This window comes from Plectropomus leopardus, chromosome 2 (genome assembly GCF_026936395.1).
Source record: "Plectropomus leopardus strain MGB_pleo_1.0 chromosome 2, ASM2693639v1, whole genome shotgun sequence".
NCBI classification, from domain to species: Eukaryota; Metazoa; Chordata; class Actinopteri; order Perciformes; family Serranidae; genus Plectropomus; species Plectropomus leopardus.
This window is the reverse complement of record NC_142177.1, coordinates 39,117,881-39,262,059: the sequence shown is the minus strand read 5'-3', so window position 1 is coordinate 39,262,059 and position 144,179 is coordinate 39,117,881. Positions and strand designations below refer to the sequence as shown.

The 144,179-nt window shown below is 37.7% G+C and overlaps 2 protein-coding genes across 8 annotated transcripts in view; one reads left to right on the top strand and one right to left on the bottom strand.

Annotated features, from left to right (window-relative positions):
• The window catches only part of raly (RALY heterogeneous nuclear ribonucleoprotein), a 152,522-nt gene extending 129,214 nt beyond the window's left edge, over nucleotides 1-23,308 (top strand). For all 5 annotated transcript variants that reach the window (XM_088070578.1, XM_088070593.1, XM_088070571.1 and 2 more), the window contains one exon: nucleotides 18,288-23,308. The gene's annotated coding sequence lies outside the window, so the exon portion shown is untranslated. The remainder of the gene's footprint in view (nucleotides 1-18,287) is intronic.
• Nucleotides 23,309-70,013: 46,705 nt separating this feature from the next.
• Nucleotides 70,014-133,205, bottom strand: asip1 (agouti signaling protein 1). Of its 3 annotated transcripts, none has more exons than XM_042498478.2 (5): nucleotides 133,089-133,205; nucleotides 105,018-105,110; nucleotides 77,828-77,999; nucleotides 76,176-76,225; nucleotides 70,014-74,742 (listed from the first exon to the last, which is right to left on the bottom strand). In XM_042498478.2, exons 2-5 carry the CDS (start codon nucleotides 105,051-105,053, stop codon nucleotides 74,578-74,580), a joined length of 423 nt encoding a protein of 140 aa, XP_042354412.2. In that variant the 5' UTR covers nucleotides 105,054-105,110; nucleotides 133,089-133,205; the 3' UTR covers nucleotides 70,014-74,577. The 3 variants fall into 3 exon arrangements, with proteins under 3 accessions (XP_042354412.2, XP_087926605.1, XP_042354421.2); XM_088070479.1 differs by lacking the exon at nucleotides 133,089-133,205 and adding an exon at nucleotides 106,445-106,559; XM_042498487.2 differs by lacking the exons at nucleotides 105,018-105,110; nucleotides 133,089-133,205 and adding an exon at nucleotides 100,504-100,806.
• Between the last annotated feature and the right edge of the window lie 10,974 nt (nucleotides 133,206-144,179).

The window sequence follows — 144,179 nt, the reverse complement described above, 5'->3', positions numbered from 1 at the left end:
TCAATAAAACGTTTTTCGGCTGTCGTTTAAAAACGTTCACAGAGCCCGCTTCTCTTATAGCTTTTAGAAGGACTTTGCATAATTTTGGAGCGTAGTTAACAAAAGCTGCGCTGCCTATTTTCTTGTTTGCATATTTGTGTGTGTTTAAAAAAAAACAGGAGCAGAGGATCTACTGTATGTGTTCAGAAAAGTGCGAGTGCAGTAAATTGAACCGAGTTTAGACTGACGTTTATTATCCTTCAAAGAAAACTCTGTAGGAACCATTTGGTTAAAGCCCTGTTGTAAAAACTTTAGCCTCCTGGTTGCTATAACAAGGTCTCGAGGAGGCAAAGTATAAATGTTGAGTCCAGATTTATGTCAGACAGGTTTGAAATTGTAGTGGACCGCTCCATCATGGAGCTCTGTGTCAACAAAACAAAACACGCTGCGCTTCATGGACATTTGAAGGCCCCATTCATGTCTCTGCATTAGTGTGGATTTTAACTAGGGATGCTTGCAGCTTTTCTTTTATATACTCATTTTTATTCTGCTATTTATTATTGACTTGCATTGTTTTTGTCCTTTCTGGAAAACAGAATATTTCTTTGTGTACGAAAAAGACACATTAAGAAAATCTGAAGCTTAAGGGGACAAATGAGGCCGAAATCAGCCACGATCTCTTACAATATAAACCCGACTCCAAGAATGGAGAAATATCTTACAAATATTTTGTATTAGTCATGTTTATATCGCTCTTTCCTCGCTATTCATGTTTATCCTGATGGTCAAGGCTACAAAATGGCATCTTTTTCAAAGTCTCTCATTCAGATTTTTGGGCTACTGTTAGTTTTGGTACCAATCCTTTACAAACGGTTATTTACAGGACGTGTAGATGCTGATTTAACATGTCACACATATCAACACAAAAACAAAACTAAACAAAAACAGTGTGGTTCTTTATTTGTTGGTCATGTCCTGCACCCCTTTACTGCTTTTATCACTAGATACATCTGTTATCACATTACTGAGTTGTTTCCCACTGTATTATTTTAAGAATAAATATTGTAAGACAATTTGTTTTCTCTGCTGATCAAATCAAATGAGAGTGACTGAGCCTGAGAGGTTACAATCAAAATATGCTCCCAAAAAAGTCTAAGTATGCAAAAAAGGTCAAAATTAATCGTATTGAACAAGATGGTTCTGCTTTTCCAAGACGTGCAGTTCTGTGAGTAACACACACACGCACACACGCACACACACACACACGCGCACACACACACACACACACACACACACACACACGCGCACACACACACACACACACACATTAACATACAACATATTGAACATACGAACAAACACCCACACACTCAAACTCAAATATCTACAAATTCACATTATTATTTACAGAAAAAAGAGGAAGATAAACGAGGAAAAAAATAAATATTAAGTAATCAAATAAAAAACAGTAATCTTCATGCCTGTACCTCGTTACAATTCACTTCACAGATTAACTTCACAGATTATTGTACAAAACCTTTTCCACATTTTCTCCTTTAATTATAACCCCTTTTTAATCACTGAACATTTTTAAAATATTTCCTGGTAGGTTATTTTTAGCTCTAAACATTATTTTTGTCGTATTGCTCTTCTTTGGAAAATAGAAAGTGAATGTAATGATTTTTTTGTAGTTGTCGCCCCAAACCTCTGCGCAGTCATTTAAATATAGTCAAACTATTGAACAGTAGAGCGCGTGGAGGGATTTCGAAACGTGCCATGTTAATGCTGCGGTCCACTGTACTCTGAACTCTGGGAAAAAAATTACCTCCAACTCAGAAAAGTGTAATTGAACAGCCAAACTTGGGCAAGATCCACGGAGACCGAGTCAGTCAAATTGACGTTACAGCAGTATGGCAGCGCACACGGTGAACAGTAAACACAATGAACTGTTTAATGTTTACTTTCATGTAGTTTTTGTGTTGTGAAACATGCTTTAACAGCACGTCCTGGCATTTCCATTCAGCTGATTGGTGTTTGATAAAAGTCTTTGCGAGCATGTAGTAAGTAAGTCAAACTGTATTTAAATAGCACCTTTTGAAACCTTGGTTACAAAGGGCTGTGCAAAAAAAAAAAAAAAACACTACGACAAAAAATCACAATCAGAGAAAAAAAGGCACAAAGAAAAGCAATAAGCAGTATCAGAACTCAAAATAGAGCACATGAATTACACATAAAAACACTTCAAACGGTTAGGCACTCAAAGGCCTGAATAGAGTTTGCTGCAGTCGATGCATTTACTTTCAGCAGGCTCGACTATTGTAATGGTGTCTCTACAGGTGTCAGTAAAAAAATCAGACGGCTGCAGCTTATCCAAAATGCTGCTGCCAGAGTCCTTACTAACGCCAAGACAGTGGAGCACCATCGCCGGTCCTTCAATCACTGCACTGACTTCCTGTGTGTCAAAGGACAGATTTTAAAATACTGTTTTATATAAATAATATACAATAATAATAATAATAACTTTATTTATATAGCACCTTTAAAAACAGTTGTTCACAAGGAAATAATAAAAATAAAGGATTCAAACTAAATAAAACAGGTAGATCACAAAAAAGGCAGGTAAAGATATTAGAATTGAAAAATAAAAGATTAAATGCAATAAAAGACGACAACAATTATATAAGTGGTATAAGAAGACGACACACATCAAACAAAGAAGAATAAAAACAGATGAATTAGAGATAAATGAAGGAGTACATAAAACATAAATAGATGGTAAGAACAGGACATAAGAAGGAGGACGGGGTACAGATAAATAGAGTAAGAGCAGCAAAATGAATACAGAACGAGATAAAAAATGAAAAAATGAATAAGTAGATTAGTCATCTGGGACATGTTTGCTCTGTGTTCCCAGGATCAAAACCAGGCACGGCAAAGCAGCTTTTAGTTTTTAAGGCCCTCACCTGTGGAGCAAAGTCCCTGAATACCTGAAGTCTGCTGAAACTGTTAACTCGCTAAAATCAGAGCACAACTAGCAGTCCCTATTCAGAGAACATGAGCGGTCTAACAGAGGTGTGCAGCAATAGTTAATAGTTATATTCTGGTGCAAGATTATTTGAAGTCTTGAGGTGGATCCTAAATTTGATGGGTAGCCAGTGAAGTGATATTGAAAGCGGGGCGATTAGGCAGCTGTGCGAGGTCATGCTGAGTAGTCTCAGCAGAGTTTTGGACGAACTGTAATCTAGTAACTGCATCTTGGTTAAGGCAGGAATGAAGAGAGTTTCCTGCAGGCGTTCATGTTTTCCGGAGCAGATGCACTGGAACGTCTTTGGATCAGAAGCCAGAAAAAACAACACAAAATTAGCGACTTCCTACTGGGAACGCAGCGTTAGTATCACCCAGATTCAGCTTCTGTGTGTGAGGCTGAAACCAAAATGATAGCTTGTTACAGTGAGGGTATGCATCAGCCTGCACTCTTATTACTGAATTAGATGTTTAAGAGACACACACTTTGGCGCGGTCATTCTCATGACTGAAAACAGATTTTCCTGATTAAAGGAAACATTGTTGCTGTTCAGTTTTTCTGATGTGATTTTATAATAATTTCAGCACCACAACTGGATATTTATGTTGAGTGTACACATGGAGAAGCAGCGGTCTTAGAAGATGAGACCCCCCAAAAAAAGAACAGAAAACAAATACACATGTTTCCATGAGGATTTGAAATGTATACGTGTGTGTGTGCGTGCGTGTGTGCATGCGTGCGTGCGTGCGTGCGTGCGTGCGTGCGTGCGTGCGTGCGTGTGTGTGTGTGTGCGTGCGTGTGTGTTTTTTGGCTGAATGCCCGCGCACTAACTCTAACCACAAGCCCGACCCGATGAAGATACCAATAGAGACTGAAACTTGTCTTTTGCCATTATCTGTGATCTGTCTTTCAATCTTTCAAAAACTCTTACATCTGGATTTGAACCCAGACAGAGATTCTGATTCCCTGAAACAAGCAGGGACCTAATCAGCTAAACAAACCAGCTGGTATTTAAGTCATGTCTGAAACAAATGTTTATTTTTGTAATTGACCCGGCCAGCTTGTGTTTGAAATGTGCTCAGGTATCAGTGAAAAAAATGACCTCAGTGTTTATGAAGCAGGACGTTATCCGTGTGTTTCTGCGTATCTGTTCATCTCAGCTAAACAAAGAAAACCCCAACTTGGCCTCTGTGTTTCAGCACAGTATCACAAGTCCCTCAACAATATGCATCAAAGTCCAGAATAAACTTGATCACATCTCTCAAGACAAATTTGTCTGTTCTTCTCCGAGGTCGAGGCCGTTCTGAGAAGTCCTGCTGCTTTTATTGCGTTCAAGACTGAAAAATTATTGTACTGATTATTAAGCTTTTACATGGGAAACACAAGGTCAAGTTGTCAGAAAGAAATTAATTTTAGTTAGTCTTTGACATTAAATGTTCATTTCTTAACTAATCGTGTCAAGTAAAAGTGATTAAATCAGTATGTCAAGAAAAAACGTGAAATGTTGGTGCAGATGAATCAGACGTAATATGAATAATAAAAACATAATATGCATTAACTTCACATTGACAATTTTAATAAAGTAAATAAATTCATAATAACAAATCCAATCCTCGAAACAAAACCACAGTCAACACGTTGCGTGGTTCACTTTGTGAAAAGGTGAGTTGAGTTGAGACGTGTCTGTATAAACGGCAGGACTGTGAACGCTGCAGAAGTTTTCGGCTGGCTTTGTCAGTGGACTCTCATGTCTACATAGCAGGTGTCTTTCTGCGTCTGCTGCTGATGTTGCGGGATCAGCGTTGTGTAGTTCGCACGGTTGCAAATTCAATGTTGTGTCTTTGCTGGAGGTTTGTGGACTTTGTAATGTGTACTTTTGGACATACTTAAATTTTAGGGGAGAAAATAATCCTAAAAATGTTTAAAAAATTTAATATAATTTTAAAAATTGAAAAATATAATTTGGCAGTACCCCCCTCGCCTTAACTCTGAGGACTCACCCAGAGTTAATGGACAGTATGTTAATTGGAAAATAAATTAGGACAGAAAGAGCGAAGTTGACAGTTGAAGACATGTTGACAGATGGCACACAACACAACAAAAACATTCTGCTTCTTTAATTTTGGCTCATTTCCTGCTCGTCCCTAATAGTCTCTTCACTTTAGTTTTCCATCACATGAGTGAGTTGTTTTCCGTTGTATTACTTCAAAAGTAAATATTCTGGAACAAATTATTTTCAAACACTGTAAAAAGAAACTATTTGGTTCAACTTAAAAAAGTTCTATGTCCCGGCTGCCTTCAATTTTTAGTTGACTGAATTTGAGAAGACAATTTGAGGTGATTTTGTAATGATTCAGCTTGTCTTCTCAAATTCAGTCAACTTAAGCATGTAAAGCAGCCTGGACATTTCACTGTTTTTAAGTTAAAGCAAATTGTGTCTTTTTACAGTGGGATCATAATAAAATGAGAATGACTGAGCCTGAGAGGTTTTACTGATTAAAAACATCTTAAATACAATCTTGGTCCAAGTCAAGGGATTGGAATTAATCATCAGGAAATTTGCAATTTGTGCAGGCGGAGGTCAAAAAGTTATGAAAATAACACACACAGAAACACACACACACACACACAATATTCAGAAGTTGATTGGAAAAGCATTACAGCTTTAACGACAGTCAAAGGTCTGGTTTTGATTGAGCTCAGACTGTCCCGATGTTTCAGTAGAAATACAGATTTACACCTCAGTTTCTGCAGCTGACAGGCCAGAGACAAAATGAAGAGTCCCGGAGGGCGATGCGAGCAAAGGCAGAAGAGGAGGTAAGACTGTAGTAACGGGAGAGGAAAACTGCAAGGGCTTAATTTTCTCCCCAAGAAGTAGGAAAAAAGAAGAAGAAGTGGATCCCAATATTTACTGTTTTGTGTTTGAGAAACTACAGAAACAGAAAAGAAAAATTGTACACAAAGTAAATATTCAGACATTCTCCTTGTTAAAGAAGCATTCGCCATCAGCAGATATAAACTGTCTCTGATCGGTAGGTCGAAAAGCTTTTAGAAACTGAAATCAGGGTTCCTACAGCTTAAGGCAAGTTAGATTTAAGACTTTTTTAATGCCACGGGGAATTAAGTTTAAGGCAGATTTTCTAATAACTGAAATTGAGCAAGGACAATTTTGTTTTGCGGGAATGTTTATTGTAACAAAATCATTATTTTTTTACTTCTTGTCCGGATAAGAATTGTTGGAAAAATCAGCACATCGAAGACAGTGCACATATTATATTATAATAAAGGTATCTATTTGGTTTACTACCAGCAGTGAAAGATATCTGGCATTTCCGGCCTGTTTTCTTGACTGTTTTATGTTTCTCAGTCTGCATGTGAGATTCCACTGCTTGGATTCCCATCACAATGAATTTAAGAAAAGCAATGTATTAAATTATTTCACACAAAAAAAGATGTGTGTATTAGCATTTTTATGACTTTTGAAAGATTCATTTAAGTCAATGTAATAACAGTTAAAGCCTTATGTTTAGATAAATTAATTCAATGCCTTTTAAAACGTTAAGGATCCGCAGGAACCTTGTGAAATTTGTGTAACTTTACTGTTCTATAAATATCATGTGATCTTTTTTCATCTTAAGAGATTGTATCTGAAAAGCAGGGATGTCATATTGAATCTGTGCCTGCTTCTCTTTCAGTCATTGAGAAATGGATTCAACCAGCTGCTCACGGATCATACTTTCTGCTTTTAATTCAACATCTTTCCAGGAAGGGAGGCCCATATTTTGGGAACAAATGTTCGGGGTGCATGTTTCAGCCACGAGGGGATTTTCAGATCAGACATGAACATTAGTTTAATGTGTCTGTCAACTGAAAACTGAGCTCCAGTTTTGGAGGTGGTTATAGTCAAGTAAACATCAGTTTAAAGTGTTGCACCAGATTTTTTCAGGTTTTATTAAATATTAGCTACAATTCACACTTTGAAACCAGAGAAAAGAGGAAAGAGGGCAACGCGCAAAGAAAGTTTTAAAAGTGCCATAAAATTACCTGCACATTTGTAAAAAATAATAATAATAATAATAATAATAATAATAATTTAAAAAAGAAAGAAAAGAAAGACAAAAGTAAAATCAAACAATAAGGTTCAGAAAAGTGTTTTTTTCCCATGTTTTTGAAAGAAATCACACTAATATGCTCTCGTATCAAAAGTTTAAATACTTGTAAAAGGCGTCCGAAAGCAGCACAAGAAAAGGGATGCTGCTCCAGTGTTCAAAGGGCTTGTAATCTCGGAGTACATTATCTACCGTACATTGTCTAGATTAACCCTTCCCTGCACTCTCTACTACCAACCGCTCGGTCAAAAGTGCACCACAAACCTGCGTCCTGATTTATTTTGTTCCTTTGATCAGTAGAGGTGCTCGCATAGACTTTACAAAAATTACACCAACCCCTTTATGTAAAACATCTCTGTATTTCAGTGAGTCGGGGCCTTCTTTGCACTAAAATATAATCATTTAAATTCAGTTTGAAATGTCGCTTACATAACAGCTAGACAGCTTCCCGTTTTTATACAAATTTGAATCATCTTTACATTTTTTTAGTTTGACAAGCTGCTGCACAGCATGAGCAACTCCTGTGGAGTTTAAAGAAGAGATTGAATTTCTCGAAACTTCTACCCCAAAATAAATTAAAGACCAAAGGCCGGATGGGTGCAGGGCAGCTCCCTGTTTTTCAGCAACATGATGAAATGTCTTCATTTTTTCAGGTATTTTCTCACTGATGTCTTAAGCAGGAGAAATAGATTTTGAACTTAAAGCATTCTTGTTAAAAACTATTTGGAGTGGGTGATCATTTTTGTGCATCATATTGCAGTATAGGGGCTGCCTGCTCTTTATCTGCAGGCCGACGGCGGCAACAATGGATGTTTTCATCCCATAGATTAAGTTAACTGACACGTCGTTGCAGTTCTTTAAATGATCTACATTTTATCTAACTTTGTGGTGGTTTTCTATTTTTATTTAGGTTAATCGTAAATTGTCCTGATCATGACTTATTTAAAGCATATTTAAAGCATGTTCATTATATGATTATATGGTAATATTATCTGTTTATAGGTTTATGAAAAAGTACACTGTAAATCAGGGTGCAGTTAGTTCCTGATAGGTCTGGGACCTTCATAACACCTCCTGACTGTGCTGGTAATGCCTCGTGACTTTCTATAATTGTCTTGTTTTTGCCAATAGGTTAGCTTTAGTGAGATTCTGGTACTTTCGGAAGATCCTGACTCATCCTTTTTTTGCGATATAAGCTGCTGTTCGATGAATGTTTGTGGCCAAATACTCAGCAGAGTACTCCACCTATCTCGTGTACTTTTATGTACTTCTATATCCATTTTAATAAATATAACTTACTATAACTAACAAGAAGGACCATCACAGAATCATTTTCAGGATGTCCGCTACATCCCGCGATCTCGTGCCTGCGACTGAATCACAATCGTGATGATACACAGCACAACCGAACAAGCTCGGGTGTGATATTGCTTTTACTTTGCTTTTAGATTATTATTATTCGTTTGTTTAATGATTTTTTTCGGCTCTGGTGACACAAATAGTTGCGCAATTGCTAACTGCGGTTGCCTAGCAACACATTAACATCTTCCTGCACACGAGCTTGGTATTTTGTGTTATCTAGATCTTTATGTAATGTGCAGACCAGCTGCTTAGCATCATGAACATTTATCCATGTGTTTCCAGTGAAATCAGAGTCTGTCAACAGTCATTTTGGCAGCCTTTGTGATTCAGATGAGTTAGTTTGATCAAACAGTACAATGCTGCAGTGTTTGTCTACTCATTGCAATGATCTCCGTCACCTCGAGCCCCGAATCAGACAGTGTGTGTATGGCAGTGGCTCTCAGGCTGCGTCCATGCCTCACTGCACATCCTCGTAACATCTGTGACAGCTGTTTACTCCCAGAGGACGGCGGTTCAAAGTTGGCTGTCTCAGCTGCTACCCCAACAAGTTCTCATCCCAACTCGTCACACGGTGCCGCTCTGTCAGCGAAACTTCTCCGTCTACATTTGACGTTTCAGGTATCCTTCTGCATCAGCTGTTTATGCTCCAGGACACCGTTGCCGTGATGTCAACAAATGCACATGTTGGCATGTAACTGCAGGGTCCTCGTGTTTACACAACAGCACATGACAACCAGTGCGGACCGTCAGGATGGGTACGATTAGGCGACACCGACAGTTCTTTGTGGGACCCATTCACCTCCCCTCCCGCCCGCCCATAAGTGCATTCCTGCTCCTTATATTGCTCGGTTACTGGCAGCGTGTCTTTCAGCATTTCATGCGCATGCAGCCTGTCCATCAGGCCACGTTCTCATGTGATGCCACTCGTGGGCGTCGCATGTGGATGTGCCCGGTGCCATCTGGCCGTCCACTGGAGTATAATAACAACGCCACCGGTTCTGTCCGAGCACGTTCTATTCTGACGCCATTCATCTACGTTCTGGTTGGCCGTGGAAGTTGGCTTTTGGCGTCATGCTCGTACACTGGAATCACTGACAAAGCAGATGTATTTGATTTGACGAGTTCAGAGTCAGAACAGGTTAGCTCCCCTCCTGGGCTGCAGCTGGAGGCCTTTTGCATCAGGCAGAGTTTTGCTCAGGTATTAATTTTCGAGCAGTGCTATCAGTCAGAGGGGACTTCCTCGCTCTTCAAACATTGCTACAACCTACAATAACATTAGATAACTACCAACCGTTATTGTTTGCCTAATTTATGGCTTAGCACCTAATACCTGTAGCCTACTAGGTGTAGTAATACGTGCAGAGTTAAAAGTCCCAGTGATGTTGTACTGTATATTAGCACTCATGAAATGTCTCTCGACCAATCAAATTGCTTGGTCGGAACTAACTGTTGTATAAGTTGAATTGAATTCAGCAGTACATGTATGACATCTGTGCATTCCTGTACGTTATGTTATGTTCATTATTGATACCAGTCTGGTGATCTACTTTAATTTTAATGCACCTTTATGTTTCTTAACTGATGCATCATCACTGCAGAATTTCTGATGGAAAGTCGGCACTGTTGTGTGCGCGTTAGCTGGCTGAATTATAGAACAAAGAGGGACTGTCACCTCAGACTGTTTTTTTTATCCTTAAAGTGTGCATCAACAGTTTATATTTTCATTATAATAATTACATTTTTATGGGCAATAGAATAAAAGACTTCAGTTTTAGTACAAGTGGTTATTATACATAACCCCAGTGCTATTATGTTGCTTGCATTAAGCCAGCCAAAGAATATTTATTGTGAGGTATCAGCTGTGCCTTGGGCTGGATATTTGAAGTTGTATGTGAGACTTTATTTACAGAAACCTTTCTCACACACACATCTCTCTGAATACAAGCACATTGAAATATGCAATGTTCTGACTCTGGCTCTAATTTTGTGTGTGAAGTCTGCACCTGTGATATTCCTGCAGAAGTTCATCCAGGCCTTTAAGTGGTGTTCTGGCCAACAATCAAAGTTGAGAGAAAATGCAACTGTTGCCTCATAGCCGTTTTAACTAACAGTTGTTTCACCTACAATTCCTATCTGACTGAGTTATGACTGCTAACACTTGCAGGTTAAAGGGTTTAAAGGGCTTACATGCAGTTTGAATCTTGGTGATGAAGTGAGAGTAATAGGAGCTCCGTGCGACTCAAGATAGGAAACGGCATGGTGGTCATGTAAAGCACATGTCAGTGTTACAGCTACACAACATTAGTTTTTATAGGGATGCTTTATTTTTTCTCCAACATCAGTTCATTTTTAACAGAATGGAATTCAACCCTTCAATAAACTCCCCAGGAGAAGCACGACTTTGAAAAAAGTACACATTTTCAGCCAAAGAATGAACTCAATCTGAAGTTTTATGTGAAGGGTGATTCAACGTGTGTTAAAAAGCAGCCGATAAAAGTAAATCTCATGAGAAAAACCGCTGCGCTTGTACCAGCCACTTCAGTTGGAATGTGAATCTCTGCAAAGACTTTTACATGTTTAGAGCACCAGCAAAATGTGTGTTACTCACGGATAATCTCTAACGTGGAAACGTTGCAAAACAAAGCCTTTATTTGTACAGAGTTCCTCTCACAGCCTGCTCAGATGTCACGTCACATCATATAAGCATAGAATACATTATACTGTTTGTACATGACATATAAGTATTTTATATTCTCTATTTTGTATTTGTTTTCTTTTTGCATTTCATGTAAAGCATCTGCATCCTAGAAAAGTGCTATATAAGTCATATTTATCTATCTATCCATCTATCTATCTATCTATCTATCTATCTATCTATCTATCTATCTATCTATCTATCTATCTATCTATTATTATTATTATTATTATTATTATTATTATTATGAAAACAGGCAGCTGTAAATGTAATAACAAAACCTTTGTCTGTCATCACAAAAACTGAAATAGTTTGATAAACCATGTTGAAGTGTCTGTTGTACAGCAGACCCAAAAATTAATTAAGGTGTTGTGAATTATGTTAGAAAAATATTATAATGTTTTAAGCACTCTTCACAGGTAATTTCCGTGTGTTCCTTTGGTAACATTTTCTATAAAGACCACATCTGTAATGCATTATGAGAGCATTCATAGGGAATTATTATGCATCCGCCAAAGCTTTATGACTACACTCTTAAACACACATTATGCTCACTGATGCACTTTATCAACAGTCATAAAACACTATAGATGTGACTTACAATGATTATAGAAGCACACAGTTAGCTTGTAGGATAATAACAAACATGCAACTGGCTATCTTACTTTACAGACAGCCAGTTTAGGATTTTGAAACTGGTTAGTTAGCTAGATAAAGCTTGTAGGATACTCACTGAGGACTTCAAGGCACTGCAGGATCTCCAGTTTTTGCAAAATCTGATTCTGTGACTAAATGCTTTTTGACTTCTGTCACATTGTCCCTAGATGTGAGAGGGTGTCAGACTTCAGTGTTTGAAATGTATTTTTAAAGTATTCTAGTGTATGGTAGTCATTAATCACTTGAGATGCAGCATAGATTCTTAAAAATGCATGAAAATTATTACACCTCACTTAACACCAACAGTGTAACCTTATGATGAAGCATGCATTATTATAACTGCATCAACATGTACCTCACTTTAACACATACAATGATAACTTACAATACTGCATGGATGTTATAGCACACTATGAGTCCTTATTACAAATCATTGTTGATGTGTATGTTGTTGAGTAAAGGTATTTATAATGCATTATAAGCACAACCTAGTTTATAACTAGTCAAGAGTGTCCATAATACACTTGATATTTATAATTCATCATAAGTCACATCTCTAATGTGTTATGACACAAATGCATAACAATTCACTATGAATGTCCTCATAATGCATTATAGATGTGGTCTTTATAGAAAGTGTTACAGTTTTGTATTTTTTTTTTTCTTTTAATTTTCCTGCACATGTTACTAATCTCTAGATAATTTCTTCGTCTTTTCTTCTTTGGTTGCTCATTACCTTCCTCCTATGTTTTTGAATGAAATCAAGCCAATTTGCTCAGGTTTCAAACTTTACGTTACTTTCTGGTTTGTTTTCTTGTATGTTTGTTTGTTTGTTTAGGTCGTTTTTCATATCATATTTTTCATGTCATCTTCTGGCACTTTTCACAGATTTCTTGCTTCATCTTTTTTTAAATAAATAAATAAATAAATAAATCAATAAATAAATGAATGACTGAATGAATAAATAAATCAATAAATAAATGAATGACTGAATGAATAAATAAATCAATAGATAAAGCCAATTTGCCCAGGTTGTGAAGGGTTAATTAAATGATTTGATTGTATTTCCCATCTAAGCTGAGCACCTGGTTTGTGAGAAAGGAATTAAAAGCCTGCGCCACCTAGACGCCTGTCCCAAATATAAGCTTGTTGAGCTAAGCAAAAAATAGGTTTAGGGCCTTTAATTGAAGTTTTACTGTAAATAAGAAAATACAGGCAGAGGGCAGAAAAGCACCACCACACTCTGGCAGTGGGTCAAAGTGATTACTTTTTTATGAGTCTTTACATTGTTTTTAGGGAAAATCATGCATAAAATACCTTAAAATACATTGATTTACACTGAGAGGTCAAACGTTGGACTGCTGGACGACACCAAGAACGTCAGTTTTAGCTCACAGTTAAATCTCACAGTTTTCACAATGTGTACAACTCTTTTTTTTCTTTTTAATCTTTGTTGGGCAACGCCACCATTCTCCCAGTTACAGTCTGATTTCCATCAGTTCAGTATCTTTAGCATTGTAAAAAGACGTGAAACATAACAGACAATAAACTGCATTACAAAAGACGAAAGAATAACACTTTGTGTGTGTGAGGGGTCAGATTTTTATGATTATGTTTTTCCTGGTGCAGCTGGTAAATCGATAGCTTCGGGCAGCCTTTGATCCTGGATGATGCATTGCTTTTTTTTTGTTTGTTTGCCTGTCTGGTTGTCAGTGACGTCACTGTGCATGCTGAGCATCTGTGTTACACGGTTTCGCCAGCGTGAAGAGCTAAGGGGAGGAAACGTCTGTCCATATGGTTGTCAGAATAAATGAATATGTCACGCAAAGGCAGCTGTATCGATGACAGCTTAAGATCTGAGTCACAGGCAGCGCTACGAGAAGTAACATTATCACCGTGTAAAAAAGCCCCAGTACAAGTAGAATGATTTTATTGGAGGAAAAGTACATGTATTACCAGCAAAATGTACTGAAAGTTTCATAAGGAAAACCTCTGAACTTCGGACTCCTTATGTTCCTGGTCGTGGTCTGAGATCCTCGAGTCTGCCCTCATTGGTTGTCCCGGGGCTAAAGGAGACGGCGCTTCTGCCATCAGGGCCCCTACACTCTGGTACGCTCTGCCTGAGGATATTAGGCGTGCTAACACATTCCCTGTTTTTAAAATCACTGCTTAAAACATATTTTTATAGGAAAGCTTATCGTTTTAATGACTGATCGTACAGTTTGTGTCTCCCCCCTTTTTTTGTTTTACCCCAGTGCACACTATTATTTTAGCTCTAACATAGTTTTAATTATTGTAACTTTATTTATTTGTTTATTTTTTATGCACTTTATGAAGCACTTTGTAACTTTAAGATAAGTGCCACACAGGTAAAGTTATTATTATTTTATTATTATTATTATTATTCTAGGTTCTTACTTTGCAGAATTTTGGTCTTGTGTGCTTTTTTTTAATGTACACATAACTTTTAATTGTGTGACAAGATTTTATTCTTGTTTTTTAATCTGGGCTTGCAGTGGCTCTCGTGTTAGTTCTGTGGTGGATACTATCATTCCTGTGAGTCCATGTTGACCTTACGTAAATCCTAGCAGAGCTTACACAACCTCAAACTGAGCAGGTCGAATCAGCAACATAACTGAAAACATCTGTGAGGATCTGAGGCTTTTCATATGTAACATTTGTTCATTTTTATTTATTTGGCTGCCGTACCTCTGGTCCATTCCACATGGACACCAACTTTCTCTTTGTTTTTTAACAGCCACCGTCAGGTCATTACTTACAAAAGGTGGAAAAAAAAAACGAACTAAAAATACAAGCAAGAGCATCTCAATAAAAAGCTAATCTCCTCTCCCAGGCCTGCTTAGTCTCCAATCACATTGTCTCATATTTGAATCACCATCTCAGTCTCTGCCAACGAAACAATATCCTCCCATTTCCCACCAAGCAAAGCATCACACAGTAAAAGGGGCACTAGAAAACAAATTGCAACTAATTTTTTTGTATATCATTAAGACGACACATTGAACACATCCGATTCTTTTCCACTGAATGAACGTTACCACGCAAGTTCAGCAGCCAAAGGTTAAATATTCAGCTGAGTCAACAACTGCAAGTATCATTGGACAAGATACTGAACCCCAAATTTCTCCCGACGCTGCGTCATCAGAGTGTGAGTGCATGTGAGTGGTTACTGAGTATCAGGTGGCACCCTGTACGGTAGCCTCTGCCAGCAGTGTGTGAATGAGATATGTAGAAGTGCTTTGAGTGGTCAAAAGACTAGAAAAGTGCTAAACAAGTGCAGTCTGTTTATCATTTGTACCACAGTCTATAGTCTGCTATATATATATATGTAAAATGTTATATTTAAAATTATGTTACAACTGTTTTTTCAGCACTTTTTTAGGTAATTTCTTTGTTGTTTTTTGTCTGTTTCCATTTTTGTTTTGTTTTGTTTAACTTTTTTTTAGCTTATATTAAGTTATTTTTGTCCTTTTTTTTTTTGTTAATTTTTGGGTAATGTTAAGTTGCTTGTTGCGTCCACCCCATGTTTTTGACAGAAACAGTCCAGACCCATTTAGTTTCAAAGGTTTAAAGCTCTCATGAGTGCACGGGTGAATCTGTTGGTACTTGTCATTGTTCATAGTTGTTTTAATATGTTTAATACTTCTGCATGTTACTGTATATCTTTTTTACTGTGGTTATTGTTGTTTGCCTGCACTGTTTCTCATGCTGCTGTCTTGGTTAAATAGGCATTAAGGAAGTATTTAGAGTAGCAAAGACTGTAAGTAGCCAGCAGATATGTCATCATCATCAACTATTCCTTTACACGTTCAGCATGAAACGATGTCTTCCGTGTCTCACACAGACTCAAGAATGACAATTAAACATCAGCAAAAGGTCAATATAAGGAGAAAAGAATAATGTAAAAATTATTTATTAAACCCATCAGCTTGCCAAGCTCAAATGCACACGTGGACTGTGACGAAGAGATCCAAACACACTGATGCAAAAACCTTTTGACTGTCCTCTTAATGAGACAACTGTTGTCCAACTATTCAGGCTGGAGTCCATTAGCAAGTCGAGATCAGAGAGCCGATGGACAACAAGTCGTTATTACAAAAGGCTTTTTATGCTCACAAAGATCAAGATGTCCTACATCAGTTTTCCTCAGCTGGTTGTGATGACAAAAAAAAACTATTAACTTCCTTTGACTCAGGATGCGAAGGCTACAGTTGGTTTTTTGGTGTAATAGTGCTGCGGGGGAGTTTATTTAAAAACAGAGTTTAGCAATGTGCACAGTGGAAAAGAAACTCAGCCCAGGTCTTAGGAATGGGCACAAATGGGGACCCAAACCTAAACCTGACCTTTGACCTCCTCTCTAAACTTAACCCTTTAACACCCGGGATCGCCATCACTTTTCCAGTGTTGCGTACCGATGCCTTTCTCAAGCATTTAAACCCCCGACACCTGAAAAAAAAATGGTTTGATTTCTATTGAAAAATAGGAAAAGATAATGTATGAATTGGCAAGTTGCAAAAAAAACATTTGTGAAAGGTGACAAGGAAATGACCTTATAAAAAAATGGGGGCAAAAGTCCAGAAAACTATGTTTATAATTCTTATATATTTAAAATTAGGTCACAGAAATATGTATGTATTATTTATTTCTGCATTTCCAGGTAATTTTCTAGTAACTTTTTACTTACTTACTCATTTTGTGCCATTTCATATTAAGCTGCTCATTACCTTCTTTCCATGATTTTGAAAAAATCAAGCCAGCTTGCTGAGGTTTCAAAGGGTTAACCTGTTCAGAGATTGGAATAGTCCATTTTTAAGCATGTTTTTACCTTGACCTGACCTTTGACCTCCATCCTAACTCTAACCTCTTTAGAAACGGGAATTAAACCCGACCCCAGAGCTCTTTTATTTATTTTTTGCAGCCTCACAGAACTGCTGCGTTTTTAGAAAAAGACAGTATTGTGCTTGCAGATCTGTCTCTAAAATCTTGACTTGCTTTTGTTTATAGCAGCGTTCACACTTCCTGTTCAAGGCACAGATGTTACCCTGTGATGCCAGCTCGCTGTTTTGTATATAAGGTATGATTGCAAAGAGAGTAGCTGGAGTGGTCGTGCCTTTAAACCAACACAGGAGGTAGCAACAGCACATAATGAGGTCTGTGTAACAGGGACAGGCGGAGGACGGGGTTATGGTCGGGACAGATGCAAGCAACCCACTGCAGATTTAAAGCCTCTGGAAATGTGGCTTGAAATAGTAAAAATGCACATATTATATCAAAGTTGAGTTTCATTAACTATCTACAAAAATCTGAGTAAAAAAAAGTGTTCTCAACTATTCGAAAACCCAGTTCAAAGCAGCTCATTCTGAGGATAATGTGATTTCTCCAGACTGTGTGGGCGTGGCAGATCACATTTTGATTGACACCTCTTTGGATCCCACCTTTGTCAACTGTCTCTCATCTCCATGACAACCATGTAGTGAAGCAGAGTCGGTGTGGTACAGCTCTATCTGATCCAGCCCTGCGTTCATAGATCCAATCTGACGCTCTACATTGAGATTAAAGAGAGCTACTGTTGAAAGCCACGGAGCGTTCTGTTTCTCCATTAATTAACGGTTTAGTTCGTTACACATTCACTCCATTCGGCGCCTTGCTGCTCATTCTCCCCCAGACAGAGCACCCAGAGTCGGCTCTGTCACTCCAGGTGTGGTGCTCTGGATAACTGAACGGTACATTCCAGCAGCCACCAGGTTTATGTATGATCCGGTTTGTGCCAGAGTGCACTGCAGCACCGTGTTTCTGAACACACCCTATTGAAAGGAACGTTGAGGGATTTTAGTTTGGCATGTTAAGTTAGTATCAACTGACACCTGACTTTGAATTTTTGTTTGGATTTATCTATATTGCATAACATGGCTCGGGGATAACCGCGCCAAACCCAGCTTTAGGAAACTGTAAACAAACCTGAAATGGCAATATCTTAAATCTTTTGTTTTTGTGATTTGGGTTCCCAGAGGCTTTAAAAACAGCTAGCAGGTTGTGAGTTGGCTAGTTTGGAGAATAAAAACAATTGCTGAAAATGCCCACACATTGGGAAAACAGCGAGATGCGGGAGCTTTTTACCCTCAGAGCAGAGCATGAGATCAGCTGACAAGGATAACCAGGATGGTAAATGATGTTGTTATGCCATTCTTACTGTTTAGAAGGCACTGCTGGCGTGTATATTACATGTCACACTAGAGGTGTTGTGTTAAAAATCAAACGTTACGCCTCTTTTGCCTCTGTGATGCCGGCATGCTGTCTAAAATCACTGGAGCGGCATTATGCTGCTGTGTTTGTTTTTTTGTAAAAACGCAAAGGCGCGATGTAAAGGAGCGTCTTTGAAGCAGCTCTGTAGCATAATCTCTGTGAAAACATGGCTAATGATTTATCCTCTGTGTTTCAGGTAATGTGGATCGAGGAGGGAGAGACAGATAGAGAGAAAGAGCCATGGACAGACAGAGAACTGGATTACATCACGGGAGGCCATCAAACAGCTGGGAGCCCGAAACACACGCTCACACAAACACTCACACCCGTAAAAACACACAGTAGAGAGAGAGACTTGACACTTTGTCAGAGCCACAGGAAAATACTAAAACAGCAGGGTACTGCCAGAACACATCATAAACTGATAAATTACACACACGCAGAAAACACACAGTGATGGAGACAGACTCGACGCTGTGTCAGAGCCACAGGGAGGTAGTAAAACAGCAGGCTGCTGTCAAAACGCATCTTAAAGCAATGACTTTTACACGTACCACATTTAGGAAAGCTGGAGCTCATCAGAACATCATCTGCTGATTTACAGGACTTTAAACAACACGACCGATCAGGCAACATACTGAGGCAGAGCTGGTTGTTAATGGGAAACCTTGTTAGTTTAAATTCTTCACTGAAATTATCAACAATTCCAAACGAAAACTGTCAGTGCACTGAAGGGCTGAGCTCCATAACATGCTGAATTATGAAATTTGAAGCCATAATTATTTCCTGGGGATTGCTGAGGAAATTAGCTATCTAGATCATTCTGGGACTTTCAGCGACAGAGTCAATTGTCCCTGTTAAAGTTAATGTAAATTGTGTAAGCAAAAAGATAGATAAATAAATACTGAATCACAATATGGTGAAATTTGACTGAAACACAGAAAAAAATCTAATGTATTTTATTTTTTTGATGAGAAACCAGCGTCAGACTTGTGCTGTTTTAGGGGCAGGGGCCAATAGATTAACACAACATGCACCAGCGTGCAGAACGTTTTCCAGGACAGCCTGTATGGATCTTCATCACATTTTCTCCATTTAAGAGCATCCTAGAGGGAACCTAATCACATTTTCTCCACTGGGAATACACCCTGGAGGACATTTCATCACCTTTTGCCATTTAAGGACACTTTTAAGGGCCCTTTGTCACATTTTCTCCACTGGAAATACACCCTAAATGGCATTTTATCAGGTTTACTCCATTAATGCATTCTTTGGGGCACTTCATCAGATTTTATCTTTTGGAAGGACACCCTGTAGGGAACTTAATCACATTTTCTCCACTAGAAATACACTCTATATGGTAATTTGCCACATTTTCTCCACCACATGTACATCCAACTTCATCACATTTTTCCCACTAGAAATACACTGTGTAGAAATATTTCAACGTGTTTTATTTAATTAAAAGCACCCTTGAGGGAACTTAAACACAGTGTCTCCACCAGCAATACACCCTATAGTAAGACTTTATCAAGTTTTCTCCACTGTAAGCACACTATATAGGGTAATTTACCACATATTCTTCACTAAAAGTGCATCCTAGAAGGCATTCCATGTTTACTTCACTTAAGGGCACTCTTGAGGGCACGTCATTGCATTTTCATTATTGGATGTCCATCCCAAAGGGAACCTTATCGCATTTTTGTCCGCTGAAAATACAGCCTAGAGGGCATTTTATCATTTTTCTCAATTTAAGGGAACCATATAAAGACATTTCATCAGGTTTACTCTACTTAAGGGCACTTCGTCACATTATCTCCATTGGAAATAGCCCCCTCTAGGATATTTTACCACATTTTCTTCACTGGAAGGGCACACAGGGAACTTCATCACATTTTCTCCACTAGAAATACACCAAATAGGAACACTTCATCATGTTTTATCCCAATAAGAGCACCCTAGAGCATCCTCTGAAAATACACCTTATAGGAACACCTTATCAAGTTTTCTCCACTGGAAGTACATTCAAGAATGCATTTCATAATATTTTCTCCATTTAAGTGCACTCCTAAGGGCCCCAAATTGCATTTTCTCTATTGGAGGTGTACTCTAAATGGCACTCCCAAGTTTTCCCAAGTTTTCCCCATTTAGGGCACCCTATGAGCAATCCACCACATTTTCACTCTCGGAAGGGTACATGGTGTACTTCATTATGTTTTCTCTACTGAAAGGGCACCCTAGAGGGCATATCATCATGTTTACTCCATTGAGGGACATTCTTTAGGGCACTTCGTCACATTTTCTTCACTGAAATCACACTCCATAGGGAATTTCATCATATTTTCTCAATTGAAGGGCACTTTATAGGGCACATTTTCACAATTTCTTTACTGGAGGGGCAACCTAAAAGAGAACTTTCATCACATTTTCACTGAAAATACACCCTATGTGGCACTTCATCGAGTTTTCTTCATTCAAATGTGAAATTGCTCCATTTTTGTGTAATTAATTTTGTTGTTAAACAGCTGATGCACAGAAAGTTTCCAAAGGGTCCCTGCTTAAAGACTGAAATATGATATTTGTGTATACTTAACATGATATGGTCATCATGTTCAGCAATCAAATTTAAAGTCAAGGAAAAAACAAAGTCAGAAATTATTTGTGAGTTAAACAAAAACTCAGCTTCATCAGGACTGTGCTGGTGTGATCAGATGTAACTGACAGAAGCCTGGAAGCAAACACCAACTCTTGTAATACATAGATCCACAGGAAAGGTTATTTCATGCACAGGAATGCATGAAATAACCTTTTTTCACAACTGTGTCGTGCCCACTTCAGCCAGTAAGAGCAGCATAGAAAAAAAATACTGAAAATCTTCAATATGACAAAAAAAAATAGTTTTCATGTTGCAGCCCATTGCTCGGTGTGAAAATTAAATAAAATAAAATAAGGAAAATAATGCTTTTTAAGGTGTTTAAGTGAACATGTCAAATAACAAAATGGTGTAGGGTAAATTAATGCTGCTATTATGCAGTAAAAAACAATATTGGAAGTTTCAAAGGCCTCACTATGTTGCCACTGTGTTGTAATTTCAGTCAAAGTAGAGACACAGATAATGTGAATCTGTCCCTCTCACTGTGTTTCCGTGCTCCCTTCTGATCTGAGCTGCCATCTTCACTCCCTCTGCCCTGTTTATCCGTCCCTCTTTTCTTTTCTCATTATACATGTACCCGCCCCTTTCCATTTCTGGCACCTTTTGTTTGTGCATTGATCCCATTTTTTATATTCCTACTTTTTTTCTGTCTTCTTCTTTCCTCCGTTTCTCCTCTTTCGCTCTATTAGACTCCTACTTCCTTCCCCTTACATCCCATGGTTCTTTCATCTTTCATTTTGTCTGTCCTTTGTTTTTTCTACTGTCTTTCCTGTACTGTCCTTTTTTCCTCTTTCCTTTTATCCCTTCGGAGGAACAAAGGCCATCAGAAGAGGTTTACACAGGTCTTGATCAGTGTTGTATTTACTATCCTCTAGTCTTCTTCTATTTTTCCTTTACTGCCCTTTTCGCTGTGATAGAACAGGAAGACCTTTGACACGTTTGATCTTGAAGGTTAATGCGTTCACTTCTACCCAAGTCAAACTGAGAAATTTTCTCAAAATTAAGAAGTATTTCCCAAATTAGAGTATTCCTAATAACCAGCCCATTCTCATTCCAAGGGCACCAAATTTGGACCCTTTGTAACATCCCTTAGTGCATGTTTTCTAAAGAAGGAGGCACCCTTTATCATTTTTATGACACGCAATGAGCTTTCAACTAACTCCAGAGTAAACCCCGCGGCGTACTGAGAGCAACTGAGGTGGTACGAAGAGCAAGAAAGCAGGATAGCACAGGAGCAGCACAGGAGTGGAGGTCAAACAAAAAAGGACTTTCATCCAGGAGACGGATGTTTTTGTCATGAGTAAAACCAAAAAAACGAGTTTAATGACATGTTATGCAATTTATGTACCATCATAAGGCACTGACGTCACTCATGTTACGTAAGAGTCGTGCCTATTTTAACCTCAAACCTGATTTTTTTTTCTAATCCTAACTAAATTATCTAAATTTTGTTTCCTAAACCTAACCGCAAGTTTTTCACATTAACCATGTTAAAATGTGTTTAAGCTGTGCGTTTCAGATGGGCTACCCTGTTTGTTGCTATGAGACCCTGAGGGGTGCGACAGAGTATTGGTATTATATAAACTGTTGTAAAAACTTAACTGTTTCAGAAAAAGTTAGTCAGAGCCAAAAGTACCTGGATGGTTAACGCACAGTTCATATAGTGTCCTACGAAAATGCATGCACAACATTTCGTATGATACCATACGTCATTAACGAACAGTTACGTAATTAACATACAGCTATGGAGGTTCGGTTTAGGGAACAGAAGCATGGTTAGGATGAACCTTAAAATGAATCAAAATTCACTTATAGTTCACATGGTTGTGAACACACGTCTCCAGAGGAAAGTCCTGGGGGAAAATCTAGATTTTTGTGACCCATCCACCCCGCCTCCCTCCTTTAGTCCCATGAGCATGATAGTCATGTGATTGCAACATTTTGAAATAGATGGGATATGTACAAATCTGGGTGCATTGCTTTTTGTAGGACAGTGTGGAAACAGTTTGTGAGTGGTGGTTGTCCTGAAATGGGAGTGAAAACAAATTAAAACCCCAAATAAGATTTAAACGAAGACCACCTTTAGATAGACTTTGTTTAACAGTGTAAATCATTTTATAGACTTGTTATATTCCCATTTAATAATCAGCCATCACAGCAGGTTTACAAAGTTTGTTTTGGACATCAGTTTTTGTAAAGCTGAGCTACATCCTACAACAAAAAAGGACTTCTCTCTCCCAATAAGAAGCTTGGAGTAATTTGTGAAACCAATATGAGCTCTTGTTTACCTTCAGGAGAAGATGTAGGTTTTCTCTGTCCTCTCCTCTTTCTTCTCCTCCTCCAATCCCGTCTCTCTTCTCCCTTTCTCCCCTTTCCCCCACTTTCTCCTCTTGTTCCTGTCCGATTTCTACATGCTGATGTGAAATAGGCTTTGCTGTTATTTCTAATGACTTGTGCATACTGTGCGATGACGGTGATGATGCTGACTCCTCTGTCTGCACTGAAACGGTGCCGGAGGCCTTTACAACACATGTAAATAATCCAAATAAAAGGTTGGAACTTGTGATCTTTGTTTGAAGATTTTGGTGATCACAGAACATAAACCCAAATATTTGGCTAAGGTTTCAGTCTCTTTCATGAATAAAATCTGTTTCTTTTCTTTGCTCTTAAAAGTGTCTTCTCTACATCTTGTCTCACTTCTTTTATTTTTTACTCATGAAAACAGGAATGCATTTTTGATCTCAGCGCTGCACCATAAACAAAAGTAACTAGTATCAAAATCATGTTTCAAATAATACTTTCCTACAGAAAAAAACTATCTTCCCTCATTTTTTTTCTCAGCTTTGTCACTTTTTTCAGGCACTGACCCTCCGAATGACCAGTTCAACTGCCAGTTATTTTTCAAATTTGAAATCTAACTAAATCTTTCTTATACTAGCCCACAATGCATTGCAGCAAGAGCCTGCACATCTCCAGGGAGATTTAAAAATGTTATCTTTCCATATTTTCTTTCAGAATAAGTATTTAGCTGCTTGCAACCATCACATTATTAATGAAATTATTCACCCCAAAACAAAAAACAAACTCCGCTCTAGCAGTGACCTTCTACATCGACCCGTGACATCTAAGGTGTCCGCCTGCGTCAGCTGTTTATGCTCCGTAATGCCATTACCATGATGTCAACACATGCACATGGTGGGAAGATGCAGCACGTCCTTATGTTTACACAACAGCACAGCAACCAGTGCAGACCGTCGTGATATTTAGGATTTGGAAACACGTGGTTAGGTGTACACAAGAAAACTCACTTCCACACGGGAAGTGAAAACTGGATTTCTGCATGAACGTCAGTTGTTTGTGGGACCCATTCACCTCCCCTCTGGCCCGCTCTGCAAACGCACTCGTGCTCCTCATATAAAGTCGTCACTAGCGCATCCTTCCTCATTTCATGCGCACAAGACAGGATCCATCCACCCATATTCACAAGAAATGTCGCCCATGCGCGTTGTCCACTGGCGTATGATAACAACGCCAACGGTTTTGTACAAGCGTGGTCCCACCGACAGAGCGTATTTGATGTATTTGATGAGTTTGGAGTGAGAACGGGCCGAGTGACCTCAAGTGAGTCTGGAATGAGGCAGATCACTGAGCCATCCCGTCTGATTGTCTGATCATGTCTTTATCATCTGCAGTGATGCTGCCCAAATCCCTGGGGTTGTATTTGATACAATACTTTTTTAAAATCCTTTTGTACTCGTGATAATTGTGTTACCCTCATATTTTTTCAGCCACAGTTATGCTTTTGAACTTGAGAACATCTGTTTCCCACTCAGACTTTTTAACTGTTTGCACCTGCTGTTCTTCACAGCGAGTGTGCGACTCATTCCACCTTTCATGACAGCTCCCATCAGATATGCTTAATATGACAAAGATGGTCATGTTTGGTTGGTGGTTTGGATGGTTTGACTACTGCAAGCCGTGTTGTACATTTAGTTTTTAATGGTTTGGTACGATCTCAGACTTTTTATGCACGAAAAGCGATTTGGTATGAAGGATCAAAAGGGACATATCTGATTTTGGGAGGGCTTGAAACCCTGATAGTGCATCTGGAGGCAATGTACTCTTAGAGCAACGATTAGCTCCTTGAGAACCAAATCTCTGCTTTGGAATATCCTGCTTTTCACGCATGGTGAATATTTGTTTTTTAAATCAAAGTTTAATCAAAGTTTGTTTTGCATCTTTTGTTGAATCTGGCTTATTGTATTTGGAATTTATCCAGATAAAGTTAGTCAGCAATCATCGTGAAGGATTAGTGTGAGAAGAACAGGCAATACTGTGTGATATGACAGGATATTTAACTCCTCCTTTCTTTGTCCTAAATTTGCTACCTGAACCTGTGCAAGGTTAGTGCTGTTGGGGGTTATTTGCAGTCCTCTGATGATGCATTGGCTTTCACAGAGTGCTTTAAATCGGAAGCGGGATCTCAGCCTGTAACTTCTACACCTGGATTCACTTAACAGCTAATCCTCTGAGTGTTAGTCCTTTTGACCCTATTCTCAGTGAGATTTTTCTGAATAATTCTTCTGCATTTTGTCTTTTAAAATGTACTTGGAACTGGCAAACACACGGATTTCATCACTTGAACATATCTCATGTAGTTTGAAAATCCCTGAGAAATAAATGGTTTAAATTCTGTCTCTCTGGCTGCTCCCTTTTTTTTATTGGAAAGGAATTTTAATTACTCCCCACACGTTTTGCTGAATTTGTAAAGAAAACTTTTTTTTTCATGCATGCCTCTGATGCATTAAGACTCCAAAAACAGAAAAAATCTGGATGAACTGACATTTACAAACTCTCACAAAACTTCAACAATCGTCTCATTGAGCTGCTTCCCAGAGAGACAACCCCTGTGTACGGGAGTCTGAACGTAAAGAAAAACTGTCTATGTTCTCTTTAAAACCCAACTCTACTGACAAAAACAATAACTTAACAATGGAGAACATGGGAGCTGCGAGTCAATGACTAACTCAATCTGTTAGTTAGTGGTTTGTGTGACTTTGGTGAATCCGATCAAACTCTTTCAAATACAGTCATGTGATAAAGCAAGTGACTAACTTAATTGAACAGCCAAATCTAATTTACAACAAAACAAAACAAAAACTCTTGTGTTGCCTGGATCCAGGACTTTGAATCCCCCATCTCCTCCTAACTGACTAATTCATTGGGCATCATTAAACAAAACAACCGCTTTTTTGGTATTTTTTGATCCACTGAGCAACATGGGGGGACTAATGATTAGCCAATCAACGTGGAACTAACGCTGTTTCAAGCATTGTCAAGTGGTGCGCCAAAACCAATGAGGAGTGATAACAACAATGGTGACAGCTATTGACAAGAGCGACGCTGCTATTTAGGCTGAGTTGATTAGTCTGTCCGACATCAGGCATGCGTAATGTCATGTTTCGCGTACTTTGTATGTTATCACTCAATTTAATAGGCATTAAATTGGCTGATATGCGTTATCAGGGGTCTGCTACACTGACTAGTAGGTCGAGAGTGTTATTTTTAGCCTATTAAATACTTAATGGCATTGGGTGCACTGTTATTAGGTTTTACTTTCAGTTTTGCTCAGTTTAGGTGCCAATACTACATGTTAGGTTTAGGAAAAAACATGATGGTTTGGCTTAAAACGAGTAGGTAAGTATATTTCAGATTTAATGTGTCATGTTGAAATAACTCATTGTTTACTTTTAGTTTCACACAGTGCATGAAACCTGGTCTCCTGGGTGAAAGTCCTGTGTTTGTTTGACCCAACCACCTCCATATTTGGAGGTGGCCAAGTGTAAGTGAAATTCCCATACAATGCATCTGAACAGGCCAACATTAAAGCGCAATTTGCAGCGAGAGCTGGTTCCCTTATGTAATCGGAGCTATCGGCTGCACACACATTGCTATAAAAGCACCATCACAGGGTGAATATGTTTATGTTAACAGGAAGCATTTTCATTCGCTCAATGTTCAGATCACATGTGATGTGCAAATGCAGTTAACAAACATTGTGGCAAAGTGGCCTGAATCAACGCACCATTCATTCATTCTAACGAGCAGCATGTTTGGGAACAGGCTACAAACTGGCACGGTGCGCGATGAGTGGCTTCTTGGTGAGTAAATAATTCATTCATACGTTTAATTGTTCTAATATTAATCCCCCTGGTGCGCACTGAGCATGTGCGCCCCCAAATATCATCCTGTCCTCAGAGTATATTACTTGTCAGTGGTTCAATTTAGTGACTAGTTGTTTTTTGCTGGTTTAACTACAGATTACGAGCTTTTCAACAAGCCCCTGACTGTCTCTGCATGTAAAGTAATTATGTCAATAAACGCGTGCGTAAAGTTTGAAATGACTTGATCAGCGTCACTTTTCCCCCCGCCTGTTGTGGCCACACTTTGGCGGTGAGCAGCAGTCCTCCGCTTCACTTCAACCTTAATATCTGATCACTTCAATCTGTGGGTGTGCGCTGCCGTGACCCCACAGCATTGACCCCCTTACGCACACTTTCCCACTCACTCTCTTGCTGCTGTAGTCAGAGGACAGCGTGCCAGAAAAGAATGTGTTTACGCGCCTCTACTTCATTTCGGAGCATCTCCAACTCATATTCTGAAAAATTCCTCTTCTTCCCAGTTTTACTCATCGCTTATGTTTCCACGCAAATCTTTGTACACGAGGTCCCAGGTGACAGAAAGCCTCCCTGATGACCCTCAGGTTTCTGAGTGGGACTTGGCAAGCCTGTCCAAAGGGTCGTCCCACCAGTGTCTATTCTAATCTTACTCATAATAATTAGCAGGATTTTTTGGACTATGGAGCCCCAAATGTGCCACCTCCAGCAGCATCCCCAGATGTGTCTGAGAACTTTTTTATTTCTTTATGCTTGCCAAGTAGGATGTGTGGTCCCTCAGTCAGATTCATCCCAGCTGCAAAGTCGCTGCCCCACTCTGACGTCTTGAAGATTGGGATTTTAGGCCACACCCGCGCAGTCATGGATGTAACTGATTTCATGTGAGTCTGATAAATGTTAATCCCTGTGCTTGCTTTTTTGTGTTGAGTTTGATTATAGTGGATCAGCTACCTGGGGACTGGGCCAAGTGTGGCCCAGATACAGTTTTGATTTTTGATTGGTTTGGACAGGTGAAGTCAGATCGAGCTTTTATTTCCATCTTGCTTCCATTCAGTCAGTTAGACTCTAAGGGCGCTTTCAAACCATGATAGTCTGGGGTACTCGGTTTGATTGGATGGTGAAAGCCAAAATATTTTGCACCTTCATTTGGTTTGGTTCACTTTCACGCTGCACTTTTGAAAACGGACCAAAACCGCCTGGACAACATCACGCAGCTATAACGGCTGCTCGTTTGGGGCGGTATTGCCAGAAATGAGCGCTGACCAGGAAGAAAAAAAGCATGAGGAAGAAGAACCCGGCTCATCGATTGGCCACGATCGAAATCGGAAATCCATCCTGATGCTGCTCTTTATCCACTTAATGATCTGTAAATTCATATCTCCTGTTAAACTAAATTAACTCCAATGAGAAAAAAAAAGAAAAAAGAAATGTGTTAGAGCTAGAAATAATGTTTCTCCAAAATACTGTCAAGGTCCTGATGAAAACTTGAGGTGTGAGAAATGTGAAAGTAAAGTATTAGCAGATGTGTTGATTTTGATGGATACATTTATGACATTTTGATGAGTGCAAAGTTATTTTATCCTTCACAGCTAACCCGATTTTCCATCTGTCTCTTCATGGACGGTTGCTCGCACAACTGAGCTTCAACATCCACAAAGGGCCTTTTTCCAGGAGCTCAGAACATCACTGGAACACAGAAAATATTTATTGTTACCAGAATTTCTTGCAACTGCTGAAGTTCCAACAGAAACACACCACATACATGCAAGGACAGCTTCTAATGGGCCATTTCCAGCGAGTGCATGAAAAAAACTTTCAAATCAACCAAAAGACTAGGACAAAATACCAGCTCCCGGTGCTACGCTCTACATTGGATAGTTCATCAGATATTTTTCCCATACTAGCAGCAGATTTCAGTGAGATAAAGGCAGCTCGAATCAAAAACATCTCAGTTCTGTCACAATCATTTTTCAGTTCAGTCCATCATGTGTTATTAGTTCTGCAAAGTTTGATTCAAACCCCAGACGGGACATTGATCTTTGCTGCCTGTGAAACCAGCTTTGACTTTGGAAAATCTGTGGTTCAGATCATTCAGGTAAATTCAGAAGATAAAACGTTTTGACTTCATGGGTGATAATAAACGAGTTGGAGATTTTAAAACTTTACGAATGGAACTGAATGTAGCAGAGTGGGTTCTTTTCGTTAGTTGTAACCACAAAGACTGAAAAAATGAAGCTTTTACCGAAGTGCCAAAAACTCGAGGCTGGCTCCAAGAGTAGACCTTCATGTTAAAAATCCCAGCTTTTCTGCAGAAATAAACATGTTAACAGCCTGATACAAGAACTGTTTCGGTCTCTATAGCTAAACGTTCATGACACCCAGCCTGTTCTCTCTCTCAATCCGTCAAATACGTCTGCTCTGTTGGTGCTTTCAGCACATGAGTGTGACGTTAAAAGCCACCTTTTGCTTCCCACCTCAACGCGGCTGCAAGGTATCAGATGAGATTGCGCTCACACACAACCGGTGGTGTTGTTATTGTATGTGCATCTTTGTCTTGCACACATCAGCAGAGTTTTGAAAGTGTCCATATTAATGATTTCCAACTGAGAGTACGATCAGTTTTGTTAGTTTATATTTGTTTTATTTTGTATGATTTATTTCTTTTGTGTTTCTGGTGTTCCTAATAGTTTACCAGGAGTAACACATTTCTGTGGTTTTCTTTTTATCTCATATTCAAGACACAACAGAACAATGATTTCCTCTTTATTGAACATTTAATGGTTTTAAATGGAAGTATGCGTGAAATGGTAAACCCTGACATGATTTTGTCTGATCTGCTTATCTTCCAGGATCCCCCCCCTTGCCTTGTGCAAACTCCATCTGTCTTCCAGCTGTCTGCAAATACCCTTCATCCACTTCTTTCTGCCATACTGCTTTTCAAACCAGATGTCTTCAAGCTCACGCCAGGAAGGACTGGAAGAATGTGGCAATACTACCAGTCAATCGGAGTCAGGTAATGATCCGCTTTTTACAAATTTGAATTAAGGTCGGTCGCTTTTTCGACGTGCCATATTATAGTGATGCAACATTCTATGCTATGGCGTGTCTCAGCACACTATTTTATGCTGTTTTCAACTGTTTTAGGGACATGTAATTTTTTGAAAATTTTCAACATACTATAGTGTTGCTTTTGGGTCGTTTTTTCAACATACTATATGATTGTGTTTTTAGCCGTTTTTGCAACATTCAATGCCATGGCGTGTCTTGGCATGCTATTCTATGCAGTTCTCAGCTGTTTTTGGAACATTTCATTTTTTGACATTTTCCGACATACCATAGTATTGCTCTTTGGGTAATTTTTTCATCATGCCAAATTATGGTGTTTTTGGCTGTTTTAGGCTGTTTTTGCAACATCCTTTGCTATGGCGTATCTCAGCACGCAATTTCATGTGGTTTATAATGGTTTTAAGCAGTTTTTTGAAAATGCCATTTTTTGACATTTTTGCCATACTATAGCCTTGGATTTTTAGTGGATTTTTGGACATGGCTATTTAATGGTGTTTTGGACTGTTTTTGAAAAAACCTTTGTCATGGCATGTTTTGGCACGCGATTTTATATTATTTAAAATGGTTTTAAGCCGTTTTTTGAAAATGCCATTGTTTGACATTTTGCCATACTATAGCCTTGCATTTTTGATGGATTTTTGGACATGCAATTTAAAAGTGTTTTGGACTGTTGTTGCAAAATTCTTTGTTATGGTGTGTCTCAGCGCACTATTTTATGTGGTTTAAAATGGTTTTAAGTAGTTTTTTGAAAATGGCATTTTTTGACATTTTGCCATACATCTTTGTTGGATTTTTGGACATGCTATTTAATGGTGTTTTGGACTTTTTTTGCAAAATCCTTTCTCATGGCATGTTTCAGCATGCTATTTTATGTGGTTTAAAATGGTTTTAAGCAGTTTTTTGAAAATGGCATTTTTTGACATTTTGCCATACTATAGCCTTGCATTTTTGTTGGATTGTTGGACAAACGATTTAATGGTGTTTTGGACTGTTTTTGCAACATCCTTTGCTATGGTGTGTCTCAGCGGGCTATTTTATGTGGTTTAAAATGGTTTCAAGCAGTTTTTTGACAATGGCATTTTTTGACATTTTGCCATACTATAGCCTTGCATTTTTGATGGATTTTTGGACCTACGATTTCATGGTGTTTTGGACTGTTTTTGCAAAATCCTTTGCTATGGTGTGTCTTAGCACGCTATTTTATGTAGTTTAAAATGATTTTAAGCAGTTTTTTGAAAATGGCATTTTTTGACAATTTTGCCATACTATAGCCTTGCATTTTTGGTGGATTTTTGGACATGCTTTTTAAAAGCGTTTTGAACTGTTGCTGCAAAATCCTTTGTTATGGTGTGTCTCGGCACACTATTTTATGTGGTTTAAAATGGTTTTAAGCAATTTTTTGACAATGGCATTTTTTGACATTTTGCCATACTATAGCCTTGCATTTTTGTTGGATTTTTTGACATGCTATTTAATGGTGTTTTGGACTGTTTTTGCAAAATCCTTTGCTATGGTGTGTCTTAGCACGCTATTTTATGAGGTTTAAAATGGTTTTAAGCAGTTTTTTGAAAATGGCATTTTTTGACAATTTTGCCATACTATAGCCTTGCATTTTTGTTGGATTTTTGGACATGCTATTTAATGGTGTTCTGGACTGTTTTTGCAAAATCCTTTGTCATGGCATGTTTCAGCATGCTATTTTATGTGGTTTAAAATGGTTTTAAGCAGTTTTTTGAAAATGGCATTTTTTGACATTTTGCCATACTATAGCCTTGCATTTTTGTTGGATTTTTGGACATACAATTTAATGGTGTTTTGGACTTTTTTTGCAAAATCCTTTGCTATGGTGTGTGTTAGCACGTTATTTTATGTGGTTTAAAATGGTTTTAAGCAGTTTTTTGAAAATGGCATTTTTTGACATTTTGCCATACTATAGCCTTGCATTTTTGGTGGATTTTTTGACATGCTATTTAATGGTGTTTTGGACTGTTTTTGCAAAATCCTTTGCTATGGTGTGTCTTAGCACGCTATTTTATGAAGTTTGAAATGATTTTAAGCAGTTTTTTGAAAATGCCATTTTTTGACAATTTTGCCATACTATAGCCTTGCATTTTTGTTGGATTTTTTGACATACAATTTAATGGTGTTTTGGACTTTTTTTGCAAAATCCTTTGCTATGGTGTGTCTTAGCACGTTATTTTATGTGGTTTAAAATGGTTTCAAGCAGTTTTTTGAAAATGGCATTTTTTGACATTTTGCCATACTATAGCCTTGCATTTCTGGTGGATTTTTGGACATGCTATTTAATGGTGTTCTGGACTGTTTTTGCAAAATCCTTTGTCATGGCATGTTTCAGCATGCTATTTTATGTGGTTTAAAATGGTTTTAAGCAGTTTTTTGAAAATGGCATTTTTTTTACATTTTGCCATACTATAGCCTTGCATTTTTGTTGGATTTTTGGACATAAGATTTAATGGTGTTTTGGACTGTTTTTGCAACATCCTTTGCTATGGTGTGTCTCAGCGGGCTATTTTATGTGGTTTAAAATGGTTTCAAGCAGTTTTTTGAAAATGGCATTTTTTGACATTTTGCCATACTATAGCCTTGCATTTTTGATGGATTTTTGGACCTACGATTTCATGGTGTTTTGGACTGTTTTTGCAAAATCCTTTGCTATGGTGTGTCTTAGCACGTTATTTTATGTGGTTTAAAATGGTTTCAAGCAGTTTTTTGAAAATGGCATTTTTTGACATTTTGCCATACTATAGCCTTGGATTTCTGGTGGATTTTTGGACATGCTTTTTAAAAGCGTTTTGAACTGTTGCTGCAAAATCCTTTGTTATGGTGTGTCTCGGCACACTATTTTATGTGGTTTAAAATGGTTTTAAGCAATTTTTTGACAATGGCATTTTTTGACAATTTTTCCATACTATAGCCTTGCATTTTTGGTGGATTTTCTGACATTTTATTTAATGGTGTTTTGGACTGTTTTTGCAAAATCCTTTGTTATGGTGTGTCTCGGCACACTATTTTATGTGGTTTAAAATGGTTTTAAGCAATTTTTTGACAATGGCATTTTTTGACATTTTGCCATACTATAGCCTTGCATTTTTGTTGGATTTTTTGACATGCTATTTAATGGTGTTTTGGACTGTTTTTGCAAAATCCTTTGCTATGGTGTGTCTTAGCACGCTATTTTATGAGGTTTAAAATGGTTTTAAGCAGTTTTTTGAAAATGGCATTTTTTGACAATTTTGCCATACTATAGCCTTGCATTTTTGTTGGATTTTTGGACATGCTATTTAATGGTGTTCTGGACTGTTTTTGCAAAATCCTTTGTCATGGCATGTTTCAGCATGCTATTTTATGTGGTTTAAAATGGTTTTAAGCAGTTTTTTGAAAATGGCATTTTTTGACATTTTGCCATACTATAGCCTTGCATTTCTGGTGGATTTTTGGACATGCTATTTAATGGTGTTCTGGACTGTTTTTGCAAAATCCTTTGTCATGGCATGTTTCAGCATGCTATTTTATGTGGTTTAAAATGGTTTTAAGCAGTTTTTTGAAAATGGCATTTTTTTTACATTTTGCCATACTATAGCCTTGCATTTTTGTTGGATTTTTGGACAAACGATTTAATGGTGTTTTGGACTGTTTTTGCAACATCCTTTGCTATGGTGTGTCTCAGCGGGCTATTTTATGTGGTTTAAAATGGTTTCAAGCAGTTTTTTGAAAATGGCATTTTTTGACATTTTGCCATACTATAGCCTTGCATTTTTGATGGATTTTTGGACCTACGATTTCATGGTGTTTTGGACTGTTTTTGCAAAATCCTTTGCTATGGTGTGTCTTAGCACGTTATTTTATGTGGTTTAAAATGGTTTCAAGCAGTTTTTTGAAAATGGCATTTTTTGACATTTTGCCATACTATAGCCTTGGATTTCTGGTGGATTTTTGGACATGCTTTTTAAAAGCGTTTTGAACTGTTGCTGCAAAATCCTTTGTTATGGTGTGTCTCGGCACACTATTTTATGTGGTTTAAAATGGTTTTAAGCAATTTTTTGACAATGGCATTTTTTGACAATTTTTCCATACTATAGCCTTGCATTTTTGGTGGATTTTCGGACATTTTATTTAATGGTGTTTTGGACTGTTTTTGCAAAATCCTTTGTTATGGTGTGTCTCGGCACACTATTTTATGTGGTTTAAAATGGTTTTAAGCAATTTTTTGACAATGGCATTTTTTGACATTTTGCCATACTATAGCCTTGCATTTTTGTTGGATTTTTTGACATGCTATTTAATGGTGTTTTGGACTGTTTTTGCAAAATCCTTTGCTATGGTGTGTCTTAGCACGCTATTTTATGAGGTTTAAAATGGTTTTAAGCAGTTTTTTGAAAATGGCATTTTTTGACAATTTTGCCATACTATAGCCTTGCATTTTTGTTGGATTTTTGGACATGCTATTTAATGGTGTTGTGGACTGTTTTTGCAAAATCCTTTGTCATGGCATGTTTCAGCATGCTATTTTATGTGGTTTAAAATGGTTTTAAGCAGTTTTTTGAAAATGGCATTTTTTGACATTTTGCCATACTATAGCCTTGCATTTTTGGTGGATTTTTGGACATGCTATTTAATGGTGTTGTGGACTGTTTTTGCAAAATTCTTTGCTATGGTGTGTCTCAGCCCACTATTTTAGGTGGTTTAAAATGGTTTTAAGCAGTTTTTTGAAAATGCCATTTTATGACATTTTGCCATACTATAGCCTTGCATTTTTGTTGGATTTTTTGACATACAATTTAATGGTGTTTTGGACTTTTTTTGCAAAATCCTTTGCTATGGTGTGTGTTAGCACGTTATTTTATGTGGTTTAAAATGGTTTTCAGCAGTTTTTTGAAAATGGCATTTTTTGACATTTTGCCATACTATAGCCTTGCATTTCTGTTGGATTTTTGGACATGCTATTTAAAAGTGTTTTGAACTGTTGCTGCAAAATCCTTTGTTATGGTGTGTCTTGGCACACTATTTTATGTGGTTTAAAATGGTTTTAAGCAATTTTTTGACAATGGCATTTTTTTTACATTTTGCCATACTATAGCCTTGCATTTTTGGTGGATTTTTGGACATGCTATTTAATGGTGTTTTGGACTGTTTTTGAAAAAATCCTTTGCTATGGTGTGTCTTAGCACGCTATTTTATGAAGTTTGAAATGATTTTAAGCAGTTTTTTGAAAATGGCATTTTTTGACAATTTTGCCATACTATAGCCTTGCATTTTTGTTGGATTTTTTGACATACAATTTAATGGTGTTTTGGACTTTTTTTGCAAAATCCTTTGCTATGGTGTGTCTTAGCACGTTATTTTATGTGGTTTAAAATGGTTTCAAGCAGTTTTTTGAAAATGGCATTTTTTGACATTTTGCCATACTATAGCCTTGCATTTCTGGTGGATTTTTGGACATGCTATTTAATGGTGTTCTGGACTGTTTTTGCAAAATCCTTTGTCATGGCATGTTTCAGCATGCTATTTTATGTGGTTTAAAATGGTTTTAAGCATTTTTTTGAAAATGGCATTTTTTGACATTTTGCCATACTATAGCCTTGCATTTCTGGTGGATTTTTGGACATGCTTTTTAAAAGCGTTTTGAACTGTTGATGCAAAATCCTTTGTTATGGTGTGTCTCGGCACACTATTTTAGGTGGTTTAAAATGGTTTTAAGCAATTTTTTGACAATGGCATTTTTTGACAATTTTTCCATACTATAGCCTTGCATTTTTGGTGGATTTTCGGACATTTTATTTAATGGTGTTTTGGACTGTTTTTGCAACATCCTTTGCTATGGTGTGTCTCAGCGGGCTATTTTATGTGGTTTAAAATGGTTTTAAGCAGTTTTTTGAAAATGGCATTTTTTGACATTTTGCCATACTATAGCCTTGCATTTCTGGTGGATTTTTGGACATGCTATTTAAAAGTGTTTTGAACTGTTGCTGCAAAATCCTTTGTTATGGTGTGTCTCAGCACAGTATTTTATGTGGTTTAAAATGGTTTTAAGCATTTTTTTGAAAATGGCATTTTTTGACATTTTGCCATACTATAGCCTTGCATTTTTGTTGGATTTTTGGACATGCTATTTAATGGTGTTTTGGACTGTTTTTGCAAAATCCTTTGCTATGGTGTGTGTTAGCACGCTATTTTATGAAGTTTGAAATGATTTTAAGCAGTTTTTTGAAAATGGCATTTTTTGACAATTTTGCCATACTATAGCCTTGCATTTTTGTTGGATTTTTGGACATACGATTTAATGGTGTTTTGGACTGTTTTTGCAAAATTCTTTACTATGGTGTGTCTCAGCCCACTATTTTAGGTGGTTTAAAATGGTTTTAAGCAGTTTTTTGAAAATGCCATTTTATGACATTTTGCCATACTTTTCCCTTGCATTTTTGTTGGATTTTTTCACATACAATTTAATGGTGTTTTGGACTTTTTTTGCAAAATCCTTTGCTATGGTGTGTCTTAGCACGTTATTTTATGTGGTTTAAAATGGTTTTAAACAGTTTTTTGAAAATGGCATTTTTTGACATTTTGCCATACTATAGCCTTGCATTTCTGGTGGATTTTTGGACATGCTATTTAAAAGTGTTTTGAACTGTTGCTGCAAAATCCTTTGCTATGGTGTGTCTTAGCACGCTATTTTATGAGGTTTGGAATGGTTTTAAGCAGTTTTTTAAAAATGGCATTTTTTGACATTTTGCCATACTATAGCCTTGCATTTCTGGTGGATTTTTGGACATGCTATTTAAAAGTGTTTTGGACTGTTGTTGCAAAATCCTTTGTTATGGTGTGTCTCAGCCCACTATTTTAGGTGGTTTAAAATGGTTTTAAGAAGTTTTTTGAAAATGCCATTTTATGAAATTTTGCCATACTATAGCCTTGCATTTCTGGTGGATTTTTGGACATGCTATTTAAAAGTGTTTTGAACTGTTGCTGCAAAATCCTTTGTTATGGTGTGTCTCGGCACACTATTTTATGTGGTTTAAAATGGTTTTAAGCATTTTTTTGAAAATGGCATTTTTTGACATTTTGCCATACTATAGCCTTGCATTTTTGGTGGATTTTTGGACATGCTTTTTAAAAGTGTTTTGGACTGTTGTTGTAAAATCCTTTGTTATGGTGTGTCTCAGCCCACTATTTTATGTGGTTTAAAATGGTTTTAAAAAGTTTTTTGAAAATGCCATTTTATGAAATTTTGCCATACTATAGCCTTGCATTTTTGTTGGATTTTTTGACATACAATTTAATGGTGTTTTGGACTTTTTTTGCAAAATCTTTTGCTATGGTGTGTCGTAGCACGTTATTTTATGTGGTTTAAAATGGTTTTAAGCAATTTTTTGACAATGGCATTTTTTGACATTTTGCCATACTATAGCCTTGCATTTCTGGTGGATTTTTGGACATGCTATTGAAAAAGTGTTTTGAACTGTTGCTGCAAAATCCTTTGCTATGGTGTGTCCTAGCACGCTATTTCATGTGGTTTAAAATGGTTTTAAGCATTTTTTTGACAATGGCATTTTTTGACATTTTGCCATACTATAGCCTTGCAGTTTTGGTGCATGTTTTGACAAGCTATTTAATGGTGTTTTGGACTGTTTTTGCAAAATCCTTTGCTATGCTGTGTCTTAGCACGCTATTTTATGAAGTTTGAAATGATTTTAAGCAGTTTTTTGAAAATGGCATTTTTTGACAATTTTGCCATACTATAGCCTTGCATTTTTGTTGGATTTTTGGACATGCTATTTAATGGTGTTCTGGACTGTTTTTGCAAAATCCTTTGTCATGGCATGTTTCAGCATGCTATTTTATGTGGTTTAAAATGGTTTTAAGCAGTTTTTTGAAAATGGCATTTTTTGACATTTTGCCATACTATAGCCTTGCATTTTTGGTGGATTTTTGGACATGCTATTTAATGGTGTTGTGGACTGTTTTTGCAAAATTCTTTGCTATGGTGTGTCTCAGCCCACTATTTTAGGTGGTTTGAAATGGTTTTAAGCAGTTTTTTGAAAATGCCATTTTATGAAATTTTGCCATACTATAGCCTTGCATTTTTGTTGGATTTTTTGACATACAATTTAATGGTGTTTTGGACTTTTTTTGCAAAATCCTTTGCTATGGTGTGTGTCAGCACGTTATTTTATGTGGTTTAAAATGGTTTTAAACAGTTTTTTGAAAATGGCATTTTTTGACATTTTGCCATACTATAGCCTTGCATTTCTGGTGGATTTTTGGACATGCTATTTAAAAGTGTTTTGAACTGTTGCTGCAAAATCCTTTGCTATGGTGTGTCTTAGCACGCTATTTTATGAGGTTTGAAATGGTTTTAAGCAGTTTTTTAAAAATGGCATTTTTTGACATTTTGCCATACTATAGCCTTGCATTTCTGGTGGATTTTTGGACATACTATTTAAAAGTGTTTTGAACTGTTGCTGCAAAATCCTTTGCTATGGTGTGTCCTAGCACGCTATTTTATGTGGTTTAAAATGGTTTTAAGCATTTTTTTGACAATGGCATTTTTTGACATTTTGCCATACTATAGCCTTGCATTTTTGGTGGATTTTTTGACATGCTATTTAATGGTGTTTTGGACTGTTTTTGCAAAATCCTTTGCTATGCTGTGTCTTAGCACGCTATTTTATGAAGTTTGAAATGATTTTAAGCAGTTTTTTGAAAATGGCATTTTTTGACAATTTTGCCTTACTATAGCCTTGCATTTTTGTTGGATTTTTGGACATGCTATTTAATGGTGTTCTGGACTGTTTTTGCAAAATCCTTTGTCATGGCATGTTTCAGCATGCTATTTTATGTGGTTTAAAATGGTTTTAAGCAGTTTTTTGAAAATGGCATTTTTTGACATTTTGCCATACTATAGCCTTGCATTTCTGGTGGATTTTTGGACATGCTATTTAAAAGTGTTTTGGACTGTTGTTGCAAAATCCTTTGTTATGGTGTGTCTCCGCCCACTATTTTAGGTGGTTTAAAATGGTTTTAAGCAGGTTTTTGAAAATGCCATTTTTTGACATTTTGCCATACTATAGCCTTGCATTTTTGTTGGATTTTTTGACATACAATTTAATGGTGTTTTGGACTGTTTTTGCAAAATCCTTTGCTATGTTGTGTCTTAGCACGTTATTTTATGTGGTTTAAAATGGTTTTAAGCAGTTTTTTGAAAATGGCATTTTTTGACATTTTGCCATACTATAGCCTTGCATTTCTGGTGGATTTTTGGACATGCTATTTAAAAGTGTTTTGAACTGTTGCTGCAAAATCCTTTGCTATGGTGTGTCCTAGCACGCTATTTTATGAGGTTTGAAATGGTTTTAAGCAGTTTTTTAAAAATGGCATTTTTTGACATTTTGCCATACTATAGCCTTGCATTTCTGGTGGATTTTTGGACATGCTATTTAAAAGTGTTTTGGACTGTTGTTGTAAAATCCTTTGTTATGGTGTGTCTCAGCCCACTATTTTAGGTGGTTTAAAATGGTTTTAAGAAGTTTTTTGAAAATGCCATTTTTTGACATTTTGCCATACTATAGCCTTGCATTTTTGTTGGATTTTTGGACATACAATTTAATGGTGTTTTGGACTTTTTTTGCAAAATCTTATGCTATGGTGTGTCTTAGCCCGTTATTTTATGTGGTTTAAAATGGTTTTAAGCAGATTTTTGAAAATGGCATTTTTTGACATTTTGCCATACTATAGCCTTGCATTTCTGGTGGATTTTTGGACATGCTATTTAAAAGTGTTTTGAACTGTTGCTGCAAAATCCTTTGCTATGGTGTGTCCTAGCACGCTATTTTATGTGGTTTAAAATGGTTTTAAGCATTTTTTTGACAATGGCATTTTTTGACATTTTGCCATACTATAGCCTTGCATTTTTGGTGGATTTTTTGACATGCTATTTAATGGTGTTTTGGACTGTTTTTGCAAAATCCTTTGCTATGCTGTGTCTTAGCACGCTATTTTATGAAGTTTGAAATGATTTTAAGCAGTTTTTTGAAAATGGCATTTTTTGACAATTTTGCCATACTATAGCCTTGCATTTTTGTTGGATTTTTGGACATGCTATTTAATGGTGTTCTGGACTGTTTTTGCAAAATCCTTTGTCATGGCATGTTTCAGCATGCTATTTTATGTGGTTTAAAATGGTTTTAAGCAGTTTTTTGAAAATGGCATTTTTTTACATTTTGCCATACTATAGCCTTGCATTTCTGGTGGATTTTTGGACATGCTATTTAAAAGTGTTTTGGACTGTTGTTGCAAAATCCTTTGTTATGGTGTGTCTCCGCCCACTATTTTAGGTGGTTTAAAATGGTTTTAAGAAGTTTTTTTGAAAATGCCATTTTATGAAATTTTGCCATACTATAGCCTTGCATTTTTGTTGGATTTTTTGACATACAATTTAATGGTGTTTTGGACTGTTTTTGCAAAATCCTTTGCTATGGTGTGTCTTAGCACGTTATTTTATGTGGTTTAAAATGGTTTTAAGCAGTTTTTTGAAAATGGCATTTTTTGACATTTTGCCATACTATAGCCTTGCATTTCTGGTGGATTTTTGGACATGCTATTTAAAAGTGTTTTAAACTGTTGCTGCAAAATCCTTTGCTATGGTGTGTCTTAGCACGCTATTTTATGTGGTTTAAAATGGTTTTAAGCAATTTTTTGACAATGGCATTTTTTGACAATTTTTCCATACTATAGCCTTGCATTTTTGGTGGATTTTCGGACATTTTATTTAATGGTGTTTTGGACTGTTTTTGCAAAATCCTTTGTTATGGTGTGTCTCGGCACACTATTTTATGTGGTTTAAAATGGTTTTAAGCAATTTTTTGACAATGGCATTTTTTGACATTTTGCCATACTATAGCCTTGCATTTTTGTTGGATTTTTTGACATGCTATTTAATGGTGTTTTGGACTGTTTTTGCAAAATCCTTTGTCATGGTGTGTCTCAGCAGACTATTTCATGTGGTTTAAAATGGTTTTAAGCAGGTTTTTGAAAATGCCATTTTTTGACATTTTGCCATACTATAGCCTTGCATTTCTGGTCGATTTTTGGACCTGCTATTTAATGGTGTTTTGGACTGTTTTTGCAAAATCCTTTGCTATGCTGTGTCTTAGCACGCTATTTTATGAAGTTTGAAATGATTTTAAGCAGTTTTTTGAAAATGGCATTTTTTGACAATTTTGCCATACTATAGCCTTGCATTTCTGGTGGATTTTTGGACATGCTATTTAATAGTGTTCTGGACTGTTTTTGCAAAATCCTTTGTTATGGCATGTTTCGGCATGATATTTTATGTGGTTTAAAATGGTTTTAAGCAGTTTTTTGAAAATGGCATTTTTTGACATTTTGCCATACTATAGGCTTGCATTTTTGGACAAGTAATTTAAAAGTGTTTTGGACTGTTGTTGTAAAATCCTTTGTAATGGTGTGTCTCAGCAGACTATTTCATGTGGTTTAAAATGGTTTTAAGCAGGTTTTTGAAAATGGCATTTTTTGACATTTTGCCATACTATAGCCTTGCATTTCTGGTGGATTTTTGGACATGCTATTTAAAAGTGTTTTGGACTGTTGTTGCAAAATCCTTTGTCATGGTGTGTCTCAGCAGACTATTTCATGTGGTTTAAAATGGTTTTAAGCAGTTTTTTGAAAATGCCATTTTTTGACATTTTGCCATACTATAGCCTTGCATTTCTGGTCGATTTTTGGACCTGCTATTTAATGGTGTTGTGGACTGTTTTTGCAAAATCCTTTGCTATGGTGTGTCTTAGCATGTTATTTTATGAGGTTTAAAATGGTTTTAAGCAGTTTTTTGAAAATGCCATTTTATAACATTTTGCCATACTATAGCCTTGCATTTTTGTTGGGTTTTTTGACATATAATTTAATGGTGTTTTGGACTGTTTTTGCAAAATCCTTTGCTATGGTGTGTCTTAGCACGATATTTTATGTGGTTTAAAATGGTTTTAAGCAGTTTTTTGACAATGGCATTTTTTGACATTTTGCCATACTATAGCCTTGCATTTCTGGTGGATTTTTGGACATGCTATTTAAAAGTGTTTTGGACTGTTGTTGTAAAATCCTTTGTCATGGTGTGTCTCAGCAGACTATTTCATGTGGTTTAAAATGGTTTAAAGCAGGTTTTTGAAAATGCAATTTTTTGACATTTTGCCATACTATAGCCTTGCATTTCTGGTGGATTTTTGGACATACAATTTAATGGTGTTTTGGACTGTTTTTGCAAAATCCTTTGCCATGGTGTGTCTTAGCACGTTATTTTATGTGGTTTAAAATGGTTTTAAGTAGTTTTTTGACAATGGCATTTTTTGACATTTTGCCATACTATAGCCTTGCATTTTTGGTGGATTTTTGGACATGCTGTTTAATGGTGTTCTGGACTTTTTTTGCAAAATCCTTTGTCATGGCATGTTTCGGCATGCTATTTCATGTGGTTTAAAATGGTTTCAAGCAGTTTTTTGAAAATAGCATTTTTTGACATTTTTGCCATACTATAGCCTTGCATTTTTTGTGAATTTTTGAACATGGTATTTAAAAGTTTTTTCAACTGTTTCTTAAAAATTGTTTGCCATGGCGTGTCTCGGCACGCTATTTTACAAGGTTTAAAATGGTTTTAAGCAGGTTTTTGAAAATGGCAATTTTTGACATTTTTGCTATACAATAGCCTTGCATCCTTTGAGGATTTTCTTACATGGCTATTTAACTATGTTTTGGGCTTTTTTTGCAAATTGTTTTGCCGTGGCGTTTGTTGGCACGCTATTTTATGTAGCTTTGAAGACCCGGCTCAAGAGGCGAAAATGACAACAACAATAAAACCAGTTGTAATTGGTGAAATAAAAGTTATTTATTGTAGAATTAAATGTGTGTTTAACAAAAGGCCAATGACTTCTTTTAAATCAACAAACAAACATAACAAAAGGCGATTCTAACTTAGAGGTTCTTACTTTACTGAATAATTCCTATCATAAATGAAAATAACCCTAACTACTACACTTACTAACAAAACCAGAAATACAACTAAATAGCACTCAACCAATCTAAAAACCAAACAATTCACATAAAGGTGCTCCAGCTACAGTCTAAGATCACCCCAAGATCACAAATTCTAAAAACAAGTAGATCACAATATCCAACAAACGAGTCACTCAGAATTAACAAAAGCATACAGGCTAGACATGAGGCTGTCTCTCTGGAGTCGAGAGAAGCCACGACTGAAAGCATCGTCAGGCTTCTTATGGGGTTGTGTGGTTGTTCCTCTCCTGTTGGCTGATTGAGGAGTAGCAGCTGCAAACCAACTGGATCCTGCTCCTGGGCAACACCGCAAAGGAAGACAGCATCAACCTGAAATTTGAGCAAGACTCACACACACACACACAAGCACTTTCACACGTATATACACCTACACACTGCGCACCAAGAAAAGTTAGACACAAAAGGAGGGGGGAGTGCTGTGACGCTATTTTATGTGGTTTAAAATGGTTTTAAGCACTTTTTTGATAATGCCATTTTTTTAACATTTTGCCATACAATAGCCTTGCATTTCTAGTGGATTTTGGGACATGCTATTTAAAAGTGTTTTGGACTGTTGTTGTAAAATCCTTTGTTATGGTGTGTCTCAGCACGCTATTTTATGTGGTTTAAAATGGTTTTAAGCAGTTTTTTGAAAATACCATTTTTTGACATTTTGCCATACTATAGCCTTGCATTTTTGTTAGATTTTTGGACATATGATTTAATGGTGTTTTGGACTGTTTTTGGAAAATCCTTTGCTATGGTGTGTCTTAGCACGCTATTTTATGAGGTTTAAAATGGTTTTAAGCAGTTTTTTGAAAATGGCATTTTTTGACAATTTTGCCATATTATAGCCTTGGATTTTTAGTGGATTTTTGGACATGGCTATTTCATGGTGTTTTGGACTGTTTTTGAAAAAACCTTTGTCATGGCATGTTTTGTATGTTATTTTATATGGTTTGAAATGGTTTTAAGCCGTTTTTAGAAAATGCCATTTTTTGACATTTTGCCATACTATAGCCTTGCATTTCTGGTGGATTTTTGGACGTGCAATTTAAAAGTGTTTTGGACTGTTGTTGCAAAATCCTGTGTTATGGTGTGTCTCAGCACACTATTTAATGTGGTTTAAAATGGTTTTAAGCAGTTTTTTGAAAATGGCATTTTTTGACATTTTGCCATACTATAGCCTTGCATCTTTGTTGGATTTTTGGACCTCCGATTTCATGGTGTTTTGGACTGTTTTTGCAAAATCCTTTGATATGGTGTGTCTCAGCATGCTATTTTATGTGGTTTAAAATGGTTTTAAGCAGTTTTTTGAAAATGCCATTTTTTGACATTTTGCCATACTATAGCCTTGCATCTTTGTTGGATTTTTGGACATACGATTTAATGGTGTTTTGGACTCTTTTTGCAAAATCCTTTGTTATGGTGTGTCTCAGCACATTATTTTATGTGGTTTAAAATGGTTTTAGGCAGTTTTTTTTAAAATGGCATTTTTTAACATTTATCCATAGTATAGCCTTGCATTTTTGTTGCATTTTTGGACATACAATTTAATGGTGTTTCGGACTGTTTTTGCAAAATCCTTTGCTATGGTGTGTCTTAGCACGCTATTTTAGGTGGTTTAAAATGGTTTTAAGCCGTTTTTTGAAAATGCCATTTTGCCATACTATAGCCTTACATTTTTGGTGGATTTTTGGACATGCTATTTAATGGTGTTTTGGACTGTTTTTGCAAAATCCTTTGCTATGGTGTGTCTTAGCACGTTATTTTATGTGGTTTAAAATGGTTTCAAGCAGTTTTTTGAAAATGCCATTTTTTGACATTTTGCCATACTATAGCCTTGCATGTTTGATGGATTTTTGGACCTACGATTTCATGGTGTTTTGGACTGTTTTTGTAAAATCCTTTGCTATGGTGTGTCTTAGCACATTATTTAATGTACTCTAAAATGGTTTTAAGCCGTTTTCTGAAAATGCCATTTTTTGACATTTTGCCATACTATAGCCTTGCATTTCTGGTGGATTTGTGGACATGCTATTTAAAAGTGTTTTGGACTGTTGTTGTAAAATCCTTTGTCATGGTGTGTCTCAGCAGACTATTTTATGTGGTTTAAAATGGTTTTAAGCAGTTTTTTGAAAATGGCATTTTTTGACATTTTGCCATACTATAGCCTTGGATTTGTAGTGGATTTTTGGACATGGCTATTTAATGGTGTTTTGGACTGTTTTTGCAAAATCCTTTGCTATTGTGTGTTTCGGCATGCTATTTTATGTGGTTTAAAATGGTTTTAAGCAGTTTTCTGAAAATGCCATTTTTTGACATTTTGCCATACTATAGCCTTGCATTTTTAGTGGATTTTTGGACATGCTATGTAATGGTGTTTTGGACTGTTTTTGCAAAATCCTTTGTCATGGCATGTTTCGGCATGCTATTTTATGTGGTTTAAAATGGTTTTAAGCAGTTTTTTGAAAATGGCATTTTTTGACATTTTGCCATACTATAGCCTTGCATTTTTGTTGGATTTTTGGACATACGATTTAATGGTGTTTTGGACTGTTTTTGCAAAATCCTTTGCTATGGTGTGTCTTAGCACATTATTACATGTGGTTTAAAATGGTTTTAAGCCGTTTTCTGAAAATGCCATTTTTTGACATTTTGCCATACTATAGCCTTGCATTTCTGGTGGATTTGTGGACATGCTATTTAAAAGTGTTTTGGACTGTTGTTGTAAAATCCTTTGTCATGGTGTGTCTCAGCAGACTATTTTATGTGGTTTAAAATGGTTTTAAGCAGTTTTTTGAAAATGGCATTTTTTGACATTTTGCCATACTATAGCCTTGGATTTGTAGTGGATTTTTGGACATGGCTATTTAATGGTGTTTTGGACTGTTTTTGCAAAATCCTTTGCTATTGTGTGTTTCGGCATGCTATTTTATGTGGTTTAAAATGGTTTCAAGCAGTTTTTTGAAAATGCCATTTTTTGACATTTTGCCATACTATAGCCTTGCATTTTTAGTGGATTTTTGGACATGCTATGTAATGGTGTTTTGGACTGTTTTTGCAAAATCCTTTGTCATGGCATGTTTCGGCATGCTATTTTATGTGGTTTAAAATGGTTTTAAGCAGTTTTTTGAAAATGGCATTTTTTGACATTTTGCCATACTATAGCCTTGCATTTTTGTTGGATTTTTGGACATACGATTTAATGGTGTTTTGGACTGTTTTTGCAAAATCCTTTGCTATGGTGTGTCTTAGCACATTATTACATGTGGTTTAAAATGGTTTTAAGCAGTTTTCTGAAAATGCCATTTTTTGACATTTTGCCATACTATAGCCTTGCATTTCTGGTGGATTTTTGGACCTCCGATTTCATGGTGTTTTGGACTGTTTTTGTAAAATCCTTTGCTATGGTGTGTCTTAGCCCGTTATTTCATGTGGTTTAAATTGGTTTTAAGCAGTTTTCTGAAAATGCCATTTTTTGACATTTTGCCATACTATAGCCTTGCATGTTTGTTGGATTTTTGGACATACTATTGAATGGTGTTTTGGACTGTTTTTGCAAAATCCTTTGCTATGGTGTGTCTTAGCACGTTATTTTATGTGGTTTAAAATGGTTTTAAGCAGTTTTTTGAAAATGCCATTTTTTGACATTTTGCCATACTATAGCCTTGCATCTCTGGTGGATTTTTGGACCTCCGATTTCATGGTGTTTTGGACTGTTTTTGCAAAATCCTTTGCTATAGTGTGTCTCAGCACATTATGTAATGTGGTTTAAAATGGTTTTAGGCAGTTTTTTTTAAAATGGCATTTTTTAACATTTGTCCATAGTATAGCCTTGCATTTTTGTTGCATTTTTGGACATATAATTTAATGGTGTTTCGGACTGTTTTTGCAAAATCCTTTGCTATGGTGTGTCTTAGCATGTTATTCTATGTGGTTTAAAATGGTTTTAAGCAGTTTTTTGAAAATGGCATTTTTTGACATTTTGCCATACTATAGCCTTGCATTTTTAGTGGATTTTTGGACCTCCGATTTCATGGTGTTTTGGACTGTTTTTGCAAAATCCTTTGTCATGGCATGTTTCGGCATGATTTTTTATGTGGTTTAAAATGGTTTTAAGCAGTTTTTTGAAAATGGCATTTTTTGACATTTTGCCATACTATAGCCTTGCATTTTTGTTGGATTTTTGGACATAAGATTTAATGGTGTTTTGGACTGTTTTTGCAAAATCCTTTGCTATGGTGTGTCTTAGCACATTATTGCATGTGGTTTAAAATGGTTTTAAGCAGTTTTCTGAAAATGCCATTTTTTGACATTTTGCCATACTATAGCCTTGCATTTTTGTTGGATTTTTTGACATACAATTTAATGGTGTTTTGGACTTTTTTTGCAAAATCCTTTGCTATGGTGTGTGTTAGCACGTTATTTTATGTGGTTTAAAATGGTTTTAAGCAGTTTTTTGAAAATGGCATTTTTTGACATTTTGCCATACTATAGCCTTGCATTTCTGGTGGATTTTTGGACATGGCTATTTAATGGTGTTTTGGACTGTTTTTGCAAAAATCCTTTGCTATTGTGTGTTTCGGCATGCTATTTTATGTGGTTTAAAATGGTTTTAAGCAGTTTTCTGAAAATGGCATTTTTTGACATTTTGCCATACTATAGCCTTGCATTTTTGTTGGATTTTTGGACATACGATTTAATGGTGTTTTGGACTGTTTTTGCAAAATCCTTTGCTATGGTGTGTCTTAGCACATTATTGCATGTGGTTTAAAATGGTTTTAAGCAGTTTTCTGAAAATGCCATTTTTTGACATTTTGCCATACTATAGCCTTGCATTTCTGGTGGATTTTTGGACCTCCGATTTCATGGTGTTTTGGACTGTTTTTGTAAAATCCTTTGCTATGGTGTGTCTTAGCACGCTATTTCACGTGTTTTAAATTGGTTTTAAGCAGTTTTTTGAAAATGCCATTTTTTGACATTTTGCCATACTATAGTCTTGCATTTCTGGTGGATTTTTGGACATGCTATTTAAAAGTGTTTTGAACTGTTGCTGCAAAATCCTTTGTTATGGTGTGTCTCAGCACATTATTTTATGTGGTTTAAAATGGTTTTAGGCAGTTTTTTTTAAATGGCATTTTTTGACATTTTGCCATACTATAGCCTTGCATTTTTGTTGCATTTTTGGACATACGATTTAATGGTGTTTTGGACTGTTTTTGCAAAATCCTTTGCTATGGTGTGTCTTAGCACGCTATTTTATGAGGTTTAAAATGGTTTTAAGCAGTTTTTTGAAAATGCCATTTTTTGACATTTTGCCATACTATAGCCTTGCATTTTTGGTGGATTTTTGGACATACGATTTAATGATGTTTTGGACTGTTTTTGCAAAATCCTTTGCTATGGTGTGTCTTAGCACGCTATTTTATGAGGTTTAAAATGGTTTTAAACACTTTTTTGAAAATGGCATTTTTTGACATTTTGCCATACTATAGCCTTGCATTTTTGTTGGATTTTTGTACATACGATTTAATAGTGTTTTGGACTGTTTTGGCAAAATCCTTTGCTATGGTGTGTCTTAGCGCGCTATTTTATGTGGTTTAAAATGGTTTCAAGCAGTTTTTTGACAATGGCATTTTTTGACATTTTGCCATACTATAGCCTTGCATTTTTGTTAGATTTTTGGACCTCCGATTTCATGGTGTTTTGGACTGTTTTTGGAAAATCCTTTGCTATGGTGTGTCTTAGCACGCTATTTTATGAGGTTTAAAATGGTTTTAAACACTTTTTTGAAAATGGCATTTTTTGACATTTTGCCATACTATAACCTTGCATTTTTGTTGGATTTTTGGACATACTATTGAATGGTGTTTTGGACTGTTTTTGCAAAATCCTTTGCTATGGTGTGTTTCGGCATGTTATTTTATGAGGTTTAAAATGGTTTTAAGCAGTTTTTTGAAAATGCCATTTTTTGACATTTTGCCATACTATAGCCTTGCATTTTTGTTGGATTTTTGGACATACGATTTAATGATGTTTTGGACTGTTTTTGCAAAATCCTTTGCTATGGTGTGTCTTAGCACGCTATTTTATGAGGTTTAAAATGGTTTTAAACACTTTTTTGAAAATGGCATTTTTTGACATTTTGCCATACTATAGCCTTGCATTTCTGGTGGATTTTTGGACATGCTATTTCAAAGTGTTTTGGACTGTTGTTGCAAAATCCTTTGTTAAGGCATGTTTCGGCATGATATTTTCTGTGGCTTAAAATGGTTTCAAGCAGTTTTTTGAAAATGGCATTTTTTGACATTTTGCCATACTATGGCCTTGCATTTTTGGTGGATTTTTGTACATACGATTTAATAGTGTTTTGGACTGTTTTGGCAAAATCCTTTGCTATGGTGTGTCTTTGCACGCTATTTCATGTGGTTTATAATGGTTTCAAGCAGTTTTTTGACAATGGCATTTTTTGACATTTTGCCATACTATAGCCTTGCATTTTTGTTAGATTTTTGGACCTCCGATTTCATGGTGTTTTGGACTGTTTTTGGAAAATCCTTTGCTATGGTGTGTCTTAGCCCGTTATTTCATGTGGTTTAATTGGTTTTAAGCAGTTTTCTGAAAATGGCATTTTTTGACATTTTGCCATACTATAGCCTTGCATTTTTGTTGGATTTTTGTACATACGATTTAAAAGTGTTTTGGACTTTTTTTTTTGCAAATCCTTTGCTATGGTGTGTCTCAGCACACTATTTTATGTGGTTTAAAGTGGTTTCAAGCAGTTTTTTGAAAATGGCATTTTTTGACATTTTGCCATACTATAGCCTTGCATTTCTGGTGGATTTTTGGACATGCTATTTAATGGTGTTTTGGACTGTTTTTCGAAAATCCTTTGCTATGGTGTGTCTTAGCACGTTATTTCATGTGGTTTAAAATGGTTTTAAGCAGTTTTCTGAAAATGCCATTTTTTGACATTTTGCCATACTATAGCCTTGCATTTCTGGTGAATTTTTGGACATGCTATTTAAAAGTGTTTTGGACTGTTGTTGCAAAATCCTTTGCTATGGTGTGTCTTAGCACGTTATTTTATGTGGTTTAGAATGGTCTTAAGCAGTTTTTTGAAAATGGCATTTTTTGACATTTTGCCATACTATAGCCTTGCATTTTTGTTGGATTTTTGGACATGCTATTTAATGGTGTTTTGGACTGTTGTTGCAAAATCCTTTGCTATGGTGTGTTTCGGCATGCTATTTAATGTGGTTTAAAATGGTTTTAAGCAGTTTTTTGAAAATGCCATTTTTTGACATTTTGCCATACTATAGCCTTGCATTTCTGGTGGATTTTTGGACATACGATTTAATGGTGTTTTGGACTGTTTTTGCAAAATCCTTTGCTATAGTGTGTCTCAGCACATTATTTTATGTGGTTTAAAATGGTTTTAGGCAGTTTTTTTTAAAATGGCATTTTTTAACATTTGTCCATAGTATAGCCTTGCATTTTTGTTGCATTTTTGGACATATAATTTAATGGTGTTTCGGACTGTTTTTGCAAAATCCTTTGCTATGGTGTGTCTTAGCATGTTATTCTATGTGGTTTAAAATGGTTTTAAGCAGTTTTTTGAAAATGGCATTTTTTGACATTTTGCCATACTATAGCCTTGGATTTTTAGTGGATTTTTGGACATGCTATTTAAAAGTGTTTTGGACTGTTGTTGTAAAATCCTTTGCTATGGTGTGTCTTAGCACATTATTTAATGTACTCTAAAATGGTTTTAAGCCGTTTTCTGAAAATGCCATTTTTTGACATTTTGCCATACTATAGCCTTGCATTTCTGGTGGATTTTTGGACATGCTATTTAAAAGTGTTTTGGACTGTTGTTGTAAAATCCTTTGTCATGGTGTGTCTCAGCAGACTATTTTATGTGGTTTAAAATGGTTTTAAGCAGTTTTTTGAAAATGGCATTTTGCCATACTATAGCCTTGCATTTTTGGTGGATTTTTGGACATGCTATTTAATGGTGTTTTGGACTGTTTTTGCAAAATCCTTTGCTATGGTGTGTCTTAGCACGTTATTTTATGTGGTTTAAAATGGTTTCAAGCAGTTTTTTGAAAATGCCATTTTTTGACATTTTGCCATACTATAGCCTTGCATTTTTGTTGAATTTTTGTACATACGATTTAATGGTGTTTTGGACTGTTTTTGCAAAATCCTTTGCTATGGTGTGTCTTAGCACATTATTGCATGTGGTTTAAAATGGTTTTAAGCAGTTTTCTGAAAATGCCATTTTTTGACATTTTGCCATACTATAGCCTTGCATTTCTGGTGGATTTTTGGACCTCCGATTTCATGGTGTTTTGGACTGTTGTTGTAAAATCCTTTGCTATGGTGTGTCTTAGCCCGTTATTTCATGTGGTTTAAATTGGTTTTAAGCAGTTTTCTGAAAATGCCATTTTTTGACATTTTGCCATACTATAGCCTTGCATGTTTGTTGGATTTTTGGACATACTATTGAATAGTGTTTTGGACTGTTTTTGCAAAATCCTTTGCTATGGTGTGTCTTAGCACGTTATTTTATGTGGTTTAAAATGGTTTTAAGCAGCTTTTTGAAAATGCCATTTTTTGACATTTTGCCATACTATAGCCTTGCATTTTTGTTGGATTTTTGGACATGCTATTTAATGGTGTTTTGGACTGTTGTTGCAAAATCCTTTGCTATGGTGTGTTTCGGCATGCTATTTAATGTGGTTTAAAATGGTTTTAAGCAGTTTTTTGAAAATGCCATTTTTTGACATTTTGCCATACTATAGCCTTGCATTTCTGGTGGATTTTTGGACATACGATTTAATGGTGTTTTGGACTGTTTTTGCAAAATCCTTTGCTATAGTGTGTCTCAGCACATTATTTAATGTGGTTTAAAATGGTTTTAGGCAGTTTTTTTTTGAAATGGCATTTTTTGACATTTGTCCATAGTATAGCCTTGCATTTTTGTTGCATTTTTGGACATATAATTTAATGGTGTTTGGGACTGTTTTTGCAAAAATCCTTTGCTATGTGGTGTGTCTTAGCATGTTATTCTATGTGGTTTAAAATGGTTTTAAAGCAGTTTTTTGAAAATGGCATTTTTGACATTTTGCCATACTATAGCCTTTGGATTTTTAGTGGATTTTTTGGACATGGCTATTTAATGGTGTTTTGGACTGTTTTTGCAAAATCCTTTGCTATTGTGTGTTTCGGCATGCTATTTTATGTGGTTTAAAATGGTTTTAAGCAGTTTTCTGAAAATGCCATTTTTTGACATTTTGCCATACTATAGCCTTGCATGTTTGTTGGATTTTTGGACATGCTATTTAATGGTGTTTTGGACTGTTGTTGCAAAATCCTTTGCTATGGTGTGTCTTAGCACATTATTTTATGTGGTTTAAAATGGTTTTTAGTGTTTTTTGAAAATGCCATTTTTGACATTTTGCCATACTATAGCCTTGCATTTCTGGTGGATTTTTGGACATACGATTTAATGGTGTTTTGGACTGTTTTTGCAAAATCCTTTGCTATGGTGTGTCTTAGCACGTTATTCTATGTGGTTTAAAATGGTTTTAAGCAGTTTTTGAAAATCGCATTTTTTGACATTTTGCCATACTATAGCCTTGGATTTTTAGTGGATTTTTGGACATGGCTATTTAATGGTGTTTTGGACTGTTTTTGCAAAATCCTTTGCTATTGTGTGTTTCGGCACATTATTGCATGTGGTTTAAATTGGTTTTAAGCAGTTTTCTGAAAATGCCATTTTTTGACATTTTGCCATACTATAGCCTTTGCATTTCTGGTGGATTTTTGGACCTCCGATTTCATGGTGTTTTGGACTGTTTTGTAAAATCCTTTTGCTATGGTGTGTCTTAGCCCGTTATTTCATGTGGTTTAAATTGGTTTTAAGCAGTTTTCTGAAAATGCCATTTTTGACATTTGCCATACTATAGCCTTGCATTTCTGGTGGATTTTTGGACATGCTATTTCAAAGTGTTTTGGACTGTTGTTGCAAAATCCTTTGTTAAGGCATGTTTCGGCATGATATTTTCTGTGGCTTAAAATGGTTTTAAACACTTTTTGAAAATGGCATTTTTGACATTTTGCCATACTATAGCCTTTGCATTTTTGTTGTATTTTTGGACATCACGATTTACAAGTGTTTTAGACTGTTTTTGCAAAATCCTTTGCTATGGTGTGTCTCAGCAACACTATTTTATGTGGTTTAAAATGGTTTCAAGCAGTTTTTTGAAAATGCCATTTTTTGACATTTTGCCATACTATAGCCTTGCATTTCTGGTGGATTTTTGGACATGCTATTTAAAAGTGTTTTGGACTGTTTTGGCAAAATCCTTTGCTATGGTGTGTCTTAGCACGCTATTTTATGTGGTTTAAAATGGTTTCAAGCAGTTTTTTGACAATGGCATTTTTTGACATTTTGCCATACTATAGCCTTGCATTTTTGTTAGATTTTTGGACATACGATTTAATGGTGTTTTGGACTGTTTTTGGAAAATCCTTTGCTAGGTGTGTCTTAGCACGCTATTTTATGAGGTTTAAAATGGTTTTAAACAATTTTTTGAAAATGCCATTTTTTGACATTTTGCCATACTATAGCCTTGCATTTTTGTTTGATTTTTGGACATACGATTTAATGGTGTTTTGGACTGTTCTTGGAAAATCCTTTGCTATGGTGTGTCTTAGCACGCTATTTTATGAGGTTTAAAATGGTTTTAAGCAGGTTTTTGAAAATGGCATTTTTTGACATTTTGCCATACTATAGCCTTGCATTTTTGTTGGATTTTTGTACATACGATTTAATCGTGTTTTGGACTGTTTTGGCAAAATCCTTTGCTATGGTGTGTCTTAGCACGCTATTTTATGTGGTTTAAAATGGTTTCAAGCAGTTTTTTGTCAATGGCATTTTTGACATTTTGCCATACTATAGCCTTGCATTTTGTTGGATTTTGGACATACTATTGAATGGTGTTTTGGACTGTTTTTGCAAAATCCTTTGCTATGGTGTGTTTCGGCATGTTATTTTATGAGGTTTAAAATGGTTTTAAGCAGTTTTTTGAAAATGCCATTTTTTGACATTTTGCCATACTATAGCCTTGCATTTTTGGTGGATTTTTGGACATATGATTTAATGATGTTTTGGACTGTTTTTGCAAAATCCTTTGCTATTGTGTGTTTCGGCACATTATTGCATGTGGTTTAAATTGGTTTTAAGCAGTTTTCTGAAAATGCCATTTTTTGACATTTTGCCATACTATAGCCTTGCATTTCTGGTGGATTTTTGGACATACGATTTAATGGTGTTTTGGACTGTTTTTGCAAAATCCTTTGCTATAGTGTGTCTCAGCACATTATTTAATGTGGTTTAAAATGGTTTTAGGCAGTTTTTTTTAAAATGGCATTTTTTGACATTTGTCCATAGTATAGCCTTGCATTTTTGTTGCATTTTTGGACATATAATTTAATGGTGTTTCGGACTGTTTTTGCAAAATCCTTTGCTATGGTGTGTCTTAGCATGTTATTCTATGTGGTTTAAAATGGTTTTAAGCAGTTTTTGAAAATGGCATTTTTGACATTTTGCCATACTATAGCCTTGGATTTTTAGTGGATTTTTGGACATGGCTATTTAATGGTGTTTTGGACTGTTTTTGCAAAATCCTTTGCTATTGTGTGTTTCGGCATGCTATTTTATGTGGTTTAAAATGGTTTTAAGCAGTTTTCTGAAAATGCCATTTTTTGACATTTTGCCATACTATAGCCTTGCATGTTTGTTGGATTTTTGGACATGCTATTTAATGGTGTTTTGGACTGTTGTTGCAAAATCCTTTGCTATGGTGTGTCTTAGCACATTATTTTATGTGGTTTAAAATGGTTTTAGGCAGTTTTTTTGAAAATGCCATTTTTTGACATTTTGCCATACTATAGCCTTGCATTTCTGGTGGATTTTTGGACATACGATTTAATGGTGTTTTGGACTGTTTTTGCAAAATCCTTTGTTAAGGCATGTTTCGGCATGATATTTTCTGTGGCTTAAAATGGTTTTAAACACTTTTTTGAAAATGGCATTTTTTGACATTTTGCCATACTATAGCCTTGCATTTTTGTTGTATTTTTGGACATACGATTTACAAGTGTTTTAGACTGTTTTTGCAAAATCCTTTGCTATGGTGTGTCTCAGCACACTATTTTATGTGGTTTAAAATGGTTTCAAGCAGTTTTTTGAAAATGCCATTTTTTGACATTTTGCCATACTATAGCCTTGCATTTCTGGTGGATTTTTGGACATGCTATTTAAAAGTGTTTTGGACTGTTTTGGCAAAATCCTTTGCTATGGTGTGTCTTAGCACGCTATTTTATGTGGTTTAAAATGGTTTCAAGCAGTTTTTTGACAATGGCATTTTTTGACATTTTGCCATACTATAGCCTTGCATTTTTGTTAGATTTTTGGACATACGATTTAATGGTGTTTTGGACTGTTTTTGGAAAATCCTTTGCTAGGTGTGTCTTAGCACGCTATTTTATGAGGTTTAAAATGGTTTTAAACAATTTTTTGAAAATGCCATTTTTTGACATTTTGCCATACTATAGCCTTGCATTTTTGTTTGATTTTTGGACATACGATTTAATGGTGTTTTGGACTGTTCTTGGAAAATCCTTTGCTATGGTGTGTCTTAGCACGCTATTTTATGAGGTTTAAAATGGTTTTAAGCAGGTTTTTGAAAATGGCATTTTTTGACATTTTGCCATACTATAGCCTTGCATTTTTGTTGGATTTTTGTACATACGATTTAATCGTGTTTTGGACTGTTTTGGCAAAATCCTTTGCTATGGTGTGTCTTAGCACGCTATTTTATGTGGTTTAAAATGGTTTCAAGCAGTTTTTTGACAATGGCATTTTTTGACATTTTGCCATACTATAGCCTTGCATTTTTGTTGGATTTTTGGACATACTATTGAATGGTGTTTTGGACTGTTTTTGCAAAATCCTTTGCTATGGTGTGTTTCGGCATGTTATTTTATGAGGTTTAAAATGGTTTTAAGCAGTTTTTGAAAATGCCATTTTTGACATTTTGCCATACTATAGCCTTGCATTTTGGTGGATTTTTGGACATATGATTTAATGATGTTTTGGACTGTTTTTGCAAAATCCTTTGCTATTGTGTGTTTCGCACATTATTGCATGTGGTTTAAATTGGTTTTAAGCAGCTTTCTGAAAATGCCATTTTTTGACATTTTGCCATACTATAGCCTTGCATTTCTGGTGGATTTTTGGACATACGATTTAATGGTGTTTTGGACTGTTTTTGCAAAATCCTTTGCTATAGTGTGTCTCAGCACATTATTTAATGTGGTTTAAAATGGTTTTAGGCAGTTTTTTTTAAAATGGCATTTTTTGACATTTGTCCATAGTATAGCCTTGCATTTTTGTTGCATTTTTGGACATATAATTTAATGGTGTTTCGGACTGTTTTTGCAAAATCCTTTGCTATGGTGTGTCTTAGCATGTTATTCTATGTGGTTTAAAATGGTTTTAAGCAGTTTTTTGAAAATGGCATTTTTTGACATTTTGCCATACTATAGCCTTGGATTTTTAGTGGATTTTTGGACATGGCTATTTAATGGTGTTTTGGACTGTTTTTGCAAAATCCTTTGCTATTGTGTGTTTCGGCATGCTATTTTATGTGGTTTAAAATGGTTTTAAGCAGTTTTCTGAAAATGCCATTTTTGACATTTTGCCATACTATAGCCTTGCATGTTTGTTGGATTTTGGACATGCTATTTAAAAGTGTTTTGGACTGTTGTTGCAAAATCCTTTGCTATGGTGTGTCTTAGCACATTATTTTATGTGGTTTAAAATGGTTTTAGGCAGTTTTTTTGAAAATGCCATTTTTTGACATTTTGCCATACTATAGCCTTGCATTTCTGGTGGATTTTTGGACATACGATTTAATGGTGTTTTGGACTGTTTTTGCAAAATCCTTTGCTATGGTGTGTCTTAGCACGTTATTCTATGTGGTTTAAAATGGTTTTAAGCAGTTTTTGAAAATCGCATTTTTTGACATTTTGCCATACTATAGCCTTGGATTTTTAGTGGATTTTTGGACATGGCTATTTAATGGTGTTTTGGACTGTTTTTGCAAAATCCTTTGCTATTGTGTGTTTCGGCACATTATTGCATGTGGTTTAAATTGGTTTTAAGCAGTTTTCTGAAAATGCCATTTTTTGACATTTTGCCATACTATAGCCTTGCATTTCTGGTGGATTTTTGGACCTCCGATTTCATGGTGTTTTGGACTGTTTTTGTAAAATCCTTTGCTATGGTGTGTCTTAGCCCGTTATTTCATGTGGTTTAATTGGTTTTAAGCAGCTTTCTGAAAATGCCATTTTTTGACATTTTGCCATACTATAGCCTTGCATTTCTGGTGGATTTTTGGACATGCTATTTCAAAGTGTTTTGGACTGTTGTTGCAAAATCCTTTGTTAAGGCATGTTTCGGCATGATATTTTCTGTGGCTTAAAATGGTTTTAAACACTTTTTTGAAAATGGCATTTTTTGACATTTTGCCATACTATAGCCTTGCATTTTTGTTGTATTTTTGGACATACGATTTACAAGTGTTTTAGACTGTTTTTGCAAAATCCTTTGCTATGGTGTGTCTCAGCACACTATTTTATGTGGTTTAAAATGGTTTCAAGCAGTTTTTTGAAAATGCCATTTTTTGACATTTTGCCATACTATAGCCTTGCATTTCTGGTGGATTTTTGGACATGCTATTTAAAAGTGTTTTGGACTGTTTTGGCAAAATCCTTTGCTATGGTGTGTCTTAGCACGCTATTTTATGTGGTTTAAAATGGTTTCAAGCAGTTTTTTGACAATGGCATTTTTGACATTTTGCCATACTATAGCCTTGCATTTTGTTAGATTTTTGGACATACGATTTAATGGTGTTTTGGACTGTTTTTGGAAAATCCTTTGCTAGGTGTGTCTTAGCACGCTATTTTATGAGGTTTAAAATGGTTTTAAACAATTTTTTGAAAATGCCATTTTTTGACATTTTGCCATACTATAGCCTTGCATTTTTGTTTGATTTTTGGACATACGATTTAATGGTGTTTTGGACTGTTCTTGGAAAATCCTTTGCTATGGTGTGTCTTAGCACGCTATTTTATGAGGTTTAAAATGGTTTTAAGCAGGTTTTTGAAAATGGCATTTTTTGACATTTTGCCATACTATAGCCTTGCATTTTTGTTGGATTTTTGTACATACGATTTAATCGTGTTTTGGACTGTTTTGGCAAAATCCTTTGCTATGGTGTGTCTTAGCACGCTATTTTATGTGGTTTAAAATGGTTTCAAGCAGTTTTTTGACAATGGCCTTTTTTGACATTTTGCCATACTATAGCCTTGCATTTTTGTTGGATTTTTGGACATACTATTGAATGGTGTTTTTGGACTGTTTTGCAAAATCCTTTGCTATGGTGTGTTTCGCATGTTATTTTATGAGGTTTAAAATGGTTTTAAGCAGTTTTTTGAAAATGCCATTTTTTGACATTTTGCCATACTATAGCCTTGCATTTTTGGTGGATTTTTGGACATATGATTTAATGATGTTTTGGACTGTTTTTGCAAAATCCTTTGCTATTGTGTGTTTCGGCACATTATTGCATGTGGTTTAAATTGGTTTTAAGCAGTTTTCTGAAAATGCCATTTTTTGACATTTTGCCATACTATAGCCTTGCATTTCTGGTGGATTTTTGGACATGCTATTTCAAAGTGTTTTGGACTGTTGTTGCAAAATCCTTTGTTAAGGCATGTTTCGGCATGATATTTTCTGTGGCTTAAAATGGTTTTAAACACTTTTTTGAAAATGGCATTTTTTGACATTTTGCCATACTATAGCCTTGCATTTTTGTTGTATTTTTGGACATACGATTTACAAGTGTTTTAGACTGTTTTTGCAAAATCCTTTGCTATGGTGTGTCTCAGCACACTATTTTATGTGGTTTAAAATGGTTTCAAGCAGTTTTTGAAAATGCCATTTTTGACATTTTGCCATACTATAGCCTTGCATTTCTGGTGGATTTTGGACATGCTATTTAAAAGTGTTTTGGACTGTTTTGGCAAAATCCTTTGCTATGGTGTGTCTTAGCACGCTATTTTATGTGGTTTAAAATGTTTTCAAGCAGTTTTTTGACAATGGCATTTTTTGACATTTTGCCATACTATAGCCTTGCATTTTTGTTAGATTTTTGGACATACGATTTAATGGTGTTTTGGACTGTTTTTGGAAAATCCTTTGCTAGGTGTGTCTTAGCACGCTATTTTATGAGGTTTAAAATGGTTTTAAACAATTTTTTGAAAATGCCATTTTTTGACATTTTGCCATACTATAGCCTTGCATTTTTGTTGGATTTTTGTACATACGATTTAATCGTGTTTTGGACTGTTTTGGCAAAATCCTTTGCTATGGTGTGTCTTAGCACGCTATTTTATGTGGTTTAAAATGGTTTCAAGCAGTTTTTTGACAATGGCATTTTTTGACATTTTGCCATACTATAGCCTTGCATTTTTGTTGGATTTTTGGACATACTATTGAATGGTGTTTTGGACTGTTTTTGCAAAATCCTTTGCTATGGTGTGTTTAGCATGTTATTTTATGAGGTTTAAAATGGTTTTAAGCAGTTTTTGAAAATGCCATTTTTGACATTTTGCCATACTATAGCCTTGCATTTTTGGTGGATTTTTGGACATATGATTTAATGATGTTTTGACTGTTTTTGCAAAATCCTTTGCTATTGTGTGTTTAGCACATTATTGCATGTGGTTTAAATTGGTTTTAAGCAGTTTTCTGAAAATGCCATTTTTGACATTTTGCCATACTATAGCCTTGCATTTCTGGTGGATTTTTGGACATACGATTTAATGGTGTTTTGGACTGTTTTTGCAAAATCCTTTGCTATAGTGTGTCTCAGCACATTATTTAATGTGGTTTAAAATGGTTTTAGGCAGTTTTTTTTAAAATGGCATTTTTTGACATTTGTCCATAGTATAGCCTTGCATTTTTGTTGCATTTTTGGACATATAATTTAATGGTGTTTCGGACTGTTTTTGCAAAATCCTTTGCTATGGTGTGTCTTAGCATGTTATTCTATGTGGTTTAAAATGGTTTTAAGCAGTTTTTTGAAAATGGCATTTTTTGACATTTTGCCATACTATAGCCTTGGATTTTTAGTGGATTTTTGGACATGGCTATTTAATGGTGTTTTGGACTGTTTTTGCAAAATCCTTTGCTATTGTGTGTTTCGGCATGCTATTTTATGTGGTTTAAAATGGTTTTAAGCAGTTTTCTGAAAATGCCATTTTTTGACATTTTGCCATACTATAGCCTTGCATGTTTGTTGGATTTTTGGACATGCTATTTAATGGTGTTTTGGACTGTTGTTGCAAAATCCTTTGCTATGGTGTGTCTTAGCACATTATTTTATGTGGTTTAAAATGGTTTTAGGCAGTTTTTTTGAAAATGCCATTTTTTGACATTTTGCCATACTATAGCCTTGCATTTCTGGTGGATTTTTGGACATACGATTTAATGGTGTTTTGGACTGTTTTTGCAAAATCCTTTGCTATGGTGTGTCTTAGCACGTTATTCTATGTGGTTTAAAATGGTTTTAAGCAGTTTTTGAAAATCGCATTTTTTGACATTTTGCCATACTATAGCCTTGGATTTTTAGTGGATTTTTGGACATGGCTATTTAATGGTGTTTTGGACTGTTTTTGCAAAATCCTTTGCTATTGTGTGTTTCGGCACATTATTGCATGTGGTTTAAATTGGTTTTAAGCAGTTTTCTGAAAATGCCATTTTTTGACATTTTGCCATACTATAGCCTTGCATTTCTGGTGGATTTTTGGACCTCCGATTTCATGGTGTTTTGGACTGTTTTTGTAAAATCCTTTGCTATGGTGTGTCTTAGCCCGTTATTTCATGTGGTTTAAATTGGTTTTAAGCAGTTTTCTGAAAATGCCATTTTTTGACATTTTGCCATACTATAGCCTTGCATTTCTGGTGGATTTTTGGACATGCTATTTCAAAGTGTTTTGGACTGTTGTTGCAAAATCCTTTGTTAAGGCATGTTTCGGCATGATATTTTCTGTGGCTTAAAATGGTTTTAAACACTTTTTTGAAAATGGCATTTTTTGACATTTTGCCATACTATAGCCTTGCATTTTTGTTGTATTTTTGGACATACGATTTACAAGTGTTTTAGACTGTTTTTGCAAAATCCTTTGCTATGGTGTGTCTCAGCACACTATTTTATGTGGTTTAAAATGGTTTCAAGCAGTTTTTTGAAAATGCCATTTTTTGACATTTTGCCATACTATAGCCTTGCATTTCTGGTGGATTTTTGGACATGCTATTTAAAAGTGTTTTGGACTGTTTTGGCAAAATCCTTTGCTATGGTGTGTCTTAGCACGCTATTTTATGTGGTTTAAAATGGTTTCAAGCAGTTTTTTGACAATGGCATTTTTTGACATTTTGCCATACTATAGCCTTGCATTTTTGTTAGATTTTTGGACATACGATTTAATGGTGTTTTGGACTGTTTTTGGAAAATCCTTTGCTAGGTGTGTCTTAGCACGCTATTTTATGAGGTTTAAAATGGTTTTAAACAATTTTTTGAAAATGCCATTTTTTGACATTTTGCCATACTATAGCCTTGCATTTTTGTTTGATTTTTGGACATACGATTTAATGGTGTTTTGGACTGTTCTTGGAAAATCCTTTGCTATGGTGTGTCTTAGCACGCTATTTTATGAGGTTTAAAATGGTTTTAAGCAGGTTTTTGAAAATGGCATTTTTTGACATTTTGCCATACTATAGCCTTGCATTTTTGTTGGATTTTTGTACATACGATTTAATCGTGTTTTGGACTGTTTTGGCAAAATCCTTTGCTATGGTGTGTCTTAGCACGCTATTTTATGTGGTTTAAAATGGTTTCAAGCAGTTTTTTGACAATGGCATTTTTTGACATTTTGCCATACTATAGCCTTGCATTTTTGTTGGATTTTTGGACATACTATTGAATGGTGTTTTGGACTGTTTTTGCAAAATCCTTTGCTATGGTGTGTTTCGGCATGTTATTTTATGAGGTTTAAAATGGTTTTAAGCAGTTTTTTGAAAATGCCATTTTTTGACATTTTGCCATACTATAGCCTTGCATTTTTGGTGGATTTTTGGACATATGATTTAATGATGTTTTGGACTGTTTTTGCAAAATCCTTTGCTATTGTGTGTTTCGGCACATTATTGCATGTGGTTTAAATTGGTTTTAAGCAGTTTTCTGAAAATGCCATTTTTTGACATTTTGCCATACTATAGCCTTGCATTTCTGGTGGATTTTTGGACATGCTATTTCAAAGTGTTTTGGACTGTTGTTGCAAAATCCTTTGTTAAGGCATGTTTCGCATGATATTTTCTGTGGCTTAAAATGGTTTTAAACACTTTTTGAAAATGGCATTTTTGACATTTTGCCATACTATAGCCTTGCATTTTTGTTGTATTTTTGGACATACGATTTACAAGTGTTTTAGACTGTTTTTGCAAAATCCTTTGCTATGGTGTGTCTCAGCACACTATTTTATGTGGTTTAAAATGGTTTCAAGCAGTTTTTTGAAAATGCCATTTTTTGACATTTTGCCATACTATAGCCTTGCATTTCTGGTGGATTTTTGGACATGCTATTTAAAAGTGTTTTGGACTGTTTTGGCAAAATCCTTTGCTATGGTGTGTCTTAGCACGCTATTTTATGTGGTTTAAAATGTTTTCAAGCAGTTTTTTGACAATGGCATTTTTTGACATTTTGCCATACTATAGCCTTGCATTTTTGTTAGATTTTTGGACATACGATTTAATGGTGTTTTGGACTGTTTTTGGAAAATCCTTTGCTAGGTGTGTCTTAGCACGCTATTTTATGAGGTTTAAAATGGTTTTAAACAATTTTTTGAAAATGCCATTTTTTGACATTTTGCCATACTATAGCCTTGCATTTTTGTTTGATTTTTGGACATACGATTTAATGGTGTTTTGGACTGTTCTTGGAAAATCCTTTGCTATGGTGTGTCTTAGCACGCTATTTTATGAGGTTTAAAATGGTTTTAAGCAGGTTTTTGAAAATGGCATTTTTTGACATTTTGCCATACTATAGCCTTGCATTTTTGTTGGATTTTTGTACATACGATTTAATCGTGTTTTGGACTGTTTTGGCAAAATCCTTTGCTATGGTGTGTCTTAGCACGCTATTTTATGTGGTTTAAAATGGTTTCAAGCAGTTTTTTGACAATGGCATTTTTTGACATTTTGCCATACTATAGCCTTGCATTTTTGTTGGATTTTTGGACATACTATTGAATGGTGTTTTGGACTGTTTTTGCAAAATCCTTTGCTATGGTGTGTTTCGGCATGTTATTTTATGAGGTTTAAAATGGTTTTAAGCAGTTTTTTGAAAATGCCATTTTTTGACATTTTGCCATACTATAGCCTTGCATTTTTGGTGGATTTTTGGACATATGATTTAATGATGTTTTGGACTGTTTTTGGAAAATCCTTTGCTATGGTGTGTCTTAGCACGCTATTTTATGAGGTTTAAAATGGTTTTAAACACTTTTTTGAAAATGCCATTTTTTGACATTTTGCCATACTATAGCCTTGCATTTCTGGTGGATTTTTGGACATGCTATTTCAAAGTGTTTTGGACTGTTGTTGCAAAATCCTTTGTTAAGGCATGTTTCGGCATGGTATTTTCTGTGGCTTAAAATGGTTTCAAGCAGTTTTTTGAAAATGCCATTTTTTGACATTTTGCCATACTATAGCCTTGCATTTTTGGTGGATTTTTGTACATACGATTTAATAGTGTTTTGGACTGTTTTGGCAAAATCCTTTGCTATGGTGTGTATTAGCACGCTATTTTATGTGGTTTAAAATGGTTTTAAACACTTTTTTGAAAATGGCATTTTTTGACATTTTGCCATACTATAGCCTTGCATTTTTGTTGGATTTTTGTACATACGATTTAAAAGTGTTTTGGACTTTTTTTTTGCAAATCCTTTGCTATGGTGTGTCTTAGCACGTTATTTCATGTGGTTTAGAATGGTCTTAAGCAGTTTTTTGAAAATGGCATTTGTTGACATTTTGCCATACTATAGCCTTGCATTTTTGTTGGATTTTTGTACATACGATTTGATGGTGTTTTGGACTGTTTTGGCAAAATCCTTTGCTATGGTGTGTCTTAGCTGGCTATTTTATGTGGTTTAAAATGGTTTTAAGCAGTTTTTTGAAAATGCCATTTTTTGACATTTTGCCATACTGTAGCTTTGCATTTCTGGTGGATTTTTGGACATGCTATTTTAAAGTGTTTTGGACTTTTTTTGCAAAATCCTTTGCTATGGTGTGTCTCAGCACACTATTTTATGTGGTTTAAAATGGTTTCAAGCAGTTTTTTGAAAATGCCATTTTTTGACATTTTGCCATACTATAGCCTTGCATTTTCGTTGGATTTTTGGACCTCCGATTTCATGGTCTTTTGGACTGTTTTTGTAAAATCCTTTGCTATGGTGCGTCTTCGCACATTATTTTATGTGGTTTAAAATGCTTTTAAGCAGTTTTCTCAAAATGGCATTTTTGACATTTTGCCATACTATAGCCTTGCATTTCTGGTGGATTTTTGGACATGCTATTTAAAAGTGTTTTGGACTGTTGTTGCAAAGTCCTGTGTTAAGGCATGTTGCAGCATGTATTTTCTGTTGTTTAAAATGGTTTTAAACACTTTTTTGAAAATGCCATTTTTTGACATTTTTCCATACTATAGCCTTGCATTTTTGTTGGATTTTTGGACCTCCGATTTCATGGTGTTTTGGACTGTTTTTGTAAAATCCTTTGCTATGGTGTGTCTTAGCACATTATTTTCTGTGGTTTAAAATGGTTTTAAGTAGTTTTCTCAAAATGGCATTTTTTGACATTTTGCCATACTATAGCCTTGCATTTCTGGTGGATTTTTGGACATGCAATTTAAAAGTGTTTTGGACTATTGTTGCAAAATCCTGTGTTAAGGCATGTTACGGCATGATATTTTCAGTGGTTTAAAATGATTTTAAACACTTTTTTGAAAATGCCATTTTTTGACATTTTGCCATACTATAGCCTTGCATTTTTGTTGGATTTTTGTACATACGATTTAATGGTGTTTTGGACTGTTTTGGCAAAAATCCTTTGCTATGGTGTGTCTTAGCACGTTATTTTATGTGGTTTAAAATAGTTTTAAGCAGTTTTTTGAAAATGGTATTTTTTGACATTTTGCCATACTAAAGCCTTGCATTTCTGGTGGATTTTTGGACGTGCTTTTTAATGGTGTTTTGGACTGTTTTTACAAAATCCTTTGTTATGGTGTGTCTTAGCACGTTATTTTATGTGGTTTAAAATGGTTTTAAGCAGTTTTTTGAAAATGCCATTTTTTGACATTTTGCCATACTATAGCCTTGGGTTTCTGGTGGATTTTTGGACATGCTATTTATCGGTGTTTTGAACTGTTTTTGCAAAATCCTTTGCTATGGTGTGTCTTAGCACGTTATTTCATGTGGTTTAAAATGGTTTTAAGCAGTTTTTTGAAAATGCCATTTTTTGACAATTTTGCCATACTATAGCCTTGGATTTTTGGTTGATTTTTGGACATGCTATTTATTGGTGTTTTGAACTGTTTTTGCAAAATCCTTTGCTATGGTGTGTCTCAGCATGCTATTTTATGTGGTTTAAAATGGTTTTAAGCAGTTTTTTGAAAATTGCATCTTTTGACATTTTTTCTTGCTTATGGATTTTTTTTGCAATATTTTTTTGGCCGTTTTTGCAATATTCTATGCTATGGTGTGGTTTGGCATGCTATTTAATGCTTTTTTTGGGATACGACATTTTTCCACATTTTTCAGCATACAATAGTATTGCATTTTCTGTAATTTTTTTACAATGCTATATTAAGGTTTTTTTGTCTGTTTTTGCAACATTTTACGCAATGGCATGTTTCAGCACGCTATTTTATGCCATTTTCAGCTACATTTGGGACATGTCAGATTTTGACATATTTCGCCATTCTATCATATTGCATGTCCAGTCGTTTTTTTGACATGCGATATTGTGATGTTATTGGCCATTTTTTTTACATTCTTTTTTCATGACATGTCTCGAAATGCTATACTATAGGTTTTTCAACATACTATATTCTGATTTTTTTGGACGATTTTTCAACATTCTATGCAATTTCGTGTTTTGACATGCTATTTTATGTGGCTTTCAGCTGTTTTTTTGGACATACTGCAGAATGGCATTTTCGGTTATTTTTTCGATATCCCTCTATGGTACATATTATGATGCCGGTTGGGAACAAAGAAATAAACAAAGACAAATTGTTATGGTTACATGGTGAATCCACAATGGTAAAGATTTTCTCTCAAGGCCACATCTGCAATTTACCATAATGGTACATAACTGCCTCAAGCCTTCATTTGCATTTAACAAGTTTCCATTACTTAATTAGCAAACAAAGTACATTAAACTATCAGAAATTCAGTCTTACTTATATATTGTTGTGAATCAATTTTTTTCCATCTTTTGTGGAGAGACATTGTTGAGCTGATCCTGATAAAGTCTGCAAAAAAAGGGACTCAGCATGGCCTCCAGACATTCATGTGACAAATTTTAACACTGCTTTAGGTTCCTTATGGTCTACTTCTTTTTTCAGAATTTTGCATCATAACTGGGGGTGTATTGTGTGAATGTTAAAGGCCAAAAACAGGTATGTTGCCTAAGGCAACATCATACCATAGAGGGTTAAGGAAGCATAACGTCAGGCTGATAATCATAAGTTGGATCTTCAGATATGCAAAAGTGCAAAACAAGCAAAAATAGACTGAACTTACCTTATTAGCGTGGGGGATGGCAGTATGGCATGTCCTCCTATTGCTCATCACAGTGACCAGCATGAGGTTTTGTTTTCTTAATCACCTGAAAATTAACGGGCTTCATTTTCCTGAGGTAACAAGATAAATTAATCCATTATTACGAAAAAAAAAACAGTTTTGTTTTCCTGAGATAGCAAGAAAAATAAGTGGTTATCACAGGTAAACCAACTTTGTTTTCCCAAGAAAATGACAAAAATAAGTCATTATCATGAGAAAAACAGCTTTGTTTTCCAGAGATAACAAGAAAAATAAGTTATCCAGAGAAAACAACCAGAAATATGTCATTATCACAAGAAATCTGAGAAAATACAAAGTATAGAAACATGTCCTTTTAGGGCTTCTGTACTATCCTCTGACATTTTTTACAACGTTTTTATGAGATACTATCCTATGACATTTTTCATGATTTGCTGTACTATATGTTTTATGCCATTTTCACAGCAAATTATACCATGACTCTTAGATCCATCCATCCATTTTCTTCTGCTTATTCGAGGCCGGGTAGCGGGGGCAACAGGCGGAGCAGAACATTCCAGATGTCCCTCTCCCCAGCAATGCTTTCCAGCTCGTCCTGGGAGACCCCAAGCCTTTCCCAGGCCAGACGAGATATGTAATCCCTCCAGCCTGTTCTGGGTCTGCCTCTGGGCCTCCTATCGGTAGGACATGCCCAGAACACCTCCAATGTGAGGCGCCCAGGAGGCATCCTGATCAGATGCCCAAACCACCTGAACTGATCCCTTTCGATCAGTGGTTCAGCAATTGGTCGGAGCCTCCTTCCAGCAACCTGGAGTAAACTTTTCCGGGAAGGCTGAACAGTGTGATACCTCGATAATTGGAGCACACTCTCCCGTCCACTTTTTTTAAAAATGGGACCACCACCCTGGTCTGCCACTCCACAGGCACTGTACCTGACCTCCAGGAGACACTGAAAAGGTGTGTCAGCCAAGCCAGCCCAACAATGTCCAAAGCCTTCAGCATCTCAGGGCGAATCTCATCCACACCTGGCGCCTTGCTGCAGAGAAGCTTTTTGCCTACCTTAGTGACCTCTGGATGAAGAATCCCCCGAGTCTTCAGACTCTGAGGAACTCCTGATCCCAGCCGTCATGTCATCCATGGAGGAGGCAAAGTGTTCCTTCCACCACACAACAATATCCCCAGTCTGGATCAGTAGTCCTCCTCCCCTGCTGAACACAGCCTGAGACAAGCCCTGCTTTCCCTCCCGGAGATGAATGGTTTGCCAGAACTTCCTTGAGGCCGACCGAAAGTCCTCCTCCATGGCCTCCCCAAACTCCTCCACACCCGAGTTTTAGCTTTGGCAACCGCCTCAGCCATGGCCTTTCTGGCCAACAGGTACCTGTCTGCTGCTTCAGGAGACCCCTGGGCCGATAAAGCCGGATGGCCTCCTTCACCACTGGTGTCCACTAGCGGGTCTTCCAACTGCCGCCACGACAGGCACCGACAACCTTCTGACCACAGCTTCTAGCAGCCGCCTCCACAATGGAGATGTGAATAAGGACCACTCGGATTCCATGTCCCCAACCTCCCATGGGATGCACGAAAGGTTCTTCTTGAGGTGTGACTTGAAGACCTGGTGGACAGGGGCCTCTGGTGGAGAGGGGCCTCTGGCTGACAGGGGCCTCTGCCAGATGTTCCCAGTTCACCTTCACTACACGTTTGGGTTTACCAGGTCTGTCCGGCAGTCTCCCCTGCCACTTGATCCAACTCACCACCAGGTGGTGATCAGTTGGTAGCTCCCCTCCTCTCTTCAACCGAGTGTCCAAAATATACGGCTGCAGGTCAGATGATACTACCACAAAGTTGATCATCAATCTTTGGCCTAGTGAATTCTGGTACCAAGCACACTTATGCACATACCTATGCTCATACATGGTGTTTGTTCTGGATAATCCATGACTAGCACAGAAGTCCAATAACAAAACACCAATCGGGTTCATACTGGGCAGGCCGTTCCCACCAATCATGTCCCTCCAGGTCACTCCATCGTTGCCCACGCGAGCTTTGAAGTCCCCCCAGGAGATCAGTGAAGTCCTAATTTGGCACCCTTTCCAGGACACCAACCAGAGACTCCAAGAAGACCGGGTACTCCGAACCGCTGTTTGGTGCATAAGCACAAACACAGCCATTGGTCTCCTCTTAGTGACTTGCAGCCATATTGAGGCGACCCCTCATTCTCCAGGGAGAACTCCAACATAGCGGCGCTAAGCCGGGGACTTGTGAGTATCCCCACAGCCACCTGGCGCCTCTCATCCTGGGCAACTCTGGAAAAGGAGAGAGTCCAGCCCCTTTCCAGGGGTACGGTTCCAGAGGCAGAGCTGTGCGTGGAGGTGAGCTCACTATATATCTAGCTGGTACCGCTCCAACTCCTGCACAAGCTCCGGGTCCTTTCCGGCCAGAGAGGTGACGTTCCACATCCCCAGAGCTGACCGCTGGCTTCGTAGGCTAGCTCTGGTGACGTTCCACATCCCCAGAGCTAGCCTACGAAGCCAGCAGTCAGCACACCCAGGGCCCCGCCCCTTCCTGCTGTCTGGCACACAAAGAACATGGCCCTGATTTCCAATCCTGCTGGTGGTGGGCCCACAGGGTGGTGGCACCATGTCACCAATGGCCTGGCTACTAGACATTCACCTTTGAGCCCCCCCCCCACCCCGGTCTGCCTCGAGGGGGGGCCCAGGTGTCCCCATTCAGGATGAGTAGAACTCCACTCAATTTGGCCGTATCATCAGGGTCTTTGTGAGACTCTTAGATGTAATGGAGAATTTCTACACTCTATTATTGCTATTTTTACTTAGGTAAACTATGTGAATACTTCTTACACTACTTTGTTTACAGCTGAACTTGATCAAGGAAGATTAGAAATGAATGCAGGCCGAATCAGAGCTGAGTCACTAAAGCATTAACCTTTAATGTTTGTCATTAATCATGAATCTACAATACAACAGTTTGTTTAGTGAGTAGGAAAAAACATTAGTATTAGTAATATTTACATCTACTGTCATACACATCACAGTTTATACCCATGCTAACACAATGTAGACTTTTATATACAAGAAATACTTATTAGCATCATTGTACAAAGGAATTCCATCATAATAACTCGCTGTCTGGATTTGTCATTGATGCAAAATACACAAAACATAATAATAAACCTCCCCTCAGCTGCCCTGAAATCATCTGAATAATTGGACAAAAGGAACTTGTGTTAATTTCTGTTGTCTAGCTTATACATCAGAAAGTACAAGGCGAGACAATCACAGTCTATGTGTATACAAGATTTGCCCTTTATGATCGGTATAAATACACTTTGTCCTTATATACACATATATCAATCTGTCATCACTGTGCACCGAATATCTGTTAAATTTTCCATCACATTCCTGCTCTTTTTACCCATTACAGCATTTACAGGGAACAAATGCAAACAATTGTTATCAGTGGTTTTAGTGTCACAACATGCTCCGTGCTCGTCTGACCTGTGCATCGCTCAGTGAGAATCATATCTTCATGACGTTATACAAAGTCAAGCCGTGTAGCCAATTTGTAGCAAATTTCTCCACTCTCCATTTTATATTAACTGCAGGACCAAACTTAAGTGCTTTAAGAAAGAAAATAATAAGAAAATAATAAAGATTAGTTTGTTTTCTCAGCATTTCTTTTCTATTTTTTGTTAATTTTCTAGTTATTTACTATCTCTCATCTTGTTAAGGGTTTTTTTTTCTTGTCTCGTTTTATTATTATTATCATTATTATTATTATTATTATTATTGTTATCATTATTATTTATTAATTTATTTTAATTTGCAATTTGGACATAATTTCTTGCCAGGTCACTCACAACCCTTTTCTATGTTTTCAAATCAAATCTGTTTTCAACCAGAAATCAAAAAATTTGCTCATGTGTCAAAGGTCATAAATGCCTGTGAAAGGTATCTGAGAGCAGCTCAAGAAAACTGATATCGATGCAGGCTTTAAAGGGTTAAAGGCAAAGTAAAATAATTAATCACAGTCACAACTGTCTCAAAGACAGCTCATATTCTCTTCTGTAACCCTGTCCTTCTGCTCTGACAAAATATCAAAACTACACTGTGAAAAAATAAGAAAATAGTGTTTAGCTGCAGCTCTAATCAAGACGGCCACAAAGTGCTCAAATCCTCACACCAACAAACCACGAGTCCGCTATAACACATCAGTCCTAACCACAGGATGAAGAGAACGCCCACAGACACGTTCACATTTTAAACATCCTAAAGAGAAAAAAAGACCACCTTCACCTTCATCCACCACCGTCACACCACCGAGGTGAGTTCATCAGCGTGAAGCAGACGACCAACACATCTGAACCAAACTGACAGTAAAGCGACACTCAGATTAATGTTAACCTGCTGCAGTAAACTTTCACAGCTTAACCAAAAAAAAGTTTATTTTGTTTCAGTTCTGACTGAAGTTTGAATGAAATTCTCATTTTTATGGTGAATAATTCAGATTAAAAGACTAACAGTGACAATGGCTGCGTTCCATTTAGTGTTTCAGTACACCTGATTGGTAAGCACACATGCACATCAACAGGTGTGCATGTGTGCTTACCTGATTGGTAAGCACACATGCACATCAACAGGAGCCACAAACTGAATGGAATGCAGCCATCATTAACCACATATGTGCTTTTGTGCAGACATCACTGCTGATACTGAATTTTCCATTTCAACACCATATTACCCTTATATTAGCATTTAATTTTTTTTAGCAATATTCTTTAAGAAAACTTAAATAGTTGTCTTTAATAAAAAAAAAAAAAAAACATGTCATGCATTAGTATGTCATCTAACATTGGATTAAAAAGTCATACGATGGTATGTCTTCCAAAACAGCATGAAAATATGATACTTTAGTATGTCATCCAAAAACAGATAAAAAAAAAAAAGTCATAAAATCAATATCATCAATATCATAAAACTTCATACTATACTGTGTCATCCAAAAGAGCATAAAAACGTCATACTATATTATTTGGTCCCAAATAATGAAATAATGTAGTTTGTCTTTCAAAAAAGCAGAAAGAAGTAAAAGTACAGTGTATCATCCAAAATAACTAAATCGTCATAGTATAGTTTGTGGTCCACAACAGCATAAAATCATCATACAAGAATATGTAGTTGAAAATAGCATTAAAACGTCATACTGTAGAATATCGTTCCAAAGTTGCATAAATCGTCACACTAAGATTTATCTTCCAAAAGAGAATAAAAACTTAATAGTATAGTATGTCCTCCAGAATAGCATCAAAACGTCATTAAGGTATGTCATCCATGATAGCGTAAAAAATCATAGTATAGTATGTCATCCAGAACAGCATGAATATGTCATAATATAAAATGATGTCCAAAATAGCATGAAAAAGCAATTTCTTCCAAAATCATAAAAAAATGTCACAGTATTTTATGTTATCCAAATAGCATAAAAAGTCCTAGTAAGGTATGTCGTCCAGAAAAGCATAAAAAAGTCATACTATAGTATGTCATTAAAATGGCATAAACAATCATACTATAGAATGTACAGTGATTGAATAGTTTTTGGTTCTAAATAGCATGAGAAAGTCACACTATAGTATACCGTCCAAAATAGCTTCTTATGTCTTCTCAAATAGCAAAATAAAGTCATTGTTTGCACAATCTGATATCTGATATCTTGACTTAGATGTCATTCACAGTATGTGATGCAGATAACTACAAGGAGAGAGAAAAAAACACCTTTTTCGAAGATATTCAAGTAGCAACCACACGCACAGATTTGTTGAATTTTAAGCACAGTTGTTGGGGTGTGGGAATTCCTAAATATATTTTAAACTGTTGGATCTATTTAACAGGAAAGCAATATGTGTAATAATAGATGTTGATGGTCCTGTGGTAACATTAGTGCTATCTGCTAAAAGACTAAAATGCAGATAGTCTGCTGGAATGTTTTGTATCAGGGCCAAGCCTGCATCTTCGGGTATTTTTCTGGATAATTGACGTTACCGACCATAACTATATTTTGGAAATATGTGCTCTAACGCTTCTCATTATCACAAATGACAGCATATGCAACTTTCTGCTTGTGAACTGAAAAATAGTGGTTACCTGGGCAGTGGTTAAGTGCTGGTCCAGGACCACCAAGTCACATTCATCCTGGGCTTTCATAGTATGGTATTTCAAACAAAAGGCCTAAAACGTAACAATATTGTATGTTTTAAAAGACGTCATAGTATAATATGTCAAAAGCATGTGATTGAAAAATTCATGGTATAGATTGTTGTAAAAAAAAATTCAAAAAGTCATTGGCTGTTATGTTTACAAAAGTCATAAAAATTACATAGCATAGTATGTTTAAAAAAGGGCATAGTACAGTATGTAAAAAGTCAAAGTATATTATGTTGGAAAAAAGTTTCATAGTACAACATAGTAAAGTGTTGGGGAAAAAAATCATAGGATGTTGTGTCAAAGAAAAAAAAGTCATAAAAATGTCAAAGTTTAGTATGCTGAAAAAAGTAATTAAAAGTATGTCATAAAAAAACCCTCAAAGTATATTGAAATAGGCCATTAAAAAAAGGATACTATGGTTTGTCACTAAAAAATGTCTTGGTGTAGAAAGTGATAAAAATTGTCATTGTATAGTATGTCAGAAAAGGCCTGAAAAGTCATATTATGTCATTAAAATGAAGTAAGTTAAAAATGATCTAATGTTCTATGTCAAATATGTATAGTATGTCATAACAATGTTACAGTATCACATGCCATAAAAATGTCAAACCACAGTATGCCTAAAAAATATCATAGTATAGTGTGCCATGAAAAAATGCTTTAGTAAAGTATGTTTTTAAAAATATAGTATAGTATTTCTTGAAAATGTTATTTTATTGACTCTTTTTTGGATTCTGTGTTTGTAGTTCCACGGACAGGTTGGTCATGAATTATTGTGAGACAGACTAACAAATAGTTTGTTTCTGTCTTTATCCTTTAAATAAACGTGGATTCACCTTACTTTGGTCTTGACATTAAATAAAACAAATACACTGTTTTATAAAACATTGCACATGGACTTTATTTTTAGAAGGCTTCATAAAATATTTTGTACTGCGCATTCGTGTATTTCTATGTAACTAAAGCAATGTACGAAAATATTTGAGCAAAAGGATTCAATTCATATGTGCTAAAAGCTTGTGGTAAAATAAAGATTTGCGAGTGTCACTGTATTTTTATAAGCAGTACACCATGTTTAATATTAAGTAAATTCACTGTGGGGTATTTTTTTGTAATAAAGTGCTTTCATGCAGAGAATTTGGGGCGAAGCTACAAAGAAAGGACTAGAAGTGATTCACCTCGTACTCTTCACTTCCAGTTGTTTGCTTTAGCAAAGTGGTGTGCTTCTGTTCTTTTAGCTTGGAGCTGGGCCGGGCCGCAGGCGGCTGCTCAGCAGCTAGGGTTGCCCATTCGACAGAAACAGACAGTTCTGAAGAGCCGACACTGGCAGAAAGCACAGAAGTCACAGCACACATTGTTGGGAGATTTACAGCTACCCCACAAGGGAATGCAGTTAGCAGGGGGAGGAGGACGCTTCTTCACACTTGATTTGTTCTGAGATAGAGAAAGAGAGACAGCGACAATACGTGATGTCATACTGTTGGAACAACAAGCAAAAATAAGAAAAAGCAGACCTTGAAAAATAATGGCACTGTGTGATTATACAGAAAATATGAGTACAGGAGGAGATGGAAATAGTAACACGATTAACATGTTTCAAGTAAAAATGCTGACATGGAGGAATCTGAGTTTTTTGGGGTTTTTTTTCGTTTTTTTAATTTTGTTCTGTTTTGAACATGTAAGTTTGTTCTTGGCTTTGGCAGCAGTATGTGTGACAAGATAATCTCTGCATCCTCAAGATCATTGCTGGTTTCAATAGTGGTTCTTCCCCTCATTCAGTTACGTCACAAGGAGGCCACTTGGAAAGCAAAGAGAAAGTGGGCAGGATAGGAGCTGGGATTTAAATGTTACACTTTAAGCTCAAAAAATCATAAACTGACAGCGAGCTGTTGGCTCAGCATTATGCTGATTTTTACAAATCATCAGAAATACCTGCAGACTCATTTCAATGACATGATGGCATCTTCTGCAGATAATTTCACTACGACAGATTTAGACATTTCTGTTTTAGATCTGTGTTATGATTATCATAATTACTATTGTTACAGGTTTAAAATTTCTTGCAAAAAGGCAGATTTTTCATGCATTTTCTTGAGTTGGAAATAAAGAAATCACACAAGCTGAACAGTACAGCAATCTAAATAAATATTAATTGCAATACGTTTAGTGGAAGTTTTCAGTAAAATATCAAACTATTGATTAATTTTTTTCCAGGAAAAAATAGAGACCTATAAGATATATTAAGAAAAAGTGAAACTGAAGGGCACTGTAATAGGGAATTTATTTATTGTTTTTTTATTTGGTATTTTATTTTTCAATTTGTTAATTTTCTACTTCTTTGTGCTAAGAAACCAGTTTTACTTGTATTACTGCCACCTGACCATGGATGTATCTTCTTGCATCAAATGCATAACTGTAATGCATTGTGGGTGATACACCTTTTGGAGTGACTATCGTTGACTTGCTCTCAGCCAATCAGTGGTTAATCAGTTAACATCAGTTTTTCATACAAATGGGACTAAACTTCAGTCAATTAAATTATCAGTTTATTTGTCAAATTAAATCACAGGAATATGGTTTTGGTAAGAAGCAGTCACAGTTCCCTATGATGGTGGCAGGGATTTTCCCAAGGTCAAAGGCCAAAGGGAGGTCAACGAGGGTGTGCTGAACAACTAATGAAAAGCAGCCAATGATCAAAATCATGAAAAGCAGCTGAAAGTTTAGAGGAAGCTTAAAAGTGGACCCAAAAAGATCATATTGATTTACTCATACTACGTATTATCTAATAATTTTGCAATAGATACAGCGTGCATTCTTTCTGCATCAATTCATCAAACGGTCAAAAATGTTTTCTTTTTTTGTAATACCTTTTTTTGTTTCTTCGTCTTCCTGTTCCTCTTCCTTGATTTCGGCAACTCTGAGAGAAAACATTTTAAAAAACACGGATGCTTCTAGAACTTTCCCAGCTGAAAACAGTGCATCGTCAGCATACAGGATGATAAACGGTACTGAAACAGTGAAAAATTACTTATAGAAAAATCACATTGACAGAGATTCTGTTTGACATAATGGCACAGCAATCAGTATCACAAGTAAAGATGTTTGCGATTGACTTTGTAACAGTTAATGTCGTAGAGGTTAGGTTAGCCAAAGTTTAGGGACTCTCAATTAGCTTTGCCCAGGGGCCACCTTTACAAAGTGATGGGTGGTCAGGAGCCAATAAATAAACATAAATAAAGAGTGTATATATAATAAACCTGGACCTATTATTATTAAATGTACGCTTCACCAAAGCCAATCAAAATGCAGAGGAGAGACCTTTAGTGTGTTTTATTTGGAGGAGGTGCTCATTAATGAGCACTTAACCCCCACATTGTCTTAAGGCTCAAAAATGATGTTTTTTTCATTTTAAAATTCAATGACTTTTCCTCAAATGACCCCAACATGAAAAAAAGTGAAACTTTACCTTTGTTCATATTTCCATGAAAGCTGTGCACCAACGGGGTAAAAATCTTGTCATAGGGGTCATTATTGACAACAATTATGACTGGTGTGTTGTAATGAAAATGAGTGGATTTCACTGATGAAGTGCAGTCTCTCTGCACTGTGAAGAGGGAAAACCTAGATATTCACAAAGTTTGTGATGAATGACAGGTTGTTTCTTCATGCAAAATAGATTTGTTGTTTAAAATTAAATCAAGCTGCTTTATTTTAGGGGTTTAGTAAAGGCGGTTCATTTTTTACCCTTAGGACAAGTGGATAGACATCTCCAAATGAAGCATTCTTGGCATCAAAACAAGTCAAAAGAATTTTTCATGTGCAAAACAAGACTTTCAAGGGAGTGATTTGACATCAGAAGAGTAAGTTAGTCATGGATTTATTTGTAGACTATTTGACTTTTAATACGACGGTTAGCTGGTGATTAGTGTGTTATTAGCTGGTTAACATTACTTGTTAGTGTTTGCCATGTTTGACATTCTGACATTGTGTCCCTGACTTGAAGGTTGGTCCCAAATGTGGATTAGACAGCAAATGGCATTTACGATAAAACTTAATTCATTAACTCTGGCTATTATTTGCTTACACCACTGAACTCAGGCTTTTTTGGGGGGGGACAGGCGTCTATATCGGACAGGCATTTATTTCCTTTCACACAAAAGCTGTTGCTCTGCAAAGATGGGAAATACAATTAGATTGATGATTCAAGCTGAAAAAGTTTGGGAACCTCTGAACTAGAGAAACAAAATTGTGGAAGTATTATGGAAATAGTTGGCCAAAGCGCTTGTTTGGTACCAACATCCCTCGCTCTTCAAAAAGAAAATCACTTATATAATTTAGCGGTTATCAGCTGGTCTGGCTTGCAGCCTCGTGCATTTGTGTCTCATCAAAAAACACTCCCGTGGTCAGCATAATATACACATGACATAAATTATAAAAATTAGAAACACTAAATCGGTACCATTCAATCTGGACTTTGATCTTACAGATAAAGTTAAACACTGCAATATTGCAGACTTACCTACAATAACAACAGGAGGTGGGCTTGTCTCAAGGCTTTGAGACAGGGCGTTGGATACAAAGACCCTATTGGAGGAGAGTATCTCATCAGGGATCATGTAGGCAGAGGCAAGGAAGTACTCTGTCGCAGCGAGGACGAGGCAGCCAAGCAGCAGGAAGGCATGCATCTTTCTCTGGACAAAAAAAAAACAAAAAACAATGCATACTAAGAATTAATGTTTGTTTTTGAAGTAAGAAGCTCCTTTTCCCAGCAGGAATTCAAAAACATGAAGTACATTAAGATTTGTTTCTGAATAAATTTAAGATAAAGGAAAAATGATTAAATTCGCAAGGTAGGTTTAATTATGATCATCTTATTACAAGGTTTGGTAACTGGTGTGAATTTCTTTTTCTACTCACAGGAAAAACAACAGCTGTCGGTTGGTCAGTTCATCACTGTGGTCCAGACAGAAATATCTCAACAACTATCGGATATTTTTCTCACAAATTTATTAGGCTTGGGTGGTATCATGGTATTGCAGTATACCAGGGTATTTAGAAATCCTGAAGGTAACTTTTTCAAAACAGTCATAAATACAGGTGCTCCTCTGTATGTAGTGCACAGCATGCACCAACAGAGCTCAGTCTGTGGTCTCTACTGGTGGAACAGGCAGCTGAGCTGAAAGAAACTGCGACACCTAGTGGTGTAGGGAGAAAAGTTACAGGACTGTAAACAGCTGGCGGCCAGCAGGCAGAAAGAGACTGTGGGGAATAACTTCCACTTCATTCAACTGAAATGTCATAAATTGATAAATGCAGTTTTTTTTTTGTTTTTTTTTATTCTTTCTTCAAGCTCTGCTTCCTCCAACATAATCGAGTGTGTAGAAATTTCTGCATAAAGCATTGTTTTACATTATATTACCAAAACCATAAAACTGAGGTATAAGTATTATTTTGTGTAACATGTTTTTGAATTTTCTGTTTGTTTTGTTTTTGTTTTTTTGTCTTTCTGTTGCTAATTCTGTTGTTTTTGTTATGTATAACCTTAACTTTGTAGTAAATGAGTTATTCATGAGTATATGATAAGTAAAAAAAGGTAGCTATAATACGCTGAAGCTTCAGCCACCACCTTACTAGTTTATATTTTTTGTTTTCCTGTATTTATTTCTTTTCATTAAATGCCTTTATATTATTCATACATGATTATGTTCATCCTCTTCAAAATTGTTATCAAGGACTGAAAAATAATTTGTGGTGGTGATGAATGAAAAAAAGAAAAGATGCATGCAAGGACTATACGCTTTCCTTTTTCTGGGCTTTACCAATGCATTTATTTATGAGGTATTAAAGAAATGATATTGTCTTTTCTTTTATTTTTTAAAAGGGCTAAAATGAGACATATGGCAGACTATGTCCACTAAGAAACTTAACATGATTCTGTTGCCGTACATGACATTTTGGAATCAACTGTATTAGATCTGAATCTAAGGAGACAGGAAACAGCAAACCTCCTTAGAGCAACTTCTGAGGCCCATGGGATGGTTTTTCGTCGGAAACTACATTCAGGACAGAGGAAGCCTTAGGCTGTCCTTTTGAAAGCAGTGGAAGCATCCAGCAAGAATCTTACACACATTGTTTATGTTAAACAGCACCTCAAACCACCTTGAAACATCTCCTGCCCGGCATCTGTCTCCACTTTGGAGCGATAAAAGAGGATCAGAGTGGCTGTTTTTCATGAGGTTTGACAACCACACTTTTGTGCATTGATCCGTTGCAAAGTGGAATGATTTCAAGAGGTGAAACAATGACCCAAAACTCAGCAGGGATATTAACAAGCAATAAAAAGTGTGCAGATGTGTTGACAAAATATGAAGTGTACAGTCTGGCTGCTCTGCTAATCAGATGCAAGATGCAGACAGTAAAATGGCGCAGGGCTGAGAAAATAAAATAAAATAAAATATCATTACAGTATTTTCACAGTGTGTTTAAATAATAAACACTGTGAAAGTCATATTAGATCAAAATAAGACACCTCAACCGACCTGCCAGATTCATGAAAGTTTTATCCTATAGAATATTAGTGCTTCGTAAAACTTTAAATCCCATTTCAACATAGTTGTAAATAGATTTAAAATACAATATTCACTACAGCTGCCTGATTCAGTCATGTTCAGCCATGACCACTGAAACTCTGTTGAAAAGGTAAACACTGTTTGCAGGAGCATGCTGTCATCAAGACAAAGTGATTATGAGCTTTATGGAAGACTTCAGAAGAAGCCCCCTGAGAATTAACACATTGATGATGAAAACATTAGCAGGTTTATTTCTGTTGCAGCCATCACACTAGCCGTCATTATTTCCAATCGAAGGCGACGTGGGCGTGTTATACCAGCAATTCTGGAAATCCAAGCCCCTTTAATGTGGGAGCGACCACGTCTTGGGGATTTCTGGGAGGCGATTGTCCACGATTTCACAGAGGAATTATGGATTCAAAACTGGATGATCCGCTCAGCTTTTGAAAAACTATGTGATGCAATAACACATCTTCTGCATCATGCCCAAGGGAATGTATAGCCAAAGCATCATGTGCCTTATAAAAGCAAGAAGCTTTCATTGCATTTTTGCAAAATATGGCTTTTTAAACACCACCTCATGGTAAGTAGTAAGTAAAGTTTTTCCAAATTGACGTATTTCCTTTACGTGTATTTTATATTCGCAATTTCAATTTGCGCAATATGAGGGTTAATGGAAACCCACCTACTCTCTGCGACCCCCGGCTGCACTGAGCAGAGGACAAATGTGATGCAGCTGCAAGTTGAGAATTATAAAATGATTTAATTATTGTGTTTCTGGTGTGAAAAGCACTGGACACTCTGGACTTCTGCTGTGGTGGAGATGTGGTGCTGAAGGGAGAGCTCCTGTGAAGAGCTGTTAACACACATCTGTGAAACGCTGCAGTGATCTTTGACAGATAAAGTCATCACCAGCGTTCAACATTAACCGTGGCCTCCACTAAACCTGGCATTGTAGTTAACTGGGCTTCTGGCAGGGGATCTGTGATGCCTTATCCGCAATCCATGGAGTTATTCTCCCAGTGGACCCTGAGGTACGCCTCCTCGGCAACCTTTTACGTTCTTACATCAGGCATTATCACATCAAGTTAACAGAAATTCTACTCACCATTGAGAAAAAATGCATTGCAATGAAATGGAAGTGAGATCTCCCATGTACTGTTGGACTGTGGCTCTCAGAAATGAACGGTTGGATTCTTCTAGAAAAGATCATTTACTCACTAAGGAATAAGATACATCTTTTTTTTTTGTAAAATATGGCATCCTTTCATTATCTACATGGAAAATCTCCCATCCCATATGATTGAATAATGCGCCCCCTACTTTTACCACACTGGTGTTATAATAGATCTAATTCTACCCTGTCTCTCATCCTGCTTCCTTTTTTACTATCATTCGTCTTTCCTCTTTTTTTTCCTTTTTATTGTATTGTTTTATTTAACTTTATTACTTAAATTTTCATGTAAGTTTTTTAAAAAAATTTTTAAAGTTTTTTTAAATAATGTGAAATGTAAATGGGTGTTTCTGTACTGTCCGTTTGTACATTTAAAAAAAAAAAAAAATAAATATATCCCAACTATGGCCTGATGGCCCGTGGCTACAAAAACAGTCACTCTGTGGCTGCAAAATACCATTTCTAGGTGGCACCCTGTGGAAACTAAGTTTCTTATTAAATGCACCTTTTTAGGCATCAATGTAGCTTTAAAAAAGCCAAGCTCACTTGAAAATGCCCATTTTAAACTAGCACCATCTCCTAATAAAAGTCATTCCACTGACTCACTCTAGCCTCGTTTAATCAAGGCTGACTCAAGGCTGACTCAAGGCAGGCTGCACAGCCTCGCTTTGTGCTCAGCCTGGCACACACACGAGGCCCAGATGAACAGCTGCACGGAAAGACAATCAAATGAGTCAAAAAGAGGGAAAAATTACGTTACACATTACAGGGTGTGGGGGCGGCCAGGGAGAAATGCTGACAGACTAAATTCGCAAATTATATAAGCCTACTTATTTTTCCTTTGTATTTGTTAAAAAATCAACAACTAGACAGGCTTAAGACAATGGTTATATTATCAGAAGCCTAGATGAATCCATGTGTTTTAAATGATCAAATAGGATTAAAACTGACATACACACAATGTATTCATAAATTGTAAGTAACATTTTTATATAGTGCTGAATCTTCTCTGCTAACTTGCTCATGGTGCAAATTTTAAACTAAATCACGTATTAAAATAACCAACATAAATCACCACATTCTGACAGACAAACTAAGAACACTAATAAAAATAACATTTGCATTTTGGAACATGAAACAGCTAAATTAAGTGCAAACCACAATCTACTCAGTCCATCACTAGGCATGATGGGAAATGAGACGCCACTACAACACAGGCTTCAGTCTAAAATCTGTGACCGTGAATAAACTTCTGTCTTTTACTGCCTTTTTAAGACCGTAAAAGTGGTGAATCATAATTTTCTGTAAACTTTATTTTTATTACGTTCTTGGTCACTAAATCAAACCCGTACAGTCATGTTTGGTCACATTGTGAGTGAAACATCTGAAACTGATCTCTCACTTCAACTCGTTAGACTTATCGAAATAATTATCCACCTCGATGAAATGACTCCCTGAAAGCTGCACGAGAAAGCTGATGTCAGTCCCGGTTTTAAAGGTGTTTTATTACTTTTGTTTTAAAACCTGTTGTTTTTATGAGGTGTTTGTTTCCTTGTAAAACATTTTGTGGCTGTTTAAAAAAAAAAAAAAAAAAAAAAAAACACAAATAAGGATTGTTGTTGTTGTTGTTGATTTTGAAAAAGCTGATTACGCCTCTCCAAAGCGCTTGGAAAGAAACTTTAAATGACAGTTACTTGAGACACCAGTCCAGTCTCTCAGCTTTGCATTTGATCTCTTGAACCTGTTTTGTCATGAATTTACTGTATTACATAATTTATGTTGCAATTAACCCTTGAAAACCTGAGAAAAATGGTTTGATGGCACTTGAAAACATCTTTCTCTGAAAGAAATGTCCCACAACTTTCAAAAAATTAGAGAAAGGTGACAAAAAAAAAAAAAAAACACCTGAAAATGTTTTGGGGTTTTTTTTTATAAAGGGGGTCAATTATTTTTGGATTCCATTTTTACTCCAGTTGTAACATCAAAGATGGTCAGACTGGGTTTGTCTGACCAGACTGAGACGAAACATCTGACATTCATTAGGTCGAAATTAATGCAAAGATCCTCTCTTGTACTTTGTCTGTTTGAAACACACACACACACACACACAGAGAGAAACATGTCTAGGAATCTGTGGTGGATATAAACACCCGAGTTAAACCCCTTGTTAAATCGATCTGCTCTGTTGAAGCCTGCTGGTTCCACTTTTGCACACAAGCTTGCATTATTTCCTTTTCTTTCTGTTTCTTTTTTTATGTTTTTTGTCTTTTTTTAATTCAGAAACAGCAGGAAAAAAACACGCTTAACTGTATTCAAAACAACTAAAATAAACATCTTAAAAAAATGTGAGTGAAATTAATAAAAAGTGCTTTTAACATGACTTTTTAAAAAAGTAGCTTATTAGAAATCAGAAACAATTTAAACTGTGATATTAGACAGTTGTTTTATAATGATAAACTTTACTTTTAATAGAAAAAAAAATGATCTGGATAAATTCTTACATTTAACAACCAACAAAAGACCACTTTGTTTTACCACCACAAATGTTTTATCATGGTACTGTTTTGTTCTGTTTTTTCCTTCTTTTTTTTTTAGATGATGATTTGGCTTCAAAATTTTCTGAGACCTAAAAAGACCACTGAAATTAAGATGCATTTTAAAGAAAGTACACACAAATGATCATACCTACTGAACTGAACTAAACTAAACTAAATGATAAAGTTTCATATTACTAGTTTTTGGGAGGGGGTTTGAGAGGAGGACATATGTACATCAGGGAAAAAAATATATATAACTGTGATATTAGACTTTTTTTATTATCATAAAACTTAACTGTTCTTACTTTTTAAAGAAAAAAAATCATGTCAGATAGCAATAAATAAATATTTCATCCATATTCCATTTAAAACTACTCACACAGGGAGGCTGGTTGTGTTTTCCGAGGGAAGCTTTACTTTAAGAAACTTCGTGCTCGTACAACCATGAAGAGTATTTCAGTCAGTGGAGTGAAATTGTGGAACAAGTTGGATGAGAAACTCAAACGATGCACAAACGTTTTAAGAAAGATGCACAAAAACACTATTTTAAAGAGGTATAAGAGTGAGGACAGACTCTGAAGGCGGTCGTGTCTGTTATGAACATAAATGACTGTTTCTAAACTGTTTATTGTGTGTTCGGTTGTGTGCAGGTGCATACACGCACACACACACACATACGTAGCTATGCAGATTATGTGTAGTATGAATAAGCCTGTGTGTGAATCCAGTGGGACATTTATGAATGTGTTTGCATATGTGTGTGTATATGGATACGTGTGTTTATGTTTGTGTGCATGTGAGTCTGTGTGTAAATATTCAAGTGTTACTGTTGCTCATTAGAATCTGTTTGAGTTGTTCGTATGGGTTATCATCCATTTTTCTTATTGTGATTTTGTCTATCTAAATTTGACAAAAATATTTTATGAAGTTACTGCAGACCCCCTCTTTTTTTAAATTTAATTTAATTTTCTTACATAAAATACAGGTTTTAAAATACACTGTGACCTGACAAGTCTGCAAATGTAGAAGTGCTCACTGATGGAGATCAAAACTAAATTGATAAAGTAAGTTGTTTTCTTAGTGCCTTTACAAAATCAACCCACATGACCGGGAGTTATTTTAGGATGGGTCACACTTTCACAGTTTCGCTTTGATTTTCTCAGTTAGATTTCTCTAAACGGCGACTCCTGTGTCGGTCTGGCTGTTAAAAGCTGAGATGATGCATTAATACGAGAAAGCTATTAGCTTTTGGCCCTGAGTTTGTAAAGAAGACCACAGTACTTTCATTTATAATATCCTGGATATAATTATTTTTTTAGAAAAAAAAGATAAACAATCATTTTTACAATAATAATCTATTATTATGAGTCAAATCTTTTTCGGGGAACTATAAAACAGTAGTCCATTTTAATTTTGTTATTGTTTTATGTTGTTCGCTGAATGAGAAATCTACTAAATCAGCTCTTTGGAGTGTTTTCTGATTGAGGTTGAGCTTTTTTTTCTGGTCACACATGTGGTCTGTCTGTCTTACTCGCAGAACATAATCATCCACTTTTCTTCATCACACATGTGCGTCTATAGCTGGTTTGCCATCACATGTGTTTTTGTGGTCCCAGTGGGCAATAACAGAGAGCAAGATACATTTTTTTGAAAAAATAAATATTTCGCCATAAATATTTGTGGTCCTAAAGAAGTTTAAAAATGTACTGTGACCTAACAAGACTGTATCCTGTGTCCTGATGGAGGACGGCGTCAGCAGCCGGATTATTCCAACGACACTGTTGCACAATCAAATATGAAAAATGTAGAAAAGTCCACAAAACTTAATGAAACCCTGATGCAAGAATCCTTTTTCCCCCACTGTTGATGCGTGTGATCCGCATGTTGTAAACACGTTTTGGGCAGGACACAGGGGACATCCAGAAAAAAAGTCATGAAAGAAGCAGGGGACTTTAATTTTGAAGAGGCGTTAGAACAGGACTGAAAGACGCAACACTTCTTCCAGTAAAGTATGGGGACCGTATGCAACCTCAGATGCTTACAATCTGCTAAAAACAGAAAGAAGAAGAACTAATGCGGCTCCACCTCCATAACTGACTGAAAATAATGAGCGGAGCCACAAGTGAGCATATGTGGACTGTGGGAGGAGCTGTGGAGGAGCGAGGAGGAGACTGTGGTGACACCTAAAGCTAAAGAATTCACGCTTATCTTTGAGCCTTTATAACATTTAAACATGTCAGTTGTAAAACAATTCACTATTCACACAGTTGTCATGAATGAATAAATTGGCTACAGAGACCAAAACCATTTTTTGCACCAGGCTGTAAATGTGTTTATTCCTGATGTAAAGTTGGGAAATTTCACATTGCGGTCTATTGGGGATTGACCTGCTCTTGGAGCCAGCATGGCTGTTAGAGGAAGTGCAGATTTTGGCACAGCTGTGCTGGATTCATTTTTTCAGCCTTGCTTGGCTTCAGCAGACGGTGCAGGGAGCTGCTGCTGCTGCTGCAGGAGGCCGAACAGGCAAACCTTTATACAGATCAAAACAGTGAGAGAATACGTTAACAAGAAGGTGGGATTCTAGTGTGTTAAATACAACAAAATATTTGGGCCACTGTTAAAAATAAGTCCTAATACTAAAAGAAAAAAAATGGCTGATTTGAGTCATGAGTGCATAGCCAGTCGTACAATTAGGGCGACTCCTCTCCAGTTTAATTTAACCGAAAGGCTCTGCTTAGTGTTCATCGTGTAAGACTACCTTTTTTCAGCCTCAACTCTAAAGGTTGAGTTACTGAGGGGGCTGCCGGTGAGGAAATGCACGGGGACTTCCTCTCAGTTTCTCTGTGACCTTTTTGATGTCCGTTGCAACAGCAGGACCACAACTGAACTCATCGCAGGGAGCATCTCTCATATCACTCTGCGATTCTTTAAAACCTGAGCAAATTAGCTTGGTTTCTTGCAAAAACACTGAAGGATGACAAGCAACTTTATATGAAATGGCCAAAAAACAAAAAAATCCCTGGAAAATTGTAAAGTAAAAAACAAACAAACAAACAAACAAACAACAAAAGAATTTTTCTCTAATTTTATTATTCCCACGTCACCTTTTCCTTTTTTTGGTTTTACCTTTTTCTTGCCAAGTTACTGTTTATGTGTTTTTAAAGAAACCAAACCAATTTTCTAAGGTTTCAGATGTCAAAATACTTGTGAAAGGCATCTAAACGCAGCACAAGAAAACTGATGAAGGCTCAGGTGTTAAAGGGTTAAAGGGGAGGTGTACCACATCATGTAGCTCCTGATTTTAACTTTAAGCAGGAGCAGCTTAAAACAATATAATATATGAATTTAGCATTAATCAAAATAACCTATTTATACAAAAGAAAAAAACACAGAATAAGATAATCTGCCAAATAAAATAAAACTTCACACAAACAAATCTAATCTTACAATATGTTATATACTTAGTTACATTCCAAAAAAAAAACTACTGACATTAATACAAACATTTAGCTTTTTTCAAACACATTTTTAACCCTCTGAAACCTGGATCGAGATCATTTTTCGTGTGCTGGTTCAGAAACCTTTCACAAACATTTAAACCATTAAGATATGAGCAACCTGGAAAAAGGCAATCAGCAATTTGGCATGAAATGTCCTGCAAATTGCAAATAAATTAGCAAAAGGTGACTAGAAATGTTTCTTTTTTTTGTAAAGCAAGAAAGAGAGTATCGTTATGATCAAATAAATAATGAAAAAGTCAGGAAAACTATACTTTTAATTGTTTTGCGCATGCGTCAGCGTTTTGCGTGTTTTGAGCGTACGGCCAGTTACTCTGTCATGAACTAACGTTTTTCTCTACTTTTAAAGCGACTTCTTATACTTCTTACTTTTAGACTGTGGTTGTTTTACCTTCATCTTTTAACGAGGTCGAAGATTTTAACCATCGCACGTTTGGGTCTTTAGTTTATCCGGCCTACCGGACTCTATGGACTAGCTTAGCAGGTTTGTTTTTAGCCTGGTGGCTAGAGCTAATGCTTCAGCTCCTGTGTAAACTTTTAAGCTTTTAAACTCACACAACTTCTGCGGACAAACTAACTGCCTTGGTGGCACAAACGCAGACGAACACAGACGACAAACTAAACAGAAGTGACCCGGAAAAATCCGGTTTTGTCCCTCTGTTTATCGCGAGCTTCTTAGCTAACCTAAGCTATGCTACATGGCTACCGCCATGTCCCTGAACCATCATCTCCAACTAAGGAAGCGGAAAAAAAAGATCGCTGACCTGTTGAATGATGTCCACCCGGCTCTCCGAGGAACTGAGGTAAGGGAAGTAACTGGACCAGTGTATGACCATCGCCCACGAGCAATGTCTCGGATCTCCTGTATTCAGCGGCTCTCAGGACACGGTGCCCTGGGATCCCACCGGTCATGACCATCCTTCTGCTCCACCCCGCGTCTCCAAGCGCTCATGGGCTGAGGTGGTTACCCGTGGCGATCTAGGACCTTGGCTGGAACCACCTGCCTCCTCCTACTCTCCAACCGCTTTGAGCTCTGTCGCGTATGCTGGTGCTCCAGGCGATGGTCAGGGTCTGAGCTCCCCTCCAGAGCTGCTGCACGTCCCGCCTCGGACCGACGCGGTGACCGCAGCTCACCACCCAGGAGACACTCCTCCACCGGTCCCACAGGTCCCTCCTCATCAGCGGGCACCAAGGCAGCCCGGCGCCCGCTGCGCACCGGTCTGTCATCTCCGCTGCAGCCTCCGGGTGGGCCCCACCGCTGCGCCGCTGGAGTCAGGACCAACAGCTGCCATCCCGGGCAGCGTCTTGACCACGCGTATGAGGCTGCTGAAGAACGCTGTCCGAAGACATCCGCGACCACCCATAGCAGCCGGGTTCCGGATACCCTCAGCAGGGCAGTGGCTGCCCCCGGCTCCAGCCGACACCACCCGGGTCCCTAACGGGTCTGATTTGACCAGTGTTCGTGCTGCGCTGGCAACAACAGCGCTCCTCCGCTGGGGCTTACCTGAAATTCCTCCGTGAGGCACGGAGCCCACAACCCGCTCTCCACCATCCATGGCCCAGTCACAGAAATGCGCTTTTCGGAGAGGCGCACCTGCCCCTCTGTGCTGGTGGTTGGGACCTCCATGGTCAGGCACGTGGCAGTGCATGGCGGCGGACCTTCTGCCACCCCTGGCGCACGCGGTCAAGGGCGTTGCATCCTCCGCTCTGCAGCTGAGTGCTCAGCATAGCTCAGCCTCTACACTGGTCCTGGAGGCCGGCATCAACGACCTAAATACCAGCAGTCGGAGCTTCTTAGCAGCGGAACCCACCCTAATTGACCACCTGCTGGACACGGGGAAGCGGTTAATTATCTCAGGCCGCTCCCCCCCCTCGTTACGGTGACGTCACCACCTCCGCCTTCGTCAGCTGCACGTGTGGTTGAAGGGATACTGCCTGGGAAAAGGTATCCCATTTGTTGACAACTTTGCAGCTTTTTTAAAGCAGGCCCCACCTTTTCAACACCACGGCCTCCACCCAAACAAGAATGGTTCACATCTTTTATCTGTGAACATTGACTTGACTATCCGTTCATGCTCCACACCCTCCTCCTGACTCACTAATGACACACGCACTTACAGACCCCCTGCCTCCCAATTACCTTCACCTCCACTGTCACCCACCACTATACAGGCGCAGGATAATATTCAGACAATCAAAACCAGAATTACAAACAACAGACAGGTAAGACCAGGGTCTGTTCATAGAAATAACTGTATTTTAAAATCCCCGAGTTGGGTGACAAGCACTGCGTCCAGTGCAGACACTAAAATAGCTGTCCTGAATATGCGCTCCCTTTTAAACAAATCATTTATTATAAATGATATTATTGTGAACAACGACTTAGACATCATTCTACTGACAGAGACATGGCTTGGCACTGATGCACCTGTCGTTCTCACTGAGCTTCCCCACCAAATTTTAACTTTTTATTTTCAACTCAGAGGGCAAAAAAGGCGGAACTGCTTCAATTACAAAAGATTACCATGTGCTCAAATGAAGTATTTTTAACAACTTCGTATCATTTGAGTATCATGCCTTCTGTTTTAACAACCCCATTCTTTGTAACAGATCTACAGACCACCCAGGTACTCATCATCTTTTATCAATGAATTTTCGAACTTTTTATCAATTATCTATAGTAAATACAATAGAATTTTAATAACTGGTGATTTTAACTTGCACATGGACAATTCCTCAGACACAGTGTCAGAATTTTTAAACCTTTTACACCCTAGATTTTAGACAGCATGTCACACAGCCAACTCACAGCAGGGGCGCACCCTGGACCTGGTCATAACTTATGGCCTGTCCATTTGGTGGGCCATCTGTTGTGGATCTGGCTGTGTCTGACCACTTTTGTGTGTTTTTACAGTCACCAGTTTTAATCAGCAGGAGGCCCGGTGAGATCAGTGAGAAAGCTACCTAACTTCTGAAGTGGCTGCAAAGTTTATCCAGTTTACAGAGCACTCCAGCAGATATTTTACCAGCACCATGTGATTTCATTGTTGACAGTTTTAACAATAAATTAAAGACAACACTGGACACAGTGGCCCCACTTCAATTGAAGACTGTTAAAACAAAACCTACACACGCCCTGGAGAAATATGAACATCAAAAAGCTGAAGAGAAACTGCAGGAGTGCTGAGAGGAGATGGCGAAAGTCAAAGTTAACAGTTCACTACGAAATATTCCGTGAACACCTCAAAACCTACAATAACACTGTCAAACGAGGCAAGAATTTCTCACTTTCAAAATTAATCAAGCGACCATAAAACCAACCCAAAATTCCTCTTCTCCACAATCGACCTTTTAACAAATGCAAATTTTAATAGACCCTCCAAGATACCAAGTGATGCCCTTTGTGAGGATTTTGCAGACCACTTCAGAAGTAAAATCAATGACATCAGATCGAGTCTTTTACCGCATCAGATTTTAAGTGTCTACTCACCCGGATCATTGATTTTACCGGAGGAAACACTGGAGAGTTTTTCCCTGGTAGATCACGAGGACACTTGGTGAGTTTTCTCCCAAGTAAAACCCACAACCTCTTAGACCCAATTCCACTCCATTTTTTAAAACGTTTCATGCATTCTTTGAGGAACAATTGATATACATGGTGAATTGCTCTCTTCAGACGGTGTCTTCCCCACCTCCTTTAAGCAGCGGTGGTGAAACCCCTTCTGAAGAAGAAACAATTAGATCTAACATTTTTAATAATTATCGACCTGTATCGAACTTACCATTCTTAAGTAAAATCTTGGAAAAACTTTGTGTTTAACCAAGTAAATGACTTTTAACCACAAATAACATTTTAGAGAGGTGTCAGTCTGGTTTTAGGATGAATCACAGTACGAGCTGGCCCTTGTAAAGATTTTAAATGACATCAGGCTCAACTTAGATAACCATAAAATCACTGTCTTGGTACTACTGGATCTAACATGCCGCCATTTGATACAGTAGACCATCACATTTTATTAAATAGACTGAGGAACCTGGTCGGCCTCTCTGGTACTGTTCTGAACTGGTTTCACTCCTACCTCACAGATCGACACTTCTTTGTAAGTATGGATACATGTTCCTCAGGAATCCATGAGATAAAGTGTGGGGTTCCCCAAGGGTCAATTTAGGCCCAACTCTTTTTAATCTGTACATGCTTCCCTTGAGGGCGTCATCAGGAATCCTGACATCAGCTTTCATGAATTATGCTGACGATACTCAACTGTACATCGCTGTGTCTCCTGATGACACAGGGCCTATTGATGCCCTTTTAACTGCATTTCAGACATAAATTCATGGATGGCAGCAAATTTCCTACAGCTCAACCAGGACAAAACAGAGGTTTTAGTCATCGGTCCTGAAGGCCAGAAGAGACTTTTACCAAAGTTACAGGCTTTTAGAACATCACAATCTGTAACAAATCTGGGTGTGATTTTGACTCTGAGCTTACTTTTATCCCACACATCAAAACACAAAACAAAAATTGGTTTTATCATCTAAAGAACATAGCCAGAGTCCGCCCGTTTCTCTCTCAGGCCAGCACGGAGGTACTGATGCATGCTTTTTATCTCTTGTCGTCTAGATTATTGTAATGCCCTGCTCTCTGGTCTTCCCAAAAAGAGCATTTCCAATTTACAACTATTGCAGAACTGGCCGCCACGAGTGCTGGCGAGGACCAGAGGCGGAGCATATTACACGGTTTAAAATCGCTTCATTGGCTCCCGGTGCGTTTTCAGGATTGATTTTAAGGTTCTTTTACTTGTTTTAAGTGTCTCAAAGGTCTTGGGCCTTCTTACCTAACTGAGCTGCTTTTACCTTATCAACCCTCGCGGACCCTGAGGTCCTCCGGCACTGGCCTTTTAACCATACCACAAGTTAGCTCTAAAAAGAAATGGGGAGGCGGCTTTCAGTTACTATGGCCCCGTCTGTGGAACAGCCTCCCGGAGAACCTCAGGATCTGAACAGTGTTGAGGTTTTAAAGAGGCTCAAGACCCATCTTTTCACTCAGGCTTTTAACTAACTAACTCACTATTTATTTATTTATTCTCCTTTTTTCTTTTATCTTATCCCACTGTTTTAGTCTCATTTATTTATCTATCTAATTATTAAGCAGTTATAACCTTTAATCTATTTTACTGTGCACTTGTATTCTTTGTCTTATTTTACTGTTTCAGTCCCTTACGTTCTTAGGTTTTATGTTCTTTACCTTATTTTATTGTGTTAGTTTTTAGCTCCAGTGTTTCCTCATCGGGGCCTACCGGACTGGGAGTGGTCTCTGGTCCACCATTGGGGGTGCTGTACCGTGGACTGTTTTGACCCGGGTGGCTGAGGAGCTCGGCATCTTGGTGCAGGCACTCCTGTCCGCCCAGGTTGGGATGGTCTCTCTGTGGCGGCGCCCAGTGTGCTGGACCGTGACCTCTCTCAGTGAGGTTAACCCCCAAAATGCTTCTCCTCACTCAGGTCTCAGTGCCTAGCCATGTCTCTTTAGTAACAATTGGTGTGTGTGTGTTGGTGTGTGTGTGCGTGTGTGGGTGGTAGGTGGATGTTCGGGTGCCTTTGCGAATATGTGTGGGAATATCTACATGATTGTGTGTGTGTTGTTGCGTACGTCTAGGTGGGGGTGGGAGGGTCAGGCTGTCTGTATTTTTCTTGATTTTCATTAATGTTTTTCATTTCTGTTATTGTTTTTAATCTCTGTGAGGCACTTTGTGTTACTCTTTGTATGAAAAGTGCCATACAAATAAAGATTTGATTTTTTTTTTGAATTATATTTTCAAAATTAGGTTGCAGAAAAAGAATACATTTATTATCATTATTGATTTTTATTTCAGCTTTTCTTTCAGGCTTTTTTTGTTTTTGCTCTTTTTCCTTTCTTCTTGTTGTATTTGTGTGCTAATTTTAGGTGATTTTTAGGTAACTTTACTAATTCATTGCTAAATTTTGGGAAACAACAGCTTGTTGCTGCTTGTCTTTCCATGTTTTTTTAAAAAAGAAATCAAGCCAATTTGTTTAGGTTTCAAAGGTTTAATGACAGTATTTACAGCATATTCGTTCATCATCATCATCATCATCATAAAACATGTTTTATATATGATGGCTTTATTATAAGCATGCTGTTTCAAAGTGGATAAAAATCATATCATTTGAAATCAAGTTTAAATGGCGTACGAAAATAATTAGGTGTGTTTCATTAACATTTTATTTAATGTTAAGTGTAATTGATATTTCCTGTCCCTGTATTATATAATTTGGTGTGTTTCTATTGCACTACAATAATTTTTCTTTAAAAAAAAAAATAATCTAGGAATTAGCACTTACAATTAAATAAAGCTGTAAATGCTACAATCTTTGCTTATGTAGCACAAAAAAAACAACACAAGTTAGGTAATAATCCCCCAAACGCACCAGAGCAAGGATCCAGATCTACTCTACGAGCATGAAAAGTGAGGCAGCTTTAACAGGAGCAAGAGATTTCTAGCAGATTTGTGGGGACGACTTCGGCATAATTCACCTGACAGCAGTTTTTACGGCTGTGTCACGTCTGTCATGTGACATCTGGGACTGCTCCACGCTACTCGCCTTTCATCCGTTTGTGCTTCCGCATGTACTCATAAATCATTATAATCACAGTTTTGGGGAAAAGGCACGTTCTCTAATTCCTTTAGCTTTTCACTTTAGAAAAAAGGTTCGTCAAACATTTCCTGATGTTTACTTGAAATGTAAAAACTTTAATAGAAACATTTTTTAAATAGATATATTAGAACTAAAGGTAATATCGGACTTCAGGGATCATGAGAACAACATGCCACAGTTTGTTTTTCTCTCATGTCGTCTGCACGGTGCCAACAAATTTCCATGGAGAAAATTTCAAAACTCTTCCATGATAGTTCAAGTGCCTATAAAATGTGAAAAAAATAAAATAAATCTTGCCCCTTTTTGCCTGGTGGTTTTCAACATTTCAGATTCAAACTATTCAAACATAATATCAGCTGGCAGGTACACATGGAGGTGGTAATAGTTGTCCTAATATTTTTAGGAACCCTTTATGAAAGTCTGTGTTTTGTTTTGTTTTTAAAAAAAAAAAAAAAAAATCATACATATTGAATAGGCCTCTTTTTTGACAAATTCAGTGTTTTTATCCTCCTGACGCTCAATCATCGCTCTGTTAGCTCTTTGGTTGTTTTATCTAACTAAACAATCATGAATCTTGAAATAATAATTCAAACTTAAAACAATAATATTTACAAAAAAGTTTGAGTGATGCTCACATGGTTCTCAAAAAACAGAAGCTCTTTGGATTCAATGACAAAAAATGACCAGAAAAAGAGGTAGAGGTTGGACTTGTTTTTTGTTTTTTTTTCTGGCACACTATTTAAAAAAATAAAAATAAAAATAAAAAAACAATAAAAGCTTTCAATCCATGGATTTATTAACTTTTGTATCTTTTGTATAACAGTGTGCCTTGGATTTTTTTAAATTTATTTTGCATAAAAAACAAATCCAATTTTAATTGTTTTCTCCAAAGAAATGGATGAAGTATTAAGATACGCTTACTGTCATTTTATTTATTCATTTATATTGCATTAATTGATGAAAATAATGTGACAAAAAGGAGTTGACTAAAAGTATATAGAAGAGGTGAACTGGACGCAAGAGATGTACACAGAAACATGGAACATACATACAGACGATAACATGAGGCAGTTATGGTGCAGGATGTTTTTTGGCAGAAGTCGAGGAGTGGAGATTATATATTAGATTATATCGGGTACATTTGGGTTTATGTGGGAAATGTGTGCATGCATGTCTTGATGTTTGTATGTGAGGCAGCTGTATGTGTCTGTGGTCACTGATTCTGCAGGTTTGTTTGTGGGGTTAGGAGCAGTAGAGAGAGAGAGAGAGAAAATGTGCCATTGTTAAAGTGGCATTAACCCTTTGAAACCTGAGCAAACTGCCTTGGTGTCATCAAAAAATATGACAAGAAGGCAATGAGCCCAAAAATTAGCAGTAATTAGTAAAACATTACAAGGAAATTACCTGAGAAAAAAATAAAGAAAAAGCAGTAAGAAAATTAAGGAAGTGCTGAACTTAAAATAATATTTCTTTCTTTGCATAATTTTAAATACACAATAATATGAATTATTAATATCATTTCCTAGACATTTACAAGTTTTTGATCAAATCTAATCATCTCCTCAGAGATCATTCTCAAGTCAATTTCTTGTCATCTTTCACAATTTTTTATTTATTTTTTTATTTCTAAAAAGCTCTTGCCAAGTTGTTCATTGCCTTTTTCCAGTTTTTTTTAAATGTTTTAAATTCTCAGGTCCCAGAGGTTCAAATGCTTGTGAAAGGCATCAGTGACGGTCCAGGTTCTGAAGGGTTAAAAATATCTTAAGTGATAAAAATATGTTTATGAAATAACCTATTGAAGCGCTATATTAATTTTATGACAGTCATCATTATAAACAACACGATATGGTATAATATCAAGGACTATTTTGATTAGTTTTGCAACGACGCGGTGAAGAGGAGCGAGGTCCGACCGGTGCAGAGGCAAACGGGAGACCACCTCCACCCGAAACCTCACGGCAACACAATCAAGTGCCCCACTGGGGCAGGAAGGGATATGTTACATCTATTTTATTCAATTTTCCTTTTTAAAAAAAAGGTCATCTTACACCCTTAAATTTGAGAATGCCTCACGATCCCACCAAAGCTGTAGCAGCTGCTAGCGGGAATCCAGATCCCCAGGATGGGAACCAGGGCTCAAGTGAATACTTAATTCGTATTCGTATTTTGAACTAACTCATGACAAACTTCAGTGTGTTCACAGTGATGAAAGAGACCGTGACACGGTGCGGCTCGCCGATGTGTTTAGCATTAATGTGTTCATAATGTTTTTGGACCACAACAGAGCCTCAGCACAGAGAAAGAACTCAAATCCGGCCTTGAAACACACACGATTCTTGTTTAGAAGATCAACTCTGTTGTTTTTGCTCATTTTATAGGATCCAGTGTCAAAAAGAACAATAAAATATTGCCAGATTTTTCGTTAAAACATTGACGGGGTTAATCGGGAAAACCTGGTTTCTTCTGGTACATTTCTCCAGCAGAAAGTCGAATTCTTGGCCTCGTATACGGTTTCCTATCACTTTTCCACGGAAAAAGCTTGGGGAGGTAACATATCACCAAGAAGCTGTGTAACAATGAATCCTTGTATTCCTAATAATTACATTCAGAGTCCAAATAGAAACAAATGCACTTACAGTTTAGCGCTCACACACACACGCACACACACACACACACACACACACACACACACACACTCAGGAGCAGGGTTTCGTTTTTTATCTCTGATACACTAAGATAAACAGAAATAATTCCAAAATTATTGCAAAACTGCTGCATGCTGGTTTAAGAGTAATTTTAAGATTATTCAGATTAAACCTTTGAAAACTCAGCAAACTAGCTTGATTTCTTTCAAAAATATGGGAGGAAGGCAATGAGCAACAAAAAAAAAAATTAGCAAAAAAAAAAAAGTTAAACAAATAAGAAAGATGCCTGAAAATAAGTTTGGGAAAAAAAAGAAAAATACAAGAAAATCATCAATTACAATAATTATGAACAATTTTTTTTTGAGAGATTTTTCTCCACTGTTTAAAAATGATTACATAAATCAGCTTCAATCAAAATATTAAGGTATTACAGTAAAATAATGAACAGACAAATTAAAACACTGAAAATCTCAGGTATAATTACAGTTTGAAGGATATTAATTTCTGTGGTGAAATTCACAGCAAAGGATACAAAGTATCCTTATTGCTACATGACAGACTGACTAATCTTTTTTTTCTGCAGCACAAAGAGTAACAAGAAGACGTACGTGTTTCACATCTGGATGTCGTTGAAAGGACGATTCCTCTGATCCCCTTCCTGAGATGCAGAATTCATTTTTAATGGGAGCTTAAGTTGCACTTTTTGCATCAAAACTAGTTCATAACAGAAACTTAAAAAAAAAAAAAGTTTTAATTCTCTGAGCCTGTTATATGCCGAAACATTTCTGAATGCTGCTGCTTTCTTAACTTTTTTTTTTCATGAAATCATCTCTGCAGGATTAGTGCCCCGAGGAGAGGCAGCAATCAGATTTCTGAGGAACGACTTCAACAAACCATCAAGTTGCTAATTAAAGCGATGGTTACCCAGAATTCCTCAAGATCATCACCATCACCTGACATATCTACCTCAGGCAGAATAGTTAATTATGGGGTAAAATACTGCTCAGTGGCTGTTATTGATAATAAAGCCATATCATTAATGTGACTGAGAGGAAATATCATGAACATAATCATGAACATCCTGTATTAACCACACGCTCTGGCACTCTTAAAGAAAAACTACCTCAGTTCTGTGCAAAAATATGAATAAGAAATCATACTGATTTATCATTTAGCAGCCTTTTCTGACATTGTATAGAATAAACTTGTTGGTTGCACCTATTTGGACTTTACTATATTTGCTTATTTCTTTGCTATATTTTTACACCTCATTGGCTTGTTTTTATTTTTTGAACCATTGTAATCAAGTATTTGCACCTCACTCATTGCTAGTTTTATATTTGGTTTTAAATGTGTAATATATTGTATTTTATATTTGCTATAAACTGCTTTTTACTGTGTTACACTGTAAAAGTTGATTTCATTTTGAAAAGAACTTTAGAAAGTGAGATTTACATTAAATGGTTCTTCTGATAAATTTGTGAGAATCTGTTCATGAAATACATTTTAGCTCATTTCTAACCTCCCACCTCATTGAATATAACACTGAATGATTTAAGTTGCATTTTTTTACCTCCTTGCATCTTTTTGTAACCAATCACAGTGCGGGATAAGCTCTTATTTTGTGCAACTGCACGTTCCTTTAAAGTTTCTGTGTGTGTTCATTTTATTTTACTGTTTTCCGTTTACTATGCTGAGGATGTTTGTATGTTTTCAAAAAAGTGTTTTTAAAAAAATGAAGAAACCAATTGCCTTGACAAATGTAAGTTAACATAACTTTTAGTCTTAATTTACTTCTACTTTATCTCTAATTGTTCCGTTTACTTAAAGTTATATTTACTTACTTTTCCGAAGTTGTTGTAACCTAACTATGATAAGTTTAATGAAATCAAACTTTCCCAGTTTAAACAAGTAAGCGTGGTCACTGTGCTATATGTATATCTGTTTTCTGCTGGTTGCAAACTAGCCAATATTTGTATTTAACAAAACAGAACTAGCAGATCTTCATCTTTATGACAATAGATTTAAGTCTTAAGTTTCTAACACTTAAAAAAAACAGTCATTTCAATTGTCATTTTTAAGTTGCAACAACTTCTCAAAATTAAGTAAACATTGCTAAAGTTATGTGTAGTTAAAGTTTAAACATAACAATTAGATACAAATGAAACATAAATGGAGATTTACAGTTATATTTGATTTCCTTTTTCAAAAGCAATTGTTTTCCAAGATTATTTTAGGTAAAATCAGCCTGTCAGTTTTTAAAATGTATGTTTGTCCTCACACACGTTTTACCTGCACTCGTCTAACTGTGTGTGACAGCTGCCGCACGGAAATTTTCCTCAAGATAAATAAATCTGATCTCATTTACAATGCATCCCTGTTAATGTTCATTTTTATGCAGCCTACAGTCTTTTCCATTTTTTAACATCTTATTATATATTTACAGTCATTTTGTCATAATACTTGATTATTGATTGATTGATTGATTTACGGCTTAATATTTAATCATTCTAACACTGATATCATGTTGTGATTACATTTACGTTTGTATTGTATTGTACGTTGTTTTCTCCAAACTGAACGGTAATCATGAGCCACATCGTCATGCAGAAAACACGGGATAAGTTCGACAGAATTGTTATTGCCGTTCATTTTGAACTTGTAATCATTAGTTTTTTGTTGTTGGTGTTTTTTTTTTTGTTACTTTTATTTGTCTTAAAGCACTCAGACACTCTTTGGTGTGCAGTATTCACAAAAACACATTCAAAATATTTTCTTTTACTCTGACATTAAAAGTTCACACTGTAACTCTCTTAAGTAAAATTTTTCAGGCTTGTCTCTTCATGTCCTTAAATGCTTTTTGGATGAGCTACTACTATGTTCTTCATTTAAAAGTTGCCTAAAATTATTTTTTTAAATGCTGTGAGTACAGAAAAGTCTTTATTGGATATGAAGCACATAAAAATAGAACTTTTATTTATTGAGATCGAAATTTTTACAACTTTTGGCTGCAGAGGTTATCATGAAAAAAGCTCTTTAACGTTTGTTTTTATGAACAAATTATAAATGAAATGTATTTAATATTCATTTAATTAAATACATTAAATATTAATATTATTTAATTAAGTATATCTGTGGGATTTAGAGTATACACTTTTAATACAAAATTTAAATACAATACATAAATGTTAAATTGTGCAATAAAGTGCAGAAATGAATCCTGAGGGCTGCATTTTTCAGTGCAGCAGCTTTGACTTAAAGCAGAACTTTAAGGCGGTTCCTGTCAGATGAGAAATCTGTTGATGCAATAAAAACATGCTGTTGCTCCCAAAACTTTGCTGATTCCTTTAAATTGACTTATAAAAGAGCGTCAAGTTACTCTGCTTTTCTTTCCCTCATTTCTGTTTATTTTGATTTGACGTCCGACACACTGATTCCTCAAGATTGTTGATAACAGACCGAGATGGTGAAGTCGTAGTCGGCGCCCCGACAGCGTCGCGGCTTTACTTCAAACAGAATCAGGAGGAATATGCTCGTATTTTCTGCACGTTGCAGTAAACATATATACCCGTGAAAACGTAAAGGCATGGATTTACATCCACTGGGATTTACTGCACAAGTTTAAGTGAGCGGTTACGGTTCTCTGCCAGAGTTTACAACCCGATCGACCCTGTTTCGGCTGAGCGTGAAAGCACCCAAGGTCCCAACACAGAAGCGATCCAGACTTGGCATATGAGCAAAAATGCTGCATCTCAGCTTATTAGCGTCTGATTTGATCATTTTCTTCCCCAGGATTTTTGGTCTCAGTTTTTTATGTGCAGTGCACTTTACAGGCCACAGCTGCAGAAATCCTTTCAAAGCAGACAGAAAAGACTTGAGGAACTTTAACGAGCTTTTAGAGTTTGATATGGTCTAAATATTCCCGCTGACCTCTGAGATTCAGGCATGAGGACCATAAAAGAATTCCTCATACATTCTACAAGTGCCTCGGATGTCTCTGCGGTGCACTGTCCTCGCCTTTCCCTCAAACGATTTCCTGCAACTGTGTCCAAATAAGATCAAAATTTCCGTTTCCCTTACCTGTGGTTCCCGGCTCTGCTGTCAGTGTCACACTCAGTTTCTCGCTGTCCCTCGTATACCGCTCTCCTTTTCCCCCTTTTTCCGTCTCTCTACACTTTATTTCTCTGCCTCTTAAGTCCACAAGTCACCACTCTCCTGTCTTGTCCTCCCTCTGTTTCTCCACACTTCACCTCTGATCTTTCTTTTTTTCTTCTGCCCTGCTTTATTTCTTCCTCTTGCTGTCTCTACCAGGGACTCTTTTATCCGCCTCTCCTCAGTTTCTATTTCCCCCCTGTTTAAGTAGCACTACCTTGCCCTGCAGCTGATGATGAAGACATACTGGGAGGTTTGTACTGGAGGCGGGACCAGCAGTTTGGGGGATGGTAAAGGTCAAATTATGCAGAAGATGGACAGATAAATGTGAACCAGACCCTCCCGTGAATCTTTGTTTCCACTTGTGTCTTTTTACAACTGCAGCTGATGTCGGAGGCCAACGTTGGCCCTTTAGATAAATCCTCTTTTTCACCTGTTAGTTCTGACAATGATGTTCAGTTTTTTGTGACTTTTTGTAACATAATTTTCTGTAAACCCAATTTTTCCTTAACTTGGTTGGTTCAAGTTCTGTTTACCAGGATGCCGTTCTGGATGTACAACGTAAAGCAGAGATACTCAACTTGCTTTGCTTAGGGGCCACTTTGCAAAATGACAGAATTTAAGGACATTTCTCGGATTTTAGGACATTTCTCAGTTTTTAGGACATTTCTTGGATTTTAAGACATTTCTCAGTTTTTAGGACATTTCTTGGATTTTAGCAGGTTTCTAAGATTTTAGGACATTTTTTAGAATTTTAAGATGATTTAGGACTTTTCTAGGATTTGAGGGCATTTCAAGGGTTGTAGGACACTTGTGGGATTTCAGGATTTTTTTTTTATTTTAGGACATTTCTTGAACTGTAGGGCATTTCTAGAATTTTAGGACATTTCAAGGACTTTGGCACATTTTTAGGATGTTAGGACATTTTTAGGATTTTAGGATGTTTCTAGAATTTTAGCATGTTTCTAGGATTTTAGGGGATTTCTCGGATTTATGGGCATTTCTAAGGTTTTAGAACATTTCTAGAATTTTAGGACAATTTATTTTTGGTTGTTTCTCAGATTTTAGGACATTGTTAAGATTTTAGGGCATTTTGTTGGACATTTTTAAGATTTTAGGGCATTTTTAGGATTTTAGGACATTTCTACAATTTTAGGACTTGAGGGGCTTAGCTAGGACCTCTGTCGGCTGTTACAGGGGAGCATCCACTGGCACATTTTTGATGAACAAGCTTTATTTTGATGCTGTTTTATGCACGCTTGCACCTTATGTATATCAGAAGTACAAAAACAATCCCCAGTATGAATCCCTTTATTATCATTATTTTTATTTTTTTTTAATTAAATATGACTGAAATAACTCTGTGTTGCATGCATCTTCAGTGTGTTCACACTGGAAAAGTGCCAAGAATTGCTTATATTAGACTGAGAGGCTACAGCCACACCAACAACATTTGATAATTAGCACCGATAGCCTAGCAGGAGAAACTTGTTCCCATGTACCTGTGTGGCATTTTTTTGCAATCTGTTTTTTAGGACTGTAATGGTATCTAGTTAAGAGGTCTTTTTGTTGCCACGCTCAACTGATCATGAATGTAAGGAAAAACCTGGAAACAACTTTGAAGGCAGGCCCCAATTAATTCCTATGAAAGCTGCTCAGTAGCGCATGAAGCAAAAAAAGCTCTTTTAACATGATATGAAATTACCCGGCGCGGCTGCATAATGGGGCCCACAGAGAACGCTAGAGCACTAGAGGCTGGACGTGGCTGATTACACCCCCGCGGCTAACTTTAGCCAACTGAACAGCTAACTTTGGGTTTAGCACTCTGCTAACTTGAATCTTATCTAAATGTTATTGGACCAAACAGTTTAAATCCTGATCATGAAACAAGTCATTCTATCCACTGATTTACAGACGTCTATCGGTCTATCAGAAAAATTCTTTCTGGGCCCCATGGCGTCACATGACGGACCCCGATGGTGTAATTCCACTTTGGGCAACTATGTAAAATCGGCCTCAAAGCCTGGTGCTGTTCCTGGAGGTTTGCAACTAATAGCTCATAGGGTTCATTTGGCAACATCTTGAATTGCTGTCCATGCTAATGTCAAAAAATGCCAGTTTTTCACTCCTGAACCAGACAACATCGGTTTGGTTGTCTCGTCAAAAAGCTTGTGAGATTTTTCCATTGGATTTTGGATCACTACAGAAAATACACTCTGTGGTTAAAAATAATAAGGTGGTGTTAATTTGTGATACTGCTCAGCAAATTAACACCACATTTTGAAGCCTACAAACGGCAGAGGTAACAAGCTAATACTAGGCTATAAACAAATTACAATTACATGTTTTAATGTGGCCACCACAATGAGGCTGTAAAACCGTGTTTGACATAATGACATTTTGTGGTCACATTTAGCCACCTGGTACTAACCACTTTTCATGAGAGACAAAAAAAGCTTCAAAGTCCACAAGTTGGGAATTTACTGGCTTAGTTAATGTTGTAGAACAAAATACAAAAGTCTTTTAAGCCTGACCGTATTGCAAAAACCCATTTAAAAAAGAAAAACACCGACTTTGAGACAATGGATCTGACACATTTTAGGCTCATAACAAGTTAATGTTCACTATTTATTTTATTAATTGCAAGGTTATTAAAAAGATGAGGTCTTTGGCACCAGGATGAGTCAGTTCCAGGTTGGAGAGGAAGACCTCAAACCAAAGCAGACACCTGATGAAGCTGGAATAATGCTGTTGAGTGTTCGGTGTGACTTATGCTACATGAGGTTTGAACTTTCACCGGGTTGTTGGTCTTCACAGAGAGGAAGAACATTAAAAGGAGCCACCTGCGGTCCACGACAGACAACAAGAACATTGCTGTATTGCCAGGATGACCCCTGCGGGTCTTGTCTTGTTACAAAAAGCAAACATCATATTGTTATGAGCCTAAAATGTGTCATTTGCATGTTTTTAACAACACCAATGGGCTCCTGAAAAACCAGGTTACACAAAAAATGCCATGTTAATACAATGGGAACATATTATCCTGCTAGACTACAAGGTGTAGCTGAGGATGAGGGGTATTGAATTTCTGAGCCATAAATTTCGACCTGAAGATGGCGCTGGATGAAAAGTTAGAGGATGAAGGCATCACAGTCAAGCTGTGTGATTTCATCCATTCAATCCATCCCCGAGAATCTTGTTCAGGCCTTTAGAGACGCAGCACCTGGGATGACTTATATTGGCTTGGTTGGTTTCACTCCGACGGCATGGGGGATCCATAATTTAATTACTTCAAATTTTTATTCACTCTGTATATTAAAAACTTAAAACAAAGTGAGCACAACGAGGAGGGGATGTCCGAACAAACTGTGTATATTTACAAAAAAGTAGTGCATCATGAGCAAAGTGTGCAGAAGTCAGTGCTGCATTTCATCTTTTTGTTGAAGTGCAGCAACAATTTACTCACTGTAATAAATCACTACCAGTATTATGTATGTACACACACAACAGATAGAACGATAGAACAATAGATAGATAGATAGATAGATAGATAGATAGATAAAAGCTGCTTTAGCGAGCTCAGTTTTCATGCTACAGTAAGGATACAGATATATTAAACTAGATGGCCTAAGACATCTGTTGGTACCAATCATGTCATGCTATCTTGCTTTGAAAGGGGCGTCACAACGCTCCAAAGTTGCACTAAATTTTGGTGAGGGAGAGCGTGGCATCAGGAACTATGTTTTATTCATGAGAGGGGGGATTATGGTGCAAAACAGGGACTTCACATAATAACACTGGGGAGGGAGTAATGTTTTTTGTTTTGGCTCGATGGAAGGAAATTAACTTTAAGTGGTTGTATTTTGTATCAAAAAAACAAAAATTGGTTTTAAAGGTATATTTTATTTTTAGAAAAAATTCAAAATCACACCATTTATTATAGCAAAATTGTGTAATGTAATTTATGGTGAATGGAGGGTCGTGAAATTTGATGGGGACTTTTCTGTACCCATTAATTAATTGTAACACTGTAGGAGAAACATTGCATCCAGTAGTTTGTGAAGACATTTCACTAACAGACAACAGGAAAAGTCAGCAGATGATCCTTTGTGGACTAAATGTGCCTCTAAAATTTCATTACACTCAATCTAGCAGTTGATTTATTTCTGTCTGAACCGAACTGGTGGACCGTCACACCGACCGACCGACAGACAGCGCGGCTCAAAATGTGTCGGAAACAGTGGAGATGCAACCAAACCTAACCGTGCATGTTTTAAAGTTTCTCTTTTAATTTTGCTTTAGTGTTTTGTTGTCATTTCAGTTTAAGTTCCCACTTGTTTCAACGCAGACTGATGGAAAATGTGTCGCAATAAAATCAAAGGTTTTAAATCGACGGTTGAGAGATCGATCACAGTGACACAGACGGAGAAAAATTGTCTTACCTGCTGCCAGAAGACACTTTCACAACTGTTCGTCATTAAACGGGCCCTTCGGTCAGAACGGCTCCGAATGGTTTCAGATCATCGAGTCAATCCCTGAAAAAGATAATCCAATTAAACAAACAAAACAAATAAAAACGTGTCGAAAATATAAAAAATAAAAAGCATATATTTGAAAACGAAAGACTGATATGGAAAATGATTAATGCATTGTATTCTATCCAGCCGTAGATCTAAAACAACACACACACACACACACACACACACACACACACACACACACACACACACAGAGTTCAGGTCAGGCCAGGCTGAGCAGCAAATGGTCAATTACAGCACAGTTGGATCACTGATTGCAATCAGACTCAGAGGACCTGAATGCCAGATCCTAGTTCAAGTTCTTGGTCCCTCAGGGGCCACAAAGAATTACCACAGGACTGATTTCTTATCTCTATATTACAAATGTACTTAAAGTCAAGTGGGTTAGATTTAAAGGGATTAAGCCGAATCTAAGAGTAAGGATAGCAGTCAGTGAACAGCTCTCCCAGTTAGAATTCCTTCAGTGTTCAGGTCCCTCTCCAAAACAAACGGACCAGGTGATTTAAACCACTAAAAACACTGAATTGAGTAGTTTCATGATACAAATCGATGTTTATCCAATAGTTTTTGGCATGTCGAAGCATAAACAGTTGACGCAGAAAGATAAAACGTGTCACTGACAGCAGAGCAGAACAGGGCAGCACCAAGTGACGAGTCGGGGTGAGTTCGTGTTGCTCCTATGTAGATATAAAGGGCTCATTTTACGGTAAAAAGAATAAAAACACACCTCTTATATTCAGATTGTTATAAAATGAAGAAAACACGTACAATATTAAATTCCATTTCTGCCAATATATCACCATAAATCCTACACACTGGACTTTTAAAAACCTGGACCTGCAATGATTAACCATATTGCGATATGGTGGTGTTGTGGGGAAAAAGCTGCATAAAAGTACTGTCCACACCAATCACACCTATAAAGCACATGAAAGACAGCTGTTTTAAACTCATTTTACAGCTGGAGTCTTAGAAAGTCGCGCACTCCACCAGATCGACTCTCCTGTCGTCTGCTGTCTCTTTTTTGTTATTATTTTTTGCACTCGTCTCACACTCTCAAACATCCGATATGACCGACATACACTTTTGGAGTTACGATCGTCGGTGAGTTTGGACTGAAAGCCGACTTTTGCTGACTCCGCGACGGACATTCTCCCCTGGGTCCTTTGTTTACTCGGCCGCCGCAAACGGAAAACAAGGAGAGGGAAGCACGCCAGAGTGCTGTGCAAAGCTCGTCAGAGACACAGCAAGCTTTTCTACTGTCCATCCTGCTTGCAAATGCTCAGTCCCTAAACAATAAACTGGATGATTTGCATGCACGGATTAAGTACCAGTGGGACAACAGGAGCTGCTGGGTTTTTGTGTTCATGGAGTCGTGGCTGGAGCCCTGCATTCCCAACCATGCCGTCACGCTGGAGAGCTTCTCCCTCTATCGACACGAGAGACCCAAGGACTCAGGCAAGTCAAAAGGAGGGGGGGTATGCTTTGCGGTTAACGCTATGTGGGCCACGGATGTCCGTGTTTAACAACTCCCTGCACATGAGCTCTGGAGTTGCTCACCATTAAAGTCAGACCCTTCTACCTGCCCAGAGAATTTAGCTCCGTCATCTTTACTGTCCACATCCCTCCGCAGGCTGATAAATCACAAGCCCTAAGGGGAACTGTATAGGATTACTAACAGACATGAAAACACACACCTAGATGCTGCTTTATTGTTTTGGGGGACTTTAACATAGCTAATATGTAGAAGGTTCTGCCAAAATAGCATCAGCACATCTCTCACCCCACCAGAGGAGAGCAGATTTTAGATCACTGCTACACTCAGACTGCCTCAAATCCCTCCCCCGCCCTGCTTTTGGAAAAGCAGATCACTGTGCCATCTTGCTGCTGCCTGTGTATAAACAAAGGCTCAAATGGGAAAAAACAGGTCCAAGGGACATTCACAAGTGGGACAAGATGACTGAAGAGCTCTCACAGGACTGCTTGGAAACAACTGACTGGCGGATGTTTGATTGATGGTGACATCAGTGAGTACACAGACTCTGTCATAGGCTACATCAGTAAGTGCATTGATGACATTGTACCTAAAACCTCCATCTGCATTTACCCAAATCAAAAACCATGGATTGGTCCAAGGATTCGTGCCAAACTTAAAGCGCGAACCTCTGCCTTCAACTTGGGGGACCTTGAGGCTTACAAAGCAGCCAAATATGACCTCCGGAAATCCATCAGGCACGCCAAGAGGGACTACAGGGAAAAGGTGGAGTCCACATACCACAGCCACGACCCAAGGCGTCTGTGGAACGGATTAGGCTGTATCACAGACTATAAGGGTAAAAACAGGAGGGTGGAACTGTCCACTGCATCGCTTCCGAACGAACGTAACACCTTCTACCCCCGGTTTGATGCAAATAACACTGCGTCAGCCACCAGACCCCATGTGGACAGAGAGGACCCCATACGCACCCTGGGCACGGCTGTAGTGAGACAGATCTGATAGAGTCCCGGGCCGGGCCCTGAAAGCATGTGTTGACCAACTTGCTGGGGTGTTTACTTACATCTTTAACACCTCTCTGAGCTGATCCACAGTTCCTACCATCTTCAAAGCCTTCATCATTGTTCCAGTCCCAAAGACAGCAGCAGTCTCCTGCCTGTAGCACTGACATCAGTCATCATGAAGTGCTTCGAGCGTATAGTTAAAACCTACATCTGTGCTTTCCTCCCTGATACTCTGGACCCCCTTCAGTTTACTTACAGAGCAAACGGCCACAGATGACGGCATTGCTCTAGCAGCACACACTGCTCTCAACCACCTGGATAGGGGGAACACATATGTGAGAATGCTCTTCACTGATTACAGCTCGACATTCAACAACATCAATCCCTCCAAGGTGGTCTCAAAGCTCACTGATCTGGGTCTGCAGAATCCCATCTGCTGCTGGATATTTGACTTCCTGGCCAACAGGCCTCGGGTGGTGAGAACCGGCAGCCACATCTCCTCCACATTGGTCCTCAACTCAGGGACGCTGCAGGGCTGTGTCCTCAGCCCCCTCCTGTACTCCCTGTTCACTCATGACTGTACCACCGGGCACAGTTCAAACTCCATCTTCAGGGTGGCTGATGACACAATCATCGTGGGCCTCACAAACAATGATAAGAGCGCCTACAGAGATGAGGTGAAAACACTGACCAGCTGCTGCCAGGATATTAACCTCTCTCTTAACGTCAGCAAAACTAACGAGATGATAGTGGACTTCAGGAGACAGCAGGGAGACATACATCTGCCCATCCACATCGGCAACACTGAGGTAGAAAAGGTCAGCAGCTTTAAGTTCTTTGACGTCCACATCAAGGAGGATTTGTCCTGGTTACTACACACAGACACTGTGGTCAGGAAAGCTCGTCAGTGGCTATATTTCCTGAGGAGACTGAGGAAGTTTGGCATGAACACCAGCATCCTCATCAGCTTCTACAGATGCACCACCGAGAGCCTGCTGACGGGCTGCATCACAGCGAGGTACAGGATCTGCTCCAGTCACAGCCGGAAAACACTACAGAGAGTGGTGGAGACGGAAACAGTCTCCCATCCATCCAGGACATTTAATGCAGCCGGTGTCTGTGGAAGGCACACGCAGCATTTTCAAGGACCACAGCCATCCAGCACGCAGACTTTTCTGCCTGCTACCATCTGGCAGACGTTACAGGAGCCTGACTGCACGCACCAGAAGACTGAAAGACAGCTTTGACCATCCGGCTGTCAGGCTCCTTAACTCAATATCACTGGTTAAGGCACTGCATTAACCCCATATTTGCCACACACAAATCCACACACACACTTTAGATCTTGTTAATGTTTACATTCTGAACCTTGCACGTGTATATAGACATATCTATCTATTATCTATTTCTTCTATTTTTATTCTATTGTTATTGTTTTGAATAGTGAGTTGACTGTTTCTTCTCGTCCATAACATTTCATTGCATTGCTGACTGTGTTAACTTGCATATGACAAATAAACAAATCTGAATCTGAATCTCTGTATTTTAACAATAGGATATTAGTGGTTTCTACTTTTTATAAAACTTTTTTCTTGCAAATGTGGAATGAAAATACTCTTTATAAATACTCTGCTGGTAAGAGTAATTTATGTTCACTTGTAAACAGATAAAAGTCATACAGTGTGACGCCATCCCAGATGTCACAGATGTAACACAGAGGAAAGAAACTGCTGCCGGGCTGATTCATCTTCCTGAAGTCGCCCCCCAAAATCTGCCTCTCGTCTTACTTAATTGACCGGAAGAAATAAACTTCCCTCTCTGATTCCTCGGCCTGATGTTCTCAAGTCTGTCTTAAAGGTGAAGTGTGTGTGATTTAGGCAGATATGGCGGTGTCTGGTGGTGAATTGTGGCTTGCAATCAGTAAAAACTTCTACTGGCTAGAATTCCCAAAGTGTTCATTATTCAGGAGGATTTTTGTCAGAAGAGGTCTTTCCTCCCCAAAACAGATGGAACAAGTCAATTCAACCAATAAAAACACTGAATGCAGCAGTTTTATGTCACAAATTACTGCATCTCTGACTCTGTGTGGCATCTCAGAGATGGGTGTTTTGCCCACACGCTGTTGTGTTAACCCCTTTTTCTCTGATGAGTCAATATGTGCTAACCTTTTTCCAATTCCAGATATTTGGGAGGGGTTTTTTTTACCATGAGCCAAATTATTTGCAGAAGGCTCCCTCTCTCTAAAACAAACAGACCCAGTGATTTAAACCGATGAGAACACTGAATAAAGCATTTTTATGTTACAAATCATGTATTTCTGATGCTGTATGGCATGTCGCTGCGGGCAGCTCGTCCAGCACAAGCTACCTTAAGATAACTTAAGATCCAGACATTCAGGGTGTTTTCACAGAAAGACGAATTATCCGCAGAGGTCTTTTCCTCTCCCTAACAAAGACCCGCTAATTTAAACCACTAGAAACAAAGAATAAAGCAGTTTCGTGGTTCAGATCAGTATTTTTCCAAAGCTGCTCATTACGGCGAGGCTGCTAACTACTGTGGCAGACACGAAAACACAAATGGCTCCATCTGGTAATCTCTCTCTCTTTTTTGCAAAGGTCTCTTCTCCTCCAAAACAAAACAGACCCAGTGATCTAAACCAGCAAAAACAATGAATAAAGCAGTGTCTCGTCATCAGTCAGTATTTCTCCAACCCTGGTCTGTGTGTCACTGACAGCATGCTCTGCTGCAGCTGTAAAGGCGCGCAAAAGAGGCGCACCTCTTCGGTGACATTATGTCACCATCAGTTATCAATGAATTGAATATCCAGGGGGTGGGGTTGTATGTTTCGCACTACTTTTTTGGGGGAGAGTTAGAGTAAGAGGCGTATTGAGTATTGAGAATAAACCTAATTTGTTTCCCCATTGCATTTGTGTTCATTTTTACATTATGCTATAAATGAAAATGCCATTTTCCACTCTGCCTCTTTTGTAAAAAGTAAATTTCAGGTAATTTCCTTGTCACCTTTGAAAATTTCTCGCAACTTGCAGCATATTTCTTGCCAAGTTGCTCATTGCCTCATGTTTTCAAAAGCAATTAAACCAATGTCTTTAGGTTTCAAGGATTAAATGGCTTGTGAAAGCATCTCAAAGCAGCACAAGAAAACTGATGTTGACCCAGGTTTCAAGTAACTGAAAAAAGATGTATTTTTCTCATCACAAAGTGGCTGCTAACAAAAATGGATGACAAGAAAACACTGTTTGGTTGGTATGTTCTGGACTATTGCAGAAACATGGTGGTGCTCCATGATGATTCCCATAAACAAGGACCCACTCCCTACAAAGACATAAATGACCCTTTCTGAGGTAACAAAAAACACTCTCGACTCTTGTATTTGGGTGATGATACACTAAAGAAAATCCATGTATTATATTGTTTTTACATTTCTGCTAATATGTCCCCCTAAATGCTACACAACCATCCTTTAAAAGAGATAAAGACACACAGGAGTGTTGTCCAGGTTTGACCTCTGACCTCGCTACCAGTGATTTCTTGGATCGTAAAAGAGGAGATCGTAAAAGAGGAGATGTGGAGGGTGACCTTTGCTCTGTGGTGGTTAAGTCTGAGAGTGTGAAAACCAGCATAGTGTAGCCAACTTCTGACCGTAACATTGGATGCTAAAAAGCACTACCTGTTAAACCCTCTGGGAACACAAATATATCATGTAATCAAATATGTAATTTAGGGTCTTACATGCATAATGAAGAGCATCAAAACTGATCAGACGTTAGCCTCGATCCAAATGACTATAACATTTGTTATTCACAGTGGCAATAAACAGAGAATTATTATCCAACTACAGTTTCCCCCTCAACTTCACAGAGTGTTTCATCTCTTTGTTTTGGTTTCACAGTTCACTAAGTCCACTGTCACCAATCCAGTAACAGCTTTTTCCAGCAACAAAGCTGTGATAAATCCAGTGTCAGTGGACAAAAAGTTGGCGACCAGCTTATAAACACCAAATCAGTGCCAAAGGGAAAGTGAATATCAGGCTTCATCGGATGATGCAAACTTGAATCCACATTTCTTCTCACAGTTATGAGTCACAAGAAATTCGACTTCATTTCCAATATGTTTTCATTCATTATTACATATTGCCACTTTGCAGTGGACCTCCGCATCTACATATTACACTCTAGGTATTCTCCTGCATCAGCTGTTGACGTTCCAAGATGACGCAACTAATGTCAGGACATCAGCAAAAAGGATTAGGCAAAAAGGGCCAAAATCACATTCAGATGGGATGCAAACACCAGACTCCCGTATGAAAATCCAAGGTTTGTTGGACCTTTGTGCTCCTTCTATTACGTTGCGACCATCAGCGTTTCAACCTGACTCCCTGCAGTGGCATATCATACAGCTGCCAAAGGTGGCTTTTGGGGTCAAGATCTTAAGCCAGAATCACTGCATAAGCAATGGTATTTGATGTCACTGGAAAACTGGTCTTGCCCAGCTGTTGGTTTGTTTGCTGGCCTGCCAGCTCACCTTTCATGTGAGGGGTATACCATGAAGCCAGTTCAACAGAGCCAGGCTTTATTTAGCTTAGCTGGCTTGACCTAGATGGAGGCAAAGGTAAAGGGCTACCTGCGAGACATTGCTACCTGATGCACCTCCAACGGTGCCGTCAGTGTCATCAGCTGGGAGCCACCCTTCACTAATGTTTACCTGGGAACCTTGCCTTCCCTAGGACTTGTCTGTCCTTCTTAGCCAATGCCAAAAGCTCCTCTGTTCTGCCCTCTGAGACAGATCTTTGAGTGCTCCCTTGAGTTTGGGACCAGTCACTCTCACTGTCCTGAAGAAGCACTCAGTGGCCACAAACCCAAAAGTCCAAACTGTCCACATATTCCAACCCAAACAAGGTGGCTGTATGGAATAAGGGCAGCACAGCTCTGCAGCCAGCTCTGAAAAACCAACATGTTCTCACCCCAACTCATCTCTTGATGCTGCTCTGTCAGTAACCCCACATCTACTATGACATTTTAGGTATCCTTCTGCATCAGGGAGTGTCCTTCAGCATTTCATACCCATGCGACTGGTTTCATCCAGCCGCGCTCTCATGTGAAGCTGCCCATGCACATCGCATGTGGACGCCCCCATTGCTGTCCGGCCATCCCATAGCGTAGAATAATAATGCCACTGGTTCTGTCCGAGGGCATTCTCATCTGACATCGTCCAGCCAAGTTCCGGTTGGACGTGGAGGGTGTCATTTGTCATCACGCTTGTATGCCAAAAGCACTGACAGAGCAGAGCCATTTGACGAATATGAGCTGCATATTGGAGTGATCCAAAGCAGGAAAAGGACAGCACCTCACATTCCCAAAGATACACGAGTCCTTATTCGCCTTAATGTGCACTCCTCCTCCTGTTCTCTTTCCAGAGTCCTTTGCTCTTTCAGATCGGCTTAAAGAAAAAGAATCACCTGGTTGAATGGTGCTCTTTCAGGATTTAGTCAAGTTTTGATGAATCAAAGGATATCACAGTTCCTGATATCCCGTCAGAAAGTGATGCAGCACAGAGGTTGACCAGTTTATTGTTCAAGACCTGTACAATGGCCAGCAGGATGCTAGATCAGCTGTCCAGCATCTCCTCGATGTTAACTGATGTTTACATTTGAAAACCTTGACCTGGCAACCTAGTAAAGGTTGGCAGAAGGAGAGTTTACAGCCTTGTGAGTTGATATCCTCATCCTGATAATGACTTGCAGCCACTCACAACCACTGTCTAATGACAACCACAAAACGCACCATGAAGACTTGCAAAATAGACACAAGACCATAAGTTTGAGTACAAATTTATCAGAGCTGACAGAGAGGCGACTCAAAACGTCCGTGCCTACTCAAATATCAGATTTTTAAACTGATTTTCAGTGCATGGGTCCATTTTCTTTCAGCACCAGAGCAGATTTAAATCAGTTGTTATGAACACATTTTTCTTTTTAATACAGATGTATGTCATAATACTTATTGTGTGTGCTCATCAAAGGGTCTTTTGGACATATGACAGCTGCCAGCATTATACTTGTGGATAGAGACATTTTCCAGAGAAGAAGTGATTTATGCTCTTGCTTGGAGTCCCAAACAGGACTGATATTTACACCATCAAAGATGCTTGGCTTGATATGTGTGCACATTAAGTCAAGCACATCAAAAAGAAACCAGCATTTTCTCAGCCACTTCAAACGGTAATAAGGGACTGCCAGCAGTAGATGCTGAACGAGTAAAAGGGGCCAAAATCTGAGTCAGAACAACTGAGAGTTCCAGCAAGCAAAAGACACACTCTTTCCCAAGAGCTTTGCAGCAGAGCTTACATTTTTATTGCTGTTTATCACTTAATTTTGAAGAGATGCAGCACAACTCGTAATTAAACAACAGATGATTTGCTCGAGCTGTGTGGTCAATCAGACCAATTCTTCTTGCCATGTCAATGCGCCCCATAAAACAAATGGTTTTGCTTTATTGGTTGTTGTTGATGCCGTAACTTTAATTTATAGAGTTGTCTGCACAACTGGAGAACATTTTTTACCCAAAAGGATTGTTTGACTAAAATCAACAATTTCATTAAGATGATCATTGTCACATGAATACAGAAAGTATTTGACATAAGTGCAATTTGAAAACAGTTTAAAATTTTTATATTTTGTCAGGGTCTCCTACTGGGTGCTTACCTTTCATAAAAACTGCAGGGATTGAGATCGGTTTCATTAACATAATTGTGGCAGTTTAACATAGTTATATGGTTTTACTAAAACATGTTGTAAACAAGAGTCCACAGTCACACTGACAGCTCTGTGGGGCTGCACTTAATGTTGTGTTGTTAACCTCAGCATGCTCACAATGACAACACTAACATGCCTACAGAATGTTTAGCATCTTAATTAAGATTATCACGCTAGCACTTGTTAATTAGCAAAGCCAAGGCTGATGTCATTTGTTTTGCATTCGGTATTAAATCAAAGATTAGATACATTGTAGTTTTGATGGCATCATTTGAAAAGTAAAAAAAATCATCTCATGTCTGTACAGACTTGCAATTCATCCAAAAGTTGTGAAGGCATCTAACAAAAAAGCAAAAATGACAATCACATGGTGGCACTAGATATAAAGTCAGGGGATTCATCCTCATTGGGCTATAAATGTTGGTGCAAATTTTCATGCCAACTCACTCAATTTACATTTAGCCTTACAAATGTTCCTATGATAACTAATAAAAATGCACATGTAGATTCATGTTCACATGATATTGGCAGCCCTACGAATGGCATTAGGTAGTTAAGGTTTAGGAAACAGACGCCTGGGTAAAGTCCTGAGAACTTAGCGGAGTGCTGAACCAGGAGTGGCCGGCTTGGTCAGTGGAAGTCTCTAGAGTGCCTGCTGTATGTGGTTTGTACGCAGTAATTGAACATTTTGGCTTCATGCGCCAGGAATGAACGGTGTCCTGCCCCAAACGCTGTATTCTGGACAGTTAAATACATCCACTGACAGATCCACCACCTCAATCTGCCTCTTTACTGATCTGCTCGGGACTGCATCCTTTCTTTACTCCAATCAGCATGTTGGTCATTGATGCTCATAGCTTTCCAAAATTTGCAGGTTATGCGCAAATTACTGGCTCATGATAACGTGGGACTTATATACAAATTTAGGCTCATAACTTATTGTAGGAAAAAGTACGGCAGTCCAAGAGAACAGTCCGACTAAGTAGATGAGATATTTCTGATGGACTGTGTGACTAACCAGCATCCAATGATGCCATACCATGATTACAGCTAAAAACTGTCAAATAAGGGCATAAGAGGATACGTATTAGTGTCTTTTTTCAATAAGGGAATTACATTAACTAAAAAATTTCATTAGTTCAAAGAATATTATGTATGTTGTAAGAATAGCTTATTGATAGAATAGCTTATTTATAGTCCATGACTTTAAGAGTGAAATTTTCATACAATCACTGTTCTGTAACTATTCTCCAAAAATGGAAACATATGCAATCTGATGGGCCCCAAAACACACACACACACACACACACACACAAACAAGAAACAAATTCCAGAGAGGCAAAACCACTTGGAAACTGATGAGGGAACATAATGAAACACTTAGTTTGTTCTGTCAACTGTTTCCGTCTTTGGCAGTCAAGTATAACTAATGACCACATCAATTAACAAATAACAAATAAGAGCACACATGCTTTGTTATATCAGGTGGTTTACTACATGGCTTAGTGTGTCCTACTGGGTTAATCCCCTGTTAAACTAAAGAACTGAATTTCATTTCCCTGTGAAATTAAACAAAACAGGCCACATTTTAGTTGTTTATTTAGCTCATTAAAACACTTTTACAGTTACACAGCACAGGCTGCAAACTTTGTTATTCTGACTCGAGGATGAGGGGAAGTGTACATAAATTACTTGGTTAAATAAAGTGTCCTTGTTTGGTCAAGGCATCTGTTGCGCCAGAACACTTTGGGCCAGCTAGTGGTTTACCTGTTACCAACTCTACATCAGGTGAGTTTGATTCTTCTTTTGTATGTGTGTGCTTTTGTTATTTGAACATGTTGGTCAGACTATGTGGGCTCTACAATGAGTTTTCACTAGGCTTGGGCATACATTCAGTCTGGGTTTATGTTATGTGACCATAATTGTATTTTTAAAAAATGTAAAAGCTGAGCTGCTGGTTATAGAAATCACTGAAGCCAAACGAGTTTTGCTAGGTTTAAATACTTTGATGTTAATGGAGAGGATCTCACTGTGCAGCCAAGGGGAGGAAGGGGTCTGGTTTAAGGACCTTAGAATATGCTTTTTGCAGATGATGTGGTTTTATTGACTTCATCACATCGTGACCTTCAGCATGCACTGGGGTGGTTTGTAGCTGAGCGTGAAGTGGTCGAGATGAGAGTCAGCACCTCCAAGTCTGAGGCCATGGATCTCTGCAGGAAAACGATGGATTGCCCCCTCTAAGTTGGGAGAGACTTACTGCCCCAAGCGAATGAGGTCAAGTATCGCAGGGTCTTGTTTGCGAGTAAGGGCAGACTGGAGCGTGAGCGTGGACAGGCAGTTTGGTGCAGCAACTGCGGTTATGCAAACTGTAGTGGTGAAGAGGGAGCTGAGCCAGAAGGCGAAGCTTTCAATTTGCCGATCCATCTACATCCCAACCCTCACCTATGGTCCTGAGCTTTGGGCAGTAACCGAAAGAATTAGATTGCTGATACAAGCGGCCAAAATGAGTTTCCTCCACAATGTGTCTGGGCTCAGTGATAGAAATAATGTGAGGAGCTCAGACATCTGTGTGGAGCTCAGAGTAGAGCTGCCGCTTCTTCGTATCAAAGGGGGCCAGTTGAGGTGTTACAGGCATCTGATCAGGATCCTCTTAGACGCCTCCCATTAAAGGTTTTCTGGGCATGTCTAAAAGGTCAGAGGCCTTAGGGCAGATCCAGAATATGCTTGAGGGATTATACACATCTGAGGGTCCTCCAAGAGGAGCTGGAAAGAGTTGCTTGGAAGAGGGACATCTGGAGTGCATTGTTTGGCCTGCTGCCCCCACAACCCAGCATTGGATAAACAAATGGATAAAAAATACTTATGGCCCACAGAATAATGAACAGATAAGTGAACAAATTAGTGCTTTTGTTGGAGGACCAGATGACACTTGTTTCTCAAGGTGGATACCAACACATCAGTGAGCAAAACAAAGATGATGTGTTAAATGAAATTATGTTAATGAATTGCTTTTGTAGTTGGAAGATGTCATCTCAAGTTACATATGACAATACTCACAAAATGGAGAGGAGGCTTTTTCTTTCTTACTGGTCCTGTTAAGAAATCCCCACCAGTTGCAGGACTTCATCTTTCTAAGCTCAACTGCCATTTCCACCAGTTGAGATTGAGCTTCGGTGGCACGTTTTGTGCACAACAATATTGCCCCAATACATCATCTCCGTATTAGTTTATCGGAAATTTGTCTTGTTTTGTTTTTTTCTGTATTTTTGACGGTATTGAAAATCATACCTTTCTAAATATTCTGTGATACTTTATTATGTTTACTCAGCTAAAGACTAGTTTATACTACACAATGTAAGCCAACATTTCCAACTCACAGACAGTTTTTGGACATCACAGACATAAGCGCCTGATCAGAGACAAATGGGTGCTCCCTCCCTTGAGCAACGATTGCTATGTGTGAATTTTCAAAGACTCAGTCTGAGAGATGCACCAATGTATCACAGACATCCAAGAGATCTAGGTTAAATATCTGGATTTGTCTCAACCTTGATCACACTGATGACCTAAAACCAACTAGAGCTTAAGACAAGGGGCAAGGGGTCATCATAACTGCAACAGAAAATCAGCAAGCAGAACAAAAAATCCTGACTGTCTACCTCTCATCAACCACTCACTCCTCCATAATCTATTTTTTCCTTGAGTTCTTGCTGTAAATCAATGCACAAACAACTTGGATCACTAGCTTTTTGCAGACATCCTTTTTTGATGGAGAGACCTCCTGTCTTGTGCGTGGTCTTGCATATATTTTCTTCCCACTTCTGGCATTTTTTTAAGCTTAGTTTGGAGACGGGACAGACTTGTCTGAAATTCTTCCTAGTGAAATGTCTTGTAACATAGACTGATGCTGATCACTCTTGTCATGTTTAAACCACAATAACTTCAAAAGAGTCCATAATAAGGCAATCGTGTAATGTGATCAGCACAGCAATCCAATAAGTCTGATAATATATATACATATATATATATATATATATATATATATATATATATATATATATATATATATATATGGAGATGCCATAAGGAGCTTCCAAGTGACAAGAGTAATCAATTTCACAGCCACAATATTCAGATAAACTTTGACAGGTAATTTTAGGCATTTCTGAAAATAAAGAAGACCGAGCCAACCAAACAGCAATGAGTATGAAACATAAAGGAGCTGCTTTTACGTAAAGATTTCTTCCAGACCTCACCACAAACCAGAGGCTGGATTCATTCATTGCAGACTAAAAAACATTAAAACAAAAGAAAACATTAACTGTAGAGTAGATTAAAAGGGTTTTGTCTGTGGAAGGCACATAGCAACCAACATAGACCGTCATGATGGATGCAATTAGGCAAAAGAGGCACATGGTAAGATGTTGGAAAAAAAAAATATCCACACAGGAAACAGACTTATGCACAAGTCAGTGGTTTGAGGGACCCATCCACCTCCATACCAACCCGCCATATAAGTGCACTTGTGCGCCTTATACACATCATTACTGGCCGCGTTATTACCCGATGCTGTCCCTAAACGTTTCATGCACACGCAACCAGCTCTGTCCAACCACATTCTCAAGGAAACATCCCTTGTACATAGCATATGGACGTGGCCATCCACCTACATATAATAACAACGCCATTGGTTTCGTCCAAGCACGTTCTCATCTGAAGGCATTACACGCATACAGAGAAAGCACTATTTGATGTACTGGGAGTGAAAATGGGCTGGAGAGACGGAGCAGAGTCTGTTTACTCCCACTTAAACATGATAATACAGCTCAAGAACAAGGTCACAGCTAACCTGCTGGCAAAAATGAATCCGCACCAACATAAAAAGCCAAAACTCTATTTCCCAGAACCCCCCTCTCCCAGCTCTCAGGTGTGTTTCTTCAGTGAGCAGCAGTCTCTTGTAATTGTCTTTAAAATGTCTTTATAATGTGGGTTACCTCAGCTCCATGTTGGATTTGATATTATTTTGTGCTGGGTAAAACGATATACCCAAACTGAGTTAACATTGTCCCAGGATTTTTGTGGTGTGTGGCCTACAACTTGGAGGTGGAGAAACTGGACCCTTTTATATCACAGTTATTACAACTATTTCAGTTGTAGCTGTATGTTATATTTAAACAATTATTTGCGCCATTTATTCACTTTTAGTAAATAAATTTTACTCACTTACTAGTTTTCGTGAAATTACTTTCTTAAACCTAACATACTTATCTTTACATTCTCTAACCTAACCTATGAAACTTGAAAGTATAAGACATGAAAGTATTTGATTGCACTTCATCACTGATTGTATACTTTTTTTTTTTTTTTTTTTTTTTACTGTGAAGTATTATTATTATCCTCATTCAGGCTGTGAACTTTTCACAGAGTTTGCACAATCTGCATTTACACACACATTTTTTAAAGATGGGCCTCTAAATTGTAATTCCTAGTGATTAGGTCTAATAGCTGACACATTTCCACCAAAAGCGTTTACCCCAATGAGGGCACAACAAGTGAAAATGAAAAACACATTTGCGTGTGTAGAAGAAAGCTTTGTGTTGGCCCAGTTGGTCAGCCAAAACTGTAACCACATACATTTAGTAAAGCCTCAAGTAGCACAGACACAATGAATGGGGGGGGCACCTTGGTACTGACAAATGCAAGATTAAGAAGCGTCTCAATCTTGTAATTAGAGGAGAAAATTATGAAAACAGTTTGAAATTTATTGGAAGTGCTCTCCACAGATTTTCTTTTAGGTCTCCTATCAAAAATCAGCAAAATATTTGCTTCATGAAAATATACCCTTTGGCTGCCATGATGCATTTATTTCTCTTGACTCAAGCTGACAGTCAAGATGGAAAAAGAAAAGTAATATCATGTTGATGTGTGTGTCTTTATAACAAGGATGCCTCTTCAGCAGTAAAATTTACCCAGTTATGAACAAGTGCGCCGTTTGGCCGTGTGAAGAATAGTTTCTATTGGCCACTTGCAGCATTGCAGCAATAAATTCCCTTGCAGTCCAAAAAGCATTTTCCCCATAGACCAACATAATCAAAGAGATGTTGACAAACTGCATAACAGGTCAGCTGTGACTTTTTTGAGTCATGGAGGTTTTCCTGGAGCAAAGAAATTTAAAATCATTGACATAATCACAATGTAAAGTCTATACCCATGCAGGAACTCGCAGGTTGGGCGGTTGAGAGAAACACTATTGTGCCATATTGGGGTCCAGTATCTAGATCCAATAATAAACATAAATCATAAAACATAAAATTTGCTGTATTGTTTATATTTTGAAGATGTCACTCCAGAGAGCTGAACCACGAAGCAAGTGCAGCAGACCCAGGCTCTCTCTCCTCTAGCTGGCTCGACAAACCCAAAGCCTCAGTCAGAAAAAAACAGGTAGACTCCCTCAAAAAACAGTTCTCAACTTGTTCTGTTAACTCAGGCTTTCCTCAGGCTCTGTGCTCATTATAGAAAATGTGTCAAATGACTCGCTCAGCATCTCATTTGACTCTTCACACTGATTTATCTGCAGGTCCGCCATCAGGGGAGGCCAAGAGCTTAAGGCCAAGGCAGGCATACGAATAGTGGAGTATGGTTGGCCCCTGAAAGGGATCAAGTACAAGAATTCAGGACCAGTCTGAGAACAAAAACCAAAATAAACCAAATAACAAACAAAACGACATCACCAATTGGGACACACAAACAAAAACACAAAGCAATGCTCTCTGGTCCTAAACAGACAGTACACTGACATTAAACACTGAACTACCTGACAAAGTACAGACGCAGCGAAGCACAGCCTGCCCACTGAGACAAGCCAATTCAATTATAGCTCTCCAGAGAGCAGCGCTTCTGCCAGCAGTGCACACAAAACACAACTGAGACAGAGATGCACTTTCGATAAGAATGTCCTGCCGGTCCGAACAAAGTCTTTCCCCAAATTCAAACGCCTTAATTTTGATGTCATCACCCACATAAACAAATTACCAATCCTGCTGGGAGAGCGCATCGAGAACTGCAGTCTGGTAGCATAGTGTGTCTTCACTTGACATGCACACACACACACACACACATACATGCATGCACACACACGCAACTTTATACTTTATATCTTTGTGAGGACTTTCACTGACATAGTGCATTTCGTAGCCAATATGTATGAATGAATGGCCGGTTAGGGCTTCCGTAGATTGATTTTGGCGAGGGGAAAAAAAGGGCATTGCCATTTTTCAAAATAGTGTATTTCAGTATTTCTTCATAGTGGGGTCCCTAAACAGTCTTCATTTCTATAATAGAGGGTGACTGATAAACTGAGAGTTGATAGCAATACACTATTTAGGTTTTACACTTAATTTAACCAAAATTCTATTAAGTTTATTAAGTTTATAATAATATTATTTTTGTTCACTCATCATTTCATCTTATGATTTATTTCTTCACAGTAATTTCTTCAATGACTGTTGTTTTTTTAACTTTATGTCTAATTATTTAATGGAGGTTATTTTATTCAGCCCTGGAAACAACTGACAACCTCCATCACTGTTTTCAAAATAAGGTCTTAGCAAAGAGTATATACAAAATACATGTGTAAATATGATTATTTGGATAATATTTACAGGCAGTATTATATATGTTGCCAGTGTTCCTTATTTATTTTAAAATCCCACAAAATTGTGAGTGGAAATTACTTAATTCTTTGACTTTGGATGGATAACCCACCATTATACGCATATAGATGAATACTCTATGAGTATATCCTGCCTTTTGCTTTGCTATACCCAACATTTACATTTACATTTAACATACATTTGTATCATTTTTTTTTAACTAATTTACTCACTATTGGTGCTTGTGTGGTTTTTTTTTTGTTCCAACGTAAAAGCCAGGCTGTGACAGTAAAAATCAAAAACAAAAGGGCTGTTAAATTCAGCACAGATATCGTCTGTGGTGATTTATCTATGAGTCAGTGTTACAGTGAGTTTTCATCACTCAGCTCAGCCTCGGCTCATATGTGATGACACCTTGCTGTAAGAGTATCTCCTCTACAATAAAATTATATAAAACAGGTGCAGTTTTGACTTCAGCCTGCAGAAAAAAGCACAGCTTATCACAAGATGACATTCCCACACTCCCTTTATTGTTGTTTTCCATATTAGTGATGTAATTACCTGAGACAGGTGTGAACAATGTAAGTGATGACATACTTTGCATATCCAAACTTCAGATTTTCGGGCTGTGAATTTAAATTGTCAGTATTTTACTTGTCATGCTTCAAGTCTTAATTGGAGTTGTAGTGCAGAGAGAAACTGAACCAGCCCTTTATAAATTGAATCCAGTCGTGCAGCTGGCCTCCTGTTCATGTCTACTGTGCTGAGCCCTGCTCTTATTATGCAGCAGTGTCTTTGCGCTCTAATGCACTGCATGGTGTCGCTTTTCTCGATTGCTGAGACACACCTATTGAACCTGCTCCACTTGAACTTCACCTTCTTAACATAGACTCCTTAATACGAGTCTTCTCTTGCAACTTTTCATATTTTCACACCCTTTTTAAAAACAGATAACACCAACATGTTCTCATTCCCTCGACATGTCTTGCTACTTTGTCAGTGGACTTCTGCATCTACATATTACACCCTAGGTGTCCTTCTTCATCTGCCTTTGCCAATCCAGGGCGGCGCCACCGTGACATCAACAAGAGCACATACCCATGGTTATGTTTAGGCAAAAAATCAAATGGCAGCCAACGGCAGGTCAACAAATGCACATGCTCACATGCTGGCATGGATAGTTAGGACTGGGCAAAAAGGGTACATGGTAGGGTGTAGTAAAATATCATATTCAGACAGGAAGCTAACACTGGACTCCTGCATAACAGCCCAGGTTTTGTTCCATCCATCCATCGCCCCTCCTGCCCTTCCGTCCTACAGTGATCTTCCTGCTTCCTATATTACATCCTTACAAGCAGTGTTTAAACCTGACGCAATACAGCGGCATATCATGCAGACGCGGGTCCGCAGCTGACACCACCTGTCAGCTTATCATGCTGCCGCAGCAGGTGCCATCCGGCCACCCGGCTATCCAGCTGCACATTGTAACACTGCAGACGGTTCAGTCTGGCCGTGTTCTCAGCTGGCGCCAACCAGCAGGGAATCATACAGCCACAAAAGGTGGCTTTTGCATTGGGATCTTATGTCAAAATCACTGCAAAAGCGGCAGTATTTGACAATTTCTGAATTCACTTTTGGTTAAGAAAGAATGCCATACATTTATCTCATCTAGGAGCCTACTGTAGCTTTTACATGTCAATGACAGTTGATGAGCACGTGAAGACCTGTGCAAAACAATAAAATAGATGAAGAAAATGTTCTTGAGGGGTGTCCACGACAAATGCAAAGCAAAAGTCTGTGCTGCGTCACTCACAAAATGTGGCCACTGCAGTATTTTTTGGGGAGTATTTTGCTAATGGCAAATATTCGCTCTTGACAGTTTGAAAGTGCAAGCAATAGTTGCAGATTTAAATACAACAAAAGCTGAAAAATTAAGCAAATGCGTAAGTGCCAAAAACTAGAGGTTATGACTAAAACAGATGTTCCCTTTCAGTTGGTGCACTCAACACAGCACACGTGTGCGGGGGAATCATGTGTTTGACCATTTCTTTTGCTATGTTTGTCTGTAAATATTACTTTTTTGTCTGTCTGCTTTTGTATAAGAATTCCTCTTCAAAATAAATCCTAATCAATCAATCAATCAATCAATCAATCCCCACATATATGTGTTGTACCGAGTGCGCTGACCAAAAGGGAACTGTAGTTAGCTGAATGATCACTTGAGGCTGACTCCAGAACACAGTAAATCTCCATAGATCAAATTTGGCAACGGCTGAAATGCCAAACTTGTGGCTTCAAAATAGCAGTCCACAAACCAATGGGTGACATCACATTAGTTACAGTCTATTGTTTTTACCCAAAAGTGCATGGCATAACGTCAGCGTGTCTGTAAAACAGAGACTCGTAATTACTATTAAAACCCATTTTCATTCAGAGATCTTGACTTGAGAGGTCGAGGGACCAGAGAGGTGAAAGGCCAGTTTCTCCCTTGACAAAATTTTTCCAGACTTTGGGGCATTATTAACTATCTTGACAAGGTTGTTACCAATGGATTCCTTAACCGTCTTTTTCATGAGACACCAGTATCTTCATTCAGCCTGCTTCAGCCTCTAATTTCACAAATTAGACAGACAACATAATTAAACTCAGCTGTTGTCTGTTAAACACTTTAGTTCAACTCTTCAGTGTCGTTGGAGTTCATCAAAGAGTTTCCTGGAAAGACACCCCACTGCTAAAAGAGCCAATATTTCGGGCTATGTGGCAGTTATTGACCTCAACCACCTGAACGTTAAATGAAGCACTTAATGGAAAAAAAGATTGTGTCTGAACTATTTAACAACCAATTATTCAATACACACTAAACAAGGAAGTCTTTTATGTAATCTAGAAAATATTCAGGCTATTTCTGTCATCTGGCAGCTATCTAAAATTGTCCTTTTCGAGTCTGTGTAATGCGTGATGGTAGTATCTTTTCAACTGAAAACATTCAGTATGTTTACATCCACGGTCGAGTCGAGGTACGGATCATTAAGGCCATTTAATTGGATTACTGTCCTTGTCCCAGTATATAAGGAGTGGAGTATTGTCCAACTCTGCCACGGTGGTTGGAGATATGCCCTCTTTTAGCTGTTGTTACTGGACCTTCTTCCAGTCAACCTTTTCTGTCACATACCAGAGAAATTAGCGAGCAGCAAAGGAGTTGAACAGTGACAACTTGGATAACTTTTGGCACTGTACATTTCATACACACTCTATGCTTCATTTTAACCTTCATCTCGTTTTCTTTTCTTCCCTTTTCCTTTTGTTTTTCATGCTTTCTTGAACGAATATATACTGTTTAAATCCAGACTATGGAGCATGCACAGAATGCCTTGGCCAGTTCAGGTCCACTTAAGGCGCATACATGACGGATTTAATCGACCCTCAACCGCCTTAGCGAGGTGTGTCTTAGTACGATCTCACTTGGACTAACACATTTACGTTTATTTTAAAAGTCCAGTTTTAGTGGGACTAATGCAATAATTCACAATTTTCTAGCATCATGTAAACGTTCTTACTGATCATACACATTTTTTTTTTTAGCATAATAGTTCACACAAGACAGTTGGGCAGTTCTAAGAAAATGGAAAAGACACTATGCAAGTCAGAGACTGTCCTTACCTGAAAACAGAGTCCACAAAGAGAGAACATCCGCGTGAATTGGTCAACAAAACAACAGACAGTTGTTTAGTTGCTATTTCCAATTGCTCCTTAACCGTGCAGTTTTTATTGTTGCCAGCATGACAAAGCTTCTGTGAGAAGTCATCATTTCAACCCCAAATGACCTTTTTATGCTTCACCCATGATGAAATCTGTAATTGGGTTTTTAAAGCTGTTTTTATATGCAGAAAACGCACTGTGAAACTTTGTTTACATGACTCTTGTTTACGAGTTGCTGATACTTCAATCCTTTAATCTTCCATTATTACATTGTGTTTGTTGCGACTCCCACATCTGGATTCCAGTTAAATAATCTCAAACCGGTGGAAACTGATTTGTGAAAATGTTTACTGTTTCCTGTCATTGGCACAAGTGCCGTGTCAGCAGGATCAGGTTAAAGGTCAAAGGACTGAATGAATATGAAACGTGGTTGTGTTCATCCTGCGTGATTAAATATTTTTATGGAATTATAATTGTTTTCGTGTGTTTTATTTGGGATAAAAACAACATTGCAAACATGGTTTAGGATTTAATAATCCTGTTAACAAGAGACTTCTTAATCCGAAACATTTTCTGTCGCTTCCAGTTTTATATAACTCCTCTGGGACCCATAAAAGATCTAATCATTAAGTTTTCACCAACATTTAAAGTATGAGCTCCTATAAATATTCTTTCAGCAGCCTATCCATGCTCCTAGGGCTCTATGTGCCAGTGCTCGTTAGTCTGGCGCTAAAAAATCTCCACACTGACACAATTCTGACACAGTCCAACCCTGACTTTAGTTTAGGACTAACTGACCCTGCTCTGGAGCTGGAAGAGCCTTGAATTTGAGGGGTTATCCCCTAAAAAATTGCTAGGCTGAAAGATGTCAGGGTGAAACGGGGCCAGGATAGAATTTTACAGTGTTAAAATGACTTATGTTTTCGGACTGACCTTTAACCCAGAGCTCGTGGAGGAGTTACCCCCAGGTCAGCGCTGACCCTGGGCTAAGAGAATGCAGGATGAAAAGCCTACTTAACTCCGTATCCACTTGATATTGATGACAATGAGAAAAATATTTTACCCAAAAAATGCATGACCTTGATTTTTTGCCTGTTTTTTGCCCATTTTTCACTCTGAACTCATCAAATAGGCATCCCATATTTAAATCCCTAAATCCCTAAAAACTCACCTATTTAAATGAGCTTTTAATATGTGATTGTTCAGGTATTTCTTTGTTTTCGATTTTCTTACTGTTTATTCTGCATGTGCTTATGTACTTTAGTTTATCTTGATTTTTACTTTTTATACAGCGTCTTTGAGTTCCTCTTAAAAGCGCTTTACAAATAAAATGTATTATTATCATTGCTATTATTATAACTACTAGCATGACGCCAGAAGCCACCTTCTGCGTCCAACCGGAAAGTGGTGTCAGGTGTAAACGCGCTCGGACCGGTGACATGGTTATTATACGCATTAAAACTTGCAGTTACACACAATTATTTCTTTGACTTTTGAGTTTTCCTTTAATTAATGCCTTCTGGTAGCATTACAGAGCTTCTTTGAAATTTCTGAACTTTAACGAGCCATTGTTAAAATTAAAGGTTGTAATCCTGTTTTGGTCAACTGAGTATAAGATGCGTAATTTTCTACACACGTACCTGCTGTTAGTGGACCCCATGTTGAGGCACAGGTGAAAAAGGGCCAAACCTTCGCTGTTAGTGCACATCAACTGTGGAACAACTGCCTGACAAACATTTTAATAATTGTTTAAATTTCTAAGCCTTTTCAAAACTGTGGATTCATGAAGATGGACTCCTCTTTTGGGTTATATGCAGACTGAACGGCTATTTGAAAGTCAACACGTTCTGAGCCCAACTCGTCACATGGCGCCGCTCTGTCTATTTACAACGTTTTAGGTCAGCTGTTTACGCTCTGAGATCTCGTTACCGCAGAGCAACAACATCGGTGCTGAATCGTGCGTGAGTTGAAAATGATTCAGCTTTACATTTTAAGTGAAGACTTCACAGCCTACAAGAGGAAAAAGAAGTTCTTGGAGCTACTGGTATTTTTTTTTCTTTTAAATCAATCCAGTTCGGAGCTTTCACACAAGCAAACAGCCACCTGTTTATAGCAGTAAACACATGCACAGATGGTGCAGCAAAGGTAAGCGTCCATGCAAGAAAACAAAAGGTTTCTGTCCGGGGTTTATCATTTTCGTATGCCAAAACAAACCTATTCTCATTCCAAACTCATAACAGTGACAGTGCTTCTGGCACAAGATCCCAATGCAAAAAGCTACCCTTTGGGTCCACATGTAACACAGCTATACGGCATCAGGTGAGAATACAGCAAAACAGAACTGTTTGAGGTGTTATTATGCACCGGCGGTCAAACCGGCGGCATCTGCCCTGGTAGCATGATCCACGGACTGTCAAAATCTGTAGAGAACAATGCTGGATGGAACCTGTCATGTCCGCACGATACACCACTGATTGGAGTCAGGTTGAAACACTGCCAGTAATGACATAATGCATGAAGGTGCCTATAGGGTGGGCAGGAGGGGCTGTGGATGGATCAAACAAATGCATAACCACCTGTGCCAGCATGTGCATTTGTTGACATCCCAGCGTTGGTTGCCATTTGCTTGTGTTGTCTAAACCATGTGCAGGTCATCCCACAGTGTGAATTTGTTGACATCAGGGAAGCGCCATCCCAGAACATCAATAGGACACACAGCAGGACACCTAGAGCTGATGTTTACAGGTGCTTGTCTATTGTAGTAAATTCATGCTTCAGCAGAAGGGGCCATGGTGTCGAAAAAATAGAAAAATATAGCAAAATATAGCAAAGAGTAGCAAGCTACAGGCTGCTGCATCTACATGCGCTGCAATGTGTTTGTGTTGTTTAAACATAACCACACGCAGCTTAATCCCACCATGTGCTTGTCTTAACATCACAGTCGTGGCATCCCAGAATGTCACCAGCACACACAGTAGGGTCATGGATGTGTTATAGGGATGGCTGGATACAGCCATGGGGGCGGGGCCTCATTCATTCCTATGAGAGCTGCTCTTTGGTGCATGAAGCTGAAAAGGCTCATTTTGGCCCATAGAGCATGTGCACTGGAGACTCACGGCAGCCGAGGGCAGACGAGCGCGACCAAGTGTGCCCGAGCGGGTAACTTCCACCGGTGGAGCAACTGACTTGCGGATATGCAACCCTAGCTTGAATGGCCGTCTAAAATATTTAATCTTGCTGCTCGTTTAAACTTTTCGAATGTTATCGAACCAGATGGTTTAAATCTAGTGATAGGAGTAATTACGCAGGGGTTTTGATGCTCCCAAAAAATTATTTACTGATTTAAAGACGTCTCTTTCCTGATGAAAGTCAGTGAGGAAAAGTCTTTTTGGGCCAGCATGAATCACGTGACACACCGTGTAATTCCACTTTTGGCCACCATGTAAAATTTTCATCAGAGCCTGGTGCACTTCCTGGGGGCTTGAGAGGGACACCTACAGCGTAACCTGTTGATGCAGAAGTCCACTGTAAAGCGACAATATATGATGATTTAAGATGTGTTGGCAGAGCTGCCTGCTTCTGTAACTGTATCTCCACAATTAAAAGCCATTAGCCGGGGGCGCCCGGGAGCTCCTCCGGTAGAGCCTGCTCCCCATGTGCAAACACACATGTCCTTGCTGCAGGGACCCTTCGCTGCATGTCATCCCCTTTCTCTCTTCCCCTTTCACCCTAATAGCTGCCCTGTCAGATAAAGGGAAAAGCTGCAAAAATAATAATAATGTTGAGTTGCTGAACGAGGAGGTAAGGATGGACTCGTTTTATCGGTATGCTGTGTGAACCACATTTTCGTGGTTGGGGTGCCATCTGACTTTTGATTATCCAAAAACGTTTTAACTTTAAGTGAAAGTTGCTTGTCAGCACCACCCGGCCTCATATTCACAACAGTGCTGCTGCTTAGCAAACTGCAGCCCTCTGAAACAGGCCAGCGAAAAAAACATGACGAGCTGCACGACAGCACATCAATATTATTTGACATTATTTGTACTCACAATATCAAAACCAGTGAAACTGTATGAAATCAATAAGGGCCACCTCTACTGCAAATAAAACAACTGTCTTTTGACTGCGACGCCATGATGATGGAGCAAAATCCAAAACAAGAAACAGCTTCCAGCAACAATCCCTGACAACATCTGGCAACAATTTTTATGACAAAACCTAAAGATAGTTACTGTGGGTCCACCAGTATGGTACACAAAAAGCAAATGATCTGCATCCGCCTAAGAATTTTACCACTAGGGGACAGTTCCTACTTAGTGGTGCAGAGCTTCAAAATGAATTAATATTTTCTTAATTTAAGAGTTCTGTATGTTATGGAAGCCCTGAGAGGCAAGTAAGAACATTTTTTTTTTCTGGTGATCCATTTTCTAAGTTAAAAAAAAAAAAATCGCAAAAAAAAAATTCACTTGCCCCTCAGGGCTTCCGTAGTATCTGGATTTTCTCTGTAGTAGACATTTTAATTCGGGAAACTTCCCCTAATGTTAGCTTTTTTACCTAATTATATTGTTTAATTTTCTTATATAATGTTTTGACTTTATTTTTCTTGATGTTTATTGCATAAAAAAAAAATCTTTTTTTTTTGCTTAATTTTTTTCTTTCATTCGTTATTTGTCCTCATTACTGTTTGCATTGTTCATTTAGGTGAAATAGCTTCAAAACACTTTATTTGGGTTTTTATCTCACCTGCATAATCTGTTTTAATCTGTTGTTGTATGTTTATTGTGGTTTTATTGATCAATTAAAAATGAATAAATAAATAAATATGATGAGGTCCAGCTGTGCTTCCTAAAAACACTTAAATGTCGGCTTTTAAAAATTACTCTTCTATCCTCGGCAAGCACATCAAAAGAAGTTGCACATATACTGTAGCTGAAAATGCAGTTTGCTGACCAATATTAGTTTTTTAAATGTAATATTAATCCTGAATGTTGTCATGATAACATTAATTTATCTTAATTATTAAACGGGATTAGGTTTGTCAATTTAAGCCTGGTGCCGTCCAATATATAACAACACCACAAGCTCTGTCCGACCGCGTTCTCAGCTGATGCCGTCCAGACGTGCTCCAGTTGGATGGTGGGTTTTGGCATCACGCTTGTACGCAGAAACCACTAACAGAGCGGACAAATATGATTTCAGCATGAGAATGCGCTGACAGGAAACATCGTGCATCTCCTGACTCTGTTCCAGGAGACGGACAGAGGACCTGAGCTTACATTTCGTGATTCTACATTTTCTTACAGAACCCGTTTACCAGAACCAGTTTACCTTCATACTGCAGGTCACACTGCAACACACTGTGTTGTTCAAGAGACACTGACACTCTCCAGACAAGGATTAAACAGGAATGCATGGTCCATTCTCTCCAACAACTGAACAGATGAAATCCATATTTTAGCCTATTTACTACACACCGCACTCACCTCACAGCCATCCCAGCCATTTTTCAAAACTGTCTTTCATATTTTCTTTTCCTTCTTTGCAGGCAGCTGTCAGCTTCTATCCATTTCATCACAAAATTAATCTGCAGAAACTTTTGGTCCGTTCATCACAGTGAAAGTTATAACTGCATTTATTTTTGTCTAAAGATGCTCCAGTGTGGTGTTTGAACTTAATTAAGGATGTGCAAAGAAACACACCTGCATAGTTATGTGTTCAGCACTATTTTCTTAAGCTTTGTTTCCACCTGGAAGTTAATCAGTTTGGGTTGTTAGGTGATTTTACAAGTCCGTCTTAAAAACAACAGTGAGGTGCCCAGATGTGCATGGAAACAGGTTTGAGCTCAGCGCTGGCTGAAAAGAAATCGCTTGTTTATGTAGTTCCAGTGTAAGTGATATGGCACAAAATCCACAATCTTTGCTCTGTGCAATAAGATATCTGAATGCGTAACTCAGGTCAATATGTAATTTCAGCAGTGTGGGGTCTGAGAAACCCGAAATGAGGGGAAACAATGAGAGACTTTCAAATTACAGCTACAAGTAAACATCCGTAGTTTTACTCAGAGGAGAATTGCAGGGTGGCTGTAGCCGGGGTGCGATATGTCGGGTGAGCTCTAAAATATTGTTATTTTTTGGTGTCACTGTATTTTTTTCTTTACAAATGTATATTTTTCTGTTTCTTTAGGTTATATAATAATAATAGGGTAATAGTAAAGTACTTGCCAATGTGCATGCATATTCAGGCTTAACAGTTTCATATTATTTGTGTCTAAACTAGATATACTGCGATGTCGTTCCATGTCTCTGCGTATGAGTCAAGTTTCTATGAAAACATGGATGCTTCACTCAGACCCAAGAGCAATTTAGAAATCATTTTAACAGTAAATAATGGCTGTGTTTCTTTGTTGTACAAAAAAATAATGCCTGCACACTAACAAGCTACACAGGTTTAATAAAGACACCACTTGGATTGTCCTCAGGTTAAAATGAACTTTGAAAGCCTTGCACCTACATGACGAAGATATGATAATTCTCTCTCAGTTGTTTGTTTGTCTTAGGCAAAATATTCAAAATATGACTTGAAATGTATTTAAGGTATGTTTTTTGCACCTTGGCAGGCACAAGTATGCATGTGCATTTGTACAGTACCCTCCCGCCCCCCAAAAAAGTCTCCCCTAAAGTTACGGTGTAGTTTGAATAGCAGCTATAAAGTATAGTTTCCTGCAAGTGTAGATGAAAGAACCACATCGTGACTTGAAACGGCACCTGTATATGTTCACCTACCCACATGCTGCCTAATGAGGCTTGTGGCAGCAGTCAGCTTAGTGTTTTCACTCACACACACGCACACACACGCACGCACACACACACCTATAAAAACCAGCCCGCTCTCATTCCGAAGACAGAAAATACAGAAGCTTTTGCAGTGATTTCAGTGCAAGATCCTGACACCAAATGCCATGTGGCTGTACGTTAAGTTGCCGGCAGCAGCGTAGTTGCTGCAAAACATGAAACACAGACAGTTGGCATCAGCTAAGAACACAGCTGGCAAACATGAGAGGCTCCGTTCAGCCGTGTTCTTCTCTGATGCTGACCACACGCGAATCATGCTGCCACAGAAGGTGCCATCCTGCAGCACGGTTCTGTCTGGCCGCGTTATCAGCTGCAGCCATCCAGTGGTGTGTCATGTGGACGCTTTGGGCGTCAAAAGCACTGTGAAAACGGCGGTATTTGACGACTTCGGAATGAGAATGAGATGGCAAAGCAAAGGCAAAAGAAAAAAAAAACATCCCTGTGACCTTTAAGGACCACAGAGGTCACACCACTTGATTAAAGACTTCAAGATAGGACACACCTGTGTTTCCTCGCTCCAAGCTCCTCCAGAAGCCTCCTCTGTCCTCGTCTCCTTAAGGTGAATTCTTCGGATGTAAGATCCTTCATGATGGAGCAGGGGAATGATTTCCAGGCCACTGGAGGAGAGAGGAGATGAGAAAACATAAGTTAACATAACGAAAAGCACCCTGAGGCTCTTAATGATGTCACCAGCACAAAATGGCAGTTCCTGTATGCAGGAAGGACACGGAAAAGCATCATACATCTTTAGCAACAGTTATTGGTTGGGCAAAGAGCAGTCCAGTCGTTGTATTGAGAGCTTTTCTGCACTGTGGGGCCTATTTAAGTTTTAGGACTTTGTTTAAAGGTTAAGATTAGAATTAAGCTTCGGTGAGGTATTTCCTGTTGTTGTGATGTTTAAAAGCAGCGTGGAGGGAATGCATCGTGTCAACAACAGTCCTCAGACATGTAGAAAGAGAAACAGCAGCCGAGGTGCGTGGGAGTCGAGGTGCTCTGCTCTTTGTCAGAGTCCAACCAGCAGCTCCGTATAAAAAAAAACCTTTTCAACTTCTCATTTAAGCTGTTTTTGATGTTTAACTGGGTAACTGGATAATCCAGTTATGTAGTGATGTTGCTATCTGAACATGTTCTTCTACATGCATCGCTGATCACTGTTTCTTTCGGTTTCATTTGTTTATTCTTTAAAAAAGAGAATAACCACATGCCCATAACAAACATGTGTTTACAACACAGCTATCACAACCAATTTTTCGTTCCTTTGAGAGAATGACCAAGCATTGTTTTAGGTTAAAAAGTGGAGACAGACACCCAGAGAAGTAAAGCTAAATTTGGTGACTCTGCACACACACACGGGCCCTCATTTTTAAATCTAATGTACAAACATTAAAGTGTAGATCTGGTTCAATCTGAGAGTGGACTGACTCTCAATCATGCAGATCAAAATCACCTGAGAGATGAATATGTTTGCATCTTTATATTGCTTGTTCTGCTTTGTGACAAAGATCTCCTGTGATTACTGTGAGCTTTTAATGCAGCGAGCGGATCTCCTGTCTGAGTCTTAACATCTAATGAACGCTCATATAAAACAGAAAAAGCAATAAAATGTTCCATTTGAGAGGCCAGAACCAATATGGTTGATGATTATTAATCCTGTCAGCCCTAAAATATGCCACGTAGAAAAACAAAGATGATAAAATGCAAAACACCTGCATATTAATCCAACTAATAGGAGATGAAATTGATTGTGAAAGTCCAGTGTCATAACACATTATGGCCTAAAAATGAAAAAATAAACAAAGGAGTTGTACTGATATTAAAGCCAAGAATTAAAATTATTATATTAAGGTATTGCGCCTCTGCAAAATATATTTCTGTGTTTGTATAATATATTACGTTTGGGGGACTATCACACTAATGTGGCTCATTGTTTTTACTGATAAATACTTTAATAAGTAGCAAAATGCACATTAATCCATATTTAAACAAATGTCAATGCTCCCTTGCCTTATATATATACAGTGAAAAACATTACAAGAAACAAAACAAACTCTCAGTAGATAGATATGTATATGTAGATCGATATTTAAATATAAAATTATTATAATTTAAATAAAGTTTTCTGGACATTTTTCCCAATTTTTGGATAATTTTCTAATAATCCGCCCCACTTTTATGATAAGAATGTCCTGTTTTACTAATTTCTTGCATTTTGTGGGACATTTCTTGCCAAGTTGGTCGTTGCATTTTTCCTCGTGTTTTTGAAAAAAATCCAACCGATGAGCTCAGGTTTCAATCTTGTGAAAGGGTTAAGGTTAGCACACGAAATCTGATCCAGGCTTCAAAGGGTTTCAAGTGGGATCATTTGGTGTAAAGTGCACCAGCATCACAAACAATGGAAGAACAGACAATTTGGTTCAGGCTCACCTTCCAAATACTGCTCGTTGGATTTCTTTCCCAAACAAAATTACACCCATGTGCCCGAGCGAGGTCCAAGATCTGCCTTTAATTTTCGTATACAGAGATTGTTCTTTCCAGATATCAAAAATAGGCTTTACTGACTAACAGTTGTATTTGGGCGGAGGTCGACGTTGGATGGCCAAGGTGTGAGGACGAGCGCCAGTTTGGCTGCAGATGTGGAAGTGGTGGGACGCCGGCCACCGGGGAGAAGAAAATGAGCTGCTAAAGAACACCGTCCAGACGTGAAGAGCTCGTTAAAGCTGCGTCTAAGGACAAAGTTCACATCACGTAACACGTTACAGAATGTTTTCAGGCTCTCGCTGTGTCCCAGCACAGGAGCCGGATGGTCTGGAGAACTTGGCCCGTGAAGGTGTGTTGTCTACCAGGTCAGGCTGCTCTGTGTCCCGAAATAAGACCGGTGCTAATGGGGCTTTTGGGTGTTTTTCAACTCGTAAAATTAGACTGAGCCTTTTCACTGGAGCACAGGATGTATGGCTGGCAAAAAAGGCTGCAGTTCAAAGGTAAACACAGCCATTAAAAGCATACATCTGGAACACCTTGTCATCAACAAAATACCACCACAAAACACCAACAGGGAAAAACAGCATCTTGCTTTCAGCGGTTTTTTTTTTATGATGCAGTTGCTTTTCAATTAGTTTTATTGGCTGTTTAAACACAAATGCCTGGTGAATACGAGCTGACTAATACTTCCTGATGTTGTGAGTTTACACAAGCTCACCTAAAATGTGACAATTTAAGAAATTATAGGTAAAGACTCTGGTCGCTCGATACTTTGTTGGCCCCATCTAAACAAGTCCCATGACTTTATGATGCACCTGGCCCAGAAATCAGGGCCTCGGGGGATCCAGCCTCTGAACTGGGACACTACTTGTGTTCCTAAGGAGCCTATGCCTGAGCTTTTCAGGCCTCATTTAGAGTACTTCTGTGATGTTGAAATGAGGAAAGCTGGCCAAACATCTGCAGACCACTACATGCGCGGTAAATCGAGCAGATCATTTTCGTTTCGCAACAAATTTGCTTCTTTGAGCAATTTAGTTTCACCCCCTGGTCTTTCAGCTCTGTTCATCTATATCAGGTTTGTCTGTGCTCTCAGATGAGTTGAGGTCGGTTCTTATTTATTGGTAGGCATGGAAGCGAGAGTCGGGTTTCACAACAAGTTCTCATCCCAACTCGTCACATGGTGGCGCTCTGTCAGTGACCTTATGCATCTGCTTATGATGTTTTAGGTATTTTTCCGCGTCAGCTGTTTACGCTGCGGGATACCGTTACTGTGATGGCAACAAATGTGAGTTCAGAGTGAGGACGGGCTGGCATTTCTTGCCGAGGTGGGGCCACAAAAAGCATGTATTTTTACTAAGATATTGCTGCGTTTCCTGCCAGAGTATTGCTACAAAAAGCTGTTGTTTGTACTAAGACATTGCTGCATTCATTATCAGGGTAGTGGCATGGAAAGCATGTGTTTTTATGGACACACTGCTGCATTTCCAGCATGGATAATTGTACAAAAAGCCTCTGTTTTGTTTTTTTTACCAAGAAAGTACTGCATTTCCAAATTGTACTAAACATCTAGACAGAACACAGAATTTATCTAAATGTGTTATATATCTGCTCTTTTGTCCTGTTTAACTTGCATGTTTCAAAGGCATCTGTGCATTGTGAACATAACAGAGCAAAAAACAAATCAAAACTGTAATTTCTAATAAAGACCAGCAATATTTATCTATATTCCTTATTTACACAAGCTCTAGGAGTGGTCAGAGGCAGGTGTAGATTTTTCAGTACTTACAAAAAGATCAGCGCTAACACATTTTCCCTGTGCCAACACTTCACACACTCATTCATTCTGCTCACATTTCATGAATGAGACCACAGCAAAGCGGCAACATGTGTCGATTTGGGATGGGAACATGTTGGAGCTCCTTATCTTAGCTCTAAGGTTGAGGAAATCCAATTTGGGCGCTTTTATCTAAAGTCTTCTTTTGGTCACTGCCATAGACTGTATATAAAGACGGACAACATGACATCTCCCCCAAAGTCGCCCCCTGCTGTCTGTCTGCAGTATAGGTCATAAAGCCCACCCCTACATGTTATTGTATGGGACATAGTCCAAACTAAAAACTCAAAGTACACGCCAACGCTCAGATTCAAGCTCCGAATGACATCACGAGCACAAGATGGCAGTAGCCGTATCCCAAATATTTTAACATCACCTACGCATAGCGTGGGTAAATGGGGATGTGTCATCCATCTTTATATACTACAGTCTATGATAACTACCCAAAGCTCATGAGCATATAGGTGAGGGTTGGGATGTAGATAAAGGTAGAAGGTAGATTTATTAGTCATTTTTTAAATGTTTAAAAAAGTTTAAATCTTTGAAGTTGAAGGATGAGTTGATTAAAATCAGCAGCTACTATTAAGATTCCATACGGTTGTTTGGCGGTGATGTTGCTGATGGCATCATTCAGTTCCTGTAGTGCATTTTTTGATTTTGCATCAGAGTCTTGTGTCCTTATGGCTCCCAACAAGGTCCGCCCATCAAGTGCAACAAGTTCATCCGGGATGTTAGGGGTTAACCATGTCTCTGTGAAGATGTGCGCGGAGTAGTCTCTGATCCCCTGCCGCTGAGCGAGCCTCAGTCACATCTCATCCACTTCACTCTCTTGCGAGCGGACATTAGACAGAAGAAGGCTTGGTAGAGGAACAGCTCTCGGTCCAAGTCAGGTCAGCCTCGCCCTGATGCCGGCTCACCTCCCTCTCTTCATCATGCACCTTCAGTTTGGTTTCTCCCCTCTGGTCCTCAAATCCTTGGATTTGAGAAGCTACAGGCGGCTGCATCTACATGCACTGCTGTTGTCATAGCAAGAAGTGGTCCAACGGGAAAAACGGTAAATCGAGAGTGTTGCCATACGGCTCAGCATCTTCACCACAATGGTGCAGAGCATCTCTGAGTCAACTTTATTGCCAATTCTGTCATATCTACGGGACATATACAGGACTGTTATGCCATTTCTCCCAGACCCCCAGGGTTAAACATGCAAGTACACAAGAAAAAGAAGAGAAAAAGTATAAAAAAGTAGGTAAGTACTAAACAAAAGTAATCACTGCAGACACTGTTATGTTAAGATATGTATTGAAAGTGATGATCATGAGTAACAGTACAAGTGCAGGTATGGGTTCAGTATAATATATAGTGCTGCTGTAAGTACAACAGGAGTGGATTATTATATGATCTAATCTGATTTCAGAATCCCTTTTTTCTTTAAGCACCCGTTTTGAAGAGTTGATCCGATCTGATCAGATTGTTTCTGAACCACCAAAGCAGGAGCTGCTGACAGTTTGATCTATTTTTCATCCAATAAACATTAAAAAACATCTAATTCAGCTTTCATTTACAGTAATGTGTCATGTCACACTACTGTAAATAAATGTGTTTAGCCTGAAATCCCGCCAAAAAAACAGGTTTTTATGAAAAATATAAAAACAACGGCATAAAGGGCATACACTGAATCCCACATCTTCCTTTACTTAGTCTCTGTGTGTGTGTGTGTGTGTGTGTGTGTGTGTGTGTGTGTGTGTGTGTGTACTATTTGTAAGCCCCAAAACCTATTTATTAAAAATAATAAAACCTCGGCCCTGCTGAATCTGAAATCACTCATAAAGCGTTTAGGGAAACAGAGCCCCTCAGTTTTATAGCCCTGTAGACCTTTTCCTTTCTGATTAAAGGAAAACCAATAAAAATAAAAATAGCAGAACATTGCTTTTTGACCCTGTTTTTCATGAATGACTGTGGGTTTCCATTTAAGGATTAGTTTGAGGCTTTTAATTAAAAATGTATTGGCTCTTTGGTTTTTATTGAGGGGTGTCTGTCAGGTTTATGGGGCAACGGAGGCATTAAAGCTCTTTAAGGAATGTCCTGTGATAAACTTTGAGGTTTTTTATCATAAAGGAAATGTTTTCAATCACAAATGTGTAGCAGCTCATGCAGTTACATCATTTTTGTTGTTGTTGACCATACTCACTGGAGAGATTGAAGTTTTTTTTTTTATTTATTTATATAACCGACAAACCTGATTTTCACAAAAAAATTATGTAACACAGGTGCAATTAAGATGTATTCGAGGTACCAGGCTAGGTTATTAAGAAGGCCAGAATCTGCACTTGTGGCAGATTTGTTTATTTAATATTTTCATGTTATGGACAAATATGCAAAACCGTATTTGTTTCTTATTTATTTGATGAATAAAACAGCTTATCAGTTGTATCAATAAACCTGTGAACACAATGGTTTAAATGCTGTTTCAAATCCTTCAGTATACATTATGGATAAATTGAAAATTGCCAATATGAAATATGCCTAATGGAAGCATGTCAAATTTGAAAAAAGTCCTAATTATCGCAGAAAAATTTTCACGCTCACACAAGGTGGTATATCAGGCGATATGAAAAAGCCATACTTCGCAAAACTATGGCTAAAGCTGTGTGCTTGTCGGTAGGGAATGACTCTCTCAGGCGTGATGCAGCAGGAGCTACAAGAGCTGTTATTGCATCGCATAACTCTTCAAAAGTAAAGCGGATCATTTGCAAGTTGTGAGTCCACAATCGTGGACTATCACCTCCAAGAAATCCCTAAAACGTGGCTGCTCCCACATAAAGGGACTTACCTATCCATTATCGCTCGCATATCACGCCTGTGTGGCCTTGGATTGGAAATTACGACGGCTAGTGTGGTGGCTGCAATAGAAATTAAGCTGCTAATGTTTTGAACATCCATCGCCATGGTTACTGGAACGTTATCAACATCATTCAATACGATACACTTTATAGTCCCTGAAGGGGAAATCAGTCTTGGACTCAGCGCTGCACAGATAATGCCTCCACACTTACAACAAAAACTATATTCACACATGACAATAAAAACACAACAGCCTGAACAACAATGACAGATATGCAACTGCACATAGTTACACTCCCAGTTCCACTATTCAGTGGAAACGCAGCCTTCTCAAAGTTGTGTTTTATCGACATTTGGAAAACATCGCTGAAATTTTGTGCAGATCTGTAATGGAAACTCACCTAATGAAGTCATCAGCCCTCACATGTGATACTTCTAATGATACACAGCAGCAGAAGGAAACAGACGGTTTCAGCCTCTCAGTATTGCGTCAGTTTAAGACTCCAATATGGTCTGTGCTTTGTGTGTGTGTGTGTGTGTGTGTGTGTGTGTGTTTGTTTGTTTTGTTTGTTGTTTTTTTGGCCCATAATGGCTCTTTTTGGTAGTAAAGGTTGCTGAGCCCTGCTATAAACCCCCGACGTCAGTTGTGCCTAACTATGTAAACAACTGCAAGCCATCAAAACTCCCAAATTTAAAAAAACAATACCGAGGACATGACTCAGGTGTCTTTACTGGTAGCTACAGAGTATGACAGATGAGCGATTCATAAAAACATGATTTGAAAAGCTGTGGTTTCAGAAGGTTAAATGTCGATCTGATGTGTCTCAAACATTTTGACATTTTGAGGATCCTCTCCTGACTGTACTTCAATGTTTGTTCAACATGTGAAGGAGATTTCTCATTTCATTTTGGACAAACGGGGAGAATCTGCAGCCCTCTCGGTGGGGACGGGACGCTCTGTCGGCAGCACACGCACTTTCTAAAGGAGGCTAATAAGAAAACTGGACTGTGGTTTGGCTCCTGCAGCGAGGCCGTCTGTGTTGGACGTGGTCAAAGTTCAGGACGCCTGGCCGTCGCACATCTAGACATCCAGGAGGAAACAGAGGCTCTTAAAGAGACAGTTCACCCCAAAACATAAAAAATAGATATCTTTCCTCTAAATAATGTTATTATAACGTTATTTATCAGTCCAGATTGTTTTGGTGTGCGTTGTCGACCATTGGAGATATTGGCTGTAGACATAGGCACCATCTATGGGGGGTATTTTTTAATAATAAAATATGTTTTCACTAACAAATTCAGGTGCTACATATCCACAAACTTCACAGCTAGGCCTATTAAGTAATTAAAAATGACTTAAAATGAATTAGTAGCCACAGGCCCCGCTGTGCAAAGGTATCCAACATCAAAGCTGAAAAGTTTCAGTGTGATCCGAACATGTCAAACATGTTGAAAAATCAACATTTATTGAAAAGATATGGTAGAAATAATTAACAAAATTTGCATTATCTTCATATAAAGAAAATTTCTGCTTCAACTCAGATTTGTTGGCGGTTTCCCTTTAAAAAGCAACATTTTTGGTGCGGTCTCTACAGAAAATTATTAATTTACTAGAATCCAAAAGAGGCTACGCAATGACGGTCTAAAATAAAGAAGTCATTTCCAAAGTCTCTGTCAGCTTCTTTTCAAAAAATCAAAGTGTTCAATCCACCAGTTAACAGTGAAAAAAACAGCACTCAACTGTGCAGCTTGTCAACTAAAGATTAATTTCTGAAGATTTTTTAATTTAGATTATGGTACAGAAACATCGGGGCACGCCCGCTGCTGGTGACAGGACATTTTTACATGGATTCATTAAAAAAGGTGACGCTTGTATCAAAAACGATTACCGCTCAGCCAAGACACTACTGGACAGTTTTTATTTTTTCTTTCCTTTTCTTCGGCGCTTTAAGCACCACAAGCCGAGTGCTGTCTAGTGTCATTATATTGGAGAGAAGGCAGACATCTCTACAGCCGATATCTTTAACACTGCTGCTCACACCAAAAATGATCTACACCGATAAAAAAGCACCACGAGTAAGAGGAAAAATGTGTATTTTTCTCTCCAGACAGTATCATGCCACGAAAAAGCGCTGATGTTGTATTCTTGACAGACACAGACGAACGCGGGTGTTTAAATTAGCTGTGAAATGAGAACATGGTGAGGTTGCGGCTTTGACTGCCTCTCTGTTAAAACATATCAGGTTTATTTGCTGCCGGCAGGCCGCTCACCACGCGGGACATAAAGTGCTGCTTTGCTTCTCGCTGTGGACCAACCCGGTATTATTTCTGGATGGCATGAACCCCAGCATGTCAAACACAGCTTTAGATGTTTTGAAGTCAAACCAGACCGTGGAGTCGTGCGGCAGCTAATAAATTTAACCCTTACTGTGTGTGTCTGCGTATTGTCTAATTTGGCGCAGTTTTGACACCTGACATTTTCAATATTAATAAAAACACACAAGCAAATAGCACCCTGTGGCTCCACACTAAATGCACATTATACTGCATCTATCTAGAAATTAATATATCTGCTTAGTGTATTTCACTTGTGTTTTTAATACTGGATAATTCAATAAGCAATAATGATCCCTATTTTAATCGTTGTATTTTGTGAGTAAAAGCTGAATCTGCAACATAAGCAGTAACATATTTTTGTTAGGTAAACATTGTAGTACACTTATGTCCCCTGAAGTGGAAGTACACAATAAGTACCATATTTTTTTAGTGCTTTTGGAGACCTTTTGTTGTTTTTTCGGGGTACAGTTACAGGCAGAGGCCAGGCACTGCGCTAGTTCACATAAATGAGAGTAGTCTCTGTAAAATGCAGTATGGATAAACTGCAGCCTCTGACACGACGGCACAGTGGAACCAGCTCCTTTTAAGAAAGTTAACTATAAATCCTTCATGAAGCTTAGTGATTTCTTATTAATTTAAAAATGTACTGCAAGACTGACTGATTTTAGTGCATCTTTAACCCTTTAAAACCCGGGCAAATTGGCTTGATTTCTTAAAAAAAAAAAAAAAAAAAAGAAGAAGAAGGTCATGAAGAACTTATTAAGAAGTAATGACCCCCAAATAAGCAAGAAATTAAAATAATAACAATAACAATAACAATAATAATAATAAAGAAAATTACCTTAAAGTTAAAAAAGTAAAATAAATAAATAAAATGTAAAAAATAATAAAATTAGGAAATTACCTAAAAACTGTTTAAAAATTATAGTAATTCTGTAAAATAATCTAAAATATCTATTTATGATAATTATAAATAGCATATTATATTATATTATATTATATTATATTATATTATATTATATTATATTATATTATATTATATTATATTATATTATATTATATTATATTATATTATCACAGTTTTCTGGACATTTTCTCTAACTTTTAAAAAGATTATTTTTTCTAAATCTATTTTTTTCTTTTTCTTTTCTTGTAATTTGTTGTTCCAAGTTGCCCATTACCCTTTTTCCCATCTTTTTGAGAGAAACTGCACAAATTTGAAGTTCAAAGATTTAAATACTTGTGAAAGATGTCTGAAAACAGCCGAGAAAAGTGATGACGCTCCAGTTTTCAAAGGGTTAAGAAGGTAAAGCTCAATCAATCAAATCGTCCAATCAATTATTTTGTCATGTGGGATTATACAAGAACAGGAAAACTTTTTCTCAAATTTCCGTTCCAAATTGTTGGAACAATTTACCAAATCACATTAGAAATCCGACCAGCATCAATTCATTATTTTTTTCACATTTTATTTTTTCTCATTCTTCATATTTATTTATTTATTTTTAAACACCTTTTTTAATTTATTTGCACTACTTTAATTATTTGTAGGGCCACTCAACAAGTCCAACAAGAGTTGTGTATGTTTGTCTGTTTTTTGGCTCCTTTCTGTCTGAAGTTATTATTACCCTTCAGAGGATAAATGTGTTTATTTATTTGTATTTTATTTATTTATTTTTTGCACTGACAATTAATTGCCCTTGTGATACTTGCTTTGCTACCTGATACTTTGTCTCTCCTCTGCATGTCTTTCATTGCTTTGCTCTGTTTTTATTTACAGCACTCTATAACTCTTCTGAAAAATGCAAAAATAACTACTGTATTCATAATTATTACTGTGAACATGCGCAGTTCACATTTTTTCTGGACTTCATGCAAACAGCTGTAATCAAACATCACCACCAGCTATCGGGGCTGACTGATGAACTCGTCAGCTGAACTTTAGGGCTGAAATACAGTTAAGCTAAAGACAGTTAAGCCCTAAAAAAGAAATGGGCTTTGTCAGAACAAAGTTCACCAAAATGGAGTCCAGTTGTAGAAGACACAAGAGTTTTTATGAGCTCTGACAGACTTAAGACAGGTAATCCAGGCAAGAGGATCAGT

Bases quoted from the DNA above. Each gene is read 5' to 3' on its own strand.
- asip1 (XM_042498478.2), bottom strand. From the start codon at position 105,053: ATGACGAACAGTTGTGAAAGTGTCTTCTGGCAGCAG. The intron at 78,000-105,017 runs GTAAGACAATTT...TTTTTTGTCCAG, and splicing joins AAAGTGTCTTCTGGCAGCAG to AGAAAGATGCATGCCTTCCT. The intron at 74,743-76,175 runs GTATTACAAAAA...TCTCTATCTCAG, and splicing joins AGACGAAGAAACAAAAAAAG to AACAAATCAAGTGTGAAGAA.